The sequence below is a fragment of the Musa acuminata genome, chromosome BXJ1-9 (genome assembly GCF_036884655.1).
Source record: "Musa acuminata AAA Group cultivar baxijiao chromosome BXJ1-9, Cavendish_Baxijiao_AAA, whole genome shotgun sequence".
Taxonomy (NCBI): Eukaryota; Viridiplantae; Streptophyta; class Magnoliopsida; order Zingiberales; family Musaceae; genus Musa; species Musa acuminata.
Window position 1 is genome coordinate 14,460,643 of NC_088335.1, and position 142,528 is coordinate 14,603,170.

The window sequence follows — 142,528 nt, forward strand, 5'->3', positions numbered from 1 at the left end:
TAATCAACACCTTGCCTTTGACGATACCCCTTAGCCACTAGCCTTGCTTTATAAGTCTCTACCTTTCCATCTACTCTGATCTTTTTCTTAAAGATCCACTTGCAACCGATGGGTACAATACCTTTGGGCGCATCAACTAGGTTCCAAACCTTATTGGAGTACTTAGAATCCATCTCAAAATTTATGGCTTCTTGCCACTTCCCGGAGTCTATACTCATAATAGCCTCCTCATAGGTCTGAGGATCAATATCCTCAACATCCTCTCCCCTAATATGTCCCACATATCCTTCAGGAGGATGAGATACTCTATCAGACCTGCGTAAAGTTTAAACTTGTGTATTAGGTACCTGAACAGACTCGGGCTGTAGAGTGGTGCCTAAGCTTGGTTCTCCAACCTCGCTCAACTCTATCATTCTCCCACTGTCTCCGTCAAGAATGTGTTCCTTCTCAAGGAACACTGTTCTCTTAGCTACAAAGACCTTTTGGTCCTCGAGATGATAGAAATAATACCCACAAGTTTCCTTGGGGTATCCCACAAATTTGCATCGCTCTGTCCTTGATTCTAACTTATCGGGGTTGTGTCTTCTAACATGGGCAGGGCAGCCCCAAATCTTAACAACCTTAAGATCAGGCTTCTTCCCTTTCCATATCTCATATGGTGTAGACACTACCGACTTAGTTGGAACTCTGTTCAGAAGGTAAGCTGCGGTTTCTAGGGCATATCCCCAGAATGAGATGGGTAGGTCAGCGAAACTCATCATGGACCGTACCATATCTAATAATGTACGATTTCTCCTTTTAGAGACACCATTGGGCTGAGGTGTATAAGGAGGTGTCCATTGGGATAATATCCCATGGTCCTTGAGGAACTGAGTAAACTCTGTACTTAAGTATTCACCTCCTTGATCTGATCGAAGAGTTTTGATACTCTTTCCAGTCTGGTTCTCCACCTCATTCTTATACTCTCTGAATTTCTCAAAGGCCTTGGACTTGTACTTCATTAAGTACACATATCCATACCTTGAGAAATCATCAGTAAATGTAATGAAGTAGGAGTAACCTCCAATGGCATGAGTTGACATGGGTCCACATACATCACTATGTATGACTTCCAATAACTCAGTGGCTCTCTCTCCAGTTCCACTAAATGGAGAGTTGGTCAGTTTTCCACGAATACAAGGCTCACAAGTTGCATATGACACATAGTCGAATGGATCTAGATATCCATCATTTAGCAACTTTTGAATCCTTCTTTCATGGATGTGACCTAGCCTACAATGCCACTGGTATGCACTGTTCAACTCATCTCGTTTCCTTCTTGACACATTTACATTAATGATATGTGGAGTGGTGTCTAACATAAATAAACCATTATGCAATGTTCCTTTCGTGATGATCTTATCATCTAATAATATCGAACAACCATTGTTCTCAAAAACAAATTTATATCTACTAACTGTTAAACATGAAATGGAGATTATGTTTTTGATAATAGAAGGAACAAAATAACATGCATCTAATGTAATAAAAGCTCCACTAGGCAGATGTAGGGCGACCTCGCCAACAGCTAATACAGCAACTTTTGCTCCATTACCCATCTTGAGGTCCATCTCGCCTCTCTCTAGTCTCCTAGGCCTTGCCAGAACCTGCAACGAATTGCATATATGATAAGCACTACCGGTATCCAATACCCATGTGTTATCATAAGAGTCTGACAAATGGAGACTGATCATGAATGTACCTGAAGCTTCATCAAGCTTTTGTTTCGCCCTTTCTGCAAGGTACTCTTTGTAGTTTCTCTTCCAATGACCATCTTTACCACAGTGGAAGCACTGGCCTTTGTCCTTTGCTGGATCTTTCTTAGCAACCTTTGCTTTACCTTGTTTGCCCTTGCCCTTTCCCTTCTTAAGGGACCTTTCTGCTTTCCTTTTCTTTCTGGTCTCACCAGTGTAGAGAACTGGCTTCTCTTTCTTAATAGTACTCTCTGCCTCCCTCAACATATTGAGGAGCTCTGGGAGAGTCACCTCAAGCTTGTTCATATTAAAATTCATTATGAACTGTGAAAAGGAATCTGGTAGGGACTGAAGCACAATGTCCACACACAAGTTATCCTCTAGGACCATTCTTAGACCTGTGAGTTTCTCTATCCACTCAATCATCTTTAGGACATGGTTCTGAACCGGTGTCCCCTCAGTCATCCTAGCGCGGAAAAGGCTCTTGGATATCTCATATCGTTGAGTCCTTCCCTATTCCTCAAACAATTTACGAATATGTAGGAGAATGGATCTGGCATCCATCTTTTCATATTGTCTCTGTAACTCAGGAGTCATAGAGCCCAACATATAGCACTGAGCAAGAGTGGAGTCATCAATGTACTTCACGTAGCAAGCGATCTCATCCTCGCTTGCCCCTTCTTCGGGCGTAGGCATCACTGTATCAAGGACGTACATGATTTTCTCCACTGTGAGAACAATTCTCAAGTTATGGAGCCAATCCGTATAATTTGGACCAGTGAGGCGGTTGACATCAAGTATGCCACGTAAGGGATTTGAAAGCGACATTTTCTGAAAATAAAGATGTAGCAGAAATGAATAACATGCAGATTTTGCAAGAAATAAACTATCAAGATATGGACTTCTATCTTAATATGCTCCCACTATTTTACTAACGAGTCACGCGACACCCTCAGCACGTGAAACGGAAGTCTCCGGCAGACTTCTAGTGGGGATCAGGATCCAATCAGCGTCTTAGTGTAACCTCGAGGGACTCGACCAATCACACTAAGCCTAAAAGGTAGGCAACTCTTGCCGATCACAACTCCTTGTGATTCCCGTCCTGTTCGGCCTCCGAATCACCATGGCCTCGAGGGACTCGACCAACCATGATGCTCGGTTAAGTCAACACCTTCGTTACAAGATGAGTCTGATTTGATGATATACCCTCGAGGGACTCGACCAAGCATACCATGCCCTCAGGTCACCGGTGACATCTCTATGTCGTAAGCAAGATAGCGAATTGCGATATAGGTGAGTCTCGAGGGACTCGACCAACTCAACCTACACCGGGAATCGGTTCCTACTCATAACGATGGAAGACCACGTGGGTCAATATAATTGCCTCACGTTTACCGACTTAATATTATCGAGAGATGTTTCTATAATTTGGTCTCCTAATATGACATGTCACACATATACATATTTAATATATATCTACATCGTATGCAAATATATATACATATCTAGTATATGTATAAGCAATCACATCAGATGATCATTGACCACAACCTAATATAATTAGGCCCGAGCCAGTAGGCCTAATCACTCACATCAAGATTTATGTGTGCAACGGTACATCTCCATGCCCTGTGATCGTCCATTTCGTCCTCGTCGGTTCCGTCGACATCTTGATGCATCTCCATGCATCACGATCGTCCGTCTTGTGGGTCCCGCTATCGCATCCACGCTCCCGTTGCGCCTCCTCATGTGATTACAACTTAATCATAGGCATGCAGGCCCGACAATAAACGAGAAATATAATGGAGGCTCGCAGACCTCAATAATAATAATCACAAGTACACACATCACACGGTCAATGATCATCCGTCCACACATCATACATCACATGTATAAATAATCATCATCATGTAGGACTACTAGATAATAATAAAAATAATAATCAACTAAACCTTTTAATTAATTCATATTTTTTGAAATCAAGGACATGTAGGGAATTTCTGAATTTATAGGGGTATTTTCATAATTTGGACAAAAGATAGAAACTGGAATTTCTTAAATTCCGAGGGGTAAAACTATCTTTTTCCCAGAAAACCCTAATGCCCTACTATCCTTTGCTGCTGTCGCCGCCGCCTCCACCCTGCTGGCGGCGGGCTGTGCGGCGGGGCGAGGGCACTGCCCTCGCCTGCAGGCGGCACGCCCACTGGCGGCGCTGCCGCTGCAGGTGGGCTCCCCCGCGGGCGCCGCTGCCTCCGCAGGCAGTGCTGTCCCGCCGGGCGGCCGCCCCTGTGGGGGGGGGGGGTTTCGCCCGCGGGAGCAACGGCGACAGGCGTCGCTGCCCTGCGGCGGCAGACGCCGCTGCCCTGCGGCGGCAAGCGCCGCTTCCTTGCGGCGGTAGGTGCCGCTGCCCTGCGGCGCCTCTGCCCGTGGGCTGCCAGCCCCGCCGGCAGTAAGGCTGCTGCAAGCAGGCCGCCGGCCGGCTACTGCAGACGCAGCCCCTATGCTGCCCGCCTTCAGCTGTGCTTCACGCACGCAGATCGAGGGCAGCAACTATTGCTGCCCTTTCTCGCTTTTGCTTCAACGATTTTGATGTCAAAATTCTTCCTAAACACAACACACGCAGTTCAAAACCAATCATTCGCACGAACAACCTGGCTCTGATACCACTGTTGGGAAATCATGGGGGGCGACATCATATACGCAGCAGAAGAACAAGAAAACAAAAATCCCCGATTCCCAAAAAGATGTTCGTCGTCGTGCGAAGATTGGTGCGCAAAAATCCGTAAAACACAAAACTGCGTATAGAGATTGTGTTACCTAGGGAGATCGTATATCCCTGTTTCCTTACAGATCCTTAGGAGAGGTTGAAGGAGGTCAAGCGTCCTCCTCTCTAGCGGTGATCCACACAGCAGGGTTGCGACGACGCTCCTCAAAACTCCAGGCCTACTCTGAGGTGGAGAGGGAGAGGAGAATAGGAAGGGCAAGCAAAGACTCTAGCCTATGAGGCTGTGAATCCCTCCTATTTATAGAGATCCCGTGTCAAACCCTAATAGGTCCTTCCCTAGTGGGTATTGGATCTGCATCCAATAAGACAAGGGCTCCGTCGGATATCTCATATCCGAACCTCTACTCATCGCAATGCCTACCATATGTGTGTGACCCTCTAGGCCCAATACCGAGCTGGCCGTAAGTCATACCTGTCAGAACTCCTTCTAACTCAGTGAATTATTATCTCTGTAATAATTCACTCGACTCATCGACTACGGACGTACTAGGCCACTACGCCGTAGTCCCCAGACGATACAGGGGAATCCAATCCATTGGACCTGTCTGTCCTTAGTTACCATGTACCTATAGTCCCTCATCCATCTAATATCCCAGAGATCGTATATCGAGCATGGTGCTGTCAGACCTATACGGTTTCTACTCAAGTCTCGCTCTAATCGGATTCTCCCGGAGAACTCTTTCTCTCTCAAACCGAATGACCCTGGCCAGGGATTTGTCTGAGCAAGAACACATGGGATATTCCTCTCATGACGCCGAGAGTGGATGATCCTCTGTCGACACTCAATAGCCCTCGTAAGGTCGACTACCACTCCCAATGACCAACTGTACTAGATCTGGGACAGCCAAACCTATAAGTCTGGTATCAAAGAGTGGAGCACTCATACAGGACATCCTTGGTGTCTCAAGTATAAGGACCAGATACACCACTAGGACTACGGAATCGCTGTCTGACAATAAGGCATCATCAACCATCCAGCATTCCGTAAGCGGATCAATCAGTGAACTCATTCTCCAATGAGCACCTGTACTGTATCCCTAGTGTCCCTACACGAGCAACTATGAGACCAGCTGCATCCATCATATGGATGGGTATACAGCACACCAGTCTATCCGGTTATCACAATGTCCCTCTCGAGTAACCTATGACCGGGATCATTTAGGATATGTGTTTAAAGGTGAATCGATCTCATTATCGTGATCTCATCACGATCCGATTCCCATTGCACAAATCCAAGGACATCACAATATCTATATGCATTTATGCAATAGTTATAAAGTGATATACACCAAAATATAATAAGCAAAAAGATTTTATATCAAGTCACACGTGCCATCACTCACGTGATTGGCTTGCTGGGCACCTATGACTAGCAATTTACATTACTGCAAACCTTCTTACTTGCTTTATTTCATCATTACCTTTACTGCACAACTTTGCGAATACGTTTTCAAGTTAAGCACTTCCGACTCCGATTTTTATCGCACGAAAGATTTGTTGAAATCAACGTTTTAATCCGCTGCACTAATTCACCCCCCCCCCCCCCCCCCTCTTAGTGCCGCTCCGATCCTAACAATCAATTGTCATTTGTTATCTAATCCATATGTTGAGATAAGTGTGCAGGATTAACTACGATGAAAGTAAGACATGCAGCAGGAGTTGCGTCGGAGTCAGGACTATGATCACGTTGGGAGTTCGAGAGCTCGACGGAAGTTCGGACGGTCGTCGGAGGTTCTACGGGAACAAATCCGAGAAGTCCAAGAGCTTGCCAAAAGAAACTCGTCGGAACTCGCCAAGTGGATCGTAGCAAGTCCAGGAGTTTGCCGGAAGTCCACAAGAGCATCACCGAGGGTTCATCGGATGATCGACGGAAGTTCACCGGAAGCTCGCTGGAAGAAGCAATTGACGCACCGGAGCAAGCTGTCCTTAGAATTGTCGTAGTTAGCATGATGATTAAGTTAGAAATGGGAGGTGATCCCATTAACTTAATCTAGGGGCAATTGGGCCCTTGAAAGAACGAGATTGGGCCGAATGGATCAACCCATTCGGACCCAGATCTCTCGCCTAGAGGTGGCACCGCTTGGGTCGGCGGTGCCACCGCCCAGGGCTCGGTCTCCGAGCTCTGGCTGGGCGGTGGCACCGCTTGAGCTCGGTCTCCGAGCTCTGCCAGGCGGTGCAACCGCCCCTGACAAGCGGTGGCACCGCCCAAGAGCTTAGTCTCCGAGCTCTGCCAGGCGGTGCAACCGCCCCTGACAAGCGGTGGCACTGCCAAGGAGCTCAGTCTCCGAGCTCTAACAGCGGTGCAACCGCCAGACCCCGGAATTCCGGGAATTGACAGTTTTGAGCTCCAAATTCAAACTGGTTTGGGGCCTATAAATACCCCACTCTTTCAGCAATGAAAGAGCAATGAAAACCACCAAAATCCTGATCTTACTCTAAGATTTTTGAGCTCAAAAGTGTTGTAATAAGCTAAAGGTTCTTCTCCCTCTTTTCTTCCAACTTCAGATCTTTCAAGAGAGGAGAGAAAAGTTTGGAAGGGTTGTCTCCTAAGCCTATCAAAAGGAGTGAATCTGTAAAAAGGTGGTTGGCCTTCGCCTATTGAAGGAAGGCCTCTAGTAGACGTCAGCAACCTCATCGGTGGAGGAAGCCAGAAGTGGATGTAGGTCAAGATTGACCGAACCACTCTAAATCACGCTGCTCTCTAGTTTTCATTTACTTTGAGCTTATTATCCTTACTGCAAACCTCCTTCAAAGCTTACTGCCTTCTGCGCTTTTACGTCTGTGTTTCCAAGCTCAATACTTTCCGACTCGTGTTTAGACGTAAAATGATTTTCTCGTACGAACATCATATTTCAGTTTGCGCTTACATTATGATTTCTATCACAACAGCAAACTGCCTTAACAGATTCGTTTTAGCTGCCTCTTGCCTAATCACAAGTTAAAGTGATTTACGAATCGAAGTTTCTGCTGAAATCGGCTTTGTCGTACGAACTCAGTTTTAAAACGTAGAAATTTTTCCGCTGCACTAATTCACCCCCCCCCCCCCCTCTTAGTGCTCTTGATCCTAACATTCTTTGATGATCAAACTATTGAGGATTTGAAGGAGGCGCTAGCCAAGACTTCTATAGAAGGATTAACATATTATGACTTAGTTACTACTCCAATACATCAAGGTGATGGGGGAGATGTGTAGGAAGATGGTGTAGAGGCTGATGTTAAAATATTGTAGGATATATTGAGCAAGAAGAAGATGGAGAGAAACTTCCCACAAAACCTCAATTGAGAAGATCTTCTAGACAACGTTAACCTTCCAAAGGATACTTTACATATGATTATATAATACTTATTAATGCAGGTGAACCAAAGAGTTATTAGAAAGCAGTTGAAAATAAGCAAAAAAAGAAGTTGTTAGTTGCTATATAAGAAAAAATGGATGCTCTATAAAGAACCACATGTATGGTTTGGTACATCTTTTAGGAAATCTGAGGTGATATTACATGCGCAGTATGAGAATAGAAATAAAAACCATAGATTTCTCATAGAAAAAAAGTTTTTTATCATCGTGCAAAGATTGATGTGTAAAAATCTACAAAACCAAAAACAGAGCCATCTGGGAATGGTGGGAAACACTCTACACATCAGAGCGTCAGAGGTCCCGTATAGCGCCATCTGGGTGCGAAAAGCAGCTACATGGTCCACCGGGTCGGTGGAGCCATCGTAAGCGTCCAGAGAGGGGAGCTGGAAGTCCGAGGGGACTGTTAGATCCCGTATCTCGGGCGTGAAGGGAGACCCTTGGTGTACGTCCTCCCTCAGCGCTCCCATGGACCTATGGGCCTCTTTCTGCAGCTCGTCGAGTCGGTGGCTGACAAGCCGCAACTGGGCCCATAGAGATTCCGAAGAGAGTGCCTCGGGTTCCGAGCAGTCGCTCGGGTTTGCCATCACTTGATCCTCGAGTGGTAATGACGGGACCCGAGGCGAATCGGGAGACTCCGAGGGCGACGTGCGAGCCTGAACGGGTGGCTCTTCTTGTCGTAGCGGTTGAGCAATGTACGGGATGATGGATTGCACCACGTCCGTTAGAGCTTGGACTTGATGAACGAGGGCTTAAAAGGCCTCGGGCGACACGGGCGTCGAGTCGGCTGGGGCGCCGCCAGGTGGCGGCAAGCCCGGGTTGTTGAATATTCGCCAATATCGTTCTGAGGTCGTGGCGGGGTGTTCGCCACGATGGTCACCGTGCGGGGGATGTTCCCCCGAGGCTACAATCGGGTGCGATCCCCCAACCGTGGGTTCGTCATAGCCGAGCTGGTGATCCCTCGACATGTTGGGGCAGGCCCTCCTTCTAGCGCCAAAATGTTGGGGGAAACAACTTTAAGCCGTGGCCTCGGGGGCCGACGCGGCTTGGTTCGAGCCCGGTCGATGAGGGGATCGTTCCGGGGCGGGCTTCGACGAACGTCAACGATGGTGGTCGCGTACGGGGTCGTCGGGTCCTCCTGGAGGCGGCTCCACGCCGGGAGCCCAGCGGGAGGTCGGGCGTCTTCGTACCTGCACGAAGGTTGGGTCGGAAGCTCGGCCCGACCCCTCCGACGACCAAGTTAGAGGAAGCAGAGAGGGTTTTAGATGGAGAAGTAGAAGTAGCCGTCCCCCCATTCCATTCAGAAGGTAAGGGTATTTATAGGGAAGCTTACTGTTCCCTGATGTGCCCGCTTGCAGGGGGCAGGCTGGTAGCGTCTGACATTGATGTTGGCGTGGCGTGTAGAACCAAGCTTGAGCAGGGCATCAGTGTGCCTCGGTCGGTGCCCCAGTCTACGTTGACCTGGGGGTGTGAGGCTTTATCTAGGATGACTGACGTCATCCGAGTCTTGTCACCATTTTTACCCTTATCACCCAGCTTGGTAGGCTTTCTCGACAAACATTGTCGTCACCTTTCGGGACAGACACCATCGATGAATGCATCAATCCCCAGACTGAGTTCTACATTTAGATTAATTAACATGAAATAGGCATCGAATTGCCATTATGATGAACCCTGTGAAACGAGACTTATGCATTGCCATTATCTTTATTGTCAGTGTATTATGAGGTTCTTTCAGCCGCTGAAATAAGGCAACTTATCCAACCATCTGCATTAGATAGATAATCAATGAGCAACTCTATTTTTAAGCATCTGCATAAAGGACTTTTTTTGAGCTAGCAAGTAATCTCAGTCATCCAAATTATTATCTGATTCAAAATGACTCGTGTCTCCGTGAGATGTTGTTGTTCATTACCGATCATGTGTGTACAAACACACAGACACAATGATTAAAGCTGAAAAATCCTGTATCTTCAGCATCGACTATCTAATCCAACATCTTAATAGTGTCCTTATTCGATGGCCGGCAACATCAAAATTTGACACGAGTAAATTGATCTAGTAGGACGCTGGATCAGCTCAACCCCCATGTAGCCAGCCATCAGGATGCTTATGGAGCACCAAGCATTTCTATGCAGGTAATGGCAGAACGAAGATTAGTTAGCTCATAATAATAAGTCAATGGATCCTCCAAATTGCTTGACTAATCTATAGGATTTACAAGTCTTTTGTACCCCTCTCTTCCATCCACTCTCCATATCTAATCTCTGCTGACATAAAAGAGAGATGGTGAGGTGGGTGTTAAGGACAACAAAATCCTGAAATTGGGGAAGATGATGCAATTCCAATTTGCATGGTGCGTAGGAGACAATGAATCGATGGCCATGGAGTTCGCCCCGGCAACCTCATATTATTCTAGTACTGCATCACCAGAGAAAGGCAGATTTGTGCACGCTGAATTAAAGATTAAACCGAAAGAGAAGGAAGGAAGGAAGATATATGGGTCCCTAACTTGATCCAAAGTGCTGAACAATTCATTCAGCTAGCATTTAGCAAAGTTGATAGGAAAAAAGTAGAGAGACTAGTGCTCAGAGAAAAAGGCCAAAAGCTGCGACTCTGGAGCTGATAGATGACTCCCAACTAGTGTGATGCTGCTTCAAACCGTTCTTGCTTAATAGTTTTTGGATCAAAATGCTATAAGGAAATTAAGGATCAGATCCATATAAATACCAAGTATATTTAATTGCAGTGGAAGGAAGCTCGAGCTTCATAATCATGCATTACAATAATCGAAATATACAAAGAATGTGATCCAACACGTTTATATCCTAAAAGTACCTACCACAAGACTCGGATCATCTTGGTTGTGAGCATCGTTCTAAATCTTGCCTAGTATTTAACGAGTATCATCGCATAAAAAATGTTTTGAGCCAATAGGCTTTGTTTACAATTCTTGAAACTGATCAAATTTGGAAGAAAAAGAAAAAGTCCTCCGAGCTTTCGATAAAAAGGATAGTGGAATAATTGTTTAGATAAAAGGATCGATCATACAAAAGAATAAGAGTTCCATCATGTGGTTCCTATTTTGTCAAGATGCAGCTCTTTGACGAGTGTGTGGCATGTGAAGAACAGCTACCTAACGCTAAGCCTTCTTCCTCCCTACATGTGCTCTGACGAGCCTCTTCCTCCTAAATTAATTGACTTTACCCTTTAACCACTTTGTTCTTCGAGGCCAAACCATTTCTCTCCTTTATCCTTCTTTCCTTTTTGACTCTACCATTGACATTCCATCCAAGCAACCTCGCCACATTGCCAAACAGTATAAAGAAAACCTAAAGCAGTCTAAATTTTATTGCCAAGTCTGAGGAGGGATTTTGCAAGAACGAAAAAAAAAGTTTTTTGCTTTTTTAATCTATCAAAAACAAGTACTTGTAATATACATACAGTGACTGGTAATTCTCGATGGGAAACAAGTTAAAGAAAAAGGAAAATTATCCTCTTTTCTTGGCCTCGTAATGGGTTTGAATGAAAACTTATTTCAAGAAATTGAGCTCTTTATTGTTAGAAACAAGAGTGAAAAATGACTGACTGGTAATTTCTCTTACGACTTGCTACCGTAAAAAGAAGTGGATTGCAGGGAATTCCGGAGGAGGAGGAGGAGGTTCTAAAGTGACTGACTGTGTCAGAAAGCTAAAGAAAAATCTAGGAGAATACTAAAGAAACATGCATTACAACTTGGCAAAGGTACAATCTCTGATTAATGAATGAACACAAACAATGTTTCACCACCGCATGAGTTCCTCATCTCCCATCATATGATCGATCTACTTTGGTCTTCAGTCATTCTCCTCCCCCATCATGCTTGCATCTTGATTACACAGACAGACAGACAACACGCCCCCATGTGTGCCACCTAATCTGTGTCCCAAACATCGTCTTTCTTCATCATGCGAAAGCATTCCTCCAACTCTCACCTTCAGTAAATGGTTCGGTCACACGGTTAAAGACTCGCTTGATTTGCATACATTTAAATTCTGGGTTGACATGAAATCAATCTACTTATCGCTTTGCAGATTGTGTACGATAGCAGCGCAATTCGATCTTCACGTTGGACAATGTGTAGCCAGCCCCATTTTAACTCGTCCTTCTCTATGCTGTACACTGTGGGATAATGTAGCGAGTGATCTGTCAGTGTCCAACCCCCATTCGATCTGTCAGTCTTTATTTAAAACCCACAATGAATATAGATCACAATTATGATCATCTTTTGACCAACAAGTCCAGCATTTATACAACTAATATGAGCATAAGCTCAGATCTAATGAAGCCAAAGTCTGAAATTAAAATATTTGGACAAAATTTTGGGTAAAAGGAGATGAAGCCCTATGCTCTCTCACGGCGTCATGTGGATTTGACAATGGGCAAAGATTAAAAGTAGAGGAGGGTTACCGTGTTTCGTTTAGGATAAATATGAAGGTTACCCTCAAGTGTAAGAGATAAATATGAGTTAATGTTACCGTGTTTCGTTTAGGATAAATATGAGGGTTACCCTCAAGTGTAAGAGATAAATATGAGGAAATGTTACCGTGTTTCGTTTTAAGCTAATAAAGTAAATCTAAGGTTGCAATGAGTTAGATAAGACAAGAAATCTAGTTGAAACAAACACATCAAGTGGATAGATGACAGCAACCTCAACGATGCATGTTATCCTAAAACCTGACTTCCTCTTGGCTTCCCTTCACCATTATAACTATCTTATTGCCCTGCACATCTTCCTCAGCGTAGCTCCAAAAACCCACCCCCTCGTCCCATAAACAAAGCCATGCCCCATCTGCATCCATCCCACGAGCACCAACAACAGCAGTGATATAAAATTTGAAAAGCTAACTTGTTCTTTGGATCCAGATCTCATGCTTTCCGACTATAAACAAAACATGGTTCTACGATCTCAACACTCTCTCCCTCCCCTCTCCAATCCCAACATGGGGTTGCCTTCACACACACGTACCATCTACACTAGTCTCACCACCTTCACCTCTCTAATTCTCTTCCTCACCACGAGCTCTTCCTTCTTCCTCTGCTGCCTATCCATTGATGAGCAGGGCCTGGCTCTCCTGTCATGGAAGCAAACTCTGAACAGCTCCACAGATGCACTCAAGTCTTGGAGGTCCTCGGACCCCAATCCATGCAGATGGTTTGGAGTCACCTGCAACTCCAAACTGCAAGTCACCGGCCTGAGCATCAACTCGTCCAATCTGCAAGGCCCATTGCCTTCCAATCTTCAACCTCTCAAGTCACTCGAGACGCTTATTCTCTCTGCTACCAACATCACCGGCCCAATTCCCAGAGAATTCGGCGACTACCACGACCTCGCCTTCGTCGACCTCAGCAGAAACCAAATCTCCGGCGAGATCCCAGCCGAAGTCTGCAAGCTAAGCAAACTCGAGTCGCTTGCGCTGAATTCCAACTCGCTCCAAGGTGCCATTCCTGCCAACATCGGAAACCTCTCCAGCCTCACGTACTTGACTCTTTATGACAACTCACTGAGCGGCGAGATCCCGGCCAGCATCGGACGATTGCAGAAGCTCGAGGTTTTCCGGGCCGGCGGGAATCAAAATCTCAAAGGCTCGTTACCTGCCGAGATTGGAAACTGCAGCAGCTTGGTCATGTTAGGCCTCGCAGAAACCGGCATATCAGGGAAGCTTCCGTCTACAATTGGATTGCTCAAAAGGCTTCAAACCATAGCAATCTATACCGCTCTGCTGTCTGGTACGATCCCGGATGAGGTTGGCAATTGCACCGAGCTGACCAACCTGTATCTGTATCAGAATTCTCTGTCAGGCCCAATTCCTCCCCAGATTGGCAAGCTCCAAAACCTTCAGAGTCTGCTATCATGGCAGAACAACTTGGTGGGCTCGATCCCGCCAGAGCTCGGCCGATGCAAACAGCTAGTCCTCGTCGACTTGTCGATGAATCTTCTCACCGGGAGTATTCCGCGGAGCATCGGGAACCTAGCAAATCTCCAACAGCTTCAACTGAGTACTAATCAGCTGACGGGCGTGATACCGCAGGAGATCTCGAACTGCGCGGCGCTGACTGATCTCGAGATCGACAACAACGAGCTCTCCGGCGTGATCCAAATCGATTTCACGAAGCTGGAGAATCTCACTCTGTTCTATGCTTGGCAGAACGGGCTGACCGGGAGCATTCCTGCCAGTTTAGCCCAGTGCCGGAATCTGCAGTCGGTCGATCTCTCTTACAACAATCTGACCGGGTCGATTCCTAAGGAGCTATTCGGGTTGCAGAATCTCACCAAATTGCTTCTCCTGTCGAACGAACTGTCGGGATTCGTGCTGCCTGATATCGGCAACTGCACGAATCTTTTCCGGCTCCGGCTGAACGGTAACCGGCTCGCAGGTGCCATTCCGGCGGAGATTGGCAGTCTGAGGAACCTGAATTTTCTTGACATGAGCAACAACCTGTTTGCAGGCCCGATTCCGGCTGCAATATCCGGTTGTGACTCCCTTGAATTCGTCGACCTCCACTCCAATGCTCTGACTGGACGGTTGCCGGAGTCGTTACCGAAGAGCCTACAGTTTATCGACGTCTCTGACAACAGGCTCACTGGACCGTTAAGCCCCGGTATCGGATCACTTCCGGAGCTGACGAAGCTCGTCATGGGGAGGAATCAGCTCTCTGGTCAGATTCCAGCGCAGCTTGCATCATGCAGCAAGCTACAGCTGCTAGACCTCGGCGATAACTCCTTCTCCGGCGGGATACCGGGCGAACTAGGCCAACTTCCCGCCCTCGAGATCTCACTTAATCTCAGCTGCAATCATCTTTCCGGCGAGATCCCAACCCAGTTCTCTGCACTTGAGAAGCTCGGATGCCTTGACATTTCCCACAATGAGCTTTCCGGCAACCTCGACGTGCTCGCCGCTCTCCAGAACCTCGTCACGTTGAACGTGTCCTTCAACGCCTTCTCTGGCGAAGTGCCCGACACTCCTTTCTTCAGGAAGCTCCCGCTCTCCGTTCTTGAAGGCAACCATGGGCTGTTCATCACCAAGGGCCCCGCGACGCAAGAACCACAGAGCAGAGCAACCATTTCGGCCCTGAAGCTCGCCATGTCGGTTCTGATCAGCGTCAGCGCCGTGCTGTTGCTGGCGGCCGCCTACTTGCTTCTACGCGCTCGTGCTGTCCCGAGCGGAGAGGCCGACGACACTTGGGAGATCACGCTCTACCAAAAGCTCGACTTCTCAGTGGACGATGTAGTCCGGAGCCTGACGTCGGCGAACGTTATCGGGACCGGAAGCTCCGGGGTGGTCTACAAGGTCGGAACTTCGAACGGTGGTACCCTGGCCGTCAAGAAGATGTGGTCGTCGTCTGAGTCGGGGGCGTTCCGCAACGAGATCACGGCCCTGAGCACGATAAGGCACCGGAACATCGTGCGCTTGCTGGGATGGGGGGCCAACCGGAGCACCAAACTGTTGTTTTACAATTACCTGCCGAACGGGAGCTTGAGCGGATTCCTTCACCGAAGAGGGAAGGCGCCGGTGGAGTGGGAGTCGAGGTACGAGATCGTGATCGGGCTGGCTCACGCCATCGCCTATCTGCACCATGACTGTGTGCCCGCCATCTTGCACGGAGATGTGAAGGCCATGAACGTGTTGCTGGGGCCGAGATTTGAACCATATTTGGCGGACTTTGGCCTGGCCAGAGTAGTAAGCGGAGAAGATACTGCTCACAAGTTGGGGTCTAAGACTTCGCCTCGTATCGCTGGTTCCTACGGATACATAGCTCCAGGTAAATGACTGTTATCAATTTAGCTTTTGTCGCTTCTTCAAAGATTCATCAGTTGGAACTTCGATAGACTAATTTTAGATTGACGAAGGTGTTTGTTTTGGTTCAGAGTATGCTTCGATGCAACGGATAACAGAGAAGAGTGATGCCTACAGCTATGGCGTAGTCTTGCTTGAAGTTCTAACAGGAAGGCATCCACTGGACCCGTCGCTGCCCGGCGGAATGCATTTGGTCGAGTGGGTTCGAGACCACTTGCAGAGAAAGCGTGATGCCGTCGACCTGCTCGACGCGAGGCTGCGCGGCCTACCCGAGCATCAAACACAAGAAATGCTGCAGGCGCTCGCGATCTCCGTCCTCTGCGTCAGTGCCCGAGCCGACGACCGGCCGATGATGAAGGATGTGGTGGCGATGTTGAAGGAGATCAGGCGGCCGGTGAACGACGAGCCCAAGGACTCAGCAGGCTGCGCGGCCGCTGCTACTCCGGCCCGGAAGGTGAAGTTGCGAGGTTCTTCAAACTGCTGATTTGCAATGTCAGATTACTCTGTACCGCTAACAATTTTGGAATGACTTGATTCTTCTACAGCTAGCTTCCATAATAACTACATGTAAATCAATCATAAAAAAAATGTGTAATGTTTTGTGGGATTCCTTTCCTGCTGCAATGACTGTTAGTGTGCCAAATCCACTGTTCAGGGATGTATTGAGAAATGAGGTACGAGTTGTCTGTGTTGTAGTTGGTGCAATTATTATGTGACTTCAACAGTAGATCTGAGAAAAGAATGAACATCTTTCCAGCAATGTAATCACGTGAGCGATGCAACCAATGCACTTTCCCACATGGTAGAGATAAAAGGTGAGGAATCACTGTTATATACGTGAACAAAGTCTTCTTTGTGTCATGGCTTTTAATGGATCATTAAGCTTTCTACATCATCAGCTCAAATCAACCTTTTAGATAGAAGCAACGAAGCTGGCAGTTCCTTACACGTCTTGGAAACCCCTTTTTAGACTCTTACAAATTATATTTCAGTTTTTCATTCAAGTCATTATTTATTTTTTTCAAAAGCATATAATTCTAGTAATTTTAAAATAATTTTTTTTATTAAACCACATAAAATATCAATTAGTAGATATTTTTACTAAACCAAGGAATAATTTGACATATTGAATCTTTCAAATTTATAATTAAATATATTTTATTATTTATTCTCTTATGTTTCTTTTATTTTACTAATGATTAAGAAGAAAATTAATCTAAATGAATCATGGTATTTCAATATTTACGAGATTTAATTTGAATGACTCTTTTGTATTTAAGACTTGTATATTCCATTCTTTTTTTTTTTTTATGATCAAGGGAAAAGAAGTAGTGATTCATGCCTAGTTTATTTGTTGAACAAGGAGAGTTATAATACTTTTATAACTTTTTTATAACTCATGCCTAGTAAATATCTGGGTTTGCAATGATAATATCAACAAAATCGAATTTGATTCAAGATTATCATTGAAAAAATATTATTTTGAATTCAAGTTCAACATATTTTTTAGATAATATATAGATAGAGAGAGTCTTATCAAGACTCATCATCAATTGATTTCTTGGTGCCTATAACTTGAACTTATCTTTGATGATACAATATTAAGAAATATTGAGATTCTTCGAGTATCATGATATCAAAGTAATTATTATTTTTACACAATTAGATTATTGATATGCTCTTTTCATTTTATTAATAACAAATTGGGAGAAGTAGTAACTCATGCCCTTTTATAACTTTTATAACTTTTTTTAACTTTGGATAAATAGGGAGAATCATGATATCTTATGATTTTTTTATTATTATACTACTCATGTTTGATTTATAAAAATGGTTAACTTATAGTTATATTTTGATTGATATTACATATTGATAATGATTAAAATTTAAAATTTGATTGAATATTTATTTTTAAACTTCGAATCATATAAGATTATATTTCTTTAAACTTGAATTCAATATAAGCATTTAAAATTATATATAATTATTTGAATTTAAGTTTATTTTAATTTTTTAAAATAATAAATAGACATGAGAGTTTTTGTTAAAACCCTATTATCACTTAGTTATCATTATCAAAAGAGAGAGATTATTGAATCTCAAAGTTTAATGATAAAACCAACTGATGAGTTTATTGGACTAATATGTATTTGAGATAAGTGATATAAAAAATATTTCGATTATGAACTCGGACCACCAAAGAGTCAATTGTTGAGTAAAAGAGTCAGACATTATACCAACAAACTAATGTATCAAAAATTAGACGTCAAGTCGAAGGACTTGTCAACGTGTCAAAAATTAAACTTCATGCTAAAGGTTTAAACATTGTGCTACTGCTAGAAGGATAGGATATTATGCCAAAATATTGGATGTTGTGAGAAAATCAACATATTGGTGGAATGGGCAATATATTAAAGGAAAGAATGATGTAACAAAGTTTTGAACGAAAGATCGGATGATATGCCAAAAGATATAGAGCATGTCAAAAGTTTCATAAATATGTTAGATGTGTGGTTGATTTGTCAAGGTCTTAGTCGAGATTATTTTTGATCAATTTAAATCGGAGAAGATTGTTGCAGGAAACAACTGTAAGCCGTGGACTCGGGGTCGACGCGGCTTGGTTCGGGTTCGAATGCGCGAGGATCCGGCGCGGTGCTCCTCGGGGCAGCCGGGGTGGCTGGTCGCGGTAGTCCGGATGGAATGTAGTGTCGGGGAGGTGCGACCTCGCCTTCGTTCCTGCACGCAGGTCGGGTCGGAAGCTCGGCCCGACCCCTCCGACGATCAAGTCAGATGATGTGGAAGGGAGTTTTCCTCGTGAAGTAGTCCCCCCCCTCCTGGCGCTAGAAGGAGGGCATTTATAGGGCAGTTTAGTATTACCTGATGTGCCTGCCTGTGGGAGGCAGGATCGTACCTCTGATGACGTCTGACATTGTTATTGACGTTGCGTGGAGAACCGAAATGTCACAGGGTATGGGCGAGGGTCGGTCGTCGTCCTCCTCTGCCTCGGTCAAGCACGCGGGGTCAGGCAACGATGAAGTCGTTGTCTGAGAGCGGATGACGTCAGCGCATGTCGAGTCAGCATTATTGCCCTCCTCCTCAGACAGAGTGGCGCCCAGGTGAGGCCGACGTCGTGACGCATCATGTCGCCATTATTACCCCTATCATATCCCCCCCCCCCCCCCCCCGGAAGAAGCTATGCGTCGGTTTTTGTCATTGGGGGGGGGGGGAGTCCGATGCATGGCTTTGACCCTTGGTGTTTGCAATAGTCTCAGGCGACATGAGGTGGAGCTGGTCTCGAGCGAGCAGGCGGGAGTATAGAGCCGAGGAGCACAACGCAAGCGGGCTGGCCGCGCTGGTAGCCTCGGGCATTATGCGGCCGAGGAGCACGACGCAGGCGGGCTGGCCGCGCTAGTGGTCTCGGGCATTATGCTGCCGAGGAGCACGATGCAAGAGGGCTGGCTACGCTGGTGGTCTCGGGCATTATGCGGCCGAGGAGCACAACGCAGGCGGGCTAGCCGCGTTGGTGGTCTCGGGAATGTGGGACCAAGGAGCACGACGCAGGCGGACAGACCGTGCGGGCGTGGTCGCGCTGGTGGTCTCAGGCATTATGCGGCCAAGGAGATGACCTCGGGCATTACGCGGCCGAGGAGATGGCCTCGGGCATTACGCGGCGGAGGAGGTGGCCTCGGGCATTTCGCGGCCGAGGAGATGGCCTCGGGCATTACGCGGCCGAGGAGGTGGCCTCGGGCGGCCTGCAGTCGGGGAGCACGGCGCGGGCGGGCCAACCGCGCAGGTAGGGGGCTCGGGCATCATGCGGCTGAGTAGCGCGGCACGACTTGACGACCCGAGAGGCTACTTGTCAGTGTTTCTTTCCCTCCTTAGCTACTTATCAGTAGCAAGGGCCGGAAAGCTGTCGTATTTGACCTCCTTTCAGAAGGGATTGGTTGCTTTCGCCGCACTGTCATGGATAAACTTCTAAACAGGATGTTTGATGTAATGCTTATGTATGTCTGTGTCTTTTGGTATGTTCATGCTTTGTACAGCATGTTGAGGGACGACCGAAGGCTTAATAGTCTCATTTTAGTTGGGTTGGTGGTCGCTTTAGGCTTATAAATAAAGGTTGTGTCATGTGGACATGTGTGAGAGATTTTTGATCTATAATGGACCATTTTACCCTTTGTTGTGCAACTGTTCAAAGCTTGTAAAGTCTGTTTGTAATTTGCATTGTCTATAAAGTGTTTTTCGGAGATGTTTACTTGTGGATCCCGAGTGAGGCCTTTTCTTTGTCCTGTTCTCTCTTTTGTGGGACCTAAGGGACCAAGGGAGGCTTCGGGGAGCCTGACCTTTGCGGACGGACACGCAAGGGTGCCGCATGACTTAGGCAAAACCAGCTAAGTCCGTGACAGCATGCTTTCGGGCATGGAGATCGAGGCGCCAGCCTGCTGCCGCTTCAGTTGGGTTGTTACGTCATGTTTTCATTAAGGCGAGGCGCCTTTTGGTCATTTCCGATGCGATGTGACGGTTACGCATATGCGTAGGTGGGCTACCGCCCACTCTCGGGAGGTGAAGGGGCGCTGGTCTCGGTGGTGTATCTCCTTTTAAATAGCGGACGCCCGACTTTACTTCCATCTTTTGCTGCTGAGTCTCCCTCTCCTGGCCTTGCCGTCCCCTTTCCAACCTTCTGCTTCCTGCGTCGTCTTCCCCTTCTCCGTAGCACCTCCCTGTTAAGGACAGTTGAGATGTCATCCTCTCCTCCTTCCCCTTCTTTACCTTCCCGTGTGGCTGGGGGGGGGGGGGGGGGGGGGGGGGGGGGACGTCCTTCGACGCCCCCTGTAGAATCCTCTGATGGGGAAGCGGCGGGTGACCTGGAGGCCTTGATGTGGCCGCATGATATCGACTCCACCGTGAGTGAGTCTCTGCTGGGGGGACTCCGGGAGCTCTATTGCATCCCGGAGGATCACATCCATAGTGCCCCAGAGCCGGGGCAGCGGGCGTATGACCCTGTCCCGAAGGGTTTTGCGCTGACTTTGGATGCCCTAGAGGTAGGTCTGCGCTTTCCCCTTCACCCCCTCATTGTGTCTTGTCTGTCTTTCTGGCGGATTTCGCCATCCCAAGTGGCGTCGAACTCTTGGTGTTACCTAGTGGTATTCTTGGGGGAATGCCATTACGCCGATATCACCCCCACCCTCAACCTCTTTCTTTCCTGCTATCGTCTTTCCAAGGGTTCGGGGGGTTACTTCCTGTCCGCTCGGACGGGCTTCCGAGTCGGAGGGGCCCCTTCCAGTAATAAAGGGTGGAAGGGGAGGTTTTTTTATATTAGTTGCGCGAAGGACTGGGGTTTTGGAGTTCGGTGGTCCGCGAGGGCGATCGATAATACCACCTCATGTTTGGGCGAAGCAGAGCGTCAAGATCTGGGGAGGCTCAAAGAGATTCTCCCTAGGTCACAGGCTATCCAGAATATGACCGAGCGATGGCTGGCCGAGGCGGGTCTCAACCCGATGCCTTTGGGTACGTTAGAGATGCTTGGTTCGGGTGTTAGCGTGGTTGGTTTCGGGTACTAACATTTTTCGTCTCTTGCAGAAATGGTGAACCTTCGGTCGCTTCTGGGGGGTCAAGCGTCGCAAGCCTCTCCCCCAGCTCCGTCGGTCGACCCACAACCCGGCTCGGAGAGCACCCCGTTGGAGGTCGAGGCTAGGCGCCCTCCGAAGAAGGCGAAGACAGCCCCGTTGTAGGGGCCTGAGGCGGGCTCCCGTCGAGGCGTGGTTGGGCCTAGTCGGCAGGCGGCTGGGAAGGGTCCGCCCCCAATCTCCGTACACGACCTGTGTCGACTGCCAGCCGGGGACGGGGAGTCGTTCCTGACGTGGCTAGCGAGCGAGATCCCGCTCAGGGAGTCCAATGAGCCCCTGGTCGCCCGCTGGGAGGGCTTGTCCCGGGGGGATAGAGTGTGGGCCGGAGGGGATCCCTCCGCAGCGTTCCTCCGAGGCGTGCTTCATCCCGATATGGCTCGGGATTTGTACGTCCTGCCCTCGAAGGTGCTGCTCAATAAGTCCGCCCAATCACTGACCTGGGAAAGCACGTCTCCTCTTTTCCCGTTTGGTTTTGTCTGTCCGACGTCGACCTTCTTGACATGTTTCTCCTTTTGTAGGGCCTCCATTATGCGACGGCCTTGATGGACAGGGGGCGTGACGCCGACCGTGTCATTGGGGGCCTCGTCAGTCGCAATGGCGATCTTCACCGCCAGGTCGAGGAGGTCCGAGCCGGGGCCGGCCCAGAGGCTGTGGCGGTCGCCGAGAAGCGCGCGACGGATTCTGAGGCGGAGGCGGCTCGCCTTCGGTCCGAGCTTGAAGCCTCCAAGAAGGCAAACGAGGAGCTCCAGAAGACAATAAGGGTGGAGCGGACCGAACTCCGCCTGTTGAAGACAGAGGCGAGTGCCCTCAGCAAGAAGCTGGAGGAGGCCAAGGCCGAGACGAGGGCAGCCTCGGAGGCACTGGCGGAGGAGGCCCGGCTTCGACCTGCCAAAGATAAGGGGCTCCTCGAGGCGTACAAGATGTATGAGGGGTTTGAACACGGGCTTACGTGGATGGGGCGGGTGTCCTTTGAGTATGGATACCGAATCGCCACTTCCCGTTTCCGCTGTCGTCATCCTGGTCTTGAGGTGGAGGAGGACCCCTTCACTCCCCACCCCGAGGATCAGGAGGTAGATATGCCCGAGGAGGTCCCCTTCGATGACCGCCTGGACGCTCCATTGTAATAAGGAAGGGTCCTGTTGTTTTTTGTTTTCTAAGATGCTAGTCAATTCTGTAAGTCGGAGTCCTGTAAGTCGAGTCTTGTAAGTTTTCCTTGAATAAAAGAAAACTTTTACTTTTCTCGTGCGTCGTCTTCTTCTTCCTAAAAAGCTTCTTACTCCTCGGGTGGGAAACTTCTTTTTCCTTAGACAAAAAGGTTTCTTTGTTTTAAACAAAAAACTTCTTAAGATTCCGGACATTCCAGGTTCTCGGTAAGGGAGAACCGTTCGTTGTCGCAAGCCGGTAAGTACCCGGTCGGACTACCTCGACGACTCGGTAAGGCCCTTCCCACTTGGGGGCCAACTTCCCCCTCGCTCGGGTCGGATCGCTGACCTCGATCTTTCGCAGGACCAGGTTGCCTAACTTAACCGGTCGGGGTCGTACCTTCCTGTTGTAGACCCTTGCGACGGCTCTCTAGTAAGAGAGGGCCTTCAGGTGTGCGTCGGTGCGTCGTTCCTCAAGCATGTCGAGGCCGGAACGAAGTCCCTCGTTCGAGACTTCCTCGTCATAGCTTATCGTCCGAAGGGTGGCAATGGCTACCTCGGGCGGCAAAATGGCTTCAGTTCTGAACGCGAGGCTGTAAGGGGACTCTCCTATTGCGATCTTGGGGATGGTGCGTAGTGCCCACAAGACGCTCGGGAGTTCATTCGTCCAGGCCGATCGGGCTGCGGATACTCTTCTTTTGAGCCCGTCTAGGATGGATCGATTGGTTACCTCTGCTAGTCCGTTCGTTTGAGGATAGGCCACCGAGCTGAACCTCAACTGGATTCCGTGGTTCGCGCAGAACTCTTGGAACCTTCTACCGGCGAATTGGGGCCCGTTGTCTGTGATGATGGTTTTGGGCAAGCCAAACCAGGTCACTAGGTTCTTCCATACGAACTTTTCTATTTGTCGTTCGGTGATCGTCGCCAGTGGTTCGGCCTCCACCCACTTTGTGAAGTAATCCACGCCCACGACGATATACTTTCGTTGTCCCGGGGTTGGGGGAAAAGGGCTGAGCAGGTCCAGACCCCATTGTGCGAATGGCCATGCGCAGTCGATGGGGGCGAGCGGGACCGTGGTGCTAGTCATAGGTTCCCAGCAAGCCAATCATGTGAGTGATGGCACGTGTGACTTAATATAAAATCTTTGTTCTTATTATATTTTGGCATATATCACTTTATAACTATTGCTAAATGCATACATATATTGTGATGTCCTTGGATTTGTGCAATGGGAATCGGATCGTGATGAGATCACGATAGTGAGATCGATTCATCTTTAAACTAATATCCTAAATAATCCTGGTCATAGGTTACTCGAGAGGGATATCGTGATAACCGGACAGACAAGTGTGTTGTATACCCGTCCATATGATGGATGCAGCTGGTCTCATAGCTGCTTGTGTAGGGACACTAGGGATACAGTACAGGTGCTCATTGGAGAATGAGTTCACTGATTGATCTGCTTACGGAATGCTGGATGGTTGATGATGCCTTATTGTCAGACAGCGATTCCGTAGTCCTAGTGGTGTATCTGGTCCTTAGACTTGAGACACCAAGGATGTCCTATTGGGAAATCATGGGGGGCGACATCATATGCGCAGCGGAAGAACAAGAAAACAAAAATCCCCGATTCCCAAAAAGATGTTCGTCGTCGTGTGAAGATTGGTGCGCAAAAATTTGCAAAACACAAAAACTGCGTATAGAGATTGTGTTACCTAGGGAGATCGTATATCCCTGTTTCCTTGCAGATCCTTAGGAGAGGGTGAAGGAGGTCAAGCGTCCTCCTCTCTAGCGGTGATCCACACAGCAGGGTTGCGACGACGCTCCTCAAAACTCCAGGCCTACTCTGAGGTGGAGAGGGAGAGGAGAATAGGAAGGGCAAGCAAAGACTCTAGCCTATGAGGCTGTGAATCCCTCCTATTTATAGAGATCCCGTGTCAAACCCTAATGGGTCCTTCCCTAGTGGGTATTGGATCTGCATCCAATAAGACAAGGGCTCCGTCGTATATCTCATATCCAAACCTCTACTCATCGCAATGCCTACCATATGTGTGTGACCCTCTAGGCCCAATATCGAGCTGGCCGTGAGTCATACCTGTTAGAACTCCTTCTAACTCAGTGAATTATTATCTCTGTAATAATTCACTCGACTCATCGACTACGGACGTACTAGGCCACTACGCCGTAGTCCCCAGACGATACAGGGGAATCCAATCCATTGGACCTGTCAGTCCTCAGTTACCATGTACCTATAGTCCCTTATCCATCTAATATCCCAGAGACCGTATATCGAGCATGGTGCTGTCAGACTCATACGGTTTCTACTCAAGTCTCGCTCTAATCGGATTCTCCCGGAGAACTGTTTCTCTCTCAACCCGAATGACCCTGGCCAGGGATTTGTCTGAGCAAGAACACATGTGATATTCCTCTCTTGACGCCGAAAGTGGATGATCCTCTATCGACACTCAATAGCCCTCGTAAGGTCGACTACCACTCCCAATGACCAGCTGTACTAGATCTGGGACAGCCAAACCTATAAGTCTGGTATCAAAGAGTGGAGCACTCATACAGGACATCCTTGGTGTCTCAAGTCTAAGGACCAGATACACCACTAGGACTATGGAATCACTGTCTGACAATAAGGCATCATCAACCATCCAGCATTCCGTAAGCGGATCAATCAGTGAACTCATTCTCCAATGAGCACCTATACTATATCCCTAGTGTCCCTACACGAGCAGCTATGAGACTAGCTACATACATCATATGGATGGGTATACAGCACACCAGTCTATCCGGTTATCACGATGTCCCTCTCGAGTAACCTATGACCGGGATTATTTAGGATATGTGTTTAAAGGTGAATCGATCTCATTATCGTGATCTCATCACGATCCGATTCCCATTGCACAAATCCAAGGACATCACAATATATATATATGCATTTATGCAATAGTTATAAAGTGATATACGCTAAAATATAATAAGCAAAAAGATTCTGTATCAAGTCACACGTGCCATCACTCACGTGATTGGCTTGCTGGGCACCTATGACTAGCAATCTCCCACTTGACCTAAAGCCAATCACCTATGTGTCTGATCCCCATCAGACTCCTGTGACGCTCAAAGACAATCTGAGACAACGGCTTTGACAGTGGATCTGCAATGTTATCTTCGGATGGAACTCTTTCCACTGCTACATCTCCTCGGGTTACGATCTCTCTGATAAGCTGGAACCTCCTCAGAACACTTCTGATGAGACTCGGGTTCCCTTATTTGAGTAATCGCCCCATAGTTGTCGCAATATAAGGAAGTCGACTTCTCGCTATTCGGAACGACTCCCAAATCTGTGATGAACATCTTCACCCAGACTCCCTCCTCTGCTGCATCTGATGCAGCAATGTACTCCGCCTCTGTGGTCGAGTCAGCAGTGGTATCTTGCTTGGAACTCTTCCAGCACACTGCTCCTCCATTCAAGGTGTACACATACTCTGAATTCGACTTGCTATCATCGACATCAGACTAAAAACTTAAGTCAGTGTAGCCTTCAACCTTAAGGCTATTACCTCCATATACTAGTAAAAGATCCTTAGTCATTCTCAAGTACTTAAGGATACACTTTACTGCTTTCCAGTGCTCCAAGCCTGGATCCGCCTGATACCTGCTCGTGACACTCAGAGCATACGCTATATCAGGCCTAGTACATAGCATGGCATACATGATAGACCCTATTGCTGAGGCATAAGGTATCATATTCATGTTCGCCCTTTCTTCTGGAGTCTTTGGGGACTTACTCGTAGAAAGCGATATCCCATGTCTCATCGGTATGAGACCTCTCTTGGAATTTTCCATACCAAACCTTTTGATAATGGTTTCTATATACCTGGACTGGGACAAGCCAAGCATCCTCTTGGATCTATCTCTATAGATTCTAATCCCCTAAATATAGGATGCTTCCCCTAAGTCCTTCATGGAGAAGTGTCTATGGATAGCATTCCTACATCATTCCCAATGATGAGGATGTCATCCACATATAACACCAAAAAGGTAATAGCGCTCCCACTTACCTTTCTGTATACACAAGGCTCATCTTCGTTCTTAACGAAGTCATAAGATCTGATTGCCTCATCAAATCTTATGTTCCAACTTCGGGAAGCTTGCTTTAGTCCATAAATGGATCTAAGTAACCTACACACCTTATCTGGGCAGTTCTTGGACACGAATCCCTCAGGTTGCATCATATACACCTCCTCCTCGAGGTTCCCGTTGAGGAATGCGGTTTTCACATCCATCTGCCAGATCTTATAATCATAGTGTGCTGCAATAGCCAATAGAATTCTGATGGATTTTAGCATTGCTACGGGTGAGAAAGTTTCGTCGTAGTCAACACCTTGCCTTTGACGATACCCCTTAGCCACTAGCCTTGCTTTATAGGTCTCTACCTTTCCATCTACTCCGATCTTTTTCTTAAAGATCCACTTGCAACCGATGGGTACAATACCTTCGGGCGCATCAACTAGGTTCCAAACCTTATTGGAGTACATAGAATCCATCTCAGAATTCATGGCTTCTTTCCACTTCCCGGAGTCTATACTCATAATAGCCTCCTCGTAGGTCTGAGGATCAATATCCTCTACATCCTCTGCTCTAATATATCCCACATATCTCTCAGGAGGATGGGATACTCTATCAGACCTGCGTAAAGTTGATACTTGTGTATTAGGTACCTGAACAGACTCGGGCTGTAGAGTGGTGCTCGAGCTTGGTTCTCCAACCTCGCTCAATTCTATCATTCTCCCACTGTCTCCGTCAAGAATGTGTTCCTTCTCAAGGAACACTGCTCTCTTAGCTACAAAGACCTTTTGGTCCTCGAGATGATAGAAATAATACCCACAAGTTTCCTTGGGGTATCCCACAAATTTGCATCGCTCTGTCCTTGATTCTAACTTATCGGGGTTGTGTCTTCTAACATGGGCAGGGCAGCCCCAAATCTTAACAACCTTAAGATCAGGCTTCTTCCCTTTCCATATCTCATATGGTGTAGACACTACCGACTTAGTTGGAACTCTGTTTAGAAGGTAAGCTGCGGTTTCTAGGGCATATCCCCAGAATGAGATGGGTAGGTCAGCGAAACTCATCATGGACCGTACCATATCTAATAATGTACGATTTCTCCTTTCAGAGACACCATTGAGCTGAGGTGTATAAGAAGGTGTCCATTGGGATAATATCCCATGGTCCTTGAGGAACTGAGTAAACTCTGTACTCAAGTATTCACCTCCTCGATCTGATCGAAAAGTTTTGATACTCTTTCCAGTTTGGTTCTCCACCTTATTCCTATACTCTCTGAATTTCTCAAAGGCCTCGGACTTGTACTTCATTAAGTACACATATCCATACCTTGAGAAATCATCAGTAAATGTAATGAAATAGGAGTAACCTGTTGAATCTCGTATTTTGATGATGAAACTACTTGATATATGTTTATGATTTAATCTGCGTTTTGAGTGACGCAGGATGCTTTGATCAGGATGAAACAATTAAAGCAGGAAAATCATGTTGTGCCGGAGGAACATGTCAGAAGATTGGACGTCGGGCCGGTGGATCGGTCGACGTATCGACAGAAGGCTTCGGGCCGTGGACTCGGGCATCGGGCCAAGTAGAGCGGGTATTGTGCCAAGGATATCGGAGTTGCGGAGTCAACTGGCCGATTGGGCAATAGGCCGCAGGAGAGGACGATGCGCCGAAGAATCAGACGAAGCGTCGAGGGACCAATGACATGCCGGACAACTTGGTTAATTGCTTAGGATTAATTGTCTCGATCGAAGTTTTGTTTTAAGTGTGCAGGATTAACTACGATGAAAGATAGACAAGCAGCAGGAGTTGCGCCGGAGTCAAGTTCATGATCACGTTGGGAGTTCGAGAGTTCGACGGAAGTACGGACGGTCGTCGGAGGTTCTGCGAGAACAGATCCGAGAAGTCCAGAAGCTTGCCAAGCGAAGCTCGTCGGAACTCGCCAAGTGGATCGTCGCAAAGTCCAGGAGTTTGCCGGAAGTCCGCAGAAGCATCACCGAGGGTTCATCGGATGATCGACGGAAGTTCGCCGGAAACTCGCCGGAAGAAGCGATTGACGTACCGAAGCAAAGCTGCAGAAATTGTCTTAGATTTAATCGTAGTTAGCACGGTGATTAAGTTAGAAATGGGAGGTGATCCCATTAGCTTAATCCTGGGGCAATTGGGCCCCTGAAGAACTCAAGTTGGGTCGAATGGTTCAACCCATTCGAACCCAAGAAGCTGTGGGAGGTGCAACCGCCCAGGCAGGGAGGTGCCACCGCCCAGGCTAAGTCTCCCAGCGAGACTGGGCGGTGCAACCGCTCTAGCCAGGCGGTGCAACCGCCCAGGCTAAGTCTCCCAGCAAGACTGGGAGGTGCAACCGCTCCAGCCAGGCGGTGCAACCGCCCAGGGCTCAGTCTCCAAGCGAGACTGGGCGGTGCAACCTCCTCTGTCAAGCGGTAGCACCGCCTGAGCTCAAGTTTCGAGCTCTGCCTGGTGATGCAATCACCGAGCTCAGTCTTCGAGCTCTGGAAGAGAAGTACGACCTCTCTGGCCAGGAGATGCACAGCCTAAGCTCAGTCTTCGAGCTCTGGCAGAGAGGTGCAACCACCTCTGGCAGAGAGGTGCAACCACCTCTGGCAGAAAGGGGCGATCACCTCTGGCAGAGAAGAGAAACTTCTCTGGTCAGGAGATGCACCGCCTGAGCTCGGTCTTCGAGCTCTGGCAGGAAGGTGCAACCACCCCTGACAGAGAAGGTGCAACCGTCTGAGCTCAGTCTTCGAGCTCTGCCAGGCGGTGCCACCTCTCCAGTCGAGAGGTGCAACCGCCTGAGCTCAGACTTCGAGCTCTGCCAGGCGGTGCCACCTCTCCAGTCAAGAGGTGCAACCGCCTGATCCCGGAATTTCGGGATTTGATCGTTTTGAGCTCGAAATTTGAATTGGGTTGGGGCCTATAAATACCCCACCCATTCAGCACTGAAAAGAAACAGACCTACACCGAAATCTTGATCTTTTCTGTGATTCTAAGAGCTCAAAAGTGTTGTAAAGCCTTTAAGTCTCCTCCTTCTGTTCTTCAAGTTTTCAGTTGTAAAGTGAGGAGAGAAAGGTCTGTAAAGGTTGTCTCCTGAGCCTGTCAAAAGGAGAGAAACTGTAAAAGGGAAGTTTGGCCTTCGCCTATTGAAGGAAGGCCCCTAGTTGACGTCGGCAACCTCGTCGGTGGAGGAAGCCAAAAGTGGAGTAGGTCAAGGCTGACCGAACCACTCTAAATCTCTGGTTTGCGTTTATTTTTGAGCACTTTATCATTACTGCAAACCTCCTCCATTACTACTGCTCTCTGCGCTCTCACGAACAAGTTCTAAGTGCTGTTCTTCCGAATCTGCATTCAGACGTAAATTCGTATTTTCGTACATTACAGTTTACGTTTACGTTTGATTCTGCAGAACTATCTTCCGTGCTTTTACGAAAGAGTTTCTTTGCAGTTTACACTTACATTTTGATCCTATTGATAACTGCAAACTGTCCTCTACAATTTTACGAACGAGTTTCAACATTTAGACGTAAAACTGCATTTAGACGTAAATCGGCTTTCCTCTCACAATCATCAGTTCTCAGTTCACGTTTACGTCTTGATTTCAACTGCATACTGTCTTCTGCGAGTATACAAACGAGTTTCAAAGTTTAGACGTAAATCTGCGTTTAGACGTAAATCTGCGTTTAGACGTAAAACTGCGTTTAGACGTAAATCTGAGTTTAGACGTAAACTGCGCTTAGACGCAAAACTGCGCTTAGACGCAAACTGTGTTTAGACGCAAACTGCGCTTAGACGCAAACTGCGCTTAGACGCAAACTGTGTTTAGACGCAAACTGCGCTTAGACGCAATCTGCGCTTAGACGCAAACTGCACTTAGATACAAACTAAGAATTAGCTTTTGCATCATAATAGCTTTTATTGAACGAACGCAGCTTTTGGTTTTTAATCGCTGTAAGATTTCCGCTGCACTAATTCACCCCCCCCCCCCTCTTAGTGCTCTCGATCCTAACATAACCTCCTATGGCATGAGTTGACATGGGTCCACATACATCACTATGTATGAGTTCCAACAACTCAATGGCTCTCTCTCCAGTTCCACTAAATAGAGAGTTGGTCAATTTTCCACGAATGCAAGGTTCATAAGTTGCATATGACACGTAGTCGAATGGATCTAGATATCCATCATTTAGCAACTTTTGAATCCTTCTTTCATGGATGTGACCAAGCCTATAATGCCATAGGTATGCACTATTCACCTCATCTCGTTTCCTCTTAGACACTTACATTCATGATATGTGGAGTAGTGTCTTGCATAAACAAACCTTTATGCAATATTCCTCTCGTCAATCTCCCCTTAGCTTTGCTAGAATTTACAATAAATTGTAGATGTGATAAGCAATATTGGTATCCAATACCAATGCACTATCACAAAAATCTAACAATTGGAGATTGATCATGAATATACTTGAAGCTTCACCAAGCTTCTTGTTTCGCCCTTTCTGCAAGGTACTCTTTGCAGTTCCTCTTCCAGTTCCCATCTTTACCACAATGGAAGCACTGGCCTTTGTCCTTTGCTGGGTCTTTCTTAGCAACCTTTGCTTTACCTGGTCTGCCCTTGCCCTTTCCCTTCTTAAGGGACCTTTCTGCTTTCCTTTTCTTTCTGGTCTCACCAGTATAGAGAACTGGCTTCTCTTTCTTAATATTACTCTCTGCCTCCCTCAACATATTGAGGAGCTCTGGGAGAGTCACCTCAAGCTTGTTCATATTAAAATCCATTATGAACTATGAAAAGGAATCTGATAGGGACTGAAGTACAATGTCCACACACAAGTTATCCTCTATGACCATTCCTAGACCTGTGAGTTTCTCTATCCACTCAACCATCTTTAGGACATGGTTCTGAACCAGTGTCCCCTCAGTCATCCTAACGCGGAAGAGGCTCTTGGATATCTCATATCGCTGAGTCATTTCCTATTCCTCAAACAATTTGCGGACATGTAGAAGAATGGATCTGGCATCCATCTTTTCATGTTGTCTCTGTAACTCAGGAGTCATAGAGCCCAACATATAGCACTGAGCAAGAGTGAAGTCATTAATGTACTTCACGTAGCGAGTGATCTCATCCTCGCTTGCCCCTTCTTCGGGCGTAGGCATCACTGTATCAAGGACATACACGATTTTCTCCACTATGAGAATAATTCTCAAGTTACGGAGCCAATCCATATAATTTGGACCAGTGAGGCGGTTGACATCAAGTATGCCACGTAAGGGATTTAAAAGCGACATTTTCTGAAAATAAAGATGCAGCAGAAATGAATAACATGCAGATTTTGCAAGAAATAAACTATCAAGATATGGACTTCTATCTTAATATGCTCCCACTATTTTACTAACGAGTCACGCGACACCCTCAGCACGTGAAACGGAAGTCTCCGGCAGACTTCTAGTGGGGATCAGGATCCAATCAGCGTCTTAGTGTAACCTCGAGGGACTCGACCAATCACACTAAGCCTAAAAGGTAGGCAACTCTTGCCGATCACAACTCCTTGTGATTCCCGTCCTGTTCGGCCTCCGAATCACCATGGCCTCGAGGGACTCGACCAACCATGATGCTCGGTTAAGTCAACACCTTCGTTACAAGAGGAGTCTGATTTGATGATATACCCTCGAGGGACTCGACCAAGCATACCATGCCCTCAGGTCACCGGTGACATCTCTATGTCGTAAGCAAGATAGCGAATCGCGATATAGGTGAGTCTCGAGGGACTCGACCAACTCAACCTACACCGGGAATCGGCTCCTACTCATAACGATGGAAGGCCACGTGGGTCAATCTAATTGCCTCACGTTTACCGACTTAATATTATCGAGAGATGTTTCTATAATTTGGTCTCCTAATATGACATATCACACATATACATATTTAATATATATCTACATCGCATGCAAATATATATATACATATCTAGTATGTGTATAAGCAATCACATCAGATGATCATGGACCACAACCTAAAATAAGCAATCATAGCCAGGTTGCTCGTGCGAATGATTGGTTTTGAATTGCGTGTGTTGTGTTTAGGAAGAATTTTGACGTCAAAATTGTTGACGCAAAAACAAGGAAGGGCAGCAACAAGTTAGGTTGTGGTCCATAATCATCTGATGTGATTGCTTATACACATACTAGATATGTATATATATATTTGCATGTGATGTAGATATATATTAAATATGTATATGTGTGACATGTCATATTAGGAGACCAAATCATAGAAACATCTCTCGATGATATTAAGTCGGTAAATGTGAGGCAATTAGATTGACCCACGTGGCCTTCCATTGTTATAAGTAGGAACTAATTCCCGGTGTAGGTTGAGTTGGTCGAGTCCCTCGAGACTCACCTATATCACGATTCGCTATCTTGCTTACAACATAGAGATGTCACCGGTGACCTGAGGGCATGGTATACTTGGTCGAGTCCCTTGAGGGTATATCATCAAATCAGACTCATCTTGTAACGAAGGTGTTGACTTAACCGAGCATCATGGTTGGTCGAGTCCCTCGAGGCCATGGTGATTCGGAGGCCGAATAGGACGGGAATCACAAGGAGTTGTGATCGACAAGAGTTGCGTACCTTTTAGGCTTAGTGTGATTGGTCGAGTCCCTCGAGGTTACACTAAGACATTGATTGGATCCTGATCCCCACTAGAAGTCTACCGGAGACTTCCGTTTCACGTGCTGAGGGTGTCGCGTGACTCGTTAGTAAAATAGTGGGAGCATATTATGATAGAAGTCCATATCTTGATAGTTTATTTCTTGCAAAATCTGCATGTTATTCATTTCTGCTGCATCTTTATTTTCAGAAAATGTCGCTTTCAAATCCCTTACGTGGCATACTTGATGTCAACCGCTTCACTGGTCCAAATTATACGGATTGACTCTGTAACTTGAGAATTGTTCTCACAGCGGAGAAAATCATGTACGTCCTTGATACAGTGATGCCTGCGCCCGAAGAAGGGGCAAACGAGGATGAGATCGCTCGCTACGTGAAGTACATTGATGACTCCACTCTTGCTCAGTGCTATATGTTGGGCTCTATGACTCCTGAGTTACAGAGACAACATGAAAAGATGGATGCCAGATCCATTCTCCTACATGTCCGCAAATTGTTTGAGGAACAGGGAAGGACTCAGCGATATGAGATATCTAAGAGCCTCTTCCGCGCTAGGATGACTGAGGGGACACCGGTTCAGAACCATGTCCTAAAGATGATTGAGTGGATAGAGAAACTCACAGGTCTAGGAATGGTCCTAGAGGATAACTTGTGTGTGGACATTATGTTTCAATCCCTACCAGATTCCTTTTCATAGTTCATAATGAATTTTAATATGAACAAGCTTGAAGTGACTCTCCCAGAGCTTCTCAATATGTTGAGGGAGGCAGAGAGTACTATCAAGAAAGAGAAGCCAGTTCTCTACACTGGTGAGACCAAAAGGAAAAGGAAAGCAGAAAGGTCCCTTATGAAGGGAAAGGGCAAGGTCAAACCAGGTAAAGCAAAGGTTGCTAAGAAAGACCCAACAAAGGACAAAGGCCAGTGCTTCCACTATGGTAAAGATGGGCACTGGAAGAGAAACTACAAAGAGTACCTTGCAGAAAGGGCGAAACAAAAGCTTGATGAAGCTTCAGGTACATTCATGATCAGTCTCCATTTGTCAGACTCTTATAATAACATATGGGTATTGGATACCGGTAGTGCTTATCATATATGCAATTCGTTGTAGGTTCTGGCAAGGCCTAGGAGACTAGAGAGAGGCGAGATGGACCTCAAGATGGGTAATGGAGCAAAAGTTGCTGTAGTAGCTGTTGGCGAGGTCACCCTACATCTGCCTAGTGGAGCTTTTATTGCATTAGATGCATGTTGTTTTGTTCCTTCTATTATCAAAACATTATCTCCATTTCATGTTTAATAGTTAGTGGATATAAATTTGTTTTTGAGAACAATGGTTGTTCGATATTATTAGATGATAAGATCATCATGAAAGGAACATTGCATAATGGTTTATTTATATTAGACACCACTCCACATATCATGAATATAAATGTGTCCAAAAGGAAACGAGATGAGTTGAACAGTGCATACCTGTGGCATTGTAGGCTAGGTCACATCCATGAAAGAAGGATTCAAAAGTTGCTAAATGATGGATATCTAGATCCATTCGACTATGTGTCATATGCAACTTGTGAGCCTTGCATTCGTGGAAAACTGACCAACTCTCCATTTTGTGGAACTGGAGAGAGAGCCGCTGAGTTGTTGGAACTCATACATAGTGATGTATGTGGACCCATGTCAACTCATGCCATTGGAGGTTACTCCTACTTCATTACATTTACTAATGATTTCTCAAGGTATGGATATGTGTACTTAATGAAGTACAAGTCCAAGGCCTTTGAAAAATTCAGAGAGTATAAGAATGAGGTGGAGAACCAGACTGCAAAGAGTATCAAAACTCTTCGATCAGATCGAGATGGTGAATACTTAAGTACAGAGTTCACTCAGTTCCTCAAGGACCATGGGATATTATCCCAATGGACACCTTCTTATACACCTCAGCTCAATGGTGTCTCTGAAAGGAGAAATCGTACATTATTAGATATGGTACGGTTCATGATGAGTTTCGCTGACCTACCCATCTCATTCTGGGGATATGCCATAGAAACCGTAGCTTACCTTCTGAACAGAGTTCCAACTAAGTTGGTAGTGTCTACACCATATGAGATATGGAAAGGGAAGAAGTCTGATCTTAAGGTTGTTAAGATTTGGGGCTACCCTGCACATGTTAAAAGACACAACCTCGATAAGTTAGAATCAAGGACAGAGCGATGCAAATTTGTGGGATACCCCAAGGAAACTTGTGGGTATTATTTCTATCATCTCGAGGACCAAAAGGTCTTTGTAGCTAAGAAAGCAGTGTTCCTTGAGAAGGAACACATTCTTGGCAGAGATAGTGGGAGAATGATAGAATTGAGCGAGATTGGAGAACCAAGCTCAAGCACCACTCTACAGCCCGAGTCTGTTCAGGTACCTAATACACAAGTTTCAACTTTACGTAGATCTGATAGAGTATCCCACCCTCCTAAGAGATATGTGGGACATATTAGAGGAGATGATGCAGAGGATATTGATCCTTAGACCTACGAGGAGGCTATTATGAGTATAGACTCCGGGAAGTGGCAAGAAGCCATGAATTCTGAGATGGATTATATGTACTCCAATAAGGTTTGGAACCTAGTTGATGCACCCGAAGGTATTGTACCCATCGGTTGCAAGTGGATCTTTAAGAAAAAGATCGGAGTAGATGGAAAGGTAGAGACCTATAAAGCAAGGCTAGTGGCTAAGGGGTATCGTCAAAGGCAAGGTGTTGACTATGACGAAACCTTCTCACCCGTAGCAATGCTAAAATCCATCAGAATTCTATTGGCTATTGCAGCACACTATGATTATAAGATCTGGCAAATGGATGTGAAAACCGCATTCCTCAATGGGAACCTCGAGGAGGAGGTGTATATGATACAACCTGAGGGATATGTGTCCAAGAACTGTCCAGATAAGGTGTGTAGGTTGCTTAGATCCATTTATGGATTAAAGCAAGCTTCCCGAAGTTGGAACATAAGATTTGATGAGGCAATTAGATCTTATGACTTCGTTAAGAACGAAGATGAGCCTTGTGTATACAGAAAGGTAAGTGAGAGCGCTATCACCTTTTTGGTGTTGTATGTGGATGACATCCTGATCATTGGGAATGACGTAGGAATGCTATCCACAGTAAAGGCTTGGTTATCTAGACACTTCTCCATGAAGGACTTAGGGGAAGCATCCTATATTTTAGGGATTAGAATCTATAGAGATAGATCCAAGAGAATGCTTGGCTTGTCCTAGTCCAGGTACATAGAAACCATTGTCAAAAGGTTTGGCATGGAAAATTCCAAGAGAGGTCTCATACCAATGAGACATGGGATATCGCTTTCTACGAGTATGTCCCCAAAGACTCCAGAAGAAAGGGCGAACATGGATATGATACCTTATGCCTCAGCAATAGGGTCTATCATATATGTCATGCTATGTACTAGGCCTGATATAGCGCATGCTCTGAGTGTCACGAGCAGGTATCAAGCGGATCTAGGCTTGGAGCATTGGAAAGCAGTAAAGTGTATCCTTAAGTACTTGAGAAGGACTAAGGATCTTTTACTAGTATATGGAGGTAATAGCCTTAAGGTTGAAGGCTACACTGACTCAAGTTTTCAGTCTGATGTCGATGATAGCAAGTCGAATTCAGGGTATGTGTACACCTTGAATGGAGGAGCAGTGTGCTGGAAGAGTTCCAAACAAGATACCACTACTGACTCGACCATAGAGGTGGAGTACATTGCTGCATCAGATGCAGCAAAGGAGGGAGTTTGGGTAAAGAAGTTCATCACAGATTTGGGAGTCATGCCGGGTAGCAAAGAGCCGATCTCCCTATATTGCGACAACAATGGGGCGATTGCTCAAGCAAAGGAACCTAGGTCTCATCAGAAATCTAAGCATTTTCTGAGGAGGTTCCACCTTATCAGAGAGATCGTGACCCGAGGAGATGTAGTAGTGGAAAGAGTTCCATCCGAAGGTAACATTGCAGATCCACTAACAAAGCCGTTGTCTCAGATTTGTTTTGAGCGTCACAGAGGTCTGATGGGAATCAGACACATAGGTGATTGGCTTTAGGTCAAGTGGGAGATTGCTAGTCATAGGTGCCCAGCAAGCCAATCACGTGAGTGATGGAACGTGTGACTTAATATAGAATCTTTTTGCTTATTATATTTTGGCATATATCACTTTATAACTATTGCATAAATGAATATATATATTGTGATGTCCTTAGATTTGTGCAATGGGAATCGGATCGTGATGAGATCACGATAGTGAGATCGATTCACCTTTAAACACATATCATAAATAATCCCGGTCATAGGTTACTCGAGAGGGATATCGTGATAACCGGACAGACTGGTGTATTATATACCCGTCCATATGATGGATGCAGCTGGTCTCATAGCTGCTTGTGTAGGGACACTAGGGATACAGTACAGGTGCTCATTGGAGAATGAGTTCACTGATTGATCCGCTTACGGAATGCTGGATGGTTGATGATGCCTTATTGTCAAACAGTGATTCCGTAGTCCTAGTGGTGTATCTGGTCCTTAGACTTAAGACACCAAGGATGTCCTGTATGAGTGCTCCACTCTTTGATACCAGACTTATAGGTTTGGCTGTCTCAGATCTAGTACAGTTGGTCATTGGGAGTGGTAGTCGACCTTACGAGGGCTATTGAGTGTCGATAGAGGATCATCCACTCTCGGCGTCATGAGAGGAATATCCCATGTGTTCTTGCTCAGACAAATCCCTGGCCAGGGTCATTCGGGTTGAGAGAGAAATAGTTCTCCGGGAGAATCCGATTAGAGCGAGACTCGAGAAGAAACCGTGTGGGTCTAACAACACCATGCTCGATATACGGTCTCTGGTATATTAGATGGATGAGGGACTATAGGTACACGGTAACTGAGGACAGACAGGTCCAATGGATTGGATTCCCCTGTATCGTCTAGGGACTACGGCGTAGTGGCCTAGTACGTCCGTAGTCGATGAGTCGAGTGAATTATTACAGAGATAATAATTCACTTAGTTAGAAGGAGTTCTGACAGGTATGACTCACGGCCAGCTCGATATTGGGCCCAGAGGGTCACACACATATGGTAGGCATTGCGATGAATAGAGGTTCAGATATGAGATATCCGACAGAGCCCTTGTCTTATTGGATGCAGATCCAATACCCACTAGGGGAGGACCCATTAGGGTTTGACAGGGGACTTTATAAATAGGAGGGATTCAGAGCCCCATGGGCTAGAGAGCTTTTGTTTGCCTTTTCCTATTCTCCTCTCCATCTCCACCTCAGAGTAGGTCTGGAATTTTGAGGAGCGTCGTCGCAACCCTACTGTGTGGATCACCGCTAGAAAGGAGGACGCTTGACCTCCTTCACCCTCTCCTAAGGATCTGCAAGGAAACAGGGATATACGATCTCCCTAGGTAACACAATCTACTCTATACGCAGTTTCATGTTTCGTGGATTTTTGCGTACCAATCTTCGCATGACGACGAACATCTCTTTGGGAATCGGGGATTTTGTTTTTCTTGTTCTTCCGCTACGCATATGATGTTGCCCCCAAGGATTTCCCAACACGTGGGCTGTCGGGGTGTGCAGGCGTGTTCTTGGCACGAACTACATCGTTGCACGTGGGCCTTCGCATCCCGGCACATGGTCGACCAGTAGTAGCCTTGGCGAAGTATTTTTGTGTGCCAGGGTCCGCCCTCCGATGTGTTCCCCGTAGACTCCCTCGTGGACCTCAACCAGAACCGTCTGAGCTTCGTTGGGCTCTAGGCACCGTAGGAGGGGTTATGTGAAGGAGCGCTTGTAGAGTTGTCCGCTCACCTCGGTATACCACGCATGCGTGCGACGCAGGCGTCGAGCTGCTACTTTGTCGGGGGGAAGAGTCCCGTCCCGTTTGAAGCGCAGCAACTCTTGTACCCAGGTGGTAGGCATGCCGCTCGAGGTTGCCGTTGTGACTTCGATGGCACAGGCAGGAAGCTCCTCGACTTTGGGCCCGGCTTCTGGGGTCGGCTTTGACGCCAGCTTAGCTAGCGCGTCGGCTCGCTCGTTCTCTCCCCTCGGGATACTAGACAATGTAAAGTGAGGGAACTTGGTGGTCAGGTCATTTACCTGTGCCAAGTACTTGGCCATGATCGGGTCCCGAGCTTCGTATCCCTCGCTGAGTTGTTCGGCTACCAGCTGCGAGTCAGTGAGGACGCGGATGGCGACCACCTGCATCTCGAGGGCCAACCGGAGTCCTGCTAGGAGCGCCTCGTATTCCGCCTCGTTGTTAGTGGCCCGGAACCTGAAGTGAAGGGAGCGCTCGAACGACCGCCCATCGGGAGCTTGCAACACCAGCCCCGCGCCGGCACCTTTTGAGTTGGCCGATCCGTCGACGTGCAGGACTCAAGCCTCGGGGGGTTGTTCGAGATCCTCGTCCCCGATCTGTGTTAATTCCGCGATGAAGTCGGCCACGGACTGGGCTTTGATAGCGGTCCTGGGCACGTATCGTATGTCATGCTCGCCAAGCTCGACCGCCCATTTGAGGAGACGTCCTGCAACATCTAATTTAGATAGGATCTGCCGAAGCTGCTAGTTAGTAATGACCTCCACTGGGTGAGCCTGGAAGTAGGGGCGTAGCTTCCGGGCTGACAGCATGAGCGCCAGCGCCAGCTTCTCTATTGGGGGATATCGTTCCTCTAGCCCGGCCAGGATGTGGCTGGCATAGTAGACTAGGAGCTGTTCGCCGGAGTCTTCCTTGACCAGGACGGAACTGACTGCGTGCTGGGAGGCAGCCAGGTAGAGGCCCAGCTTCTCCCCAGGAGAGACTAAGGCAAGTCGGGGGAGGTTGGCCAAGTGTTGCTTTATTTGCTTGAGGGCTTCCTCGCACTCCGCCGTCCATTGAAAGTTCTTCGGGTTCTTTAACGCTCTGAAGAAGGGGAGGCAGCGATCACCTGATCGGGCAAGGAAACGGGACATGGCGATGAGCCTCCCGTTAAGGTGTTGTAGGTCTTTGATCGTCCGAGGTGACTGCATATTGATGATCGCTTGGACTTTCTCTGGGTTAGCGTCAATTCCTCTTTCGTGTATGATAAACCCGAGGAACTTTCCCGAAGTAACGCCAAAGGCGCACTTCGCGGGGTTGAGTCTCATGCCGTATTTGCGTAGCGTGGCAAATGCCTCGGCCAGATCGGCCAGGTGGGCTCCTGCCTCTTGGCTTTTGACAATCATGTCGTCGACGTAAACTTCCATGTTCCGCCCGATCTGGTGGGCGAACATCTTGTTTACTGTTCTCTGGTACGTAGCCCCGGCGTTCTTCAAACCGAAGGGCATTACCTTGTAGAAGTAGACCCCTTGATCGGTGAGGAAGGTCGTATGCTCTCGGTCTTCGGGTGCCATTCTGATATGGTTATACCCTGAGAAGGCGTCCATAAACGAGAGGCGGGTGTGTCTGGCCGTAGCGTCGACCAACTGGTCGACTTTTGGAAGCGGGTAGCAATCCTTCGGGCATGCATTGTTGAGACTGGTGTAATCAACGCACATCCTCCAGTTTCCATTAGCTTTCTTGACGAGGACTACATTGGATAGCCATTGTGGGTATCTGGCTTCTTCTATGAAGTCCGCCTCTAGTAGCCGACCCACTTCTTCTCGTATGGCCAACTGCCGATCAGGGGCGTGCCGCCTGGGTTTTTGCTTTATAGGGCGGGCGTCGGGTGAAATACTGAGGTGGTGCTATACGACTTCTGGGTCGACGCTCGTCATGTCAGATGGCGACCAGGCGAAGACGTCAACATTCTGCTGTAGGAGGTCGACGAGCTGTCTTCATTCTTGCTCGGGTAGCTCCGACCCGATCTTAACCGTCTGCTCCGGCCGATCCTCTAGCAGTGGCACGTCGATGGTGGACCCCCTCAGCTCAGGATAGGGGGCTGGCTTCTTTGTCTTCGGGGGTTCGCCAACGGTGGTTCGATCCTGGCCTTCTTGTGCAACGAAACGGCAGCCAGGTAGCAGCGCTTGGATTTTTGGGGGCTTCCTGCGACCTCTCCGGTCCCGGCATGGGTCGGGAACTTCACAGTTTGGTAGTAGGTCGAGACGACAGCTCTTATTTTGTTGAGGGTCGGTCGGCCGAGAATGGCGTTATATGCAGCGGGAAGGTCGATTACCAGGAAGGTGGTCATCACCGTCTTTGACCTCGGCGGGGCTCCCAGGGTCAAAGGTAAAGTGATCGCCCCCAGCGGCGAGATCGAGTCACTGGTAAATCCGGTGAGTGCCGAGAGCATCGGCTTCATGTTATCTCCGTACAAGCCGAGCTTTTGGAAGGCGTCGAAGTAGAGTATGTCGGACGAGCTCCCGGTATTGACCATGATCCTTCTTACTTGAGCATTGGCTATTCTGGCCGATATCACGAGCGCATCGTCGTGCTCGGTTTGTTCGGATGCCTCGGCCGGGAAAGTGATGTTAGGCTCGAGCCCATGCCTGGGAGCTTCAGCCGAAGTGGCCCTGGCGTACGCCTTTCTTTGGGTCATAGAATCCCCGCCAGACGCGGGGCCACCCGCTATTGTGTCGATGTGTCATTCGATGGGACCCTCCGGGCGTGGTGAAAGTTCCTTGTCCGGTCGAAGGTACTGACCGAGGTGTCCCCTACGAATGAGCTCCTCGATCTGCCTCTTTAGCTCCCGACATTGTTCGGTGTCGTGCCCATGTTGCCGGTGGAAGCGGCAGTACTTCGATTGGTCCGCCAGCGCCCGTGGATTCCTCATCGGGTAAGGTTCTTTGAGCAGTCCCTTCTCCCTTATGTGGAGGAATATTTCCGTTCGGGACGAGTTCAAGGCTGGGAGAGGGGGCCTTGATACTGGCGGGTCGGATCTGTCCAACCTGCGCCGAGACGCAGCGGGTTGCTGCTGCCGGGGCGGCTCCGGCTTGATCCTCTTGTGCTCCTCGAATCTCTCGGCCATCCATGTCTCCGCGGCGACGAACTGGCTCGCCCGTTGGAGCATCTCGGGTACCGACGTGGGAGGTCGCTCCACCAGAGACCAGAAGAACCTGGAGGGCCGCAGGCCTATCATGAACGCCTGCATCAATAGAGAAGGGTGAGCGTCTGAGAGTCCTCGGATCTGCGTCATAAAACGATTTACAAAGTGGGAGAGGGGCTCGTCCTCCCTTTGGTGGAGCCCGAGGAGCAACGCCACGGATGGCTTCAGATGGGCGTAGGCCAGGAAGTTGAGTTTGAAATCTCGGGCGAGTTGGTCGAAGGAAGAGATGGTCCCAGTCTTCAGGCCGCTGTACCATGCGCGAGCCGGTCCCCTTAAGGTCGTTGGGAACGCCCTGCACATCAAGGCGTCAGAAGTCCCATATAGTGCCATTTGGGCGCGAAACGCGGCCACGTGATCCGCAGGGTCGGTGGCGCCGTCATAGGCGTCTAGGGACGGGAGCCGGAAGTGTGGTGGAATCGCTTGATCTTGTATTTCGGGCGCGAACGGTGACCCTTGGTATCCGTCCACCCCGAGCTCCCCCTTCGACCTGCGAACCTCCTGTTGTACTTCGTCGAGGCGTTGATTGAAGAGGCACAACTAGGCTCGCAGGGCGCTCGTCGAGTCCGTGGGTGGTACCTCAGGCCCTGGGTGACTCGACGTGCCTTCCGCCTCTCGGTCCCCGAGCTGGGCCGTTCGGTTTCGAGGGGGGCTCATGCTGTTGCGAAGGCTGGGTTGCATGTGGGGGCGTCGGCTGGGAGACGAGCGGGATGATAGTCTGCATCGCGCCTGCCAGCGCTCGGACTTGGTGAGCGAGATCGTGGAAGGCTTCGGGCGAAACAGGTGGCGGGCCAACGGGGACGTCGGGTGGCGACAAACCCGGGTCGTTGAACAGCCGCCAGTAGCGCTCCGATGTCGTGGCAGGGTGCTCGTCACGGGGTTCATCCCGCAGGGGATGTTCTTCTGGGGTGTTGATCGGACGCGACCCCATGGCTGCGGGTTCGCCGGAGTGGATCTGCTGACCGCTCGACATTCGGGGCCCTCCTTCTAGCGTCAAAAATGTTGCGGGAAACAATTGTAAGCCGTGGCCTCGGGGCCGACGCGGCTTGGTTCGGGTCCGAATACGTGGGGATCCGGCGCGGCGCTCCTCGGGACAGCCGGGGTGGCTGGTCGCGGTAGTCCAGATGGAATGTGGCGTCGGGGAGGTGCGACCTCGCCTTCGTTCCTGCACGCAGGTCAGGTCGGAAGCTCGGCCCGACCCCTCCGACGATCAAGTCAGATGATGTGGAAGGGAGTTTTCCTCGTGAAGCAGTCCCCCCCCTCCTGGCGCTAGAAGGAGGGTATTTATAGGACAGTTTATTATATTACCTGATGTGCCTGCCTGTGGGAGGCGGGATTGTACCTCTGATGGCGTCTGACATTGCTATTGACGTTGCGTGGAGAACCGAAATGTCGCAGGGTATGGGCGAGGGTCGATCATGGTCCTCCTCTGCCTCGGTCAAGCGCGCGGGGTCAGACAACGATGAAGTCGTTGTCTGAGAGCGGATGACATCAGCGCATGTCGAGTCAGCATTATTGCCCTCCTCCTCGGACAGAGTGACGCCCAGGTGAGGTGAGGTCGACGTCGTGACGCGTCATGTCGTCATTATTACCCCTATCAAAGATAGATAGTAAAAATGAATGGCTCTCTTTACTTAAGTAATCGTTCACTGTGACTTAGTTTCTCAAAATATATTAATTTATTGATAAGTTTTAAAATTAATTAAAAATACTATTGTATTAATTCACCTTTCTCCATCTGTCAGTAGTTCCATTATGACGTTAACAAAGATCACATCGATACCGGATGGCACAAATAATATTTTAAAAATAACACTCGAGTAATATGTGATTGAGAAAGGAACTATTTAAGTGACTGACCGTAAGATGTTCAAATTTAGCACATGATTAAATGCATAATAATAACTAACTAACTCGAATCATCATATCATATGAATTTTTTTAAAATTTAAGCATCGGGTTGGTCAAATACGTGGCTGAGCAGTCTTACAAGATGATTTAGTTAGTGCTCTAAGATTCTAATTAGCCCGTGACATTATTGGGAAAGAGATATGGTAGGATCTAAATCATGTTGTAGATCGGATAATCAAATTTTATTATAAAAAATTAAAAAAAAAAAAACTTAATTTCTCTAGTCCCATAATGGGGAAAATTTTTCCCTCTAACCATCTCTATATATTAGGGTATTTTAGATTATATCAGAAAATTTGACTTTTTTTTCTCTCATTATATTTAATGTTGACATATTAGTAATCGCTAGTGTTTGGATTGTTCAACATCCCTGTATTCCGATTACAACTTCCATCAGAGGGAGAAATAGTCTTAGGACAGCGTACGAGGTGTTTTTTTCTTTTGAATTTTTAATTCTATTAATTGTTTTAATCCAAGTTAGATGTTTTTCGTTAGTGTTCTAACAACCAAAGGTTGGTATTACTCAAGAATAATTTACTTTGAAGATTATCGATCGATTTTTCCGACGACAACACCAAACCACAAACTTAATGAGCTCCAAAGGAAATACACCGATGGAGTCTTGTTTCTTTGGAGAAAGGAAATATAGTATCATTATTGTTATTATTATTATTTTAACTCGATCATTCGATGTTTCAATTCTTGACAGAACCCAACTCTTCCTTCCTTCCTTCTCAACAGGTTGTATTTTTTATAATTTATTTTAACTTGATCCTGTGTTATTATATTTTCATATCCAAAAGCAAGTAACAAGTTTTATGCAATAGTAAGTAAGTAACAAAGTGCTTTTGCGGCTCAATGAAAATATCCTCTCTAAATATTCAGAGGAAGAATAACAATACCAAGATATCATTAATCCAAACATCCAAAGTTTCTGGAACCTAATGATCCATCGTTTACAAGATGGAACAACCACCAGGGTCGGAGGCATAGATTTCATGATCATACATCACCACCTTTTGACATGGAGGGTAGCACCACCTCGCAGATTCTTTCGCTGCCTCCACCTTATGACGTAGAGGGTAACCGGGGCAGCACCACGCCACTGATTCCTTCTTCTTCGCTTCCTCCACCTTGACTATGCATGCATGGCCTACTTTCTTCCTCAGGGTGGTTGTTAAGTTTGCAGGATCCACGCAATCTCCCACCACCACCAGTTGATCCTTCTCCTCCCCTTCCACCGCAACTGAATCAGCGCCTTCCGAAACAGCATCACCCCAAGTTTGGATGAGTTCTTCACGATCATGAATGAGCTCAAGCTTGATCACCCAAGACAAGTCTGATCGATTCCAGAAGCGTACCTGCTGCAGCAACAACCTGCATGGCTTTGACGCGGCACCTGTCGCACTTCATCTGCACTTTGATCACTATCTTCTTCTGCAAAGGCCGATGAAGATGATGCAAAAAGGTAATATCAACAACAAAAGAGAAATCACCCTTGCTGGGTACCTTTCAAGGTACAAAACCTCTTATCACTCCATTTCCCTTTGCTGATGATGCAAAAAAAAAAAAAACCAAGTGAGAGGTATGCATAGCTTCATGCTCCTCTTTCCTGATGGATGGAGAAGAACCTGATTTGTCTATGTGTTTGAGCCAAACAAGAAGACTGTGGTGCTTATCGAGTAGTGGAAGGGGATGAGACACCTACCTATATATAAACACACAATGTCCTTGCTGTTTTTTTTACGTAGAGAAGAAGACCAAGAACATAGTGCAGAACGAAGTCAATGCAAATTTTACCTGCAAGTTAACAACAACCCATAGGTGAAAGCTTGAATCGAAGTTTATAAGCATATAGAATAATGATGTGTTTTATCTTCTGAGGAATGATCTCCACCACTTGCAAATCTCATAACTGGAAGCACTTGTTTGTGTTGGACTGTCTGTCAAAGTTCCGCTTTTCTCATGGAAAGCATTGGGAATAAAAAGGTCAAGCACCAGCCTATTAATTTAACCGAGACAAGTCAAGGTGACTTCTCGCCATCTTCCGAGTGCTCTATGGTTCTCTTTGCTCTACCAGGTTGTACTCGTTAGGGAAGAAAGCCTAGAGCAGATCCAAAGCATTGAGTCTAGATTTCATCAGGTGCACCTACTGCATGCAACGACGGAGGCCAAAGACTCCTGGTGAAGTCTGGGTATGTCTGAACCCTTCTGAACTCTGAATTATCCTCTTGGGATCTGCTTTGGTTGCTTCACTATATAAGAGGACTAAGTCTTGTATAAATTTAGTAGTTTAATGCGTTCCGTGATGGTTTTGTTTGTGTTTTCCTTAATTCTTTTCTCATCCAAGTCAAGTCTTTAGCATCTCCTCGAACACATTGATCTGTAGAGAAAGTTTGATGGTTCTAAACAATTGAAAGCTTCCCTTCGTGTTCACGCTGTATCCACATATGTTCATATATATATATATATATATATATATATTTCTAAAAGAAGCATGTGGAAGAATGGGAAGACCTCAGTCATTGGAGGAACATGCATTGACTCCTGTAGCATTACTCTCGTCAACGGAAAAAAATTAGTAATATTTACAAATATTTCCTTTCTCGGAATTTTATTTGAAAATATCTCTATCAGGTGGCGCCCCTCCATTCATTTTCTATGCTTATGTTGGGGACTCCCTCCTTTCTAATAAAATTAAAGACTATTTTTTGTATAGGTTCCCTTCATGAGTATAACTTAGATCACTTCCCAATATAACATGGCCAACCTTTATTTATTATTAAACCTATCCAAACTTCTATAAAATCAGATATGGATTAAAGAAAATTAGTATTATCTTTTTAGATTTTTATGATAACTAATTAATAAAATTTAAGATTTTTTTAAAACCATAATAGAGTATAACTTAGTTCAACTCTGAGTATTACCATCTCAATTTCCACTAAATCAACTCAAAATTTTACATAATAGTTAGAGCATGATTTTAATATGATTAGTATCATTTTTTATTTCTTTGAGGATTTTATGATAATTAAGCATTAAAATAAATAATTTTTAATAATATTTAAATAAATTTTTTTTTTGTTCAAGCGAAAAACGACGGCCCAGAATGCTTATAGTTCATGACATGGCCTTCTTGAGTTTAAGACCCATCAGGTATGAATAGAGCGAGCTCATCGGGCTAAACGCTCAAGTCTCAAGGGTTCGACGCACGTCTTTAAATTACTACGTGGCATGCAGACAGCATGCAAGGTCATCATCGCAAACTCAACGTCTTCCACGTACTCCTCGTTTCCTTTTAACGGAACGAGTGTTCTCCGGCACTGCCGCTGGACGCACTTCCATTACCGCCGGTTGCAACATCTGATGGCTCTCTCCTCCAACGCGTCCTCCGTACCCGCTACTGTCTCCGACGGCGACGAGTTCACGCTCCCGCCCTTGGCTCTCCGGGGGCTCCCACACCTCTCCGACTACCTCCCGAACCCCCCCGCCCTCACCAACCCCATCGACCGTAACCCCTTCTACCGTCCCTCCGACGGCTTCTACATCGCGCCCTCCGACTTCATCCTCCGCCACATCCTCTTCGACCTCTCCTCCCCCTCCGCCCTCGGAGATCTCCTCGTTGCCTACCACCGCGCCGGGCCCCGCCGAACCATCCGCTTCGACCCGGCGGACGTGCGGGCGGCCATCGTCACCTGCGGCGGGCTCTGCCCGGGGATGAACACGGTGATCAGGGAGCTGGTGGTGGGGCTGTGGGAGCTCTACGGCGTCCGGCACATCTTCGGTGTGCCGTCGGGCTACCGGGGGTTCTACTCGGCCGAGCCGCTGCCGCTGGACCCCATGATCGTGCACGGCTGGCACAAGATGGGCGGCACGGCTCTCGCCACGTCCAGGGGCGGATTCGACCTCGAGAAGATCGTCGATGCCATCGAAGCGCGCCGTTTCAACCAGGTGATGTTTGCGATGCACAAGTTCTTGTACCGTTCGTGAAGATGACATCGAATCTTTTAGGTCTACTGCATTGGAGGCGATGGAACCATGAAAGGCGTGGTTAAGATTTACAAAGAGATTCAGCGTCGGAAGCTCAATGTTTCGGTAACCGGAATTCCGAAAACAGTAGACAACGACATCGGCATCATAGACAAGTCATTTGGATTCCAGACGGCCGTGGAGATAGCGCAGCAAGCGATCAGCGCAGCCCATGTGGAGGCCGAGAGCGCCGTGAACGGCATCGGGCTTGTGAAGCTGATGGGCAGGAGCACCGGGCACATTGCACTGCATGCCACGTTGAGCAGCCGCGACGTGGACTGCTGCTTGATCCCTGAGAACGACTTCTTCTTGGAAGGGAAAGGTGGACTCTTCGAGTTCCTCGACCAGAGGTTGAAGCAGAATGGGCATGCCGTCGTTGTGATAGCCGAGGGAGCAGGACAGGGTTTGATGCCACGAACGGATGCCGAGGAGGAGAAGGATGAGTCAGGCAATCCGGTGTTTCTGGATGTAGGAACATGGCTGAAATCTGAGCTGAACAAGTTGTGGGAGGTAGAACATGCGGGACAACTGTTCACAGTGAAGTATATCGATCCCATGTATATGATACGGGCAGTGCCGGCTAATGCAACAGACAACCTATACTGCACCATATTGGCTCATTCTGCAATCCATGGAGTGATGGCAGGGTACACTGGATTTGTGGCTGGCCCAATAAATGGTAACTATGGCTACATCCCGGCGGAGGAGGCGGCAGTCGCAAGGAATGTGGTGGACACAAGAGATCACAAATGGGCGTGGGTACGAACAGTGACAAATCAACCTGATTTTGTGAAGAGCTAAATCCTATGATCTTCGAGTCTGTCTAAAAGGATAAAGATTGCTGCTGTATGTTGTTGTATCTTCTTCTTCTGTTATCTTTTTTGTCACTCTCTTCTTTCTTGAACGGCCACAAAGATTGTGATGCTTCTTCTCTTCTGCAATCTAACCTGTTAGAAACAATAGAAGAAGACTCTATAAGCAATCTTAAAAAGCCTGACAAAGCAATTAGGAAATCCCAAAATATCAACAATGAATGTACAGACTAATACAATATATCACCAAATCAAACACTCTTACTCCATTCCAGGTTTAAACAAAAATAAAACAATCATGTGTCTCCAAATAAGGCTCCTATCCATTAACCTGAAAAAAGGAAGGTGTGTGTACAAATGCAATACTGGAACTGTGTGTGGTATCCACAAATGGGAACGGTTAGTCATAAAAATTAGATACCACATGTCCATACTTTTGATGTTGAATAAGCTAATTGTGTTTGAAGGATCCTCAGGATAAAATTCCTTCGCCAACTCCAGATGTCCAAAGCAGACAATTCAGATATCACATCTAAACTTTCTGAAAGCACAAGCAAAGAGCTCGGGGCTAACCGATCGATCGAGGACATGCGTGTCTACTCTCCATTCTCCATGGCAGTTTTCAGCTAATAATAATCTAGTTAAATGAGGAGACTTGCTCTGGAAAGTACTCCACCAACTCATCCTTTATAACCCAGGCAAGATCTTTACACTTCTCAGATGTGAAGTTTGCTGATGCCAATTTCTTGTGATGTAAAAAAAGAAAGAGAAAAATGCGAGGAAAGCAGCAAAGCTAACAATCTTGAAAGATCTTGTGAACCTGCATGAGGTACACATAGAACTATAGATTTCTGCATCAATGATTAGTGTATTATTGCAGTTAGCATTAGGTGGCATTAGGCCTCAGATTCAAATTCACATGTACGAATTGTGTAAGTGCCATATACACGACATTTAATGTAATGAAAATCTCTTTCAATTTAAAAAAAAAAAAACTTACATCATTTAATTTAGTTCAAATGCAACCAGTTCATAACTAAATAAACAATCTAATATCAAACAAATCACAACCACATTCCAATAGAGGGCCTTCTTTCAAAACTTCCATTTCATTAATCTATATTTTTAGAAAACTACCAGTCATGATATTCACAATCCTAAGGAGCTGCCATACGGGTGCTAGCCTACCAATAAACCCCAAAAAAGTGGCCACCATATGAGAAAAAAAGGTCAACCAAGTGGAAAGAAACCAGTAGGCTATTAAATGATTATCACATTGCATAGAAAGCATCTTTGCATTTTTCAGGTTTTCCACAAGGAACATAGAGTTGAACAAAATAACTGCAGTATAAGAATTTAGACACTAAATGTCTGCATTTTGAGAAAGAATGATCAAAGGGAGGTAAAATATTAAACATGTCTTAGCATCCAGGCTGCAATTGAACAAGGATAAGACAAATATCTAAAATCAAAGACTACTAATGAAAAAAGCTGCAAAACGAATACTTGTTTCAAGGTTAGAATTCCTGGTTCCACCACAGCATGTGTAATTGGAGCACTGCCCACAAAATATGTTTGATTAAGTTCTCTAATTACAGATTTGGACTTTAATAAGACTTAATGTAAGCACTATCATTAAGTTGGATTTAAATATTTTAGGTCAATAGTTCATGCTCAATAAATAAATGGATTAGTTATCTAATCAGGTAAGATTATGATATAATAATAGTACAACCTCATCAAGTCCTTATAAAATTATAAATTAATTCAAATCTTCTTCCACTTGTGCACAAAGCTCAAGAAAGAATTCAGATTATGTATCTAATTGACATGGGTGATTATCACAAAAGAGTCTATAACCATTTTATGGGCATGATATAAATAAAAACTATTAAGCTCTTGAAAAATTGCAAAGAGTACCAGTGATAATTTATTTATAGATTGGAGATTAACATGGAGAAAGATAAGTAGGAAAAAAAAAAGCAAAGAGAATTAGAGAGTAGAAAATAAGAAATAGAGAAGAGGTAGAGAGGAAGTTGTGTAGTCTCTCTTGGTAAAATACCAGTGAGAATGTGGTTATCAAGCATACACATTACAAGTTCACATTCACCATCACTAGCAAGAGCTTCACGGTTCTCTTGGAGTACTTCAATTTCAATATAAACTAATTATATGACTTCGACAAAAACAGCAAACTTCTTAAATAAAATTTTACGTCAAAACAATTTGATAGTCACCTTTTCCCCTATTACGACAATAAACATTAATGTACAAACATACATACATACTAAGTATTAATGTGAATACATATATACATACATAAACTTCTTAAATAAATAATGTTGAAACAATTTAATAGTCACCTTTTCCCCTGTCAGGACAATAAACATTAATGTGAATAAATACATACCCCAATCAGGACAATAAGCATTAATGTACAAACATACATATATACATACATACTAAGCATTAATGTGAATACATACATACCCCTATTAGGACAATAAGCATTAATGTAAATACATATATATATAGTGTCCAAGTCCCACACATTTTAAACTATAACTAATATGTTAATAGAAGCACAAATAATATATATATATATATATATATATATATATATATATATATATATATATATGTTACCCTCACTTAGTGATATAATTTGTGATGTCTATGCTTCATAAATATGATAGATGATATGCTCATGTTTTTGACTTTTAAGATTGAAGTACATGCTTTCCAAAAATATCATTCTCAGCATTTTACGAAATGTTGGGTGAGCATATATAAGCATTAATATTTACGTTAAGCATGACACAACAAGCCAAAGTCTGCTAACGGACTTGACTATGAGGTTAAGTTATGATAATAAGCATGATACTTTCCAAAAATATCATTCTCAGTGTTCTACAAAATATTGATTAAGCATGCACAAGCATTAATGTTTACATTAAGCATAGCGTAACAAACCAAAGTGTGCTAATGGACTTGACTATGAGGTTAAGTTATGATAATATGCATGCATATAGTGACTAGAAATAGCAGGTGAATTTTAATCGGCCTTAAATGAATCTCAAGGCTTGAATGGGTTTGATCATGATTAACATAAAAAGGTTTAAGTCTTAAACCTCATGTATATAGAAGATAATAATCTATTTAGGCACGGATGGATTAATAAAACATTAAATGGAGATAGAAATAAAAAAGAAATGTTATACTAAAAATGTTTAGAAACATAAGTGAGATTGAATGATGTGTTTAGATCAAAAATATCAACTTTTTCAAATCAAATTAAACTCAATGAAAGTTGCTGCAACATTAGAATTATATTAGTAAAAGAAGAAAAGAGAAGAAAAGAAAAGAAAAACTTTAAATGAGGCCTAATAGGATTGAATCTTAGACCTCAAGGTAACCTCTTAAGTATCTCTATCTTATTTTGACATCATCCTCTTTACCAACTTGATAACCCACAACCATTTCTCTTCTTCTTTAATCATTTTCTTAGCTTTTCTCATGGAGGCTAGGAAACCCCAGCTCTAAGGAAGTTTGAGGTAAGAAAATCCCAATTCTTCCCTTGCTATACCTAGAGTTTCAGATTTTACAAATTTTAGGCTGATCTTTTCAACTGCTTTTGAGTAACCTAGACTTCAAATTTATCTTTGATTTTTGGATATATTTTGTATGAATCTCTTATGATTCTAAGGCCTCTGGTATGACTTTAATTTGAGATTAGTGCATAGAGTTACTACTGTCCCAATCTGAGGTACTCATAATCCCTTGTTTTCTTAGAAGGGATTCTATTCGAGTTGAATTAACCCCCTTAGGAATATGATTAGGCTCTAGCCTTTTGATATGTTTTAAAAGGTTCCCTTAGAGTTCTGTAAGATTTGGAATTGAGTGAATACCACCTTTGTACACCAAGATATGAGGTTTATAAGTTCAGACAGTCCTAACCTAGTTTTAGCATAACAGAATAGGTGTTGGTAGTTAAATTAGGAGGGTAGTTTAACCGCTAAATGATTTTGTTTTAAGCTGAAATTTGGTATGTATTTAGTTTTATATGTTTTTTATAAAATTTTATGATAATTCAAGATCATTTGGTCCACTAAAATAGTGAAGTAAAATTTGTTTGCAGAATTGTGCGATGACTTTATTGATATTAAGTAGTTCATTTGGTTATAGAGTGAATTGTTGAAAAATTGGTGATGGAATTTAGATGAATTTTCAGGTTGAGTATAGTATATTTTATAAGAGATTGTATCAAACTTTTTTTATGAATTATTATTATAAATTATTATAAATCAATAATTCAAGATGAAGGATTCTTAATTAAGGCATCTCATGATTATATGCTCCCAATTTGATAGGTATATTGCTCCCTAGAACACTCGATCATTAAGGAATGCGATCTTTCAGTGACATCTTCATTTTTTAGTTCAATAAGGCAAATATAAGTTTAATTCATTGCAAAATAATGGTTGTATAAATTATCATATGCATAATGTATTTTGAAAAGTATGTTTCAAAAAATATGATTGTCATAAGCTAAGTGTGAATATAAGTATTTTGTAAGCATAAAAAATATATGATTACGATAAAAATGTCTTGTATGCATGTATATATGATGACATATGATATGAGAGTGCTCATGTTTTCTATGATGTGTTGTGTGGGAGTGCACGTATATGTTATGATATACAATGCATGTATATGCTATGATATACGATGTGAGAGTGTACGTATGTATCATAACGTGCAATGTGGGAGTGCACATATATATTATGACGTGCAGTGTAAGAGTGTACATATATATTATAATGTGTAGCATGAAAGTGCACGTATATATTATGATGTGTGGTATAAGAGTACACATATATATCATGACATGCAGTATGAAAGTGCACATATATATTATAATGACGTACGGTATGGGAGTGCATGTATATGTTATGATATGGGGGTGTAGAAGTTGATGAATTTTTTATGTTTCCTATATGTGCATATAAGCACTTGAATTATTTCAATGTAGAATCTTACCTCCTTATTGTGTATATACTATGTTGTAGGATTATGCTTGCTAGAGAAGTCATAGGATGAGATATCTACCGTTAAACTTCATATGCCAATGATTTTGAAATGTTGTATACATGACATGATGCATGTTTACCTAAATAAAACTACAAAGGTTGATAGTTACTAAGTGATTAGTCACTATAGATCTTATTTTGCAAGTAAGTATATTAATACCCCACTCAATTGATTAGGTAGGGAAGTAAGCACGTGTAAGTCCATGCTAATGTAGATATGGATGATGACCTGTGGACATTTTGTGTATAAATTTTGAACATGTTATTTTTGTACTATTCTTTTAGTCAAAGGTTATAATTATGTACAAGTGTCAAAAATACTGTATACAGGAAAATCCCTATAATAAAATTGTCTATTTTTCGCTGCACCCCTATTGATAGCAGCAAAGAAAATTGAAATATGATATCCTACTTTACTCATACATGTATGGTATAAGTGAAACTAGAAGTAGAGTTTTACAATATATATATATATATATATATATATATATATATATATATATAATCAAATGGAAAAACAGTACAGTAAAAACATTATGTTATATCACCTTCCTTTTTTTTGTTTTTTTAGTTTTGCTTTCCTGATTTTTATATTGGTTAAACATTTAATCCATAAAGCTATTTATGTCCTGGTGAGTTTATATGTGTTATGGTTGCTTCCGATAGCCAAAAAGGCAATGTCACTCATTTTTCCTATGCAAATTAATAAACTAAACAATGAGCCGATGACACTTGTGGATGAAGGTAAATTATTTATCTTAACCTATTTGTCTTTGAGGCTTCAACAATTTAGAAAATTAACATGTCAAATAATGGTTGAATAAGCTAAGGTGGACAGCATCACCATCAGCCCTTCGTTCGTCCATAAACATCACAAAAAAAATTAATTAAGGAGTAATTTTTTCCTCATACAGGATTATTTTCAATCAAGAAATCAAATCCACAAAGTGCAGACTAATTTCTGTGGACCGAAAAAAAAAAAAGAAAAAAAGAAAAACCAACTCTACCTTGCATTCGCCTTTCCCAGGACCTCATCAGGGTACCTCCGACGATACCTGCTACCTCCATAGAAACCTGCAATCTATATTTCACAGTCATGCAACAAAATCTATCTATTCGCATCCGGATTATGCTAAAAGGGCAACAGAAAAATGCAATGATGCTATGACAAACAGAAACAATGACCGTAGTCTCATGATCATTATAGATCGAAACCTTCGAACAGAAACAGACCGAATCAACCCAGACAACGGCAACGAAGGGGTCAGAGCTTACGATAATTCTTGGACGGCGTAGACGACGGGATCCGTCTTGGGGATGACAACTGGAAGCCGCTCGAATAGCACGGCGACGGCAATCTTTTCCGAGACGCTGCTGCTGGCGTCTCCGCCGAAGCTTCCGTCAGCAAGGGAGGAGAACCGCCGGGGTCGGAGGAGGGAGCTTGCGGAGGATCGGAGCATCTCTCCCCCGTCGCGTTCTTGGTTCGACTTAGCGGTCGGGGGTTCCGAAACCCCCTTTAAAACTAGAGAAGAGGAGACCGAGGCATCAGTACCGAGCCCAAATTAACCGACAGGACAAGAACAGACTCGGACTTAGTTATCGATATTGGACCAGCTCGTTTGACATTGGGTCTATTCATTCGCTTGCTGACTCTCTTAGCGGAAACCATTAGAAGAAATAATCTCTCTATCTTAAAAACTTTTTAGGCACCAAAGAGTACAAAAGGTTCATTCCTTTTTGGCCCCTCGTCTTCTCCAATCTCGAGCCTCCTCCCCCGCTGAGATCTCCGTTAACGTACGCCGCTCCCCCCACCTCGGCGTACGATAGACCAAACCCTAGTCTTTCCGTCGCCTTCTTCCGCCAACGTTGATGGCGTCTCCCGCCGGGAGTCCCAACACGTCGGGAAATTACGAGGCGCAGGCGGTCTTCAAGCCCCCCAACGCCGGCCCTAGCCCCGGCTCCAACCCCCGGCCGCCTTTCCATCTTCCTTCCGCCTACCCCGCGCCTCCGTCATCGTACCCCACACCGCCTCTCCCTGGGGCATTCTCCTACCCACCGGCCACCCCGCCGTTCCACCACCACCCCTTCCTCCACTATCCGCAGGAGCCCCTCCACCGTCCCCCCGCCATTTATTCCCCCACCGCCGCCTCTCCCCAGCTCACCAATCCTAATCCCACACCTAACCCTAGTCCTAGCCCCAACTCCAATCCCGGCGCTCGCCTCATGGCCCTCCTGAATCCTCCTGCCCACCTGGAATCCCCCGTTTCGTTGCCGCTCCCTTCCTCCACGCCATCGGACTTCCTGTCCCCTTCCGCAACCGCGACCGCCATTCTCCATCCCGTTCCGTCGGCTCCGCCAGCGGCTCTGGTTCAGCCAACACCGGTGAGGATGCCAAGCAATAAGTTGCCAAGAGGACGGCTTCTTGGTTCCGGAGAAAGGGTGGTCTACGATGTGGATTTGAGACTACCGGGAGAGTTGCAGCCGCCACAGCTCGAGGTAACGCCGATCACCAAATATATCTCGGACCCTGGGCTTGTTTTGGGCCGCCAGATCGCAGTCAACCGGAACTATATATGCTATGGCCTTAAGCTTGGTGCTATCCGGGTGCTCAATATCAACACAGCTCTGAGATCATTGCTCAAGGGGCATTCTCAGGTTCGATATTTAGAAATGGCAGTTAGATTTTTAAGCTTTTCTGTGTTTCATTGACGAATTTCTTTGACCTAAGTGTATGTTCTGTCTTGTTTATTTCTCTATTAAGACAATATGACGGTTGTAGGATTTATGTTTATGTGACTGGAGTGACTTCTTTGGATATTTTGTTCTTTTTCGATGTAGCTTTCACATTGTTGCCTATAGGGCGAATTGTTATTTAGTATTTGTTTAGCCCAGGACTCTCAGCTGTAAATAACTTTGGGATGTTATGTAGCATTTGATGCCGATGATGTTACTCTTAACTACTGGTTGCTTCTTAACAAGCTGATTGAGCTGGGTTTTTGGAGGTACAAAAAGTTGCTGATACCTAAGGAGCTTAATTTGTTAACCATTGCAGATTTCTAACATAAACTAGTTTTGGCTGCCAAGTGGCAAGTCATTTATGCATTGGATCCAAAGTAAATCTTACATTTTGTTTTTCGATCTTAAATAATTTTTACTACCCCCCAGTTAATGAAAGTATGGTGTATAGGCTTTGACCTTCATCTTCGTGGAAGATGGTTACCAAGATGGATGTTGCTGTTGGTTTTATTGTGCTTGATGTTAGTTTATTGATGCTATCTTAGTTACTTGAGGAAAGTACATACTTTTTCTGATTCAATTAACAAATGGAAAAACCACAACTGGATCCCTCAAAGTTCTTCAGATGTTGAGCATGTTATATAAACAAGCAGTTCATTTTGTCAACTTTTGTTCATGACATCAGTAGGTTTGCTCTTCATATGATAATGTTATAGATCACTCTGGAGTTATACTCTGGTTTGATATAATTAAACTTTGTTTTTTTTTGGGGTTTATTGAACTGTAGGTGCTAGTATGCCTCATTATTACTTATGGAACTTAACAAATGGTGTTCTGGTTTTCAATTATTTGTTTGTTGTAGTTAGATATCTGCAGATTCTATTTTGTTAGTGGGAAATTGGAAGAAAGATTATGTTACAATTAACGAAATGAAAACATTTAAATGATTAAGTGCATTGTAGGTTTTGTTTTCTTGGAGATTCGTTTGTTTGGAGTTTTGTTTTTAAGAAAAATGTTAATTGGTAAATTCATGTAGATTGAATGTACCTGATTTTGCCAATAATGATTTTGCCATTCATGACTATAATAATCATACTTTGCTTATGTTCTAATTGTTGTATATTATTCTTTTTTTTTTGCATAATATTTTGAGTTTTGACATGTGCCCATTAATGTAACAACACAATATGGTTTGCAAATATGAATCTTTTTTAATCTACTGATGTTTAAGTACAGATTCTTTGTTATCATTTATTATTCATAGTCAATTTTGACACTTCTCTATTAGGGAGAAACTACTATAGGTTCTCTCTTTATACTTAGTTGTAATTTTACAATAAGCCAAGATGTTCCTTTCTTCCTGAGTTCCTGTGACACTTTTGAAGCACAATCTGAAGCTCTCTTTGTCACAGTCTGTTCTTTTATGTATTTGTTGACATTTTTGTATTAATTAAAGTTGCATTTCTCTAGAGGGTCACTGACATGGCTTTCTTTGCTGAAGATGTGCACTTCTTAGCCAGGTACTTTTGCTACTATTTGATTTTATTGTACGCCTTTTGTTGTTCTTCCTGTTGCTTTGACATCCTACTCGTTTGTTCATTGCAGTGCAAGTATTGATGGGAGAATATTCGTGTGGAAGATCAATGAAGCGCCTGATGAGGAAAACAAGCCGCAGATAACAGGAAAAATCATAATGGCTATTCAGATTGTAGGACAGGGAGAATCACATCATCCACGAATATGTTGGCATTCCCACAAACAAGTAAAGTGACCTTTTATGTATGCATGAACTCCTTTGGCCTAACTGTATTTACAAAGTACATTTCTGGTACCTTTTGATTTATTGATATAAGGATCCATGGTTTGGTACTTCTGATAGTCCTATTATGTTACTTGTTGGTGTTTTCTATGAAGCTCATAGTTCAATTTTCCATTTTACTTTTTGCAGGAAATATTGTTTGTTGGAGTTGGAAATTGGGTCTTGAAAATTGACATAAATAAAGTTGGAAGAGGAAAAGAATTTTTAGCAGAGGAACCTCTCAAATGCCATGTTGAGAAGTTGATTGATGGAGTGCAAATTACTGGTAAACATGATGGAGAAGTGACAGATCTGTCCATATCCCAGTGGATGATCACTCGTTTAGTATCAGCATCAAAAGATGGAACAGTTTGTACTCATGCCTATTTAACTGCTTGATTATTAAAAATTATTCCATTTTTTATGTGGTGAACATGTATTCATTAAGTAAATATTTCATATGGTTGTCTAACCTGCAATGGCTTGTTTTGACACCAAAAAGCAATGCATTATTCTAACTTGTGAGGTATGCATATGCATGTTATAAGAAAAATCAGAAATCTTGTGGTGTCTTTCTTGCAGGAGAGAATCGGCCAGCTAGTGTTGGCAAGGGCCTCTTTCTCATGTCTGTATTCGATGTGCCAACTCTTTCAAATTCTTTTTTATCATTGACAGCATATGTTTAGTAAACACATCAGTGTTCTTGCATCAGTGGTTGCTCTTGCTCTACTAAGATGCTGATGTCCAGCTGTTTTTAGTTCTTTGATATTGATAATCCAGTGTACATGTTATGAAACATTTTCCTCGGGAAATCATTTGATATTTTCTCCATTTTAATGCTATATACTTGGTGAATTGAATAGAATTTCACTGCCTGTATAGAGCAAAGTATTTCTATGAAACCCGAGTATCCTCAAACTTCACCCAGATGGATGCTGTCTTTTTCTGACAGGAAGATGTAAAAAGGAAAACATATTGCCTTTCATTCTGATGTATAAAAAACACAAGAAATTCTACTCTTATTTATTAACATTTTCCTTTAATTGCCTTGTTGTCAAATGTTATTATTTTATGATGACAGACACATATTACTGGACTTAAAGCCAACTTAAAACTTTTGTTTCTTTTTGAATTCTTCTGTGTAGAGAAGTATGAGGTGTTTATTTGTTTATGAAGCATTAATATTTATGTTAATATATCATTTAATACTTATGGTGTTCTAGAATCTTGTTTTTATTTATGGTATATTTGTTTGATGATTTGGTTATCTGATTCTGCTACAGGTTATGATCTGGGATGATCGTAAAGTAGTGCCCCTTGCCATGTTCAAGCCACATGATGGTCATCCTGTTAACTCAGTGGCATTCATGACATCACCTCATTGCCCTGATCACATCAATCTCATTACAGCAGTATGCATGCTTTAACCTTCTTTTAAGTTGCATTTTGCCACAGATTTTCTTTTGCATGAATATTTTTTTATTTCTCAGATGTTATCCTTTATGCCAAATTCATATGATGTGCTTCTGAATGTATTGATGATGATCCTAATTTTAGTTTATTGGCTTTTAATGCATTTCAATGTCATGAGTAATGTCTTATTCTTTATTCCACCCTCCTTTCATTAATAACATCCTTTCTTCTTTGATGCCTTCCTTTATTATGACATTTTGAACTGTATAATGTTATGTTGCAGGGGCCTTTGAGCCGAGAAGTGAAAATTTGGGCTTCTGCTGGTGAAGAAGGTTGGCTATTGCCGACCGATTCTGAATCATGGCGGTGCACTCAGACCTTGGACTTGAGAAGTTCCTTAGAATCTCGTACTGAAGAGGCATTTTTCAATCAAATAGTAGTTTTGCCTCAACCAAGCCTTATTGTTATTGCCAATGCAAAGAAGAATGCTATTTATGCAGTGCATGTTGACTATGGTCCATATCCTTCTTCTACACGCATGGATTATATAGCAGACTTTACCGTTGCAATGCCAATTTTGAGTCTTACTGGAACACATGATTGCCTTCCTGATGGAGAACAGGTGGTCCAAGTCTACTGTGTCCAGACACAGGCTATACAGCAGTATGCTCTGGATTTAATTCAATGTCTACCACCACCAACTGCTAGTGCTGGGTTGGAAAGGGATCATTTATCTCATGTTGTTGAGACACGTGGTATCGAAGGACTCGCTGTTCCAGAACCATCCTGTGGACTTTCTGTCAATGATTTTTCTACAGAAAATACTTCACCAAAAACCCATCTTACCAATAGCAGCATTGACAGGGCACCTGCAGCTTCACAAGCTGTAACAAAAGTTTCTACTGTAGGCACCAGTACCCTTGAGTTGTCTGAATCAAGTTTTGAAGTTCAGCCCAGTGCTCCTCCAGCTCCGAGTGTAGATGTTGATGCATTGCATGTTACACCAGTTCCTCCAGCTCTGAGTGCAGATTTTGCAGGAACTTTACCTGACCTGAAGAGCTCTGAAAAATCTGAGGACGCACCATCAATTGGTGGTTGTGAAATGGATCAGTCAATTTCAGAGTATTCAGTTGACAGGAGAGTGGATTCTTTCATTGAAAGTGCACTTGATGTTCCTATGACAGAAGGAAGCACACTGAAGGATGAATCTAAAGCTGGACAGAATGATCTCTCCATGTTATCTAATCCTCGTTTGATGTTTAAGCTTGGTGGCAACTCAACTCACCTGGTAACCCCCGCAGAAATTTTGTCAGGTGCTATGTCTTCTTCAGAAAGCAGCCATGCCAATAAAAGATCCATCAAGGAAGTGAAGGCTCAAGATATGACCACTTGTGATGACATAGAATGTGCTGAACTGGAAGTAAAAGTAGTGGGTGAGGATAAACCAGGTCTGCAGGAATTTGATTCGCAGAAAGTGCCTGAAGATTTTGCTGCTGAGGATAAGGAAATCTCCCCCCAGACTTCAATAGCTGACTTAAGGATGGAAAATGAGTGCTCTACTGTAAAAGGAACTCTGGAAGAAACTCGCCCAGGTGAGGACAATGCAATTTCCCAGTCAAAGAAACATCTACCAAGCACTTTTGAGGCAAAAATTCGAGATGGCATGAAAAATACAACAGAAGAGGTGACAGGATCTGCTGTAATGGCAGCATCTCAATCTCCTTTAGCTGCCAGTGGGAAGAAACAAATAGAAAAGACTTCCCAAAGATTCAGCCCTTCATCACCTTCATCAAGCCCTTTTAATTCTACCGAATCTTTTAACGAACCAGGGAGCAGTACAGGTGCTCCTCCAGCTGATGCTGCTTTTTCTGAAATTCCTGCTCTGCAGGAAACTGTGAACCAGGTGAAAGTTTTATTTCATTTTTTAAGATGTTTCTTCTCATTTAAATGTGTCTGATACTGTTTGTTTGGAGATTTTTCTCGATAGGGATTGATGTGCTGGTCTGCGTTTGTATTTCCTGTTCTGGCATTAATTGGCTGATATTTATGTGTTATATCAAAATTGTTTAGATGAGTCCAGAAACGAAGCAGATTGGCAATGGCCAATTTGAGCATATTTGCTTCTTCGGCTTGATGGATCAAGGTCAAGGAATGGCCGCATTGTACAAAATTGGCTTACTTCAGATTGGTCAATTCCTAGTAGTATCTTTATCTGATTCTGGCTGTTGAGGATGTGCTTGAGTATGTGGTCTTCATGGCCTCAACAATGCCTCCACTGAACTGTGCCCGACCAAATTCTCACCAACTGATTGACTGGAACTGTATGCTGTCGAGAAGTAGATTGGACAAGTATACTATATTTGATTTATATTTTAAATTTTTTAATTACTGTTCAGTCAAAATGCATGTCCAGCAATTTGGGCTTGCTGATCCAACCCGGTCCTCTCCATTTTCCATTCTGAAATTCCGAAGCATTGAATCAGTCCCTGAAATTGACCTGATCGTTTGAATATTTTATTATCCTTGCCGATATGTATTATCAGCTGAGTACTGAGTGTATAGTAGCCAGTGCCACCATGATACTTGGGGCATCAATCTTGAGATCTTCCCCTCCCTCCCTCTACATTGAGAACTTAGGTTCTTGTGTGCTAAAACTGTCATTTGTATGTAGAGCACAACCAGTAAATTATTCTTTGCTTTCATTTTAAGGGTTATTGACGGTTCCATATTAGTTTTTAACATCTGCTATCTCATAAGCTATTGGTCTATGCACTCCATTTGTTGGATAATGTGTTTTGTGTTTTGTGTTTGTGACACACAAGTCGATCGCCATTTAGCAGTTTACTGTTTTAATTCATTGAGGAGTGCTTCCACAGAACACATGTTTAAGAATTTAATACTTTGTTTATGATGCTATAAGAAGTTGCAATCTTCATACTTCAGTAAAAATATGCGTAAGGGTTTTATTTGTTGGAATTTGTTGTTTTTCTTAGTTTAATGTTACTGAAAAATATGTAGGAGTTATATGTGATACTGCCAATAGAGTTCATATTTTTACTGGAAGGTTGTGATAATGAAGAATTAAGTACAGAGGCATGAATTCCTGAAGAGGACATAGTACATGGATATACTTGTTAACAGTACTTCAATATATCTTCTTCTCTATTAAGTTTGGTTGATTGTTGAAGGTGACTGAGAGTTGGTATCATAATATAATTTAGCGGCATGGTGCCATGCACTTGACTTTGTAGTTCTAAGCGGCCAATTCTAGAAGCAACTCTTTTTGTAGGCTTGTAGCCTATGTATCCATGTTCTAGGTCTAGGCTTACTCTAAAAAACTGAACTGATACCCTATGCATATTCCTACTGTCGAACTTATTAATACTATTAAAGTTTCTCTTCCAACTGATATCTAACAATCAGATTTTTGCTTGCTAAAACCTAAGAAAGAATGCCATTTTCTATTATTGGACAAACTTAGAGAGACTGTTTTTGCTGTTTGCATTTTTCACTTCCACACCTTTTGCATTTATCGTGTAGTCGTCAACTTAATTGATGGGTTCTTTGCAGATTATAAGTATGCAAAAGGAAATGCAAAAGCAGATGAGTCTAATGGTGTCTGCATCAGTAGCAAAGGAAGGCAAGAGGGTGGAGACCACATTAAGTCGGAGCATGGAGAAGATCATCAAGGCCAATTTAGAGGCTGTGTGGGCCCGTATCCAAGAAGAAAATGCCAAATATGAGAAGTTTGAGAAGGACCGTGTCCAGCAGATGACAAATCTAATAACCAACCATGTGAACAAGGACTTGCCAACCATTTTAGAGAAGGCAGCGAAGAAAGAACTTTCTGTAATAGGGTCAACTGTTGCGCGTGCAATTACACCTATTATTTCTTCAGCTATTGCCGAGTCATTTCAGGTTTTTGTTTGACTTTGTGGTTATCATTTTGGCTAAAATCTGTTACCTTTATCTAACATGTCATGTTCTCATCTCAGAAGGGTGTTGGTGATAAGTCAGTGAACCAGTTGGAGAAGTCCATCAGTTCTAAACTTGAAGCTACAGTTGCAAGACAAATCCAAACGCAGTTCCAAACTTCTGGGAAGCAAGTTCTTGAGGTATGAAAGATTGCCAATAAAGCTTTTCCTATGGTTGACCTCTTAATGCTGCATCAAATTAGTAATCTTTCTGATGAAAAACATTGTTTCATTCTTTTCATATAGATAGGCTCTTATCTAACCTACCCGCAAGCTGTAGGTACTCTCAGTGTTGCTGTTTAAGAAATATGTGGTCCTCATATGTTGATGTTAAGACAACACAAATAATAGGTTACTGATAGGATACATGTTGTTTGTTATTTAATTTGGTACTGATCTTTTTTGTTCTTTCTGAATACTTGGTGCCAACCTTATCTGTCTGCAGAATCCTGTTTGTTCTTACGACTTGTGTCTCTTACCTGAATGCAGGATGCCTTGAGGTCTTGTTTGGAATCATCAGTGGTTCCGGCATTTGAGCACTCTTGTAAAACAATGTCTGAGCAAGTGGGAAATGTATTCAAGAAGGGAATGAGTGAACACACTGCTGCTGCTCTGCAGCAGCTTGAGGTGGCAAATAGTTCATTAGCACTTACTTTGAGGGTAAGTGCTTTACAATCTTTGGCTTCATTGTTATGATCTGATGCATCCTTTGCTATGGTGTGATATTCATTATCTGCAATGTAAATCATTTTCTTTGCAGTAAATTGTTTATTCCTATATGCAGGACGCAATCAATTCTGCTTCATCAATTACCCAAAATCTCACCACTGAATTAATTGATGGTCAGCGCAAGCTTTTGGGGCTTTTTGCTGCAGGAAACACAAAGGCATTAGATCCTCTTGCTGTGCAGCAAGCAAATGGCCCTTCGGTTGGCCTTCCTGAGATGGTAAAACATCAATTCCAGGTTCCATTTAGTAATTCTTACATTGAGACTTATATTTGTGTTGTAAATCATCCTCCTCTGTAGTTGTACTTAGATCGCTGTGTTTCTTGGAAGTCTGCTTGACTCAAAGATACTTGAAATTGACCCACATCAGGCCTTATCTGTCCAGCAGGTGGGGGTACCACTAGATCCAACAAAGGAGCTGTCGAGATTGATATCCGAGCGGAAGTACGAGGAGGCATTCACGATGGCACTTCAAAGAAGTGATGTGTCGATCGTATCTTGGCTATGCACACAGGTACTGGCCTTATACAAAACTCAATTATGGAGATGGTTCAATTTGGACCTTGTTTTTTTTTTCTTCTGCCTCAGCATTTCTTATCGATCGAAATTTCTCATTTCTCTAATGTTGTTATTTTCTGTCTCAACTATCCCCGCTTCTTATCCTCTTTTCTTTGCTCATGCTCGCGTTATCTTGTAGGTTGATTTGCGGGTGATTTGTTCCACGGGGCAGCCGCTCCCTTTGAGTCAAGGAGTCCTTTTAGCACTTGTGCAGCAACTAGCATGTGATATCGGTCATGAGACATCGAGAAAAGTCAGCTGGATGACAGACGTTGCCGTTGCAATCAACCCGGCTGACCCGATGATCGCGCAGCATGTAAGGCCAATATTTGAGCAAGTCTACAACATGTTGGGCCACCAAATGGCATTTCCAACATCCAGTGCCTCTGAAGCAGCCAGCGTCCGTCTGTTGATGCATGTTATAAATTCTGTACTCACGACCTGTAAGTGATCTCTTTCTTTGACCCACCATCATCTGTTCATCTGTTAGGGTCATGTACAGAAGATAAAAGAAGAGAGAGATGCTTGACGATATTGGCCCATGGAAGGGCCATGTACTGTGTAGATTATAAATGGTCCAGCCATTCATTGTGTTTCTTCTGCTTCATTTTTAGGTTCCTAATGCACAATTATAATCCCAGAAGATGTGTGACTTCGAGTCGGTTCTTTTGGTGGTTTTGTTATGATGACGAAATCAGCCGTCATCAGTACCGTTTATCCTAGTTTTTATTGAAGAGCAACAAGGTGTCGACTCCTCGATGCAACAGCGGTTACCAACACTGGTCCGTCTCCCACCTCCCTGAGAGGCCGCACGCCCCCTGGCGCCACCTCCCGATCGATAAGTCGTACCGCGCCCTCGCCGCCGGGTCCGACAGCGCCTCGTACGCGCGGCGGATCTCCACGAAGTCGTCCCCTCCCCGGCCCGCAGTCACGTCCGGGTGGAATCGCTTCGCCATGGACCGGTACGCCGCCTTGATCTCCCCCGCCGTCGCCGTCTCTCGGACCCTCAGCACCTGGTACAGGCTCCTCGCCCTCCTCTCCGCCGTCTCCGGCGTCCCTTCCGCCGCCGCCAAAGCCACTACCGACCTAGGCCGGACGGAGATGCAGACAGGAGGGGGGAGTACAGCGAAGTTTAGGCCTCCAGACATTGCCATATTTGCGGCTCTTCTTCCTTGGCGACGAGGCGATGGGGGTAGAGTCGGCGTGGGGCTTCAATAGGAACAAATGGGCCTCGCTCCTCTCTCTCTCTCTCTTGGGGTCTAATTATAAGAGTGAGTTTACAGGTGGAAGAAAAAGGCATAAAGCGATTCAAATAATCATGCACAGGAATTACTCGTAATTATATCAGATTGATGTAAGATGTGCCATTTGGAGTCGGCAAGACGGCCTCCTCCTCGACAGAATTATTCCATTCTATATTTCGTGACGTGACTCCATAATAAAGAAATGGAGTAGATTTTTCCTGATGCGAATTAAGTTCACCATCTGAAGGCGGTGCGAAGGATTAGACAAATCCATATGAGCCGGTCAAATGACGACGATCGGGTCCGAGTCAGGTCAATTTGGTAACGACTTAAGGTCTGGTCAGGGTCAGGTTAATTTGGCCTCGCTGCCCGTGCGTCGCTCTCCTCGGGGTTTAGGGGAGGGTTTCGCAGCCCTCGACCAAATAAGTCGAGCCAAGAACGAGACGGCGGCGATGCAGCGTTCCGCCGCTCCGCTCCTCAGCCGCTTCCTCCTCCGATCCCGGCGGTTCTCCTCGTCGACTGACGGCAGTATCGGTGCCAGCGTCAGCGGCAGCGTCTCGCTAAAGAATGCCGCCGCTGCCGTGCTCTTCGATCATCTTCCAGTTGCTATTCCCGATACCGATCCCGTCGTCTACCGTTTCCAAGAATTCTCGGAATCCCTGAACCCCTCGTTGCCTTCGGCTGATTCGACTCTGTCCGTCACTGTCAGAAATATTTGATCTCTTGTGAGAATGCCCTTTTTAGCGTAGATGAAACGTGTTGGATGATTGGGGAATATATTTGCAGGTCTCGATGGAGGCATCAGTATTGTCGGAGGCACCGTGATGAAATCTCGGGAAAGGCGGATTCAAGGTAGATTCCTTTTTTTTTGTGTTGCAGAATTTAGTCAACACTTCGTCCTTTTGATTTCTTGGTCGACAAGTTATAGTAATTGCCAATCTCCTCATACTTCTCTTGTTATGGATGAACAAACAAAGAGCTGACACTGATTGTTCTTGGCTTATGAAACTGTTGTTCGACATGTTAATATCTTTAATTGTCGCACATTAAATACTTAAGAGACTCTAGCAAACTTGTTGTACCGGTTTCCTAGGAGAAAAATGAGGGGGTAGAATACACCTGGAGTATTATCTGATATTTGTCTTTTTGACTAGTATTATCTTTTGATTTTTTTCTGTTTTTTGTGCTGATTGTTGATCATGATCCATTTTTAACATCTGGCATCACATAGCCTTGTGTGATGTATGGCTATGTTTTCTTTTTTTTTTTTCTTTTTTCATGCTTAATTGCCCAAAGAAAAATCTTTCTGTGTGTAAATTTGCAATAAAGAGACCCCAATGGGTTTTGTTGAATAATGTTGATCTTCAACATGTGAGCTCATAGAAAGCTTATATTACCACTGCTTAAAGAGTGTTTCTCTCCTAGAAAAGAGGTGGATAAGTACCTTTATATCATGATTTCAAAGTAGTCTGTCTTATATGGAAATACAGTTTCTAATAATCCTTTTTTTTTCTCTCTGTTGTCTGTTTTTGTATCTTTGGCAGGAATTACCTGTTTGGAGATATATATTTGAAAACATGGTCGAATAATGAATTTCGATTAATGTCCATGAGAAAATTGAACTCCACTTCCATCTCCCACTTCATTTCAACTTGTGCGTGCCGGTTTATGTCAACAACAAAAGGAAGGAGTATGCGGAGCAAGGTGGAGAAGAGAATGCGGAGAGAAACAGGGAAAACTCTAAGGGAGATCAGACGTGCAAAAAAAATTAGAAAGAAATTAATGACAGAAGAGGAGCGGATAATATACAACTTACGTAGAGTAAGCATTATGGAAACTTTTTTTTTTTTTTTGCTTTCCTTCTCCACTAACTAGTGGTCTTTATTTTGGTTTATTTTTTCTAAAATATTATTGTGTTGTATATGGCTATGTCAATCTCCTACTTGGTAAGTATTGATTATACTTTTGATGGGTTTTATTCTAAATTGGAATGTACTTTTATTGTACTAAGCGATTTAAAAACATGTTGTTTACATTTGAATGCTCCACTTATTTTGTTGAAAGACCCATGTAGATATTATAACTGCCTCTTCTGTGGGTGGTGCTTTCGTTTACATGATCAGTGTATTATGCTTAACGTTATGTTTGTGGCCAGTTGACTGACAATATCTGTAAGTTTTTGTCTAGGCCAAGAAAAAGGTGGCTTTGCTTCTACAGAAACTCAAGAAATATGAATTGCCAGAGCTACCAACCCCTCGCCATGATCCTGAGGTTCTTACACCAGAACAGCTCCAGGCTTATAAGAAGATTGGCTTTAGAAATAGGAACTATGTACCTGTTGGAGTTCGTGGAGTATTTGGAGGTGTGGTTCAAAACATGCATCTCCACTGGAAGTTCCATGAGACCGTACAAGTTTGCTGTGACAACTTTCCCAAGGAAAAAATTAAAGAAATGGCAACCATGCTTGCAAGATTAAGTGGTGGCATCGTGGTTAATATACACAATGTCAAAACTATTATCATGTTTCGTGGAAGGAATTACCGACAACCAAAGAATCTGATACCAGTCAACACCCTGACCAAAAGGAAGGTTCGTTTTATTTCCAACACATTAGTTATATATGCTGCAATTGCTCCTATTTTGATAATACATCATTTTTCTCCTTTTTAGAGATCACTGGTCGATGGAAATGTGTGGATTTGAAGCAGTTATATTTTAATTCAAAAATTGATATGGATTATCTGATATGTTGCAGTAACCAATTAAGAACTCATCTCTCATGCTTGAAGTGGAAAGGGCATAATGGAGATAACATGCAAGAACAGATTTAACAAAAAACCACTGTCTTGGTTGTGTTTGCATCTGTAGATACTTCCGATTTTTTTTTGCCACCCACCATTCTCTTTATTGCATGATGTTCCACTGCCTCTCGTAACTCTCTTTGCTTATATTAGTTTGTATTTATCAGAATCCTTCCTAAGTATTGCAGTTGTGTTGGTCGCTGGATGTAGTTGATCCATCTTTTATGCTTATGGACTACTACTCAATTGTATCTCTGCTTTTGTTCCTCTGCATGTATTTTGATTACTCACTAGATCAGTCACGATAACAAAGTCTCTTATTGAGTGTCTTAAAGGCTTAACATCGATTAGGATAAAGTGTGGATTGGCAATGCAGCTTGATTTTCTTCAAGTGATTTAATATGTACAATTTACAATGAACTTTACTGTAGTATCTACCTTTGACATCAATATTTGCCTATTCTTGTCCTGGTTATTTTATGTCAGGCCTTATTCAAAGCAAGATTTGAGCAAGCTCTCGAATCTCAAAAGTTGAACATAAAGAAAATTGAGCAGCAGCTTCGCCGAAAGGGTGTCAATCCGGAGGATCCAATCTCTATGGCTAGCATTCAGAGAGTTGCTGCTACCTTTTTCAGGGCTATCGATGAGAAACAAGGAACTCCATATGTATTTCGTGGGAACAGGCCATCCCCATCTGAGATTGATGATCCTCAAGATGAGCCTGCCGATGTACCTTCTGAAGACAGTGACCAGGAGGAGCTTGACCGCTTTATTCAAGAAATAGAGGATGCAGCAGACAAGGAGTGGGCAGAGGAGGAAGCAGCAGAGAAAGAGGAATCATCCAGAATAAGGTACTGGAGTCAAGATGGCATGGGTATGCCAAGCAGGGCATCGGACTGGAGTAGCAGAAGTTCAGAAGAGAATAGGGGCCACGGAAGAGGTTCAAGTGGTGCTTCTGGTGGACTAAGGACTACAGAGACACGAAAGTGGAATAGTGATCCTGAGATATCTGGGGATTCAGAAGGCGACGAGTGGGAATATGATGATGAAGTGGATGATGCTGTAGCTGATATTCAAAGTGATGAGAATAGTGAAGATGAGACTCTTGAAAGACTACCAAACCGAAGACAGAGGAACAACAGAGTTGGGCAGGAGGAAGCTTTCAGAACAAGAGGCAATGAACGAAACAAATGGATAGAAAATGAAGATACCAGGCCATCAAATGATATGCATGAAGATTCGGAGGATGGGATTTGGGAATCAGAAGATGAGGATACACATGATTTGTTGGAAACAAAAGGCACTGCTTACGATTATCTCAGCAGCAGCAGCAACGATGACTCCGACAGTAATAGTGGAAATGGCAGGAGGATGGGCGAACTTAAGAAGAAAGAGATTGATGAAAGTTGGGACAGTGATTAATGAATATTGTTTGAACTGAACAGAATTAGACTAAAAGGAAAACAGAAACCAAAAACATGGCAGATAGACTAGAAGCTGAGCTCGGTCCTGATTTTTTTATCGGATAAATTGGGGAGGTCTTTTACAGGATTTTGAGGTAACGCAAATCCTAATTGAACTTAATGCCTCTTGGTCAGTTACATTATAATACATTAGCGGATGGGGTTGGAACTTTGCCTGGCATGTGGATCCACAGAACTCGCAATATTTGTTATTTCTGCTTTTGATGAGGTTATGTATGGAGTGAACTGAAATGTATCGCAATTTAAAGACTGGATCAACACTTGATTTAGTTTGGATCATTTTAAACTCAAGCTGTAGTATAAAAAAAATGGTATCTTATCCTGTATTATTTCCTTTTTTTTCAATGGATGATGGATAAAATCTGGCTAGGGAGCAGGATGACATTTTTTTTTTCCTTTATATTATCAGCAGGAGTTGGTTGTCTTGTGATGCATATTGTGAAAAACGAAGGGAAACATTAAGCTATATATGTCATGGTCGGAAAACATGTTCATGATGATATCCAATAAGTCTCCCATTTGTTCATGATATCCAATAAGGATCCCATTTGATATTGACAATGACTTGTGATGCATATTGGCATTCAAATGAGTCCCTTTTGAATTATTATTTTTCGGAGCCTGGCCCATGTGGTTTTCGATTGGCTTATGGTGTGCGATGCAAGTGATATCTGTTATTTTGATGCCACTGTGACAAACTAATTATGGTAGGCCATCTTATTATCTTATTCGGTTGGTTCATTTTATATATCTATTCTGTGGACCTTTTTATGCATTTTGAAATTAGAATTGAGGTTTGCAAAACTTTGAAATCTTAATCAAGATTGCGATTGATTACGATAAACAAATATAATTTTTAAATTCAATATATATATATATATATATATATATATATATATATATATTGTTACTGTTATAAAAAATTAAGAATATTTTAGATATGTATATATGTATATGTATATATTAATGGAGAGACATGTTAGGCATTGATATATGTATGCTGTATCAAAAACTTGTAATGGTAAATATGGTTTAGAAGAATAGAAATATAGATAGCTTGCTTACGTGTACATTTAAATTTTAAGGGATAAATACCAAAAAAAATATACTAATTTGGAGGAGGTTATGTATGCAATGTTTTCAGAATGGCCTCTCAGATTTGGTCGCTCCAAAGTTGTATTGTCTTCCTTCAACTTCGGCATATACTCGTCCACGAGCAGTCTTACGTTTGATCGTGGCCAGCTCTGTATCCCCGCCTCGTTCGGCGGAGGAACGCCCTTTTCTTCCTCTCTGCCACGCTCTCCCTTTCTCTCTCTCTCTCTCTCTCTCTCCCCTTTGCTTCCCTTCTCCCGTTGGTCGCCGTGGAGGAGGAGGAGGGAAGGGATGGACTCGAGTCGAGACGTTTGGTTGCTCGCTGCCGTTCTCATGTATTTGGCGGGATTAGCGGCCGGTTCTACCTTCATCTCAGGTGGGGGGTCCCAATCAAGTTGGGAAAATGTTTAGTTCGATTTGAGTTCTCCCCCTTTTCCTCCTGAGCTTATGGTTCTCGACATGGATTTGGATAGATACCGTGTTCGAGTTGCATGGATCTGCCGGGCGGAGTTTGCTGCAAGCGAAAACGAGTAGGATTTCTTCCGCTATTCATTTGGATTGTGAAAAATGATTTGGATTTCCTAAAGCAAGCTTATTCTTTTTCACGACAATGCATTAACATCCAACACCACCACTGAACAATATTTATCATCGACCAACGTGTTTGACTGCAAGTGATTGCGAAATGTCATGTTTTTGCTTTTGACTCGAAACTCTGTTAGGTTGTCCTATCGACTTGGAGGGAATGAACTACACAATCATCACCGGCAAGTGCAAGGGTCCTCAGTACCCTGCCAACCTCTGCTGTGCAGCTTTCAAGGAATTGGCATGCCCTTTCGCTGATCAGTTGAATGACGAGACCAATGACTGTGCTTCCACCATGTTCAGCTACATCAACCTCTATGGAAAGTACCCACCTGGGCTCTTTGCCAGCGAATGCCGTGAAGGCAAGGAAGGGTTGGCTTGTCCTGCGACTCCCCCGGAGTCGGAGGATGGCAATGCAAGTGCAGATTTCACGAGTCAAACCCTCGCCTCCCTCACACTCCTTATCTGTGCAATGGTTCTGATGTTTCTGCTGCATACTTGAGAAACCGGGAAGAAGTTATGTTTCTTGACGTTGCAGCGTTGCACTCGTTGTTGTTTCGGTGCTATCATCTCCCTTTTTTTAGACAAGACAGCTCATCTCATATCAATTCACTGACTGGCCATGGTTGGTTTTTTAAAAGTACAAATTACTCGATGGAAATTACTAAATTTTTTTTTATTAAATGTGTAGGATATCAAAACCTAAAAATATATTGAAAAGTCAAAAATGATATTTTATATTTTTAATTCTTCAAATATCTGAAATCATATCCAATTTGAAACCAAAATAGTTGGATTCAGAAAAGTTCTTATTCCCAAACCACAACCACTTATTTTTTTTTTTTTTTAATTTACCTAAAATATCCCTTTAATTCATCATTTATTAAAATTCATCTTTTGGAGGGCATTTGGATATTAATTTTTATTTTATTTTATTGGTTGATTCAATTTCAAATTATTAGAATGAGACAGCATATTACGAAAGCAATCCTTACAAACCTACCTAATCATGTTAAGAAAATGAATGCTTCCTACAGTACCTAATTGAAATTATTATGCTCCATACACACCTCAAAAGATTACGAGAAAGGAATCACAGATATGATGGGCACAAGAAATAGCAGATGTTCTTCCCGTGCTGCCTCGAGAGAAGCAATTGACTCGATAATGGGATCAGCATCCATCTCTGATTGATTGTTCTCACTGCTTTCGACGTTCTCCCGCTCCGATCGATCGGAAGCTAACACAGTAAGATTTCTAGCAACATGATACTGTAGAACAGTAAAAGGAGTGCTGCTTGCTTTTTTGCGACTCATCAGCACATTGTAACTAAACCAATTTCAGCATTTCTCTTGAACAAGTAAACAGTTGCTTCTTCAACATACTATTATTATAGGATAAACTAATACAGTGGGTTTAGTGGACAATTTACATCAGCCCATTGTGATCTCTGTGACACATTCAACTCTATACTCTTCTTTCTTTTTTTTCTCTTTTTCTTCCTATGGTTGAGGAACTTCTTTTGTACACATTCTTTACAAGTTTATATAGGACTTCTTTTTATTAATTTAAGAAATTATGTTTGTTTTATTGGATTATTGATCTATTAGTTTTGTTGAGATTGAATCATCAATTTTAAATAAAATTTTTATTCACCTTTTTAATATGAAATTAAATCGGAACATCCTCACTCACTTAAGGATGACATGGTGTATATATGGCCTAGCTCAACTGTAACTCCCAAGTGTCCTCTGGCAACAAATCCATGAATAGTTCTTTTATACTTGATCCTATATTAGGTCATACCAACTCATTAATTTTGTCACCAACACAAGATGCCTAAAGTCAAATTAATAATAATATTCTCAAATATTTCTTCAATCCAAAGTAAAAAACTAAACTGGAGTATTACAAATTCAATGCACCTTCATCATGAAAACACACAGTGTCGATATATATATATATATATATATATATATATATATATATATATATATATATATATATATATATATATATATATATATATATATATATATATATCTGAAAACACAATAGCTTTATGACAACTTTTAACTATCATTAGTGCCAATTTTTTTTCATTTCAGTCATGTTTCTGCAAAGTGTCGGCAAGACACAACTTGTTGCTTCGATATAGGTCGAATGCTATTGTTTTAGCCTCTGGTCCAAGCTAGCCAACATGTCTTTCCATGATCAAATCGGAGGCAGGCAGCTATAGGGTGAAGTCAGGAAATGATCAATTTGGGCCTTGTAATCCACCTCACTACAACAATTCATGAACTTGGTTGTTTGTATATCTGCATTAAGAAAGATGGTTGTTTGTATAACGAATGGAAAGAAACATGGTGATGCTATATCTACTTTGTAATGCAAAGTTTTCACAGGCCATGAACTGGCAGAGTGGATGTGAGGAAAGTCTGCATTGCAGACACAGGATAGGATAATGATATGAGTTCCAATGTATGTAATGTGCAGACCTTGCATCTACAAACAGCAGAGAACCAATCAAGTTATTATTAGCTTTTGTTTTTGTTGTGGTGCTTGCATCGGCATACAAGTGCACGCAGTGTCCCTCTCGGGAGGAACTCAGTCACTGGTCACATGGATGCTTGAGGTGAGGTAGATAGATACGTCGGATGCTGCCAATATGGTACCAAAAGCTGCTCGCTCGAAGAGGAACTACAAAAAGCAGCGTTCGATGATTTAAATGCCCCTTGCAGACCTTTTGAACTCTTCTGCAGAATATCCTGGTCCTGAAACAGTTCACCACTTTCTTGTCCCCTTGAAAATATTTCTTCGGCGATTGAACTTGACATCACAGGTTATGATGCTGTTTACCAGGACCAGAACCGTAATGGTCGAGTCTTTTGTCATGTTCCATAGCGAGCGTTGTGTCATTTCGGCTGTTTTGAGTTTTCCAAGACCTTTTAGTTGTGATGGACATGGCTCCAATCGCTCAAGGTCCTTCAGCAATTAGTGTCAGACGTAGAAACCCAGTGCAGGAAGAAGATTCCGAAACATCTGGTACTTTTGGCGTTTGGTTCAAGTGTGGGCAGTACTAACAAAGATACCAATTAGAGGACAGCTTCTCCCTGATAGTTATGTCGTGAGAGAAAGAACAGGAGGTCATCATGCTCACCACTGAGAGCTCCTTCCTTCTGTCAGCCAAACTTGATCATATCTTACATGAATACAAGACATAATAAATTGATTCAATCCTTCAACTTAGTTAAGGAATATAGGGACTAAACAACGATGTAGGTTTGAGTCCATAAGATTTGGTTGGTAGCAAAGCTGGGTCTGTGCAAAATGGGTTTATACTAGTGATACCTCACAAACAACATAAGCCATTGGACTATGATATGGTACTGGAAACTTTTATTAGGGAAACAGTTGGATAAATAACTCTTCCTCTACAGATAACTCATAGCTGTCAAGGCTTTAAGCCCCTGCTTTGGCCAGCGGCCTGTTCTAAACTGGAAAGATGCATGTAACAGAGCATATATTTGGGCTGATCACATGTGAAAGCATGATTAGACCTTTCATGGCTCGAAAGGGGCTTGCTTGTTGGCCGGCCGTTAATAAAGATGAAAGGTGTTTCGTTATAAAGTTGATGGGGAGCATAATTTGCTGGATTTGGTGGGACATGGTCTTAGTTGACTCGAAGAAGAAGAAGAAGAAGGAGCAGTCATCCCATCTTGTCTAACACCAGGTAAATTTGAGCTTCTTACTTCTCTGCAAGTATGTGCAGTCTAGTCTGTACACAACTTTCCAGGCTTCATATATCCAAAGAATAATTTGAGAGAAAGATGGTGGAAATTTAGAGTAGCTGTGTGTCACTCAATTCCAGGTTTCAAATATGTGATCAAAACTTCAATTTGTGTATCACTAGTGCAACTAATTGCCAATAAGATTGGTCTATGGTATGCTAAAGGTAGAATCTGCTACTAACTTGTTTCATTGGCTCCTGATTTGCTGAAAACAAGTGGGGAAGGCTTAGCTTAGAGAGAAGACCATATCCTACTGGAACATGAAAGAGGGGATGTGAAAGAAACTTGGGATGAATTCATAGAGATTTAAATGGGTATCTTGGGATCCTCCATCTGAGAAACTAAAATTGAGATTTTTTTTTTCTTCTTCTGAAAAAAGAGTGACCATTGTCAATAGAAACAATAATATTACTTGTCATAGTCCAGACAGGATGGCATCATCTCAATAATATTCGAATTCATTAGCTCCTCCTCCTCATCCATAGAAACTGAATGATCAGTTGATCATTACATTGAGCAGGAGATATTCATTCATGTTGGAGGATGAAATTTGTGGATAAAAAGAAGATAAAAAGATTATTGTCCTACTGAAATGATTTTATTGTCAATATTCAAATTTCATCAATGAAGAATAGAAAAGATTATTGCACAGCAAACAGCTACAAGGTGCAACTCTCCAAAGCATGTCTTTTGATTCTAATATATCCTTGCAGTCCCATTTAATATATAGATCTTTTTAGCCGCCGACAAACTTTTATAGTTATTATTTTAGTTGAGCCAGTGGTCTGAGACCTAATGCTTTCATGGCCTGAGCAGAAGTGGGCTGGGTTATATATCATCAACTCTCTTTCTTCTATAGCAGAGACCTAATACTATTTATTCGAATTAAAATGTCAGGGAATCCACCAGCATGGCTTACTTGGCTTCATCATGGCATTGAAGAGCCAAATGGCCTTTGCATCACTCGGTCAACGCGTGAGTCAGCATCCAAAATAGTTGGCCTTGGCCTGCCTTCAGACTGCCATGTCTGCAAAATGGTCAGAGTTCCAGAGAGAGAGAGAGAGAGAGAGAGAGAGAGAGAGAGATTCTGTGTGAATTTGAATGCCAGGCCCCCCTCCCTACCTTGATGTTGCAGTTGGACTAGTCTTTGCTCCAAACACCAGAGCAAAAGCTCACTGCCATATGAGTACAGCGCTCAGCATCCTCCCAGCAATATTATTGCTTGTCTTCTTCTGACCCTCTGAATCCCCCATAACCTACAGGATCTGAGCTTTGGTTCCCCTCCCGATGCCCTTTCAACCATTTCTTTAGTTATTGTGAGAACCTTGTTCTTTGAGGAGAGTAAAATAGATAATCCCCAACGCATAAACCAAAGGTAAAGACTGTGTGTGTGTCATCACAATTCATTCAAAGCCCCCAGTCCGTAGTCCCTGCATCCTCCCCTCAAACTTATGTGATGCAAACACTACAGCAATGACTGACTCCTGTTTCTCTGTTACTTTTGCTTTCCCCCTTGAATGGCATTGGATTTTACGAAAATGTATGCTTCTTTTTGAGCCTTGGCATCGCGATCCTCCGATGAGTCGCTCGTGATCTCGTTCACCTTGGAAGATGTGCGGTCTTTGTGTCTTCGAAGCTGCACCTTTTTATGCCCTTCATTTATGTTGAGGACCTTGATTCGCCTTTCCTTTCAGTTGCAAATCCTTATTACTTCTCAGCGGCCATTGGACTGGGAACTGTACACGTATCCTTTATGTTTGGCCTCCACCATCATCACGCGTCTCCGTTGAGACATCTATGCATGTGTTATAATGAAAGGAGGTGCGGACAGATGTAATCTAGTCACAGGTTTATGTCTCCTCCCTAGATATTGTTCTTCTAGGGTACTTGATCTCGTCTTCTCATCAGCAGTATCAAAGTTCTGTGTACCTGACTGAGATCGACATCCCTCTGTAAGTCGTTCCTTCTTAGTTTCTTTCCCTTTTTTGGTTCTTCATCAAATTCTCTAGACCATGAGAACCCATGTAAGATAATGTTCGAAATGGAGAAGAAGGACTAGATGCAGCATTTGTTGATTCCTATTCTTTTTTTGTGTTTTCAATCTGAATTCTCCTTTTGCCGGATTTAAGACTCGATATCTAGTTCTGTGGCCACTGATGGATGAACAGATTCCATCTGAAGCTCCTCGAGGCCTTCCGATCCCTGATGTTTTCCCAGATCCCACGGAACCAAATACGAAGATGTTAACCATCAAAATAGCAGGGCCTTCATCTGAGAATGGCGAGACATCTATCCCCATCTCTCCTTCCATATCAATCTCTCCACACCTGAATTCACCTTCTCCACCATCCTCTGCATTTGTTTCAGCATTACAGTCACCTTATATATCTCCAAGAGCCTTAGAACTACCGTGTGAGAACAACAACACTACACCATCAGCTACAATCCCATCGCCGGTTTCGTACTCCTGTTCACATTCTGACGACATCCCAAGCACTTCCTACACTCCTCCATCAGAAAGATACGGCTCTCTAGCTGACCAGATCGACCAAAAGCCCAAGTTCTCCGATGCAGCAGCACCTCGTATCTCATTCTCCTTTCCGGTCCCTCGGATCTCATTCACAAAATGCTCGGACTCTCCTTCGGCCAATGCCAAGCTCCGAAGCTGTGATGTGTACATCGGATTCCATGGCCAAAACAACAATCTCATTCGCTTCTGTAAATGGCTCAAGTCTGAGCTTGAGCTCCAAGGAATAGCCTCATTTGTTGCTGATCGAGAAAAGTATTCGGATACTCAGAGACATGAGATCGCCGATCGAGTCATATGCTCTGCGACCTTTGGTGTCATTGCAGTGACACCATCTAGTTTTCTTAATCCTCTGAGTGTCGAGGAGGTCAGGTTCTTTGCGCAGAAGAGAAATCTCATTCCGCTTCTGTTCGATACCGAGCTCTCAGAGATCGCAAGTCTTCTTGATGGGAGGTTGGAGGGTAAGGAATGTAGGGAAGCATTTGAAGGATTGACCAAGTGCAATGAGTTCAAGCTCGAAACAAACCATAGCAACTGGAGGAGCTGCATATCGAAGGCGGTCGCGATCCTAAAATCGAAACTTGCAAGGAAGAGTAGCACAGACAAGGAAAACGATGGCTTTGAAGAATTACCCTTTCCTCGAAACAGACATTTTGTCGGTAGAGAGAAGGAGATGACGGAGATCGAGGCTACTTTCTTCGGATGTTGTGAAGTTCATGAGATGGAGCATCCAAAGCAGCCGCTGGTGAATGGTGGCTCGAGTGATGGATTCGCCGATGAGGAGAGTGATACAGTTAGAACAAGCGGGAAGTACATTAGTCTGGAAATGAGCAAGTGCAAAGAGCCTACTTTGGAAGCTTGGATAGAACCAGTGATTGAGCTTACAAGCAAAGGAAGAAGCCTTCAGAAGCAACGGTCGAAGCACAAGAAATCACGTAGCGGAGGCAACAAAGGTTATGGCAATGCCAACGTGTTCTGTGTCAATGGGGCTTCAGGCATCGGGAAGACAGAGCTCGCCTTGGAGTTTGCCTACAGGTACGCTCAGAGATACAAGATGGTGCTGTGGATTGGTGGTGAAGCAAGGTACTTCAGGCAGAACATTCTGAATCTGTCAATGAACTTGGGATTGGATGTCAGTTCAGAGGGAGAGAAGGAAAGAGGGAGGATAAGGAGCTTCGATGAACAGGAGTTTGATGCATTCCAAAGGGTGAAGAGGGAGCTCTTCCGAGATATCCCTTACTTGCTGGTGATCGACAATCTTGAGACAGAGAAGGAATGGTGGGAAGGAAAAGATCTGCATGATCTGATTCCAAGGAACACCGGAGCCACCCATGTGATCATCACGACGAGGCTTCCCAAGGTAATGAGCTTCGAGCCAATGCAACTTCCACTGCTTTCCTTGGCAGATTCTCTCCTCCTCCTTAGAGGCAGAAGGAAGGACTACTCGGCCGAGGAGATTGAAGTACTAAAAAACTTCGACGAGAGGTTGGCAAGGTTGAGCTTTGGGTTGTCGGTAATCGGCTCCCTTCTTTCTGAGCTGGCAATTTCACCATCCGAATTGCTTGAAGCAATCGACAGGATCTCCCTCAGCGATAGTACTGTTCCCTTGGTTGGTAGCGAGGATGGTTTCTGCAGGAACAATGCATTCCTAATCAAAGTATTGGTGTTCTGCTTTGCGGTACTGGATCGAGCTAAAGGAAGAAGCCTTGCGTCAAGGATGGTGCTCGCTGGTGCATGGTTCGCTACTGCCCCCGTTTCTTCAGCATTACTAGCGGCTGCTTCTAATAATTTACCCACAAGAGGAAGCTTTCATCAATGGGGGAAAGGTCTCACTGCTGCTTTCCTCCTCTGTGGCTCCAAATGTTATTTACCACCCCAAGCTCAAAAAATCGAAGTGGAATCTGCTCTCCTGCTGGTTAAACTTGGCCTGGCAAAAGGAACTGCCAGACAGCCTGGATGCTGGATCCAATTCCACCCGATCACCCAAACGTTTGCCAGGAGGAGAGGCGGGCTGCCGCCAGCCATGGCCACGGTGCATGGCATGATGAAGGTCGGTAACGCCACGGCGAACTTTGACCACCTATGGGCTTCAGCGTTTCTTATCTTCGGATTTAAATCAGAACCCCCTCTGGTTCAGCTCAAGGCAGTTGACATGGTCTTCTTCATAAAAAAGACGGCACTTCCTCTAGCAATCCGGTCCTTCATGACCTTCTCAAGGTGCAGTTCAGCTCTGGAGCTCCTGAAGGTGTGCACCAACGTGCTCGAGGAGGTGGAGAAATCATTTGTATCTCAGATACAGGATTGGAACCAAGGATCTTTGTGCTGGAAAAAGAGGCTGCACTCCGATCAGAAGGTGGATGAATATGTTTGGCAGGATGTGACGCTCCTCAAAGCGACATTGCTGGAGACTCGGGCGAAGTTGCTGCTGAGGGGAGGGCATTTTGACAATGGCGAAGAGCTATGTAGAACTTGTATCAGTATCAGGACGGTGATGCTAGGCCATAACCACGTTCAGACTTTGGCTGCTCAGGAAACATTAGCCAAGTTGGTCAGATACAGAAGCAAGATATGAAGGATGTAACATACGTATCTTCTCATTGCTTTGGCTTGCTTCTTCCTCTGCATCTCGATTATGATGTGTGAGATCTTCCAACCTCCATTCTCAGTTTTGTTCATGTGCTATTTCTAGCATCTCATATTGAGTGAAAATAATAGTTTTGATCTATGACTAACAACAACAAAAAACTTGATCAGTTTCTGCATTGAGCAGCCATGTCTTTCGTATTTGATTGTATGTAAATGTAGTTGATATACGCTGCAAATCTCAAGCGGTAGAACTTAAGGCTTAATTCCTGGTTTTGATGTGTGCTAAAAGGGGAAGAAGAGATTCTTGGCCCGATGAACAGATTGGAGAACAGATATATATGCCTTGGCTAACCTGGAAATTCCATTTTGTCTCGACAGTCTGTGAATCTTTTGAAATATTCTCCCCTGCATGAACAGCAGAAAGGCTTTGCTGGAGGATCATTTTAGAGTTTCTTGGTTCAGCTGCTGCATCATCAGTGTGCTTTCTCGAACAACAATGACGAACAGCAGAAAGGCTGATCACCCAAATGCATTTTGATAACATCAACCTTAATGCTGGTATAGATGTCCAAATGAAATCACATTTAAAAGCCCAACAATTAGGGGAGTAAGGAGTTTCAATTAGACAACATGGAAAATTGTAAGGAGTTCCAATGAGGGAGTCAGTCATTAAAAGCCTATCAATAAGTTGAAACTTTCAGGGAATATTTGCATCGGTCTAAGATGAAAAACACAGCTTTTTCTCTTTTTGAAAACCTTAAGTAATAATTTTTTGATATTTTCTAGATAAATTTAATATTTTAAGGGTCAAAATCAGCAAACAAAAAAATTATTTTTAAAACTTAAAAATAAAAAAAATATTTATCAAATAGATATTTCATATTTATTTTTAAATATTATTTTTAATATATATATATATATATATAATTATATTATTTTTTACTTTATAGTTAATATTTTTTTATATTTATTATTTATATTTTTATTATATTTACTATATTATAATTACTATATTTTTATATTATTATTTTTAAATAATATAAATTTATATATGTTAATAAATTATTAATATAATTTATTTTGAACTGATCTAAGTTTTAGATTCATTAAATAAGTTCAAGTTGAGGTTATGTGTGAGAATTATTGAAAATGAGGGTGAGAACTTCTCAAAATTATGAATTTTTTTAACGAAAATTTACCTATATATATATATATATATATTATTTCAAAAATCGGGGTATTTTTGTATTAGATATTTATTGAATTCCTGTAGCAGCTTCCTTCGCATGGAAGCAGCCCGCTTATTTCTTCTTGGTTCGTTCAAGATGGCCTCCTCCTCGGGGTTGTGTACGGTCTGCTACAATAAGGAAGAAGAATTCGCTCCTCTGTGAGGAGACAAACGATCCAATCAATAATATCAAATCTTCCCACAAAAGAGAGACCTTCGAGGGATTAACTGGGTGTCATGTCAGGTGTTGGGGGCGACGCGGAGCCGGCGAAGCTCCTCCTGCCCTACCTTCAAAGGGCCGACGAGCTGCAGAAGCACGAACCCCTCGTCGCCTACTACTGTATTACCATTCGATCTCCGATTCTTTTTGGAATAGTTCGCGTCCCTAGTAACCCTAAGATTTGTTCCCCTTTCAATCGTTGTTTCGATTGGTTGGTTGGCAGGTCGGTTCTACGCGATGGAGCGAGGGCTGAAGATTCCGCAGAAGGATCGAACCAAGACCACCAACGCCCTCCTCATCTCCCTCATGAACCAACTCGAGAAGGTTGGTTTAATCTTTCTCCTTCGTCATTCTATTTAATTTAATGATTCTTTTTCATCTCTTTATGCTGTGAATTCGATCTTGCGAAGAATCTCATAGTATAGAGTTGACTCCTTTCTTGTTGTCTGTTGATTGATTCGAGTTGAATTTCGTGTATGTTAAGGTGCATGGCTATTTATTTGTTCCCTTTGATGGTGATGATGTTGCTGTTCGAGCTTTAATTAGAACGATCAGAAGTTGTCTTCTTGCTCGTTTTTATATTTCTGGACTAAGATTTTTGGTCGCTGAAGAACATTAGGGCAACTTTATGCCCGAGGTAGGGCTGAAGAGCCATACATGAATTGGCAGCTTTATATTTTTGGTTTCTGTCAGGCATGCACCTTCTATTTGGGAAGATGGAAAACATTATGAAACTAAATTCAAACTGTTTAAATACAATGAATTTGGGAGCGTTGTATGACCTTCAAATACCCTCTAGTATGTATGACAAGAGTTAGTGTTTTATAAGGCATTTACAAAGCCATCCATGATTTATGAGTTAGTGTACAGTTGTCTTATGGAGCACCAGATCCATAAACTTAGTGCCACGGAAATGGGAACCATACGATGGGTCCTTTGTGCTACGAAAAGAAACAAGATAATAGAAGAGGACCATGAAGATTGTTGTTGAGATAAAACAAGACTATCAGTTTTATTAATGAGGTGATATGACTTCCGTATGTTGTAGTAATCACGAAGGACGGAAAAAAGATCAAAGAAGAATTGCCTAAGAATACAAGCAATCTGACACTTGTATTAGTTGGTGATACAATTATAGGAGATTTGAATGGTTATATGGGGAAAACATATGTTGAATATAAATGAGTGCATGGGGGCTATGGTTATGGGGATAGAAATGAAAATGATGGTATGATTTTAGATTTTTCAACTTCGTATGATCTTATAATTGTAAATATTCACTTTAAGAAGAGAGATGAAGATTTGGTTACTTATAAGAGTGGTCACAGACTCACAATTATAGCCAAATAGATTTTTTTCTCACTAGAAAGGTAAATAAAGTTATTTTTAAGAAATGTAAAGTTATACTCGACGAAAGTTTGATGAATCAACATAGGTTGCTGATATTAGATATTTATCGTAGAAAATGGAAGAAGAAATTGATAATTAAAAAATTTACTAAGACTAGATGACGGAATTTTAAAAATGATAATGTAAAGAGGTCTTTAAGAATAGGATGGAAAGGGAGGTGACTTGGAACTTAGACAAGGATAATATTAATATTATTTATACTACGATGGCTAATAAGATTATGAGCTTAACAAAGAAGATTCTTGATGAAACGAAAGGTAGAGGAGTAACTTAAGAGAGAGTTGGTGGTGGTGCGAGGAAGTTTAAAAAATAATTTTTACTAGAAGATCATGTTTTAAATATTGACAAAATTGTAAAAATGAGGATAGATTTAAAAGATACAAAAGAATCTAAAAAACGGCTAAAAAAACAGTTAGTATGACAAGATATAAAACTTATGATAATTTTTATAATAAATCAGGTACTAAAGATGGTGAAAAAGATTTATATTGAATTGCTAAAGCTAGGGAAACGAAGTGTAAGGATTTAGGTAATATTAGATGCATTAAAGATGAAGATCAAACTACATGTTAATGATGATGGAATCAAGAAAAGGTGAAGAAATTATTTTTATAAACTATTTAATGAATATTCCACATAGGAATTAGCTTTAACGATAAATAATAGTGGTAGATTTAATAATCATAGATTTGTTTATAAAATTAGAGCTAGTAAAGCAAAAGACATATTAAAGAAAATAAAAATAACTAATAGTGTGGGACCGGTTGGTATCCATATTGAGGTCTCAGTGATTTAAAAAGCGCTAGGCACCAAAAGGCGTCAAGGTCCAAAAACGCCCGAGGCGCTAGGCGCTCGCCCGAGCGAAGCGACGTGCTAAAATATAAAAATATATAATATAATTAATAAATATAATTATTTAAAATTTTAAATAAAAATATGCTATTAAATTAAGAAAATCTAAGATACAAAATCAAAATAATATATTATTAATCTAATAAATATAAATATTATTATTAGTATACTGTTAACAGTATACTGTATACTGTTAAAAGTATACAGAAGGAAAAGAAGGAAGATGAGTGTAAGGGGGTGCTGACTGAGAAAAGAGGAAGCGACAGCGGTAGCAGGAGCGGGAGCGGGAGTGTAAGGAGGCAGCAGCAGCGGGAGTGGGAGTGGCAACAGCGGGAGCGGCGACAGCGGCAGCGAGCAACGGGAGCGGGAGCAACGAGCAACGAGAGCGGCGACAACGGCAACGGTAGAGAGCAGCGAGCAGCGGGAGTGGGAGCGGCAGCGGTAACGAGCAGGGTTAGGGTTGGGCAGCGACAGCTGATATTGGTGCTTTAGTTGGTTCGATTGAACCAACTAAAGCACCGGAGATCGAACCAGACCTAAAACGTTGGTTCGGTCGCCTGGTTTAACCTAGGCGCTCGCCCGAAGCGCCCAGCGTCTGGGCTCGGGGGAGCGCCCAGGCGGCGCCTCTTTGAAGCGCGCCGCCTAGAAGTGAAGCGAGGCGCTCGGGCCTCACCTCGCCTCGCCCGAGCACTTAGGCGAGCGCCCGAGCGCTTTTTTAAATCACTGTGAGGTCTAAAAAAAATTTAGAAGACAAGTGAGTAACTTGGTTAACTAGCTTATTTAATAAAAGTATGAGATTTATAAACATGCCTAGTGAATAAAGAAAGAGATTTTTAGTGTCAATTTACAAGAATAAGGATGACATACAAAATTGTTCAAATTATTAAGGAATTAAAATCATGAGCCATACTATGAAACTTTGTAAAAGAGTTATCGAAAGTAAGATAAGGTTTAAGACAAATATCTCTAACAATTAATTTAGTTTTATGTTTGGACGATCAACTATAGAAGCTATTTATTTATTAAGATAATTATTGAAAAGTTTTAGGAGAAAAGAAGATATGCATATGGTTTTTATTGACCTAGAGTAAGCCTATAATAGAGTTCCTAGAGGCTTAGTATGGTGGGTTTTAGAAAAGAACGGTATATCTACTAACTATATGGATGTTATCAAGGATATGTATGATATTGTAGCTACTAGTATTAGAATTATAGGGAATGTGTCTAGTAAGTTTTCTATTATCATAGGATTATATCAAGAATCTACATTAAGTCACTATCTTTTCGCATTGATAATGTGTGAACTGATTAGTCATTTACATGATAGACCTTATTAGTGTATGTTATTCGCTGATGATATTATATTAAGTTGATAAGAGCCTAAGTGAAATTAATTATAAATTTGAGCTATGAAGACAATCCTCGGAATTTAAAGGTTTTAGATTAAGTATGATGAAAACTGAATATATGAGATGAAATTATAGTAATACTAAGAATAAACTAGCAAATATAGTTAAGTTGGATAAATAAGAATTTTCTTTAAGTAAAAACTTTAGGTATCTTGGATCAATTATTTAACAAAATGGAGAGATCGATGAAAATATTATTCATAAAGTGAAAACATGATGGTTAAAATAGCAAGGGGCATCAGGAATCTTATGTGATCATTGGATATCTTTCAAATTGAAAGAAAAATTTTATAAGACAGTTGTGAAATCAACAATGCTTTAATGATCTAAGTGTTTAATAGTTAAGAAACAACATATGCAAAAAAAATAAAAAATTCATATTGTTGAGATAAGAATGTTGAGATATATGTGTAGAGTTACTAGGAAAGATAGGAAAAGAAATACTTTTATTCGTAAACAACTAGGTACCCCTTTGATAGGGGATAAGATGAGAGAAAATCGTTTAAGATGGTATAAACATGTGTTTAGGAGACCTTCATATGCGATAGTCAAAAGAGGTGAAATGTTTAATGTTAGTGATACGAGGAGAGATGGAGGAAGATTAAAAAGACCTTAATAGAAACCAAGGTTCGCAATACCATACCGTATCGATATTTTGATCTGAGGTCGGTACCGGTATGGTACGGTGTACCGGTACGGGGCGGTCCGCGTACCGCTGGCCTGTCGGACCGGTACGTACCGCCCGGTATTCGGTATGGCAGACACTGATAGAAACTATAAATAAAGATTTAAGTATTCTAAACTTTACTAAACATATAACTTTTAACAGATTTCAGTGGCGGTAAAAGATTCATGTAGTTGATTCCAAATAATTGGGACTTATGGTTTTGTTGTTATTATTGTATTAGTTGGTAGTACATCCTCAACAGGGCTGAATGTCAGAGTAAAGATTTGTATCCTTGACATAAATAGGTTGTAGCAAATCTTTGATGGCAGCAGTAGCATTCATTGTTATGCTATCAGATTTATATTTTTAATTGTTTTTCATTGCTTTACTTGCAAATTCCTTTCTGCTAAAAAAGGGTTCTGTGTTGACCAGTCAGCAAAATTTTCAATTAAACACTGTTAACATCATCCAATTAAACATTGTTAACTGTAATTTGTGGAATATGGATATTGTAATTTTTGTATTGATTTAGTCTGTCTCTATCATTAAGCTTTGTTGTGTGGTCCATGTTAAATTCAACTTTCACCTTTTTCTGAGAGAAAACTAGGCAAAAGTGACCATCTTTCACCAATTATGTGTTACTGGTTGTTTCCTGTTAATCTAGTGCTTCTCTAGCTGGCAATGAAGAATTTAGTTTTACATTGATGGTTTGCATACTTGAAGACAATAACATTTGCTAATAGTCACCATTTAAGATTCATCTGAAAATTTTAGTACTAATTTAAATGGAGATTTCTTTTTATTGATGCAAGATCCTGTAACTTCTCACAGGATAAAAAATCATTAAAGTTAGGGCCGGATGACAACCTTTACGTGGAGGGATTTGTATCTAATCTTTTTGCAAAGGCAGATAAACAAGATCGTGCTGGGCGTGCTGACTTGTATGTAAAACAACTTGTTGTGCTTCGTTGTCAATTATTTAACATAACTAGCTAGTGTTTTACAGTGTCATGAGTGTAGGCAATATAAATGAGATATAAATGTTACAGGAATACTGCAAAGACCTTTTATGCAGCGAGCATCTTTTTTGAGATTTTGAGTCAATTTGGTGAGCATCAGCCCGATGTAAGTTTTTCATCTAATGGTAATTTAAAGTTATCTTGATCTGTGATTCAATTTGAGAAAGTTGACTTATGCTGGTCATGTTGCATTTTCCAGATTGAGCAAAAACAGAAGTATGCAGTTTGGAAAGCTGCAGATATAAGGAAAGCCTTGAAAGAAGGCCGGAAGCCTGAACCAGGCCCTCCTGGTGGTGATACAGATTTATCAATTTCCTCGAGCCCATCAAGCAACACATATGTATGCATTTTAAGTTGCATATGATATACCTCATTGGCTGAGCAAATAATACAGCATGCTTCCTTTATGTGAACCACAACCATATGTTTGGCAAGATAGCTTATTTTTTCTTTTGCTCTCTTTGGTGTTCTGAAGTTTTTTTAAGTGTTCATATCAGAAATTGATAGATTTTAATTCTCACAAAGAAGAAAATGTTCTTAAACATTAAAAAAATCATTATTCGTATTATTTAGATCACATTATTAGCATCCACATACACCACTAAGCTTGCCGAACTCAAATAGTTGGGGTTTACGGGTTTGTTGTTGTATACACTACTGACAAAATTTTATAATTTAGTACTGCATTCTGATTTTTGCCGGCTTCATGAGCTTGTATCAGGAATTGACAGGATTTTGCTGCTTTCAAGGAATTTATTTTTAAGTGGCAAAGATAATGTTATCTTTTTTCAGAATACATTGTTAGTAACTACATAAACCAGTAAGCTTGACAAAAAATAGCATTTAAACTTTCATTTGTACTTGAGTCTTGGATTTATTTATGTCAAAGGATAAATTAAACCACTGGTCCATTAACTTTGGAGCAAATTTGGATTTAGTTCCTGACATTTTTTTTTGCCAAATTTTGCAAAGTAGGTCAGCTGGAGTGAGGCTCATCATATGTATTGCCCCTTCCACAGTGCTATACTTGAACAGTGATTGCCTCAGTATGTTCTGTATAATAACTCTTTTCTCCAGAATAGGAGAAAACAAGCATTTTGAACATAGCATATAAAACAGCCAAAAGTTAGAGGTCCTCTAAGGTATGTTCTGTTAAGATATCCGCGTTAGTTAGTGCATTGTTGCACAAGTAATAGATCTCATATTCGGAGTTCATGTGTGAGCATCATGTACACTTGTAATGAAAATTTCTTTCATTATTTTTTAAAAAACAGCCAAAAGTTAGAGGTCCTTTTAACATGCATATGTAACTCCCCAAAGTGATGAAGCTAATGAGGATTTTGTAAGATTCTGCAGTAGTTAGACTGCAGATTTTCGAATTTTCTTGTTTTGTATCATGATTTATCTCTGTCAAAACCTTGAATTTTTTTTTATTACTATTCTTGTTATAAAAGAGAAAATGTTTAAATGGTCTACAAAGTCTCTTCTCATCTTTTTATCCTGTGCTAGGACCTGCAACCGAGTGACAGTTTTCCATCCAGCCAGAGAGGTGGTGATGCATCACCTCATCATGTAGATAAGGTCAATGTGAGCTGCTTTTCTTTCTGCCCAAAGGGTATTGTTGAAACCTTTTCTAACAGATATATTTTTTTTCTTCTGCCTCTACAGATCATAGGAAGAAGTGAGAGCTTTGCAGGTAGCTACCAAAGTGCCAACTTATCATCTCAGGATGCTGATGAGGTTACCATGCAGGGTTTCGGTCAACCGCCTGCGACATCATCCTCCTATGCTAGTCCTGATGTTCACCACCTTCAACAGACCAGCGGGCCTGAATATTCTGCTTACTCTCAACAATACGATCATCATTCTTACAGAGATGAGCTCCAACATATGCCTCAAAATAATCATTCAGAAAACCCTACTCCTCCATTTCCCTATCCTAATTTTCAGTCTTATCCAAGCTTCCATGATAGCACCTTCCCGTCAGCCCCCACTCATCAGCCTTCTTACTACCATGCCCATGATTCTGCATCCTCTCACCAACCTGCTCCTGTTTCACATTATGCACCACCAGCACAGTACAGTTCTGGCAGTGTCCACGAGAGTCATGTGGTACAAGCTCCTCTATCGGCCGAGAGATACAAGTATGACAGCAGTTATCAGCCACCTGCGGAGAAAATTGCAGAGGCTCATAAGGCAGCAAGGTTTGCTGTTGGTGCACTTGCATTTGATGATGTCCCTGTTGCGGTGGATTTCCTTCGGCGTTCTCTTGAACTTTTGACCAATCCTTCAGCTGAAACCCATTAGTTTGTATTGTATTAGGGTCATTTACTCTCTCTCTCGAACTTTTGACCAATCCTTCAGTTGAAACCCATTAGTTTGGATTGTATTAGGGTCATTTACTCTCAAACCCCAATTCTTCTTATGTTCATGATGTCCCTGTTCATGGCATGTTTGGTCGTCAACCCGACTTCTCATCTTATCTTTGTTTGATACATATGCATCACAGTTTTTGTTAATACTATGAATGATGCAGAAAAATAGATGGATACCCAAGGCTTATTCTCTACTTGTATGGTCAATCAAAGCTTGTATCTTATCCATCTTCTTCTATCTTTTGGACCATTTAATACACAAGTGATGATTGGAAAAATTGTACACATGACAAAACATAAAAAAAAAACCCAATTCATGTATATATGTATTTTTAGCATAATGTTCGAGCTCGTGTACATAGAATACTGTACAAAATAAAAGAAAAAGCTGAAGGTATATAATGCTTTCACAATCACACATTAGTACTGAACATAGAGAAAGGATTCTACTTCAATCTGCACACATTTGTACTGAACATAGACAAAGGATTCACTTCAATCTGTATGGTCGCTTTGAGTGTGATTGAAAATTACAAGGAAGAGATCACACCAGTCGTTTTGTTGAATGCTACATCAGAGCATACAATCATCATTGAGTTGGCAGTAAGGATATCTGCATGTTGCAGGGTGAAACCGTGGACAATCGGCAGAGGAAACCCTTTCCGGAGATGCGTGTTCACATATGGCACGAAGACTGTGTTCAGGAAAACTCGCATTACTCCCTGCATCGACATTAAAATCTACTAAGTGTCTTTCCTTAATACCAATCGCTATGACAAACAATTAGCATAAAGTTGAACGTGAAAAACAGACGAAGTGGAAGCAATGCAAATTTCCACATTACGTTAAAAACTAACAAAAGAAACAATAAACATCAGATAACTCTCCCCCAAATTTCAAACCTTCATATCTTAACCAGGAATGCTCCACCGGTTTGTGTAAACTGTGAAATTAACTCCAAGTAATAAGAACCAGAGTATGCACGATGAACCTTCCGGTGAAATAATTAGATGAGCACTCAGCAGATCCAATTTTTTTGGATTTTGATGCCCCATGAAATGTTTTAAGACCATAGGAGGACTCCTCAAGTTCCATTTACGTAGAACATTGTGGTTTTGGCGAATTCGTCATGAGCAAATGAATATTTAGTGGTGCTCGAAAGATTAATTCAGTTTTATCTCATACTGTCAATATGATGCATAGTACTGATGCAATACATGTGGTATCATTCATCTCTTGAAAAGTAAAAATCTTGAGGACCATGCTTAGCATGGTTTTAACCAAAATGAGACTCTCTTTGTCTCAAGATCGCAAATGACAATAGGCAGTCAGAAATTCATATGAAAACAGATTTCTAACAAAAATCCAGAAAGAAACTTCTGAGCTACAGAAGAAGAGTAATAAGTAGATCAACCATACCTGGATAAGATACATATGAAAGTTGCCTACATCACTCCACTTCAGAGTAAGGGTGAAGTCATCTAATTCAACTTGACCAGCTAGATTATTCCCTGATATCTCGACAACTCCTGAAACGCTAACTAGCTGCAACAAGACAAGCGACAAGTCCTCAGATCATGGTACATGGAAGCAATCAATTTTGCAATGCTATGAAAGAACATCAATATTAAAAACCTGCAATCATCAATAAAAAGATTTAACTTAATTGCACTCGTAGGATCCAAGGAAGAACCCTGGCTACCAGCGCAAACATTCATATTAAATATTAAAACCTGAGGCATCGCAAAAGCATCAGCAGTAGTGCATATGTGTATGTGTTTCGTGTAGACGCAAAAAACATTCCTAACAACACCTGCAGCTCTCGACAAGCTGGATTATATGCAGTAATGTTTTAGTTGTAGTTAAAACTTAAAAGTGTTATCCTAATACACATTGTGATCAGCAAAAAGCAATATAAACTTATAGAAAGCTATTCAAATTGACAATGGACTGTCATAGTCAGGATCAAGCTTCATAGAAACAGATTTGTTATCCATACTATTACTTTCTTCAGAGGGGATGACAAGTTGACATAAATGCTCAAAACTCTCCATTTTGTCCACGAACCATCTAAAATGAAAAGGTTCATAACAGAATCAACAACTAAACACAAACCTTGTGATGCATATAAGTAGTGGTGTAGTTTTTGAACCAAAGAAATAATATGGTTCACAAGAATATCCCAAGATGCATTTAACTACTTGAGTTCATCGAATCTTTGCCTAGCTGAGCTGTTGCAATAATAATTCTGTGCTTCTTCAGAAATGCAATCCCCTCTGGCACTATAAAAATGATACCATTTTATAAATTATTTTTATAAGTTTTCAAATATCAACAAAGGCAATCCAAGTCAAAATTTTCTTTCTTTATACTTGCATTAGCTCTAAACTTGGTGATAGTATCAAGGTTGCTCAAGTTCAAAATCCTTTCACCATTTGAGGTTAGATCCCCCACTACTCATATAACTGGACTGGTACATGTGAAACTCCTTAAAGATGAACCGAAAAATGTCTATATAGAATACAATATAAAGCCACCATCCCAAGACAATCATAAAGGAGTAGAAAAATGTATGAAAAACTATGACCCTTCAACAACAATCTGTTTTAGATAGCACTACATATGAAAATATAAAAAGAGAGTTCAATAGATAATGGGCATAGCAAAATTTCAAATATAACATGATCAAGTCATGTTGTTTAGATTAGGTCATGAAACTGTATTATCAATTACCTTGTTCAACTTGACCTTGCTCTTACCCATTTCAACAAAAATAGGATAACAATTTGTGAACAAATTATATGCCTCTCTGTATGAAGTAAAGAAGAATATATATAGACGTACTGAAGTCACCTATTGTCTAAAAGCACTAAGACCAGTGTATAGCTCTAGCATATATACATACAGAAGCATTAATGTATACCATGCATTAGATTATAATTAGCAGAACCGACATCATCTATAAAATTTGCTTAACGATCAATTACCACTGATATGCAAGCAACAGGAATTGTCTTACTGCCATCCAAGACATCAATGGTCATGTCTAAAGAAATAGTTGCCCCTATTTTTTGTGGTGTAATCCATATGCCCGGTGGAGAAGTTAATGACATATTCAACAGCATGTCATCATTAGGGTACTTTTTGTACAATTGGGGAATAAGATACTTCCACCTAGCAGTGTTCAGAAAAGACTGATCAGGTATTTTTTCCACAACCCAATGCATCACTCCTGCCTAAACCAAATAAGAGAAAAGTATTAGCACAACAGTGGAAGCAATCAACATGGAAGAATACAAACATCAGCTTTTTCAGAAAGAAAAGCTATTTTATTTTTGCTAAAATTATTTTATTTACAGCACTAAAGCCACATGGATGATTATAACAAAACCAAGTTTTGATTTGTATAATGTGCCATTTAGTTAAAAAAGGAAGGTCCAATCCATGAAACTCCCATAAACGCAGAACGGTCAATGGATGCAATCTTATCCTTACAAGTGGAAAGATTGTTTCTATGCCTGTAACCCTGAACAATCAGGTTTATCCATGCCACTGTATCGTAGTTTAATTAAAAATTAAGTTCCCAGCACAATTATAATTGTTCAAACCAAGGATTAAAATATCGTATCGTACCGGAGTTTCGACGCTCACTCCGTACGGTACGATACTGTATACCGAGTGATATACCGTTCGGTATACTGCTCAGTATATATATATATATATATATATATATATATAATTCGACGACGTCGCCTCTCTCTTCTCCCAAGTGGGGCGACGTCACCGAGGCGATGTCGCCTTATTTTTATATATGTATAAATTAATAAATATATATATATATATATAATATTATATATATACATATATATATATATACACATATATATATATATACACATACATACATATATATATAAATATTTATATTTATATATAAATATTCTTATTAAAGGCAACGTCGCGTCACCTCGGCGACGTCACCGAAAAGGCCGACGCGATGTCATATATATATATAAATATATATTAATAAATATATATTTATATATAATATTATATATACATACATATATATATACACATACATACATATATATATAAATATTCTTATTAAAGGCAACGTCGCGTCGCCTCGGCGACGTCGCTAAAAAAGGCGATGCGATGCCGCTTTATATATATATATATATATATTCCGTTCCGTCCGATAACGGGCGGTCCTTGTACCGATCAGCTGACGGACCGGTACATACCACCCGTACCAGGCGGTATTATTCGAAATTGCATACCTTGGTTCAAACTTATTATTAGAACAATCCAACCGTCCACAAGTTAATACATGAGAGCAAAAACTCCGCAAATGTCCGGAATGAAGAAAATTGTTAGCCATTAGATTGTGTAGAAGTCAAACAAGGAACCCTTTGGAACCTGGTTTTGTTGATAAAAATATAAGGACTTTCTGTTTGGGAATAACAGTCAATTCTGAACCACTACCAAAAAAGATACAGTGTGAAAGCTAGTAAATGCTGCTACAATCTCATAGATTCACCAGCATAGAACAAAGGCTGTAGAAAATTAACCATTTCTTCCAAATAATTTATAGATATTTTTTCTCTTTAAGCCAGGACATGAAGCACTTTTCTCTAGCATTGTCAACTACCAAAAAAACCAACAAATTGCAAGTGTAGAGTACAAAATGAGTACACATTGTTATTATACCTAATATGTGCCTTTTTATCATGGACAAGAAAACCATAGATACATGGCACACAACCACATGCTTCTTTGTGACAATTCTAATATTTGTGTGTTTGATATGGTCTGAAACCAAAAAAGAAGTATTATGGAACTTCACATAACAATCAAATGTCTTTCTTATTAAATAAGCATGGCCCAAAAATTTCCTCAAGTGTCTCTACCTACAGGCAAGGTTAATCAGTGATGTAAGAGAAGGTTACCTGGAAATAGACATCAGATGCTGAGTTAAATACAGATTCATCCAATGACATCCAAAGCATCTTTTGTGTCCCATCACAAGAATGTGAAAGTTGTGATGTCTTCTGAAAGTAACCACGGGCAGAAGTTTTGTCCAGTGAAATGAATAAGCCATTAATATCAAACTCAACAGAAAAATTTGTGAAAGTCGGGTCATTCACAAATGTGACATTTAGAGCAGAAACTTTGTCCACATCAATTTTGTTTGGAACAGTTTTCAGCAATGAATCAAGCTTTAGTGCCCCTTCATTTATCTTCTTCACAATTGCATCCTCTACAGCAGATCTGATCTGATCTGCAAAAGCATTTAGAAACCTGGAAAGTATGAATGGAGCAGGAAGATATTTAGTCAAAAAGGCTGCCTGACATGGAAGAAAAGAGCATATAAAATTACAAAGCAGACACAATAGGTGTCAACTGATCTGATGAAAGAGCATGATACAAGATTGACTCAAAGTTCAATTTTAGATGAGTTTATATCAACTTTACTTCTGAATAGAGTCAAACGTTATCTATTCATTAAGCTGTAAACACTTCAGGACATTTTTTTCATACTCTGTTCAGTGGCCACACAAAGAAGCATTTTGCGCCCAACATCTACTTGTTGTTGATGAGAGTTAACTTCGGTAAAGAATTAGTTAAAACAACTATTATGTAATCAAACTCATGCTTTGAATGATCAAAGTTTCTCTTTCAGTATAATTTTGCATGCCACAAATTTGACTATTTTTGCAAAGTTCTGTTGGGATGGACCCCTTTGAAATTAAATTTATGAGCTAAATCTCCTTATGTAGATCTCGAAGAGATTGATAAAATTATGAGTTTTACTCTTTTCACATCTCACAGTACAAAGCATGATTGATGTCTGATTAGAAACCTAGATGTGACTGCTAGGAACAAGTGTAACTTCAGGTGATCTCTTTACTTCCTCTGGCTATTTCTCTCCCTCTCTCCTTTTTCCTTCTAATCCTCGCTCTCCATGATATCACTCATACTAGTACCAAAAATATAAAAAACCCTTTGTTTGCTGAATTCATCAATTGACCATCCTGTTATGTACATCAATTTCCATACAATATCTAGCACCGCACCTCCAAATGTTTTCCAATTTCTATCAAAAACTCAAGTGAAAAATAATGTTCAAAACCTTAAATCCAATCAGACACATGATTTCGTAACCTCATAGTCCTTAAATTGGTCCCATTGAAACTGGGCTAAACACCTGAATTCCATCCAAGCATGATTTTGAATAGCAAACTACACTGAAAGTTAAAAATTAAAATGTGCCTGCTAACTCGTTTAGAGTACCAAAGCCTTTGTAGCACTCAAAGTTTAGAAGAAGTGTCATCATTTTCATGATTCCACATTGGATCCCTTTGAAGAAATGCCCTACATTCCACAATGACTTCTCTTATTTTGGCATGACCAAGGAGTATTCATTCGAACAGATAACAAGTTTTTGCCCAAGAAACCTGAGGCCTATTGTGTAATCATAGTATTAACTCTAATTTGTATAATTTTTAGCCTGTTATTCACTACTTTATGCTACATTTTGATTGAGTGATTTAAAATTCATGAGTATGTTGGAATTTGTTTCGTAAGATAAAATGTCATTGATTCTCAGTATCAACACAACTGATTTTTTTCTTTATCAGAAGCTCATTATCTTGAAATCACTCTAAGTAGAATAAAGTCCTTCATTCTCTCAGACTCTCTACAAATGAATAGACACTTACATCTCATAAGTAGGAATATGAAGAAAGTAGTATGTACAAGACACTTGATTTACAAATGTGATAGTTCATACTTCAGATCCATGATTATAAATTCAAGAACAGTGGAAGAACATGCAATTCCTGCTGAAGCCATGGCTACCTTCAATTAGTCAAGTTTGACTTCAACCAATTAATTATCTTGTTATATCTCCCTCCATGTGAGACTAGATGATTAAGATGAAAATGATATCACCAACAAACACTATAGCAAACATCTTAGAGTTACTTTGGAAATTATATCTGTGTAAAGGTACAACAAAGGACGTAAGAACATATCCAATCATTTGAAACTATCAGTTTATAAACTCTAATGAAGTTTGTCAAAATACACCAACATTGCATTTTATTTAATTGTCCATGTTTAGAACAATAATTACAAGATGTCCACCCTTTATTATTGTAGAATCAGGTCAATGTTCTATAAAATTAGCCAGCTTCATCAAATGGTCTTGGATTTATTACCTAGGTTCAATGTAAACTTGTAGTAACCAGGTTTATACTGTGTTCGGAAAGAAAAATATATCAGTCACAAAACACCATTTATTTGGAAAAAAAAATATCGGTATTAAAAAAAGATTACCAAACAAGAAAAATATATTGACTGATCAAACACAAAACAGATCATGCAACATAATTGGTTTCAATCCATGTATGTCCATCGATGTATCTCACATACCCTTGGTAGAACCAAGAAGCTCCTCCATTCAAGGTTATGACAAAATTTTTCATGTAACAACCACATTGTGTAACAGACAGTTCCAGTGTCCCATTTTTATTCTCCATGGTCATGGTTAATCCAACTTCCATGCCTTCAACCTTGCTTCAAAAAGCAGAAAAAAGAGTGGTGAATCTAGAATGTGCCAGCTTGCAAATCATAAAAGAAAAGTCCTAGTTGTCAGAACACAGGAAGACAATCAACAAAACCAGACATCAGCTCGGATATAAAAAAAGAAGTAATATACTTCTGAAAGAACAAAAAAATGACATACTAAAACTTTAGAAATACTGATGACAGTAGAAAAAACACTGAATGTTACTAGTTAATGAGATATTACTGCCAGCAAATTTGAAGACGAGATTATGCTGACCAACTGAAAGCTTTCAAAGAATCAATCAGAAGTTTACTGCAGCACACTTGACAAAAAAAATGAGGAATCGATTTTGTCGTAGTTAGATATGTACATCCACATCAATTTGACTTCTCTTGACTATCTTCTACAAACTACACAGTAGTACATTTTACGCAATGTCAAGTAGGCAACCAAACAATCAATTCATGTTAAAGTATACAAAAGAATAAACAGCTACAATGCATCAAAGTCCAATTCTTAGACACCATAACGACACCAAAGAGCAATCAGTGGGGTAATACCTGAATGAACGCGCCCCCTTTATCGGAGATTTCGAAAGGGACAAACCAAGTTGTGTAGGAATAAAACCAATCCATGCTCAAGTTAGCCGTGGTGCCGGAGGCGACGATGACGATCCCGGACTCCCCAGGCTGGACCGTCGACGAGGAGACATGGATGGCCTCCAGGGTAATGTTGGAGGCGACCATACGGACCACGCCCACGATCGGGATCCCCACGGACTTCTCGATGTCGCGGATGCGGAGCGAGGTGAGAGTCTCAACCGCCCGCTCGACGAGCAGGTCCTTGGCAAACGCGAGGCCTTTCTCGGAGACGACAGCGGAGATGTAGGCGTCATCGGATTGGAGTCGTAAAGTGCTCGAAGAACCTAATGAGACCGAGAGGAAGAGGAGGGAGAGGAGCAGGCGGAAGAGAAGGGGCGACGCCATCCGGGACGAAGACCACCAAATGAGGGGGAGGAAAAGAGGCCCATTTTTATTTCTTTTTCGGAGGGTTTTAAAAAGATAAGTATAAGAAATATGGTGGGACAATCCATCCAGGATCCAGGAATTCTCTCTCATCGAACCGTCAGTCTGGGATATGGACCCGCGACAGTCAAACGAGTAGAATGCCTGAATGGCGTCTGAGCTATTACAGGAAACCGATCGATGCGAGGAATTGCTTGCTAGATTGAGTTTGCCGGTGTCTGGTTGCTCCTCGTCTCCTTTCTCTATTATTGGGAGCAAGAAAACATCTCCCTACCCGCGTGCATTCATACCCGTTCTCATACCCTGTCATATTGCACTATCAGAGGCCCACAAGAGTGACGGATTTAATACCGGTTGCGATGCATTTATTAGGTGTTCGGTACTTTTGGCCCCTTCCATGTATCGTGATCAGCTGTTGGGTAAAATGGGAACGCTACGGTAAGAATATATTTTGGAAGGATTAATACGTCCTTTTATCATAAAACCTCCCAACAAAATCCGTCCGTCGAGTCAAACATATGTTTCGTTTGATTCACCGCCTTGAGATGCGTGCAACCACATTATAACCTGGGTTTGATGCGGATCCAAGATTCACATCCGATCCGATAAGCGTATCGTTCTAAGTATGTTTGATATAATTAAAGCAGGTAACTGAATTAACAGGTAATTATTGGGATTGTATCCGTGATAAGCCACAGCTAGCTCTCCAAGCCGCATAGTTCGTTCTGAGATATGGAACACAAAACCAGCGTCCTTGCACACGTAGTTGAGATATGGAACACAAGTTTAACGATGGTGTTAAAGAAAAAGGATTTGAGAGAAGAATAAGAAAAGGGAGAAAGGGTTTTGCCAAGAAGATGACGAGAGTTTTGTTCCTGACAGTAACGAGAGAGGCACAAGTCCTCTCCTCCTCCCTTTCTCTATTATCTTGTCAGGCTCTACTTCAAAATCTTTATGCTTCCCATGCACGGCGACTAATATATTTTTATTTCTAATAGGTTGTACATTAATATGACATAGTAATGACTAATGTCCGATCCTTAGGGAAGGGTAAATACTTTTACCTCTAATTTTTCTTCTCATGCATGGGTTTCGAATCTCGAAAATTAAACTAAAGATTTAAAAATCTAATCCCGACAACATTGATCGAATCCAAACTCGATTATCATGGGGCCCAAGAAACCCCAGGCCGAGAATGTTCCCCGTCCTCCCCTCTCACTTGCAGGCCGGCCTCCGTGTGATCAACATTGTCCTCATGTTCTTGGTTGAAGAATCTACCTCTCTCTCTCTCTCTCTCTCTCTCTCTCTTTCTCGGTTTCTCAATGCCTTCAAATGTGTCGGTTAAGCCTTGAGTTTTGATGACTTATTTTCTATGCCTATATTATCAAGGTTCATGTTACATAACTACATTAATTGGGTCTATATCAGTAATTAATTACCTTGTTTTAGTTATGAGAGAGATGAAATGTATCGTACTCTAATAAAGATACATAATGAGTCTTGTTTATTCATAGTATTAATGATTTATCTCGAGAACAAAAATTAATTTGACCTATCCCAAAACTCGAATATTTGTATAATATAAGAATCACTCCAAGTTAATTGTTAAAAGTTGATAATGAATATTCTTCATATTGAACCATACTCTAACGAGTTGATGGGCATATAAAGAGGAATAACCTTTCTATATGAACAAATACTAGAAGACCATAATACGTAACGGAATTAAATAGAAACACAATCAAACAGAACACCAAGATATACGTGTAAAACCCCTTCAATGTGAAGGGTAAAAACCACGGGACAAACTAGAGATAATCCACTATGAGAATAATGAATATACAAATCTCAATCTCTTGCCCTAAACCCTAGCAATAATCACAAGAGAATAACTGAGATACAAGGATTACGTCACTGCCCACAATATCTAAAACCTCCCCAAGTAATCACAGCAAGAGTCTACTGTAGATTTGATCTAACCTGAGATGAAAACACTACTAGATGATTGAGAACAGTCTTTCTGCGTTGTCCTTGTCTTCTTCCCTTTCTTTCTCTTCCTTTTCTGCCTTGTTCTCCTTCTTCTCTTTAGAATCCCATGGCCCTCAAGATCTGCCTCGTTACTGCCTTTTTATAGTCTTTTTCTGCTTCTAAAATGTAGCCACCACACCCCCCTAATCTTAATTATAGTTAGGTTAAGAGGGGGTGTGGGCTGTGGGCTGCCCTAGCCCACATGGGCTGAATATGGGCTATCAGCCCAACAACCTCCTCCTTCAGCCCATAAGGGAGGCTGTCCCATGACTCCTCAATGTGAAGCCATGCCGACCAGCTGTCGGCATATCTCCTGTCTTTCTTTTGGTAAGGTCTTCGTCAACATGTCTGCTCCGTTGTCATCTGTATGAATTTTCTGAAGCTGCAACTGCTTCTCTTCAAATACATTTCGAATCCAGTGATATCTGACATCTATATGCTTTGATTTGGAATGAAACATTTGGTTCTTACACAAATGGATGATACTCTAGTTGTCACAATGCACCACATAATTTTCCTGTTTCAGCCCCAATTCTTGTAAGAATTCTTTCATCCATAACATTTCTTTGCATACCTCTGTAGCAGCAATATATTCTGCTTCTAATTTGGAATGAAACATTGGGTTCTTACACAAATGGATGACACTCTAGCTGTCACAATGCACCACATAATTTTCCTGTTTCAGCCCCAATTCTTATAAGAATTCTTTCATCCATAACATTTCTTTGCATACCTCTGTAGCAGCAATATATTCTGCTTCTATGGTAGAGAGAGCAATACACCTTTGCAACCTAGATTGCCATGACACATCTCCCCCTGCAAAAGTAAGTACATAACCTAAAGTAGACTTTCTCGTATCTATATCTCTTGTCATATCTGCATCTGAGTAACCTATCAACACATGTGGTCCACCTCCAAAGCTTAAACAAACCTTAGAGCTCCCTCTGAGATATCTAAAAATCCACTTCATTGCTGCCCAGTGCTCTTTGCCTGGATTTGCAAGAAATCTGCTAGTAACACCCACTGCATATGCGATGTTCGGCCTCGTACATACCATTGCATACATTAAACTTCCAACTACTGAAGCATAAGGAACCTTTTGCATTTTCTCCTTCTCCTCATCACTTGACGGACTCTGTTCTGAGCACAACTTGAAGTGACTTGCAAGAGGAGAACCAACTAGTTTTGCGTTGCTCATACTGAATCTTTCCAATACCTTCTCGATGTATTTCTCCCGTGACAACCAAATCTTTCCAATACATAGTATTTGCTTTGCTGGCCCCATGTCCTTCATTGCAAAAGACTCACTCAGTTCCTTCTTCAACCTATCAATTTTAGACATATCTTTCTCAAGAATAAGCATGTCATCAACATAAAGTAAGAGAATAATAAAATCCTCACCAAACCATTTGATGTACACACAATGATCTGAAGCCGTTCTTTTGTATCCATTTTCTATCATAAATGAATCAAACTTTCTGTACCACTGTCTTGGAGCTTGCTTTAGCCCATATAAGCTCTTCTTCAACTTGCAGACAAAATTATCTTTACCTTTGACTTTGAAGCCTTCTGGTTGCTCCATATAAATTTTCTCCTCCAAATCACCATGAAGGAAAGCTGTCTTCACATCTAACTGCTCAACCTCCAAGTCCTGGCTAGCAGCAATACCAAGAGCAACACGAATAGAAGACATTTTAACAATAGGAGAGAAAATCTCTTCAAAGTCAATACCTTTCTTTTGACCAAAGCCTTTCACAACCAATCTAGCTTTGTACTTTGGTTGAGAACAATATTCTTGAGTCTTCAACCTAAAAACCCACTTGTTCTTCAAGGCCTTCATTTCATTTGGTAGCAACACCAAATTATAAGTGTAGTTCTTCTAAAGAGCATCCATCTCTTCCTACATAGCAACTAACCACTTCTCTTTCTGCTCACTTTCAACTGTTTCCTGGTAACTCTCTGGTTCACCTGCATCAGTAAGCATCACATACTCATCTGTAGAGTATCTTCTGGAAGGTTGACGTTGTCTAGAAGATCTTCTCAACTAAGGTTATGTTGGAACTTGCTCTCCTACTTCTTCTTGCTCAACATGTCCTGCAGGTAGATCAACATCAGGCTCTACACTATCTTTCTGCACATCTCCCCCATCACCATGATGTACTGGAGGAATAACTGGGTCACAATCTGCTAATCCTTCTGCAGAAGTCTTGGCCTATGTCTTCTTCTTCAAATCTTCAAAGGTTTGATCCTCAAAGAAGACAATATCTCTGCTTCTGAATACCTTCTGCTTTTCTGGATCCCAAAGCCTGTAACCAAAATGATCATGTGAGTAACCAAGAAAAATACATTCTTTAGACTTACCATCCAGCTTGGACCTCTCATTGTCTGGAATATGTGCAAATGCGCAACAACCAAATACTCTCAAATGCCTATAGGAAACATCTTTCTCTGACCATACATGCTCTGCAACATCACCATCTTGGGCTGTACATGGTGATAAGTTGATCACATCAACTGCAGTCCTTAAAGCCTCATCCCAAAACCTTTTGGGTAGCTTGGCCTGTGAAAGCATACATCTAATTTTTTTCATGATGGTGCGATTCATCCTCTCTGCAATTGCATTATGCTGAGGTGTACTAGGAACTGTCATCTCATGTTGGATCCCATGTGACCTGCAATAGTCATTAAACAATCCTGTATACTCACCACCATTATCTGATCTTATGCATTTCAATTTCCTTTCTGTCTCTCTTTCAACCCTAGCATGAAACTCTTTGAAGACATTAATAACCTGATCTTTGGTCTTCAAAGCATAGGCCCAAACTTTCCTGAAAAAATCATCTATAAAAGTGACAAAATAAAGTGCACCACTTATACCAAGAACATCAACAGATCCACCAAGAGTTTTTGTCCTCAAAGGACCACATACATCTTTATAAACACGGTCTAAGGCATGCATTTTTCTAAATAAAGCAATACTAGCAAATGAAACTCTATGTTGTTTACCAGCCAAACAATCAATACAAGGGTTCAGATGTATACCTCTGAGATCTAGCAATACCTCTCTCTTGGAAAGAACTTGCAGCCCCTTCTCGCTCATGTGTCCCAATCGCCTATGCCACAACTCTATATTGAAGTCTTTCTCTGTAGCATTTAACTGCTCACCATAAGCTTTAGCCTACAACCTGTACAAAGTATAACATTTCTTTCCACTAGCTATAACAAGAGAACCCTTACTGAGCTTCCATTGCCCTCTGTGAAATCTGCTTTTATAGCCTTCATCATCTAGTCTTCCAACTAAAATTAAATTCAGCCTCAAGTCAATCACATGCCTCACATCCTTAAGCACCAACTTGCAGCCAAGGTTGGTCTTTAAATGGATATCACCGATGCCAATGATGTCTGCTGTGCCATAGTTGCCCATCTTGACAACACCAAAGTTTTCAGACCTGTATGTAGCAAAAAACTCCCTCCGTGGTGTAGCATGATAAGAAGCACATGTGTCAATCACCCACTCAAGATCCTGACACACATAAGAAAAAATATCATCAGAAAGAGACAAAATCAAATAATCACCACCTTGCACTATAGCTGTAGTATTATCCTTTGACTCTGTAGACTCCACTTCTTTTCCTTTTTTCTTGTTCTTCTTAGGTTGCTTACATTGGTTCTTGTAATGTCCTTTCTCACCACAGTTATAGCAAACAATATCTTTTCTTGATCTTGACTTGCTCCTACCCATACGTGAACTACTTCTAGACTTTGACCTTCCTCTGTTCTCTGAGATAAGTGCCTGTGAATCATTCTGAGATGTTGCTGAACTCTTTCTTCTCAACTCCTCATTCAACAAACTGCTTGTTACTTGACTCATAGTGATAATACCATCTAGCGCAGAATTACTAAGGGAAACCACCAGTGTCTCCCAACTTTCTGGTAATGAACTGAGAAGTAACAATGCCTGCAACTCATTATCAAGAGATATTTTCATAGAGGATAACTGGTTAGTAATACTCTGCATTTCATTCAAATTCTCAGCAATAGAAGCACCCTATCTATATTTTAGGTTCACAAGTTTTCTGATTAAAAAAGCTTTGTTGCCAACTGTTTTTCTTTCATAGAGACTTTCCAATTTTTTCCAAAGAGAATATGCAGAAATTTCAGTAGAAACATGGTGAAAGACACTATCATCAAGCCACTATCTAATAAACCAAATTGTTTTTCGATCTAACCTCTTCCACTCATCATCTGTCATAGTTGTAGGCTTTGCACTATCCCCCTGCAAAGGTCCACACAAATCTTTGCAATGTAAGAGATCTTCTATTCTTGGTTTCCATATCATCCAATTATTTCCATTCAAACTAATCATGCGAGAATTATTACTGGCTTCCATATTCAAATATAAAAAATTAAATCACCAAAACCTCGCTCTGATACCAGTTGATGGGGATATAAAGAGGAATAACCTTTGTATATGAATAAATACTAGAATACCATAATACGCAGCAGAATTAAATAGAAACATAATCAAATAGAATACCAAGATTTATGTGGAAAACCCCTTCAATGTGAAGGGTAAAAACCATGGGGCAAACTAAAGATAATCCACTATGAGAATAATGAATATACAAATCTCAATCTCTTGCCCTAAACCCTAGCAACAACCACAAGAGAATAACTAGGATACAAGGATCACGTCACTGCCCACAATATCTAAAACCTCCCCAAGTAATCACAGCAAGAGTCTACTATGAGAATAATGAATAATGAATATACAAATCTCAATCTCTTGCCCTAAACCCTAGCAACAACCACAAAAGAATAACTGGGATACAAGGATCACGTCACTGCCCACAATATCTAAAACCTCCCCAAGTAATCACAGCAAGAGTCTACTGTAAATTTGATCTAACTTGAGATGAGAACACTGCTAGATGATTGAGAACAGTCTTTCTACGTTGTCCTTGAATTCTTCCCTTTCTTTTTCTTCCTTTTTTGCCTTGTTCTCCTTCTTCTCTTTGGAATCCCGTGGCCCTCAAGATATGCCTCGTTGCTGCCTTTTTATAACATTTTTCTGCTTCTAAAATGCAATCACCACACCCCCTAATCTTAATTAGGGTTAGGTTAAGAGGGGATGTAGGCTGCCCTAGCCCACATGGGCTGAATATGGGATATCAGCCCAACAACTCTAACGGTGAATATCCACAAGCGTCTCTTAACAAACCTTCTGATACCAAAGTTAAAAAATTCTAATATATATATATATATATATATATATATATATATATATATATATATATATATATATATATATATATATATATATAAAGTAAGAGGAAGAAGAAACTTTTACTTATCAAACGCTGCACAATAAAAACATTCCTTCGACTGTAACTTTATGAACTTTGAGTGGCATACATATACCTATTTGATGAACAGGTGAACAGTGCTTGATAAATATAAAAAAAGAGGAGAGAGAGAGAGAGAGAGAGAGACAAATCGAAATCTTGAATATAACCAGAGATATGTGTGTGCTGTTCCAATTGGCGACTTGTTGTCAAGCTTTACTACACTTCTTCGCCTGCAATTCTTCTTCCTTTCCAGCTCACAAGTTGCATTGTTTATCTCTGTGCACAAACATGGCAGCCATGGGGATACCCTTATGATGTCAATAGATCAATGGTTCCCTTTAGAAAAACCACTAGCCAGCTGCCTGACCCTTCTTATGTTCTTTCAATCGAGGAAAACAATGGGGTGTCTGCTGAAGAGGACAACAATGGGGTGTGTCTGCCTGACCCTTCTTAGGAGTGCTTAGATTTTTAATAGAAAAAAAAGGGAAATCGGTCTGTATTCAAGGAACATTCGCCACTTCACATGGATCAATTATGCCCTCAATCCACACACAGAAAAAGCATTGCTAAAAAATCTTTACAGTCTTTCTTGGTTCGCATGCTTCGACACCCTTTTGGTTATCACCTTCGTGGCTACTCCTCCGACGCAAGTGGCATGCATCATGATGACAAAGAATGGATTCAACATTTTCCATAGGCTTTGATCATGCACAATCATAGTAGAGAAGCCACAATCATAGATGTAAAGCTATTATTCTAAATTATAAGGCTGATACTAATATAACTTGGCGGTGACCCAAAGACATTGGCCATATCATACTTCGGATGTAAGCTTCCAACAATGTCTTGGAGACGAATAAAACTTGTGGCTTTATATTTATGTGCAGGCAAAGCTCAAAACATATCATCTCAGAAAATTAAGTAAAGCATCACAATATCCTCCATACCACTCACTAAATGAAATAACCAAAAAAAAAACTCAGCACGATGCATTTCTCAAACTCCATCTAAACATAATATCTGCTCCACTAAAAGAATGATCACAAACGAACCAAAAGAAAGCCAAGGCTGTGAATGTGCTGAGCGTCGTACATCGAAGTACTTCCTTCCTCGAGAGCAAATCGCCTCACATGATAAGCATCAGAGTAGCAGAAAGAATCAAGAGCATGCAATCCAAGAGACGAAACGCGGTGGTGTCTGAAGTAGCATCACCGGTCGATGACTCTGCAGATTTGGGCGCAGAAGCAATTCCGCTTTGGGCTGGAGCCAGGTCTGACGGTGTTTTGGTCTCAGGAGCTGGTGCTAGAGCTGGTTCGGTGCTGAAGATTGCCGATGGAAGTAAAACACGATCGATCTCATAAACTGCCACGGGAGCTGTGGAGTAGACGCTGCTGGTTATCTTCGGGTTTGCCCAATTCGAAACAATGTGAATAAGCCCAGATGCATCGGTGACATTCAGAGTATACTGCCCACCGGCGAACGTGCTGACAGGGTTCGAATTGCTCAGGTTTTTGAAATCAGATAGCGAGTAGTACTTGGGGAAAGCATGGTAGAGGAAGAGGGTCTTGAGTTGGTCTCGAGTAAGATTGCCAAGGTCAGACTTTTTAAGCGATGCAAAAGCCGAATCTTTCGGTACAAAGACAGTGATGCCTTGTTTGGTGTTGTTAACTTGGTTCTGAAACGTGTCGATGACTTGGGTTTGCAGGAGATAGTCGAGGAATGTGTTGAAAGGGCCAGCAACCGAGAGTAGATCAGTGAGGTTCACAAAATGTGGGGCAGGTGATGGAGATGGAGGTAGGAATGGAGCTGGTGGAGTTTGTGCGCTCGTAGGAGAAGGCATCGACAGAGCTAGTAGAATACTGGCACAAAAGATCGCAACAGGACCCATTTATCTAAATTTTCTTCACTTCCTGTAATAATATCGATGTGCAAGAAGTGTGATCAGAATAAGCAAACATATGTAGACAAATTCCACTTTTAATTATATGATACTGGATCACAGCATAATCTCTATCTATCTATCTTGTGAGAACAAAGCTTTTCTATATATTAATCTAATCAGCATGGTGGTACCGTTATTCCATGCAGTAGATGATAGATATTATACTAAATAACCAACCGAAAAAGCAGGTTGTACTGCTAAAGCTGTCTTTTCAGTAGAAAACATTCTAAACTCAAAGAACACATAAAACATGAAATCCATTGAAAATTAGATCGATAAAAGCAGCCATCGATTGGTGAAACCAACGACAATGTAATGGCTTTGTATATCATTCACATTCCAAAGGGGGAAGCAAAGCAAAATGATACATGGAGTCACACAGGAACAGCAAGCCCACAAAGTGAATTAATCCGATCCATAAAAGCTAGAGAACTATGTACGGTGATGAAGTAACAAGAACAGACTGACTGCGTCAACCAAAAATATCTTCTGCATCCCATAAACCAAGCACACGAAAGCAACATAAACATCCTTCTTTTGGCCATTATAAACAAATAAATAATGCTAGGGTGAATTATAGACTAGAAGATACAAAGATAATTGAAACCATCACATTATTCCAAATCCCATAGTCGGAAAACCAGGAAAACGAGAGGCAACACTAGACCCAATCCAACCAGGAGCACAAAAGAAGATCTAAAAGCATTCCAACCCCAGATTTATTTCCATTCACAAAGAAATCACAAAGCTTCAACTACAAATTATGACTGTGGAACATGATGCAGTAAGACCCAAAAACAAAAAAAGTCTAGGTACGTGAAAACAAGGGAGGGAATCCCCACACAAGATCCAGGACAATGGAAAATAGGAAGAATCTTACAAGGAGACTATGAAGAACTGAAAATAGGAAGATCAACACCACCAGAAAGCCCCCCTAGACATATTCCTGCCTATATTTACAACAGGCACTACTACTCTTTAAACCAACATGAGAATAAGAAAAGTAAATGCAGCGAGGAGGAGAGTTTGAAGAACTGACCGAACCAGAGGAACGCCGATGTGCCCAGGAGATGCACTATCTCGTGAGGGCAGTCCGATATAAAGTCAGGCACGTGAAACTGTTGTGGCAGGTGGTGAGGTGGGGGCTAAAGAGACGGCAACATGCAGACCAAACGAAGAGAGACTTGCTCCACCCAAGCAACCTGACCTCCCTCCGACCAAATGCCCTCTCTTCCATTCAAGAAGAAACCTTGTCCACCTTGCACTCTACCCAAAGTCCTGACTCCAAATGTCCCACGAGAGACAGAGAGAGAGAGAGAGAGAGAGAGAAAGAGAGAAGGGGAACTCACTGCAATGTGTTATCTCATGAGAATAACAAGGTACAGTGCTTTATTTTATTTTATTTTATTTTTAGGAGATTCTATTAACTTGACACTGAGTTACAAACACTATAATACAAAACATATGTGGCAGAAAGAAAGAAAAAAAATATGGAGATATAAGATCTTCCAAAATTGGTCAGGAATGACTTACAAAATAATGTCAAACAACAAGAGATGTCATGAAAATAATTCTATAGGGTGTAGAGAATAGGAGTAATTCCTTTGAACGTGTTGACAAGCTCCAAAGAAATAAAAACAGCAGTTATTTGGAGTTGCCGAGTGGCCGCATGCCCTTTCAACACAGCACTTGGGCCACTGAAACGATTGGAGGCTTTGCAGTAGCTGCCTCGGTAAACCAAAAGGCCAGTCATTGGATGGTACAATATACATTGTTATTCGGGTTGCTGAGTGCTCTCTCAGTGGCCACACTCCCCGGGACATGATATTCTAATTTTAATCCGAGTAAAGAATTAGTACCGTTTGGTTTCAGGGAAATAAAGATAGATAGATAGATATAACGTATACATCTATCTATATAAACTATTAGTACGATTTGTTATAAGCCTCGGTGGGGATGGCTCGAGCTCACTTAACTATCTATCTATATATCTCGGTGAGGGATCTGTCACCTGTCCTGATGCATTATTTGCCGGCCACAGGTCTCCTTGCTGTCACGAGGAGGGAGGACATCACGTTAACATGCATGATTATCATCATACATTCTTCTTTTTTATCGTAAAAAAAAATATAACTATTAAGTTTTAGAGATATATAAACTTAACGATTTAGTAAATTTTTCATCGCTTTAAAATATACAAGTTAATAAATTCTTTCTTCTCTTTTGAGAAGTGCAAGCTAATAAATTTTACATTATTTTACAATATATAAGCTAGCAAATTTCACATCATTTGAAAATGTGCAAGCGAGAAAGTTTTTCATATATGAAAGTTAATTAGCAAAATTTTATATCTTTTGAGATGTGCAAGTTTTGTTTTTCTTGAGATGTGCAAGATAGCACTTCTTGAATCGTGCAAGCTAGTAAATTTTATCTTCCCCTTTGTCATTGTCAAAAAGAAAGAAGAATATAATTTTGTAATTCTTTTTCCTTTACATCAATTTTTATATCATGACAAAGATAAACAATAAAGATAAATTTGTATCAATATTTCAATCTTCAAAAATGAAATATTAATTCTTGAATACCAAAAGACGTGTCATTTTTGACAAATCTCTTCTTTTGCAAATAGGAAAAAAAAAAACATAAGAGATCAAATGAAAGAGCTTGATTCAAATATGGAGAATTCAAGATCATGATATAGATAAAGATATTTCTATAACAAAAAGAGTCATTAGAGAATACAGATCTCGATTCATATATAATATATCTCAATTCATTATGAACAAAAAAATTATAATTCTGAAAAATCATAACTCATTTAAAAGATTTTCTTCTTTAGTAAACGATAAGAAGAAACATACCAATGATACCAATCATAATTCATTTAGATAGTAGATAGCAAAAAAGAAATATAGAGGATAAAAGATCTCGATTCATATAGAATAAATCTCAAGTTATAAATATTGAGAAATCAAGATAAAAATCATGATTAGATGAAACTCATCCAAATTCAAATTGTCAAATCATCAAAAATCACTTTTAAGATATTCAAAATGACATAAATAAATTTATCAATTTCTTATTGAAAAATTGATAAGATTTTCAAAATTCATTCCCTTTTTAATTGTTTAATTCATGTGATTGATTTCATACAAACAAGTCCTTATTTTTTTAATCCCAAATAAAACATGTATCATTATTAAAAACCGAAAGAGCAAGATTTATCACAAAAACCATCCAGATCAAAAAGTACAATACATAATTTCAAAACAAATGATTTTAAATCATTACTTCAAATCCTCATGTATAATATAAAATCATCATGATACCAAACTTTTTAACATTTTCATTACATCATTATATCATTAAAACATCAAGCTTGATTTTATTGAACATAAGACATTTTCAATCAACATCATTTTGTTTATTATAGTAATGCATTTTTCTTTCTAACTTTTCATGCTTAGTTCTAGGAGCTAACATACAATTTTCATGCTTAAATTTTTATTTATATATATATTTAAAATCATTAGAAAAAAAAGCATGATAATATTTTTTATAATAATTTTTTAACCAACTAATTTAAAAATAACTTATGAAAAGCATCAAGTAATTTCAAAATAAGGTAAAGGAGTTTTGGTTAAGTTACTTACCTCATTGTCGAAAGCTAACAAAGTGTGGTTCACATCCTCATATTTTGATGCACTTGTTTCATCCTCTATTATCGCCTTGATTGTCATCTTCTTTCGTTGTGAACATTCGCTTTTGAAGTACCCTGGTCGATTGCATTTATAGCAAGTTGTTTTATCCTTTTAAAGTTCATTTTTATTCTTTAATTGTTGTTTTATGAACTTTTTAAATTTTATAGTGAGAAGTTCAAAATCATCATCATCATCACTTAAGTGGTATTCTATTGTTCGAAGTATCAAGTCCTTCTTATTCTTTGGAAGGTAATTCTCATATTCATTTTGTGTCAAATAACTCATTTCATAGGTCATTAAAGACCCAATAAGTTCTTCAAGTGGAAACTTGTTTAAGTCTTTTACCTTTTGTATTATAGTTACTTTTGAATCTTAATTTTTAGAAAGAAATCGTAAAACTTTATTAACAAGTTCAAGATTCGAAGAACATTTGCCAAGAGCTTTTAAACTATTAACGATATCCGTAAAACGAGTGTACATGTCAACAATACTTTCGCTTGGCTTCATACAAAATAATTCAAAATCATGTATCAAAAGATTAATTTTTGAATCTTTAATTTTACTAGTGCCTTTGAGTGTGATTTCAAGAGTGTGCCAAATGTCATGCGCAGTTTCACAAATAAAAACATGATTAAATTTATTTTTGTCTAAGGCGTAAAATAAAGTATTCATAGCTTTCACATTTAAAGAAAAAATTCTCATTCAAATTATTTCATTCGCTCATTAGATTAGAAGACTTTTGAAAATTATTTTCAATGATATTCCGTAAATCGAGGTTCAATGAAAGCAAGAAAACTCTCATCCGAGTTTTCCAATAAGTGTAGTCTGTCTTATTGAACATAGGAGGACGAATGATAGAGTAATCATCTTGAAAGCCGAAAAGAGTCATTTCTCTTGAGTGTTAAACCAAATGAGAAAAACATTACTCTGATACCAACTATTAGGATCAAGTCAGCATTGTGGGGTGAATTAGTGATTTCGTTAAAAGTATCGAATTTGAAACTTCGTACGATGAAAAGCCATATCAGAAATATATTAACTTGAAAGTGTATGAAAGCATAGTGAATAAGTAAAGAAAGCAGTTTGCAATGAAGATAAAGAGCTTAAAGTAAATGCAAACCAAGTTTTATAATGGTTCGGTCATCGTGACCAACATCCACTCCCGATTCCTCTTCCATCTAAGCTACCGGCATCCACTAACGGTCTTCCTTCAATGGGCGAAGACTAACTACCCTTACGACTCTATTTTCCTTTTGACAGGCTTAGGAGAGAACCTTTACACCCCCATTTACTCATCTCTTAAACAAAAATTAACACTTAGACTAGAGGAGGAGAACTCTCACAAGATTGCAACAGAATTTTTCTTTATTTTTGTTTTTAGTTCTTGTGTTGTCTAACTAGGGATGAGAGGAGTATTTATAGGCCCCAAATGGATTCAAACTTGGAGTCTAAAAATGTCTCATCCCCGATTTTCGGGATATTGGCGGTACCACCGCCTATGCTGGGTGGTACCACTGCCTAACACAGTTTGAGAGACTGTATTTAGGCAATACTACCGTCCAAACTGGCGGTACCACCACCTAACACTGGGAGGTACCATCGCTCAATTTAGCAGTACTACCGCCTGACACAGTTTTGGAGACTGTGTCTTAGAGACTGAGCCACTAGCGGTGCCACCACTTGGACCTAACTTTTGGGTCATTGAATGAGCCTTTATCTTGGCCTAAAATAGCCCTACTTTGGGCCCATTTGGTCCCTAATTGAGTTAGTTTAATTACATTCTAAACCAATCCAATTACGACATAAACTAACTCGATCTAGAAAAATTATTACAAAGCATGAATCATCTATTGTCCGACATATCATTAGTTCTTCCAGCGCTTCGTCCGATCCTTCGGCGCATCGTCCTCTCCTTCAGCGTATTGCCCAATCGACATATTGACACCCGCAACTTTCGATCTCCTTAGTGCAATGTTCGATCCTTCGACTCGATGCTCGAATTCATAGCACGAAGCTTTCTACCGATATGTCGACCGATCCTTTGGCCCGACGTCCAATCTTTTAACATGTTCAACTCCAGCCCAACATCCGATTCCTCTTATTTCAATAAATTTGTCTCTCCTTGATCGAAAATAATCCTACGTCACTCAAAACGTAGATTAGATCATAACATTATAAATTGATTTCATCATCAATATCCGAGATTCAACACTCCGATCTTCATAACTTGTCTATCCACAATAATTATGGCGGAAACGAAGATATCATCATTAGTGACGGTTACAGAATACCCATTATTCATATTGGTACCATAATGCTTAATTCACTTACCATAACCTTTACACTTTGACGATGTTTTGTGTGCACCTCATATTAAATGCGACCTTATTTCCGTTTCTTAATTTTGCAAACAAAATAATATCTCAATTAAATTCTTTCCTGATTTTTTTTTTGTCAAGGATTTGAGCATGGGGGCATCATTAATTCAAGGCCAGAATAAAGATAATATTTATGAGCAGCCATCAGCTTCACAAATAACCCAGCCCACTGCTCATTCTTCAATTGTCGCTCCAATTGATGTATGGCATCGACGTCTTGGTCACCCATCGTTCTATATCTAGCAAAAAGTACTTTTTTATTACTCTCTTCCTACATTTAATACTAGTAGCACTATAACTCATTGTGATGCTTACCATAGTAATAAAAGTCGTAGACTACCTTTTGAAATATCCTCCATATCTTGTTATAAATCGTTTAAAATTATTTATACCGATGTTTGGGGCTCGCCCCAACCCCTTCTTTTGATAAGTTCAAATTTAATATCATTTTTATTGATTATTTCACTAAGTATACATGGTTTTATCCTCTTTACCAAAAATATAAAGTTTCAACAATATTTACCAACTTTAGAAAGTTGGCCGAGAATTTCTTTCGGTCTTCAATTAGAATAGTCTACTCTGATGGTGGAAGCGAACATCAAGCCCTCACATCTTGCCTCTTAGCTTGTGGTATACAACACCTCAAATCACTCCCTCATACTCCTTAATTAGTTGGTTTTGTCGAACGCAAGCATCGGCATATAGTTGAAACTAGTCTCACACTTCTATATTAGGCATCTATGCCACCAACTTTTTGGTCAACAGCCTTTTAAATTGTAGTCTATCTCATTAATCAGGTTGTCAGACATCAACTACATGTCTCTCACGTACATACGACTGATCAACTAGCATACTTACTCACAAAGCCTCTTGCTCATAAACTATTTTTGTTATATCGATCTAAGATTGATATCCTTGGTAGGAGCTCAATCTTGCGGGCACATGATAACGGATAAGATTTTCTCAATTGCATGAGAAAATCTCGTTTGACAGTTGAAAAATCCTCCCTTTCCACATATATAAATAAGACATTATATTCATTCATTTCAAGTGCACTTAATTATCATCACAATTCAACTTATCAATAATATCTCGAGGTACGTTAGTGTTGGTATTCAATATTGTGACTGGACTTTTTTTTTTTTTTTTGCATCGATTCAAGGTGGATTCTTTGTATGCCTTTATTCCTTGTTCCCAAAAGCCCTTCTCTAATTGCGATAGCTTTGTTATTATTGCAAGATAGATCTATCAATAGTACTTCTGCATCCTACAAAAAAACAACAACAAACCCCTCATCACCTATACCACCATCCTGCTCACGATGGCTAGAGCCATCAATATCGAGCTTGCGTCAACTACATACTTCTCTCAAATCCATTATAATCTATAATATGATTAATTTCTTTCAACAAAATCTCATGTAAGGATTCAACCTCATAATAAGACAACAAAGTTATTAATCGGTTAACGAACGAATGACGAGGGGATTGGCCTTTTTAATCAATTGCTTCGAACGTCTTTTGTACTCTTAGTAATATATTTTCTTTTTTAACCAAAAAAAAAACCTAAATAATATATCTGGGTCATTCATTACTTTGAGCTGTCATACATACATACTATGGCCAGATTATAACTCTTGCAATGTATTATTAGACAAAAACAAAATACACTGGATAATTTATAATAATGAAACAGCTGAACACTTTGATGATGATAATTCTTTCTCCAATTAGCTGAATAGTATTATGTTCTTTCCCAGTTCGACATGAAAGGACTTTTTGCTGCACTTCTGATCAATGCCATTTATGATCATGGCGACATGCATGTGAAACGATTAAAGCTTCTGAGGACTCGGTACGGTAGATAATTCTTACGTGATGCAATATCAAAGATGTCAAGTCAATTTACAATCCCGATGTAGTATCCGTGTCTAAACCAGTGATAAGTAGCACACAAACTGCACATCATAACACCTTAATGATCATCCAAATGCATAGGGATTAAACTTTGATTTGGTGAGTCTTTGTGGTCTTACAGGTTGAAACGTTGATCCTGGCCATGTTTCATCTTTCAAACTTGGAGGTCACAATAATTAGGTAAAACTTCGAGGTCATGCCTACTACATTGCTCTGTGGTCTTTGCCTTGCTGGTTACATCTGCTGCTTCTTTATGTTCTCTGTTCTTCCTCTGCATCTCTTGTATTGTGTCAAGATTATGTTCTTGTTTTACTGCTGATTTTAATCGATATTTCAGTTGCTTACGTTACAGATGGCTTCAACCTAACATTTGAATTATACGCAGGTAAACAAGTTCTGTCGGCCTGACAATGAACTTTGCTCAAGTACCATCTAGCATTAACCTGCTGCAAAGTTTACCTTTTCCCTGCTTTTGGGATTCTGGTTGGAGATTTCCATCTAATTTAGCATTTAATATCAAACAACATTCTGCGAGATTACTTGCTGGAAGATCACGTTGTCATCGTTGCCCATGTTCAGTGTAATCTTGAAAGAGATGCACTCCTGCTGAACACGCTTTCATGAGTTCTCATCTTCTTTATGGACAAGAGGAGTCGAGAAACAATTTCATCGTTTGGTTTCAGTATACGCAGCTAGTGACATGTTACACCAATGTGTTCTTTAGGATGATAACAGAAACAACCATGATTAGTAGACTAAGCAAGGAATACATTAGGGCAACCCTTTCCTTCCCTTCGAAGAGACCCTCCGGTACGAGCTTATCAATGATGGGCAGAAGAATCTTCTCCAACCTCTGACAAAGTTAAAAAAAAAACAAAAACAAAAACAAAAACAAAAAGCAGATGATGTTAATCAATATTAATGTTCTTTGGTGACTTTTATGATGCTGAAAGAATGTGCTATAGAACTCACCTCTGCAACTTGCATTTGGATCAATGTGTCAATGATGTTTTTCGCATTCCTGCAACACAAATTTAGAACTCATAATCAAGTCTTCTGATTTGTTTGTCAAAGCAAAAGAAGCTATGCAAATGATAATTCATCCATCATTAATATCTGTCACCTCCAAAACACAATGCCCTCATATACATGCATTGTAGAGATGCTGCAACCAAAGGCCATGGGTAAATTATCCTTCGCAAAATCTGCAAGACATAGGTTTCACTTGAATGTCAAATATATATATATATATATATATATATATATATATATATATATATATATATATATATATATATATATATCAGGAAACTGAAGGTTTTAGTAAACATACTTGCGATCCATCTAATGCCAATATCAACGCCATAGTCCGCCGTTGGTTTGATCACCAACATCACGCTGTTGTACACCATGAAAGAGTGCAACATTTGGAATGCTTTCTACAACAAACCAACTCATTCTTCACCAAAGAGTTATCGGCGCAGGCATGTAAAATGGAGTTAGGTAAAGTTTCACCTTACTTAGCTCCAAAGGGTCAGCTGGAAGAGACGTAAAACAATGTCGGCATTCATCACCGATCAGCTCTACGAATTCCTTGATGCTTCTGTTGGAGATAGCTGAATGCAGTCTTATGGCCCTTTCAAGGTGGCGAAGATTGATCCCTCCAATGTCCGATGAGGACTTGGCTGCAGTTACAGGTAGTACTAGAGACCTGCCAGGCTTCCTGCTGCACCCGTTCCTCTTCGGTAAACAAGGTAAGAGGCCTTTGGGATGCACGGCGGAAACACATAATCTGGAAGCGGTTAAAGTTGGATGGACATGCATCATCTCGAGACAAGGGATGAAGAGGGAAGCACTGATGGAGGGCTGGAAGCTTGGGTATTAAAACACGTCGAGACGATGGAATTGCCGGTGAGATTCCGAGGACAAGGAAGGGATAATATGATGCGAAGCAATGCATCATGCAGTGATGACAAAGCTAGGGATCTGCTGCAAAACTTTGCTCGCATCATTATCTTCTTAATAACCTTTATTTAGTTAGGATTAGGTTATTATATATGTGGTGAATATTAACTAAGGTCACATTCTCTTGATATCCTAAATTTAGTTAGGATTAGGTTATTATATATGTGGTGAATATCAACCAAGATCACATTACTTAGCACTTGGGGTTGGTTACCTTTTCTCTCTTACCTTCATTTCAGAATATTTCTTTCTCTCTTTCCTTCCTTCCTTCCTTTCAATCTTTCATCGCCTTTTTTTTTTTTTGGATTCAAGACCGCATGGGCTAAGACAAGCAGCTGGCAGATGCAAGGAATCAAACTTGAGAGACTTCACAAGACGAAGCAAACAAAATCCCTGTCGGCACACGCAATCACAACACGGTGCACTCGAAGTAGCAAGGAGAACCCATCACCATCTGTGATGATGCAACCAGAAATTTTCTATTCAGGTCCACCCAGTGTAGTGTAATGATGCTGCTGGCCATAAGCCACTCCGATCTTGCTCTATCATCATCGAGAATAATAACAAGCCACGATCTCGACGCACCGCCGAGCCAAAAACACACACAAAAGACGCGTCGGGCATGCATCGAAATTTCCGATCTGCGACTGACGTGGCCGAATTGACCGGTCGGTGGAGAACCTCAAATGTGGCGTGTCCTCGTACGTCGAGCGGGAGGTGCCCAAGTGGTGGGCCCGCCTCCACCGCCCAAGGGAGCTGTCGCCAAGTCAGCTCTGCGTGGGTGGGTGACGGCAGCGGGACCCGGCCATACCCGGAACCATTTGATATGGCACCGAATCAGACTTTCGAGGCGTCTTCTTTCTGCAAGTTTGGTGAGTCCAATTGAGAAGGGTGGGCTCAGCGAGAGGAGGACATAAAGCGTTTTCCACTGTCGATTGAATCGAAATCATTTCCGTCGGAATCAGTATTAATTGAAATAAATCTTTTGAAATCATGAAAGTTTTTCGCTGCACTAATTCACCCCCGCTCTTTGTGCCGTTCTTGATCCTAACAATTGGTATCAGAACAAGGTTCACTCTTATTTGATTTTAAATCCAAGAGAGATGACATTTGCCAGCAACCTAGAGGGTCATTCAATTACACGTCCACCCATATTCAATAGGGCGGAGTACACGTATTGAAAAACTAGAATGAGGATCTTCATAATTTCAATAGATTTTGAATTATGAAATATTATAGAAAATTACTTTCAAAAGTCTTCTCTTCCAATGAACAATTGGAATGAATGAATTGGAGAAGAAGACTTTCGCTTTAAACGCAAAGGCTATGAATGTCTTATTTTATATATTAGATAAAAATGAGTTTAATCGAGTATCAATTTGTGAAATTACTTTTGACATTTGGCACACACTCGAAGTGACTCATGAAGGCACTAGTAGAGTAAGGAGTCAAAAATTAATCTTTTAGTGCATTCTTATGAGTTGTTTCGAATGAAACCGAGTGAGACTATTGAAGACATGTACACTCAATTTACATATATCGTCAATGGTCTAAAAGGACTTGGTAAAGGTTTCTCGGATGTTGAACTAGTTAATAAGATTTTAAGACCCCTTCCAAAAAGTTGAGATCTTAAAGTAATGGTCATTCAAGAGGCTAAAGATTTAAATAATTTTTCTCTTGAAGAACTAATGACCTATGAAATGATATGTAAAGCTCATGAAGAGCTTAAAGACACCCTTCCAAAGAACAGAAAAGACATAGTACTGAGAACACAAGAAGACCACTTGAAAGAAAACTCAAGTGATGAGGACTTGGATGGTGACTTGACACACTTAACAAAGAAGTTCAAAAGATTCATAAAAAAAAAAATTTAAAAATAATACTAAAAATAAATTTGAACCTAAGAAAGAACAAGTGATTTGTTATGAATGCAAGTAGGGACACTGTAAGAGTGAATGTCCCCAAGCAAAGAGGAGGCAACCAAAGAAAAAGACTCTCAAAGCTATATGGGATGACTCAAGTGCATCCGAAGAAGAGGAGCCTACCATCACCGAGCAAGTTGCTTAATATGCACTAATGACCATTGGAGATGAGGTAACAAGTTCATTTGATGCAAATTTATCCTTTGATGAATTAATAAATGCTTTTCATGATTTATTTGATGAATACAAATTAATTAGTAGAAAATATTAATTATTAAAAAGGGAGCATGCTTCTCTTGTTAATGATTTCAATAGTTTAAAAGTTGAGCACAATGATAGTTTAGCTCAATGTACAAAATGTGATGAACTAGAAACACTCAGAAAGGACAACTTGCTACTCAAGGAAACCTTAAAAAAATTTAAGGTTGGTAGCAATTCCTTGAACATGATCCTTGCCAACAAGGGTCACGTTCATAGAAAAGGCGGAATCGGATTCGTGAGTAGCTCTCACCAAAATCCAACCACCTTTGTTAAAGGCCCTACTTTACATGTCTCACCCCGAAAGAAATGTAACTTTTGTTGCAAATTTGGGTATGTAGCTTATCATTGTCCATTCAAGAAATGTAGTCTACATAAATTAATTTGGGTTTCTAAAAGAACCTCAAATGACTCAATGTAACATGATAAACTATGTAGATCGATTTTTGAAGCACCCAAGGTCAAATGGGTACCTAAAAATCATCTCTTTCTGTAGAAAAATGTACCATATAAGTTAGGAGCAAGAGATGATACTTTGATTTTGGATGCTCAAGGCTTATGACCAAAGATCCAAAATAACCCATAAAGCTCTCTAGCCAAAATAATAAAAAGGGAATCATAAGAATTAAAACTGTTAGTTACAAAATGAAACTTATAAGATCATGATGCAATAATTATTTGAAATCTTATGTGATAAACACTTATCTTGATCCCTCAAACCTGAAAATTCTTATGCACAGGTTCCCTTTCTAACTTCTTCCGGAGTTCTAAATTTCTAGGATACATTCCCTCCTAAATTTTTTTTCGAATCGAATTCTATCTAACAAGATCATGAATTTGTTAATTTTAGTTTTCAGACTCTCTTGATCACTCACTTGAATCATGATCTTATAGTGTGCGCAATGAGCCATATGCATTTTTCCATACGAGTTTTTATTTTGTTTGCATTACAAATGATGAATCATGAACTTATGGTAGGCATTTTACAATACAAGTTCAATATAACGTTTGAGTATGGTATGTATTTTATATGATGAATCATGAACGTAGAGTCTTCAATATGAATTTTCTTTTCTTATGATGCGATTTTTATATGATAAAGTTGATGTCACCCCCCCTTCCCCCACACAACTATGTGAGCAGTGCTCACTGCCTATAGGCGGTGGCACTGCCCACCTGGCGGTAGCACCGCCCAACTAGCGATGGCACCACCAGTGGTCACGGGTGGCAGGCGGTAGCACCGCCCAGCTAGCGATGCCACCGCCCGCAACCTACCCCTTATAAACCCCAAGTTAGGGCCGACGGTAGAACCGACCCCAACTCATTTTGCACTCCTCCAAGCAGCTCTAAACCTATTGCTCTCCCTCTAGCAACCCAAAAATCCCCACTTCCAACTAGATCAAGGATCAATCTCCGACATTCTTTGAAAGATCACTAGAAAGGAAAACTACTATGGTAATCTCTACACCAAATTGATTCTCCTTTGTATTACTTGTTCTTGCTCCTTATTTGCCTTCATTATTATAGTTTTAATGGGTTTTAGAAGATCCTCTAGGGACAAAAGGAAGAGGAGATTAGATGAAAATTATGACTCCATACTTTTCGATTCTAATCAACATGCCCTAAAATTTTCATCCAGAGTCTAGACATGTTCATAAGGGAAAATATGTTAATTTAGATGAATTAAGTGATTTGGAACCTATTCAATGGCTTACAAATCTAGACATTCTCCCAATCCTTCAAATGAGTGAACCTATCTACCCTAGATTTGTTAGGCTATTTTATAATAATTTACATGTAGATAAAGATGAAAGGGTATCTACCTATTTATTAGGACATTATATACCCATTAAGGATAGAACCATTTGCAACATCATAAGAATTCCGGTAAAAGAAAGAGGGTGTTATTTTAGAGGATAATGAGATGATGAAACAGTTGGGACTACTTACGTTGATGCCTTAGGAACAATTTTTGGTAATCCTAACTTAACGATTCTTCTAAAAAGCTGTGAATATTTACTACATTTAAGCACCAAAATACTTCATCACATCTTGATAAGTATAATTCTCCTTAAGTAATATCATCATAATGAAGTAAGTTAAATGGAACTAGGTATCATGTATTGGATTATGAAGGGACATAACAATTATTTTGGTTACCTAATCCAACAAAACATGATTGAACTATCAAAAAAGGATATGATGCTTCCATATGGTGGCTTATTCACAAGACTACTCCATGCCTATGATATTGGCATTCCACTCGACGAAGAAATTATAAAACTAGACATATTTAGTATCATAAATAGAAATCTACTTCGACGGATGAGATGTACATTTAGAAATGGTATATGGACTAGACTATCTAGAAGGACTGATCCCCTCTAACCAGAACCAGAACCTGAAACACTAATTTTTAGGAGTAATCAATCTCTTCCAACTGGTCCCTTTAAGGAATCACCTCCAGTAGAGCAAGCATCTCCCTCATCTATTGACAACATAGTGACTCGGATATAATGTTTTAAACAACGACAAGATCGACTTGAACAACACCAAGATCAAATCTTAACTGAGTTGTAGCAAATTCATGAACAGTTTAATATTTTGTTTAGATATTTGAACTTTCCACCACCTGAATAAGCTGTGTATGTATTTAAGGAGAAGTGGACATAATTCCTCTTTGTTATGTTGTAATCATATATTGTTTACTTTAATATTATAAATTTAAAATGCTACTTATGCTGTGCTTTGATGACTAAAATGCTACTTACTTTGATAGTAAAATTCTACGCTAATGGTTAAATTCTGAGCTTACTTTAATGAATATATCAATCTAAGAATTAGACTTGATATATCTTTTGAATGGATAAATTCCTTGAGACATTTAACTTATGATCATTTGTAGAGTTAGGAATGTTAATTTGTCCAAATGTATGAATGTAATGTATATTTTTTTCGGACTATCTTTCACTTAATGTATTCCTTAAATGGAGCTTTCATGAGTTTATGCCATATCAAGTTCACTTCATACCCTTGCTCCATCACTTAATGATTTTTGATACATGGAATTAATTGACAAATGCATCTCTCACGGGTTTATCTCTTGTGAATTTTTAATGAGAAATGGATTTGATGTGATCATTCATGAAATTTCTTGGAATTTCTTTTATCCTTCATATGATGATTCTTTCACATGAATTCCTTCTTAATGAAGGAAAAATTTTATGAATTTTTTAGTATGAGATGAAACTTTTTTAACTTGATTCAAATCATTTCATAAAGTTGGTTCTCAATGGATTTTCCTCCTTACTCTCCTTCTTCATGCGAAGTTTTGATGAAAAATAAAAAGGGAAAAGTTGATGGATGCTATCTCTTTAATATTTAAAACTTTGAATGTGAGAATTTTTGAATGATACCATGTAATGAATGCTTAAAATATAATTGGTATACAAATTGAAATGTGGCATGAATTTTTACCACACTTGCATTATTGAATCGTTCTCCTTTTTGTTGATAATAAAGGAGGAGAAATAATACCAAAATATGGTAAATTTATGACAAATGTATGCAATGTATTTCATCATATATACTTGAAATGTTTGCTCGATAAATTTTCTTCATTATGATAAGATATCTAGAGCTTAACTTGCTATTTTACAATTGATATCTTGCCATAGAATGATGAATTGCTATCTTTATTATCTTTCTTATTTAAAATATCAAACTTGAAAATGGATGTCATGCCTTGACATCATTTTCAAAATGTTAGATCATGATAAGTAATCATGATGTGCATGTTGATAAGTTTAAATGAATCTAACTTATCAGTTTGATACTTGAATTCAAAGGCTTTGAATTCTCTTTTTATAAGTATGACATATAGATAAGGGGAGTTAAGGTTAACTTCATCATCAATTGATTGTCATCATAAAAAAGGAGGAGATTGTTGAATCTCGGATTTTGATGATGAAGTCCATTGTAATTTGTTTGATCTAATCTATATGTTGAGAAAAGTGTGCAGGATTAACTACGATAGCAATAAGACATAAAGCATGTGTTGTGCCGGAGTCAAGATCGAGATCACGTTGAGAGTTCGAGAGTTCGTCGGAAGTCCAGACGTTCGTCGGAAGTTCTACCGGAACCAATCGAAAAGTCCAGGAGCTTGCCAAAGAAGCTCGTCGAAACTTGCTAAGAAGATCATCGTAAAGTCCAAGAGCTTGCCGGGAGTCCACCGGAGCATTGTCAAGAGTTCGTCGGATGTTCGCCAGAAGTACACCGAAAGCTCGCCGGAAGAGCAATTAACGCACTAGAACAAGAAGAGATATGATCATGTATTAATTATTATAGTTAGAGCATAAATTAAATTAAGATTGGGAGGTAATCCCACTAACTTAATTAGGGACCAATTGGGCCCTTAATAGGGCTGATTTGGGCCGGATTGAGCAGCCCAATCAGCCCCTGAAAACATGGCCGGCGGTGGCACCGCCCAGAAGATCTAGTCTCCCAAGTGGTCTAGGCGATGGTACCACCCAGATTGGGTGATGGTACCACCGGCAGTTATTACTGCCAGTGGTGGTAACTCCCTTGTTAAGCGGTGGTACCGCTAGAGCTCGGTCTCCGAGCTCTGTCAAGCGGTGGTACCACCCAAACTGAGCGGTAGTATTGCCTAGTGTCAGGTGTGTGGTACCACTCAGTAGTGGTGGTGGTACCGCCAAGACCCCGAAAATCAGGGATTAGACATTTTTTGGCTCCATTTTTGAAGCCACTGGGGCTTATAAAAATCCCACCCTTTTTTGCATGAAAGGGCACGAAACCCATTGGCATAATCTTGAGTTCTTGAGTCTTAAAGTGTTGTAAAAGTTAGAGTTCTCCTCCCTCATCTCTTAGCCTTATAACCATCCAAGAAAGAGGAGTGAGACTTGTAAGGGTTCATCTTCTAAACCCAGAAAAAGGAGAAAGTGCTATAAAGAAGTGTTCGGTCTTCACCTATTGAAAGAAGGCCTTTAGTGGATGCAGGTGACCTCGTCAGAGGAGGAATCCAAAAGTGGATGTAGGTCACATTGACCGAACCACTCTAAAACTCGGTTTGCATTTACTTTGAGCAATTTACTTTTATAGCAAACTGCCTCTCCTCACTGTGCTTTTACTATACCTACATACTCTTTCAAGTAAACACCTTCCGAGATCGGCTTTAATTTTATGAAAGCTTTGAAGTTCAAATTCTCTCTGAAATGGATTAAATCAAAACCATTTTCGTCGGAATCAGTTTTAATCAAAACAAGTCTTTTGAAATTGCGAAAGTTTTCCGCTGCACTAATTCACCCCCCCCTCTTAGTGCGGCTCTTGTTCCTAACAGATAGATCCAAGAGGATGCTTAGCTTGTCCCAGTCCAGGTACATAGATAGCATTATCAAAAGGTTTGACATAGAAAATTCCAAGAGATGTCTCATACCGATGAGACATGGGATATCGCTTTATAGGAGTATGTCCCCAAAGACTCCCGAAGAAAGGGCGAACATGGATAAGATACCTTGTGCATCAGCAATAGGGTCTATCATGTATGCCATGCTATATACCAGGCTTGATATATTGCATGCTTTGAGTGTCACGAGTAGGTATTAGACGGATCCAGGCTTGGAGCACTAGAAAACAGTAAAGTATATCCTTAAGTACTTGAGAAAGACTAAAGATCTTGTACTAGTATATGGAAGTAGTAGCCTCAAGATTAAAGGCTATACAAACTCAAGTTTTCAGTCTGATATCGATGATAACAAGTCGAATTCGGGGTATGTGTATACCTTGAATGGAGGAGCAGTGTGCTGGAAGAGTTCTAAGCAAGATAACACTATTGACTCGACTATGGAGGCAGAGTACATTGCTGCAACAAAGGCAGCAAAGAGAGAGTTTGGATAAGAAGTTCATCATAGATTTGGGAGTCATGCAGAGTAGTGAGGAGCCGATTTCCTTATATTGCGATAATAACGGGGCGATTGCTCAAGTGAAGGAACCTAGATCTCATCAGAAGTGTTTTGAGGAGGTTCCTCCTAATCAGAGAGATCGTTACCCAAGGAGATATAGCAATGGAAAGAGTTCCATCCGAAGATAACATTGTAGATTCACTAACAAAACCATTGTCTTAAATTGTCTTTGAGCATCACAAGGGTCTAATGAGGATCAGACACATAGGTGATTGACTTTAGGTCAAATGGGAGATTACTAGTCATATGTGCCCTGCAAGCCAATCACGTGAGTGATGACATGTGTGACTTGACATATAGTCTTTTTGCTTATTATATTTTAATATTTTATCACTTTATATCGATTGTTACATATATATATATATATATATATATATATATATATATATATATTGTGATATCATTGGATTTGTGTAATGGGAATCGAATCATGATGAGATCGTGATAATGAGACCGATTCACCTTTAAACACAGATCCTAAATAATCCCGGTTATAGGTTACTCGAGAGGGACATCGAGATAATCGGACAGATTGGTGTACTATATATCTGTCCATATGATGGATGCAGTTGGTCTCATAGCTGCTCGTGTGGGGACACTAGGGATACAATACAGGTGCTCATTGGAGAATGAGTTAACTGATTGATTAGCCTATGGAATGCTGGATGGTTCATGATACCTTATTATTAGATAGAGATTCCGTGGTCCGAGTGGTGTATCTGGTTCTTAGACTTGAGATATCAAGGATGTCCTATATGAGTGCTCTACTCTTTGATAGTAGGCTTATAAGTTTGGATGTCCCAGATCTAGCACAACCAGTCTTCGGGAGTGATAGTCAACCTTACGAGGGCTATTGAGTGTCGATAGAGGATCATCCACTCTCGGTGTCATGAGAGGAATGTCCCATGTATTCTTGCTCAAACAAATCCCTAGCTAGGGTCATTCAGATTGAGAGAGAAAGAGTTCTCCGAGAGAATTTGATTATAGTGAGACTCGAGTAGAAACCGTATGGGTCTGATAGCACCATGCCCAATATACGGTCTTTGGGATATTAGATAGATGAGGGACTATAGGGACATGATAACTGAGGATAGATAGGTCCAATGGATTAGATTCCCCTATATCGTATCGGGACTACGGCGTAGTGACCTAATATGTATGCAGTCCATGAGTCGAGTGAATTATTATGGAGATAATAATTCACTGAGCCATAAAGAGTTCTGATAGGTATGACTCATGGCTAGCTCGATATTGGGCCTAGAGGGTCACACACATATGGTAGGCGTTACAATGAGTAGAGGTTCGGATATAAGATATCCACTAGAGCCCCTATCTTATTGGAAATCCAATAAGCCCATGAATTATTGGATCCCATGGACGAGATTAAATAAAAGCCCAAAGATATTATTGGATAGAGATCCACTAATTTAAGAGACTTGAGTAGTTGGATGAAAATCTAATACCCAATAGGGGAGGATCCATTAGGATTAAGTTGACAGGGGACCTCTATAAATAGGAGGGATTCAATGGATTATAGACTAGAGCCTTTGCTTGCCTCTTCTATTCTCCTCCCCCTCCCCATCTCAGAGCAGGCCTGAAGTTTTGAGGAGCGTCGTCGCAGCCCTATTGTGTAGATCACCGCTAGAGAAGAGGGTGCTTGACCTCCTTCACCCTCTCCTAGAGATCTGTAATGATTCAGGGATATACGATCTCTCTAGGTAACACAATCTTTACTATACGCAGTTTTTTATTTTACAGATTTTGCGCACCAATCTTCGCATGACGATAAACAAATCTTTGGGAAATTGGGGATTTTATTTTTTGTTCTTCCACTGCGCATGTGATGTCACCCCCAAGATTTCCCAACAATAAGTACTACCGGTATCCAATACCCATGCATTATCACAAGAATCTAACAAATGGAGACTGATCATGAATGTACCTGAAGCTTCTTCAAGCTTCTATTTTGCCTTTTTTTATAAGGTACTCCTTATAGTTCCTCATCTAATTCCTGTCTTTATCGTAGTGGAAGCACTGGCCTTTCTCCTTCGTTGGGTCATTCTTGGCAACATTTGTCTTACCCCATTTGCCCTTACTCTTGCCCTTCTTAAGGGACTTTCTAGCCTTCCTTTTCCTTTTGGTCTCACCATTGTAGAGAACTAGTTTCTCTTTCTTAATGGTGCTCTTTGCTTCCCTTAACATATTGAGGAGCTCAGAGAGAGTCATCTCAAGTTTGTTCATATTAAAATTCATAATGAACTAGGAAAAGGAATCTGGTAGGGACTAAAGTATAAGATCAATGCACAGGTTATCATCTAGGACTATTCCTAGACTTGCGAGTTTCTCAATTCACTCTATCATCTTTATGATATGGTTTTGAATCGATGGCCCTTTAGTTATCCTAGTGTGGAAGAGACTCTTAGATATCTCATATTGCTAAGTCATTCTCTACTCCTCAAATAATTTATAGAGATGCATGAGTATGAATCTGGTATCCATGTTTTCATGTTGTCTCTATAATCCAGGAGTCATAGAGGCCGACAAGTAACACTAAGCGAGAGTGGAATCATCTATATTCTTCTCATATCGAGCAAACTCTTCCTTAGGTGCTCCTGCATCAAGTTGTGGTATGACTGTATCCAGGACATAGTTTGGATACGGAGCCAATCCACATAGTTTGGACTAGGACATATATTTTTTCACTATGAGAACTATTCTCAGGTTATAGAGTCAATCCACATAGTTTGGACTAGTAAGACGGTTGGCATCAAGTATGTCACATAGAGAGTCTGAAGATGACATGTTTCTAACAAACAAGAGATATAGCATAAATAAATTGTAAAAGAACCCATACTATAGATTCCTAAAGTTAAATACAATCTTTATGAAAAAATGTCACTATACTTACATATGCTCTTTTAAGAAATATAATCATCTTAAATTAGTTTGGATTATTAAAGGAATCATAAGTGATTTAAAGCTAAAAGGCAAGAAGGATATATATAACCATGAAAGATCCTAAGTTAACTGGGTATTTAAAGTAAATCTCTTTTTCTTATAGGTATATCTCCAAATAAGATAAATAAGTAAAAAATATTATCTTGATAGTGGGTACTCAAGGCACATGATCAGATATTTTATAAACTTTTCAAAGCTCATTAGTCGAGATGGAAGATATGTTACCTCCGAAGATAACAAAAAAATAAAAAATAAAAATATTAGTAATAAATTAAATCTCTTGATTGAAAATATGATTTTGATAAATGGTTTGAAATACAACTTAATAAATATTAGTCAATATTATGATAAAAGATATAAAGTTCAATTTGAATCTTATACTTACATCATAAATATACCAAATAAGAATAAATCCTTAATAACATTAAGAAATGATAGTGTTTATACTATTGATCTTAATGATTTTCATGAGATAACTTATTTTTTGGCTTTGAATAATGATGCATGACTTTAGTATGGGAGACTACGATATGCTATTATGAAATTGATTTCTCAAATTGAAACTAAAGAACTAGTAAGAGGAATGCCTAAAATCAAATTTGTTAAAGATAAATTTTGTGTTACATACCAATTAGAAAAATATATAAGGAGTAATTTCAAATTCAAAAACTAAGTACCTCTATGCCATTACAACTAATTCATATAGATTTATTTAAACCCAATATCACAAATCTATAAGATAGTAAATATACTTTTGTAGTTGTTATTGATTATAATAAATATACTTAGACATACTCCATAACACATAAAAAATAATTATTTTAAATATTTTATCAAGCTTTATAAACAAGTTCAAAATGAAGGAGAATTTATAATTTCTTCTATACGTAGAAGTGATTTGAAAATCATAATTTTTAAGAATTTTATGATTCAAATGAGTTTAATTATAATTTCTCTAACTCCAAGAAATTTGTAAGAAAATGGAGTTGTTAAAGATGTTAGGATCAAGAGCACTAAGAGGGGGGGGTGAATTAGTGCAGCGAAAATTTTTCAGCGATTAAAACGAAAGCTGCGTTCGTTCGATAAAAACGATTTCGATGTGAAAGCCGATTCTAAGATTACTTTAACTTGAGATTAAGCGAGATGACGTTAAAGTATATCTATGAAGGCAGTTTGCAATTTATGATGGAAAGCAGAATACAAGCGCAAACTGAAATGCGACGTTCGTACGATAAAAGTCGATTTACGTCTAAACGCAGATTTAGAAAGTTCTGAACTTAGAAACTTATTCATAAGATCGCAGAAGGCAGTAAACAGTTATGATTGAAATCAAAACGTAAACGTAAACTGAAATATGATGATCGTACAAAAAAAAGCCGATTTACGTCTAAACGCAGATTCGGAAAGTTCTGAACTTAGAAACTCGTTCGTAAAATCGCAGAAGGCAGTAAGCTATTGAGAAGTTTGCAGTGAAGGTAAAATGCTCAAAGGAAATGCAAACCGAGATTTAGAGTGGTTCGGTCAATCTTGACCTACTCCACTTTTGGCTTCCTCCACCGACGAGGTCACCGACGTCAACTAGAGGCCTTCCTTTAATAGGCGAAGGCCAACCACCCTTTTACAGATTCACTCCTTTTGACGGGCTTAGGAGACAACCCTTACAGAAGTTTTCTCTCCTCTCTTTACAACTCAAACTTTGAAGAACAGAAGGAGGAGAACTTTTGGTCTTTACAACAGTTTTGAGCTCTAAAAATCACTGAAAAATATCAAGATTTCGGGTAAGTTCTTACTGTCTCAGTGCTGAATGGGTGGGGTATTTATAGGCCCCAACCCAGTTCAAATTTGGAGCTCAAAACTGTCAATTCCCGAAATTCCGGGATCAGGCGGTTGCACCTCCTGACTGGGGCGGTTGCACTGCCTGGCAGAGCTCGAAGATTGAGCCTCTGGGCGGTGCCACCTTTGTCAGGGGCGGTTGCACCTCTTTGCCAGAGCTCGAAGACCGAGCTCAGGCGGTTGCACCTCTTGACTAGGGCGGTTGCAACGCCTGGCAGAGCTCGAAACTTGAGCTCAGGCGGTGCCACCTCTTGTCAGGAGAGGTTGCACCGCCCAGTCTCGCTCGGAGACTGAGCCCAGGCGGTGCTACCTCCTGGCTGGGGCGGTTGCACCGCCTAGTCTCGCTCGGAGACTGCCTCCTGGGCGGTGCTACCTCCTACCCTAGCGGTGCTACCTCCTAGCACTATTTCAGGTCCGAATGGGTTGATTCATTCGGCCCAATTTGGGTCTTTCAGGGGCCCGATTGCCCCAAGATTAAGTTAATGAGATCACCTCCCATTTCTAACTTAATCATTGTGCTAACTATGATTATTTCCTAAGACATTTATTGCAACTTGCTCCGGTACGTCAATCGCTTCTTCCGGCGAGCTTCCGACGAACTTCCGTCGATCATCCGATGAACCCTAGGTGATGCTCCTGCGGACTTCCGGCAAACTCCTGGACTTGCGACGATCCACTTGGCGAGTTCCGACGAGCTTCTTTGGCAAGCTCCTGGACTTCTCGGATTTGTTCCCGCAGAACCTCCGACGACCGTCCGAACTTCCGTAGAACTCTCGAACTCCCAACGTGATCATTGTCTTGACTCCGACGCAACTCCTGCTGCATGTCTTACTTTCATCGTAGTTAATCCTACACATGTAAACAAAACTTTGATCGAGACAATTAATCCTAAGCAATTAACCAAGTTGTCCAGCATGTCATTGGTCCCTCGATGCTTCGTCCGATTCTTCGGCACATCGTCCTTTCCTGTGGCCTATTACCCAATCGGCCAGTTGGCTCCGCAACTTCGATATCCTTGGCACAATACCTGCTCTTCTTGGCCCGATGCCCGAGTCCACGACCCGAAGCCTTCTGTCGATACGTCGACCGATCCACCGGCCCGACGTCCAATCTTCTGACATGTTTCTCCGGCACAACATGATTTTCTTGCTTTAATTGTCTCATCCTGATTGAGGCATCCTGCGTCACTCAAAACGCAGATTAAATCATAAACATATATCAAGTAGTTTCATCATCAAAATACGAGATTCAACAATCTCCCCCTTTTTGATGATGACAACCACTTGATGACAGAGTTAAACTTAACTCCCGGAGTTTAAACAAACTCTCATATCAATATGCCATATTGATAGAATCTTGAATTCAAACTGAATTCAAGTCATTGCAATATTCATCATGAATACTTGCAACATGAACTTATGCATAAACTTATGCATAACATGTCATGTCATCAACATACTTCTCCCCTTTTGTCATCAACAAAAAGGAGAAGTACCATAATCAAGTATTTGTGATATAAGTTTAACTCATTGCATGAAAAACATAATATCTATTGTTATCATCATGCAAGTTTGCTATCATCAAATAGTAAGATATCAACATGTAAAATTGCGATTCAAGTTCTTGATATCTTAACATGATATGACATTCATAGCACCTATTCATATGAATGCTGCTTTTGATATCTCATCATAATATGACATTCATAACATCTATTCATATTCTTCAAATATGGCACTCATAGTATCAATTTATATATTTCTCCCCCTTTGTCATCAACAACAAGGAGAACGATATAAGCAAAATTTAAATATAAGTGCGATGCCATAAGTTGGTTCATGTCATTTTCCAACAGTGAGTGATAGGATACCAATTATGCAAACATCTCGAGGAAAACATGACATGGAGATAGCTTTTATTGCTTCTTCCTTTTTATTTGTTATCTTTTTACATGAAGGAGGAAAGCCATATGTGAAGTTCAAATCGATAAGATATTAAAGCACACTTCATTTTTGCAAGGATTAAGATATGTAAGTGAGTCAAATCCTTGTATGTAAAAATATCTTCCTTTTATAAGAGGGAATCATCAAATATGTTTCTCGAAAAATATTTTTCACATGATAAGTGCATTTGCTAGATGATTCCATATGTCAAAAATCAATGATGTGAATTAAACTTGATATGACATATGCTTGTTAAGTTCGGAAGAGGATAATGTATTAAGAAAATCCAAAAATGAAATTTGACACTTTCATACATTCGGACAGGGTTTTACTAGAGATATTCAATTACAATCATGAAGGTAAAACATACTTATTATCATGAAAATTTTTGTATTCAAGCACATAATTTCCAACATGTAATCATGGCAAGTAATTGTGTAAAATCATTATGACAATCAAGTGATTTGATCATTCAATCAAAAAAGTCCGAAAAATAATTTTAACACGTTTAATCATTCGGACATATTTTTGCCATAGTTTTTCAAATATAATCATGAAGATAAGGCATGCTCATCATCATGGTAGTATGATAGCAAGTTTATCATATACAAGCTAGCAAAAAATTTCTACATTTTAAGGTCCGCAAGCTAGCAATTTTGAGATGTTCAAGAAAGTAACTCTTGCTTCTTGAAATATAAGTTTTGCTAGATGTGCAAGTTAACTTTTTGCTTCTTGAGATTGGCAAGATAGCATTCCTTGGTGATGTTCAATATAGCTAAGTTCTACATCATGCAAGCTAGTGAATTTTATAACATTTTAGAACATGCATAATCACCAAAGCATCATAAATTTTAATGATGTGCAAAATTACAAATTTTGCATGATTGCATTTGTGTGTCTTGAGATTTGCAAGATAGCACTTCTTGGTGATGTTCAAGATAGCAATTTCTTCTCTTTTGACAAGTGCAATTTTTGCTTTCTTCTTGAATTGTGCAAGCTAGCTATCTCCCCTTTTGTCATTGTCAAAAAGAAGGGAAAAACCCTTTACATCAATTTTTAAATCATGACAAAGGTTAGTATCAATCTCATTTGTGCATCATTATATTTTCAAATTAAAACATGCACATTTTCAAAACATATAAACTCATTATTATATGCATGATTCCAAATCATCATTCATATTATTTCAATCATTGTTTCACTCATCACTATAGCTTATCATGCATAATATGTAAAACCATCTAACATGATATAAACATTTATTTATTTAATTTTTTAAGCATTCATGATACATCATACATTATCATAATAAAAAGCATATGCATCATTCCAAATCATAAATATTTCAAATCATCATGGTATTAATTTGTCACATTGCATTCTACCATGCATGATCGAAACTTCTCATTTGCATACATCAAAATAAATTCATGAATATCTCATGCATTCATATCATCACTTGAGGAATATTGAAAAGAAATAATTGGGTGATGAGATAAATATTTCATGAATACAAAGAATTGCATAAAAATCATATCATGAATACAAGGAATACAAGTCACAATCATTCAAGAGAAAAATCATCATTCATTTTCAATTCATTCAATTTGATAAATCAAGATCATGATTTTGATAAAACTCATTTCAAATTTAAATCATCAAAATAATTTTTATGGCTCACAAAATAAACAGATTCATGATTTCATTGATAATATATTTTTCTCCTTTTTAAGTGTTTCATTTTAAGTGGTCGATTTCATGTTAGCATGCCTTTTCATTTATGAAAACATGCATCAATTTTTTTTTTAAAGCCACTGTTATTATCATGAAAATCGATAATCCATAAATATCAAGAATCATCATACATAATTTCAAAAATATATACTCATTAATCATAACTTCAAATTAAACATGATTTCATATATTCAAAATCGAGAAATAACAATGGAAATCAACATGATACACATTATTACTTCTCAACCACATATAGCATGATTTCATAAGGTATTTTTAATCAAAATCATTTTGTTTATCATAAACATGTAATTTTCATGATTATTTTCAAAATTACTAGAATGATAAGCATGATTCCTAATTGTTTGTATTTTCATTATAAAATTATTAAACATGCAATTTTCAAGAAAATTAAATAAAAAAAAATGCTTTATGAAAAGCATCATGTAATTTCAAAGTAAATTAAAGGCATTTTGATTACCTCAGCGTCGAAAGGCGTAAAGGCGTAGTTTGCCACCTCGCCTTTGTTAATTTTCTCCTCGTCTTCGGAGGAGCTCGATTCATCCCAATTTTTGTTCTTCTTCTTGCGTTCAAAGCAAGTAGTTCCGTTCTTTTTGCTTTTTAATTTTTGTTTCATTTGTAGTTTAAGTTCACCATCACTTGAGCTTATGCTCAAGTGGTCTTCAAATGTTCTATGTCCCAAATCCTTCCTGTTCTTTGGAAGGTGGTTCTCAAGTTCTTCACGTGCATTGCACGTCATTTCATATGTGATCAATGAATCAATTAGTTCTTCAAGTGGAAAAATATTTAAATCTTTTGTTTCTTGTAAAGCCGTTACTTTTGAATCCCACTTCTTAAAAAGAGAATGCAAAATCTTGTTCACAAGTTCAGAATTCAAAAAACATTTGCCTTGAGCTCTTAAACCATTGACGACATTCGTAAAACGGGTATACATGTCACCAATGGTTTCGCTTGGCTTCATTTGAAAAAGCTCGAAATCATGCAGTAAAATATTAACTTTCGAGTCTTTGACTCTACTAGTTCCCTCGTGCGTGATTTCAAGAGTGCGCCAAATATCGAAAGCCGTTTCGCACAAAGAAACCCGATTGAACTCATTTTTGTCCAAATCGCAAAATAAGGCATTCATAGCCTTTGCGTTTAAAGAAAAATGCTTCTTCTCTAAATCCGACCATTCGATCATTGGAAGAGAAGACTTTGAAAAACCGTTTTCGACAAGATTCCAAAGTTCAACATCCATAGAAATAAGAAAGATCCTCATTCGGGTCTTCTAATAGGTGTAGTCCAATCCGTTAAACAACGGTGGACGAAAAATCGAAAAGCCCTCTTGAAAGCCATGAAGAGCCATTTCTCTCGGGTGTAAGTCTGAAATGAGAAATACCAGGCTCTGATACCAATTGTTAGGATCAAGAGCACTAAGAGGGGGGGTGAATTAGTGCAGCGGAAATTTTTCAGCGATTAAAACGAAAGCTGCGTTCGTTCGATAAAAACGATTTCGATGTGAAAGCCGATTCTAAGATTACTTTAACTTGAGATTAAGCGAGATGACGTTAAAGTAGATCTATGAAGGCAGTTTGCAGTTTATGATGGAAAGCAGAATACAAGCGCAAACTGAAATGCGACGTTCGTACGATAAAAGCCGATTTACGTCTAAACGCAGATTTAGAAAGTTATGAACTTAGAAACTTATTCGTAAGATCGCAGAAGGCAGTAAACAGTTATGATTGAAATCAAAACGTAAACGTAAACTGAAATATGATGATCGTACAAAAAAAGCCGATTTATGTCTAAACGCAGATTCGAAAAGTTCTGAACTTAGAAACTCGTTCGTAAAATCGCAGAAGGCAGTAAGCTATTGAGAAGTTTGTAGTGAAGGTAAAATGCTCAAAGGAAATGCAAACCGAGATTTAGAGTGGTTCGATCAATCTTGACCTACTCCACTTTTGGCTTCCTCCACCGACGAGGTCACCGACGTCAACTAGAGGCCTTCCTTCAATAGGCGAAGGCCAACCACCCTTTTACAGATTCACTCCTTTTGACGGGCTTAGGAGACAACCCTTACAGAAGTTTTCTGTCCTCTCTTTACAACTCAAACTTTGAAGAACAGAAGGAGGAGAACTTTTGGTCTTTACAACAGTTTTGAGCTCTAAAAATCACTGAAAAATATCAAGATTTCGGGTAAGTTCTTATTGTCTTAGTGCTGAATGGGTGGGGTATTTATAGGCCCCAACCCAGTTCAAATTTGGAGCTCAAAACTGTCAATTCCCGAAATTCTGGGATCAGGCGGTTGCACCTCCTGACTAGGGCAGTTGCACCGCCTGGCAGAGCTCGAAGACTGAGCCTCTGGGCGGTGCCACCTCTGTCAGGGGCGGTTGCACCTCTCTACCAGAGCTCGAAGACCGAGCTCAGACGGTTGCACCTCTTGACTGGGGCGGTTGCACCGCCTGGCAGAGCTCGAAACTTGAGCTCAAGCGGTGCCACCTCTTGTCAGGAGAGGTTGCACCGCCCAGTCTCGCTTGGAGACTGAGCCCAGGCGGTGCTACCTCCTGGCTGGGGCGGTTGCACCGCCCAGTCTCGCTCGGACACTGCCTCCTGGGCGGTGCTACCTCCTACCCTAGCGGTGCTACCTTCTAGCACTATTTCAGGTCCGAATGGGTTGATTCATTCGGCCCAATTTGGGTCTTTCAGGGGCCCGATTGCCCCAAGATTAAGTTAATGGGATCACCTCCCATTTCTAACTTGATCATTGTGCTAACTACAATTATTTCCTAAGACATTTACTGCAACTTGCTCCGGTACGTCAATCGCTTCTTTCGGCGAGCTTTCGGCGAACTTCCGTCGATCATCCGATGAACCCTCGGTGATGCTCCTGCGGACTTCCGGCAAACTCCTGGACTTGCGACGATCCACTTGGCGAGTTCCAACGAGCTTCTTTGGCAAGCTCTTGGACTTCTCGGATTTGTTCCCGTAGAACCTCCGACGACCATCCGAACTTCCGTAGAACTCTCGAACTCCCAACGTGATCATTGTCTTGACTCCGGCGCAACTCCTGCTGCATGTCTTACTTTCATCGTAGTTAATCCTGCACATGTAAACAAAACTTCGATCGAGACAATTAATCATAAGCAATTAACCAAGTTGTCCGGCATGTCATTGGTCCCTCGACGCTTCGTCCGATTCTTCGGCGCATCGTCCTTTCCTGCGGCCTATTGCCCAATCGGCCAGTTGGCTCCGCAACTCCGATATCTTGGCACAATACCCGCTCTTCTTGGCCCGATGCCCGAGTCCACGGCCCGAAGCCTTCTGTCGATACGTCGACCGATCCACCGGCCCGACGTCCAATCTTCTGACATGTTCCTCCGGCACAACATGATTTTCCTACTTTAATTGTCTCATCCTGATTGAGGCATCTCTGTGTCACTCAAAACGCAGATTAAATCATAAACATTTATCAAGTAGTTTCATCATCAAAATACGAGATTCAACAAAAGAAAATATATGAGCTTACAATGACATTATTTAATGAACATAACATACCTAAATAATTTTGGATCAAAGTCATTAATGCGACATGACCAAGGTTCTTATAAGATCTGATCTATCTAAAACTCTTCATAAATTGTAGAACCACAAAAGACCCAATATTTTATATTTCAAAACTTTTGATTATAAATATTTTATTTTAAATGACAAGGATGTCTTTAAATTTAATATAAAATATGATGAAAGGTATTTTTCTTGGATATTCTTCTACCTCTAAAACTTATCAAATTTTAAATAAAAGATCTTTAGTTATTGAGAATATATTCATGTTGTCTTCAATGAATCTCTTCAAACTAAGAAAATTAATTTTGATAATAATTTTAAATTTGATAAATTAAATTTAAATAAACTCTCTACTCTTCAAAGCAATTTAAATACATATACTTCTAAAGAAATCTTACCTAAGAAATGAAAGTATATAGATGTACATTCTAAAGATCTTATTATTGGGGATATAATAAAACATGTTCAACCTCATTCTTTTTAAAAAAAATGTTTATACAAATACTATTTTTTATCTCAAATTAAGCTTAAGTGCATTGACAATGCTTTTAGATATGACTCATGAATCTCAATAATCTATGAAAAGCTAAATCAATTTAAATGAAATAAAGTTTAAATACTTATTCTTAGATCTAGTGATCATCTTATAATTAACACGAAATGGGTCTTTAGGAATACATAAGATAAACAGATGTCGTGATTCAAAACAAGATTATGATAAGCCAAATGTTTCAACCAAGAAGAAGATATAGACTATGAATAAACATTTATTCCTATAACTAGACTTGAAGGCATAAGGATACTTTTTACCTATGTATGTTTTAAAAATTTTAAATTATTTCAAATTAGATATTAAAAGTATTTTTCCTAGTGATTTTATCTCCGAAAAAATTTATGTTGAACAACCATCTAAATTTAAAAATGATATTTTTCAAATCATATATAAATTATTTAAGATTCTCTATAGGTTAAAATAAGCCCCTATGGCTTGATATAAAAAGCTTAGCTTTTTTCTTATACAAAATAACTTTTCAAAGAACAACATCGATACCACATTGTTTATTGAATATTTTAATAATAATTTTTTATTATTTAAATTTATGTTAATGATATTATTTTTTGTTCTACTATTGAATTTTTATGTGAATCAATTGCTAAGAGTATGAGTTGAGAATTTGAAATAAGCTTCATAGGTGAATTGACATTTTCCTTAGGATTACAAATTAAACAAATAAATAATGAGATTTCAATTAGTCAAACTTAGTATATTCTTAATTTATTAAAATAATTTTATATGAAAAATGATAAAGCTATCAACATACTAATGAATATCTCTGCTAAATTAGATATGGATAATGAACGAAAATGCTTTGATTAAAAGACTTATAGATGTATGATAGGTAGTTTACGATACCTTACTGCAACTAATGATAGGACTTTGTACAAGATTTCAAATGATAGGACTTTGTACAAGATTTTAATTTAATCTTAAACAATCTTATTATAAAGTAGTAAAAAAAAATTAAATACTTAAAAGGAATGTTGGGATTATGATATCGTAAATCTAAAATTTTTGATTTGATTGCTTATATTGATGCTAACTTTGTGGGATATGGAAAAGATGGAAAAAGTATCTTTGAAATTTATTAGTTCTTAGGTCATGTACTTATTTCTTGGTCATATGAGAAGTAAATCTCTATTGCACTATCTACAACTAAAGTTGAATATGCTATGGCAAGTGCATTTTGTGCAAAGATAATTTGGATGAAAAATACTTTAAAAGATTATAAATTTTGCTTTTAAAATGTCTATATAAAGTGTGACAATATTAGTGCAATTTGCTAATCAAAATATTCTATTCAACATTTTTGAACCAAGCATATTGATTTTAGATATCATTTCATTAGGAATTATATAAGTAATCATGATATTTTTTGGATTTCATAGACATAAAATATCAACTTATAGATATTTTTACTAAACCTCTAAGTAGGATTTAAATTAACTTTATTAGAAAAGAAGTAGGAATGTTGAATCTTTCAAATGTATAATTAAATACCTTTTACTACTACTTCTTCTATGATTCTTTCTTTTTACTGATATATGAGAGAGATTTATCCAAATGAATTATGATTTATACTAGATTTTTCTCTTGACTTCTTAGTGTCTATGAATTGAACTTATCTTTAATGACATAATATTGAGATCTTTCATTACCATGATATCAAAGTAATTTTTATTTTCACAAAATTGGATCATTGATCTACTCCTCTATTTTTGCTGATGACAAAAGGAGAGAAATAGTAACTTATGTTTTTTTATCGTTGACAAAGAGGGAGAAATAATGGCTATTGTTTAACTTTTATTTATCTTTGTCGATGACAAAGGGGGAAATGTGGTGACTCATACATGAACAAGTAGAATCATGTTGTCTATTTTTTTTCTTTTTTGGTTATACAACTCATATTTAATTTATGCAAATTGTTAATTTACATTTATCTCTTGATTGACATTATATCGTGATAATGGTTGAAATTTAAAATTTAAAATGATTACAATTATAACTAGAAATTTAAACCTTCATTGAATAATTAGGTTTAAAATGATAATATCAAAAAGATTGAATTTGTTTCAATTTAAATTTAGGATAAGTATTGAAAATATATATGCTTTTTATTTTTGAGTTCAAATTCTTCGTAATTTTTATAATATAATGGGAGACTTGTTAAGACCCATTATCAATTGGTTATCATCATAAAAAAGGAAGAGATTTTTGAATCATGAATTTTAATGATGAAATTAATTAATAAATTTATTGGACTAATATAATTTTAAGATAAATGATACAGGAAAATACTTCAATCATGGAATTGGACTATCGAGGGGCTAACTTTCAAGTAAGAGAGCTAGATGTTGTACGAGAAAATTATCGTATCAAAAATTGAATGCCGAGCTAGAAGATTGGTTGACGTGTTGGAGATTAGATTAAATGCTATAGGTTTAGGTATCATGCTAGAAGGATCAAATACTACATCAGAAGATTGGATGTCATGAAAAAATCAACATGCTGGTGGAATGTGAAATATGTCAAAAGAAAGGGTGATGTACTAAAAGTTCAGACAAAGTGTTGAAAGGTCGGATGACATGTCGGAAGAGTGGATAATATGCAAAAGCTTTAAGGATATACTAGATGAATGATTAATTTATCAATGTTTTAATCGAGGTAATTTCAACCCAATTTAAGTTAGTATTGAGCTAAAACAAAACCAACTTATTAATAAAACTATTGGGCTTAAAGTGGAGCTAAATTATGTATGTTAGCGAGCCTAAACAACTTGGGTGGTGGTACTAGCAGACCCAAGTGATAGTATCGCTTAAACTAGCCAACAAGCACTATTTGTTCTTTGTTAACATTTTAAAACAATGGTACTACTTAGGGCAATGATAATATCACTTAAAATTCAAAAATTATGATGACGGTACCATCAAAGTCCAGAATCATAACTCGTGTCAAAAGTGTCGATAATACCATCCATATCTTAAAATTTCAAAGATTTAAAAATTTGACTCAATTCATGAAGTCTTTTGGAGCTTATAAATATCAGGCTTTGTTAATGGAACTTCTATTCCAAATTAGTGAAGTGTAAATCTTTTATGAAAAGATTTGAGCTTTCATTTTGAGCATAGTTTAAGTTTCCTTCTATAAAGCTCGATTGAAATTCTAATTTATAAAAGATAAAAGAACTTTAAAAAGGAGAAAATATTAATAAGAATTATTAATTTTCGCTTGTCGAAAAGAAAATCGATAGTAAAAACCAATAACTTCGAGAAAAGAAAAATCAAGAGTGAACAT

The 142,528-nt window shown here is 40.7% G+C and overlaps 12 protein-coding genes and 1 long non-coding RNA gene across 19 annotated transcripts; 7 read left to right on the plus strand and 6 right to left on the minus strand.

Moving 5' to 3' along the window:
- The first annotated feature begins 12,661 nt into the window (after window positions 1-12,661).
- On the plus strand, window positions 12,662-16,315 carry LOC103998439 (leucine-rich repeat receptor-like serine/threonine-protein kinase RGI4). Its single transcript, XM_065083336.1, has 2 exons — window positions 12,662-15,673; window positions 15,762-16,315. The coding sequence occupies exons 1-2, from the start codon at window positions 12,781-12,783 to the stop codon at window positions 16,190-16,192; spliced, it is 3,324 nt and encodes a 1,107-aa protein (XP_064939408.1). The 5' UTR covers window positions 12,662-12,780; the 3' UTR covers window positions 16,193-16,315.
- A 25,491-nt stretch (window positions 16,316-41,806) lies between these two features.
- Window positions 41,807-42,598, minus strand: LOC135594084 (uncharacterized). Its single transcript, XM_065084505.1, has one exon. The coding sequence runs from the start codon at window positions 42,596-42,598 to the stop codon at window positions 41,807-41,809; it is 792 nt and encodes a 263-aa protein (XP_064940577.1).
- Window positions 42,599-45,056: 2,458 nt separating this feature from the next.
- LOC135594295 (uncharacterized) lies at window positions 45,057-46,374 on the minus strand. Its single transcript, XR_010480053.1, has 2 exons — window positions 45,538-46,374; window positions 45,057-45,434 (listed from the first exon to the last, which is right to left on the minus strand). It is a non-coding gene; the product is annotated as an uncharacterized LOC135594295 (long non-coding RNA).
- Window positions 46,375-47,451: 1,077 nt separating this feature from the next.
- LOC135593362 (ATP-dependent 6-phosphofructokinase 2-like) lies at window positions 47,452-49,093 on the plus strand. The gene is made up of 2 exons (XM_065083338.1): window positions 47,452-48,130; window positions 48,191-49,093. The coding sequence occupies exons 1-2, from the start codon at window positions 47,546-47,548 to the stop codon at window positions 49,007-49,009; spliced, it is 1,404 nt and encodes a 467-aa protein (XP_064939410.1). The 5' UTR covers window positions 47,452-47,545; the 3' UTR covers window positions 49,010-49,093.
- Window positions 49,094-55,824: 6,731 nt separating this feature from the next.
- On the plus strand, window positions 55,825-65,923 carry LOC103998441 (enhancer of mRNA-decapping protein 4). 3 transcript variants are annotated; one of them, XM_009419916.3, is made up of 12 exons: window positions 55,825-56,765; window positions 58,317-58,366; window positions 58,452-58,608; window positions 58,795-59,013; window positions 59,928-60,056; window positions 60,341-61,960; window positions 63,628-63,975; window positions 64,053-64,172; window positions 64,521-64,691; window positions 64,816-64,977; window positions 65,129-65,272; window positions 65,456-65,923. In XM_009419916.3, exons 1-12 carry the CDS (start codon window positions 55,980-55,982, stop codon window positions 65,765-65,767), a joined length of 4,218 nt encoding a protein of 1,405 aa, XP_009418191.2. In that variant the 5' UTR covers window positions 55,825-55,979; the 3' UTR covers window positions 65,768-65,923. The 3 variants fall into 3 exon arrangements, with proteins under 3 accessions (XP_009418191.2, XP_009418192.2, XP_009418193.2); XM_009419917.3 differs by having other exon boundaries at window positions 65,144-65,272; XM_009419918.3 differs by having other exon boundaries at window positions 65,147-65,272.
- A 155-nt stretch (window positions 65,924-66,078) lies between these two features.
- On the plus strand, window positions 66,079-71,214 carry LOC135593361 (CRM-domain containing factor CFM9, mitochondrial-like). Its single transcript, XM_065083337.1, has 5 exons — window positions 66,079-67,254; window positions 67,347-67,412; window positions 68,105-68,381; window positions 68,748-69,149; window positions 69,848-71,214. Exons 1-5 carry the CDS (start codon window positions 66,848-66,850, stop codon window positions 70,781-70,783), a joined length of 2,088 nt encoding a protein of 695 aa, XP_064939409.1. The 5' UTR covers window positions 66,079-66,847; the 3' UTR covers window positions 70,784-71,214.
- On the minus strand, window positions 66,087-66,470 carry LOC103998456 (chaperone protein dnaJ 11, chloroplastic-like). The gene has a single exon (XM_009419938.3). It carries the CDS (start codon window positions 66,468-66,470, stop codon window positions 66,087-66,089), a length of 384 nt encoding a protein of 127 aa, XP_009418213.2.
- A 957-nt stretch (window positions 71,215-72,171) lies between the features above and the next one.
- LOC135594296 (GPI-anchored protein LLG1-like) lies at window positions 72,172-73,130 on the plus strand. Its single transcript, XM_065084694.1, has 3 exons — window positions 72,172-72,313; window positions 72,411-72,467; window positions 72,660-73,130. The coding sequence occupies exons 1-3, from the start codon at window positions 72,229-72,231 to the stop codon at window positions 73,022-73,024; spliced, it is 507 nt and encodes a 168-aa protein (XP_064940766.1). The 5' UTR covers window positions 72,172-72,228; the 3' UTR covers window positions 73,025-73,130.
- Window positions 73,131-77,555: 4,425 nt separating this feature from the next.
- On the plus strand, window positions 77,556-81,608 carry LOC135593364 (uncharacterized). Its single transcript, XM_065083339.1, has one exon. The coding sequence runs from the start codon at window positions 78,470-78,472 to the stop codon at window positions 81,410-81,412; it is 2,943 nt and encodes a 980-aa protein (XP_064939411.1). The 5' UTR covers window positions 77,556-78,469; the 3' UTR covers window positions 81,413-81,608.
- Window positions 81,609-82,708: 1,100 nt separating this feature from the next.
- Window positions 82,709-90,800, plus strand: LOC135593365 (protein HOMOLOG OF MAMMALIAN LYST-INTERACTING PROTEIN 5-like). Of its 3 annotated transcripts, none has more exons than XM_065083340.1 (7): window positions 82,709-82,994; window positions 83,098-83,198; window positions 88,044-88,153; window positions 88,262-88,337; window positions 88,431-88,571; window positions 89,741-89,818; window positions 89,900-90,800. In XM_065083340.1, the coding sequence occupies exons 1-7, from the start codon at window positions 82,892-82,894 to the stop codon at window positions 90,536-90,538; spliced, it is 1,248 nt and encodes a 415-aa protein (XP_064939412.1). In that variant the 5' UTR covers window positions 82,709-82,891; the 3' UTR covers window positions 90,539-90,800. The 3 variants fall into 3 exon arrangements, with proteins under 3 accessions (XP_064939412.1, XP_064939413.1, XP_064939414.1); XM_065083341.1 differs by having other exon boundaries at window positions 89,741-89,812; XM_065083342.1 differs by lacking the exons at window positions 88,044-88,153; window positions 88,262-88,337.
- Window positions 90,801-90,903: 103 nt separating this feature from the next.
- On the minus strand, window positions 90,904-99,205 carry LOC103998444 (putative BPI/LBP family protein At1g04970). Its single transcript, XM_009419922.2, has 6 exons — window positions 98,743-99,205; window positions 98,047-98,186; window positions 95,559-95,910; window positions 93,594-93,842; window positions 92,026-92,151; window positions 90,904-91,328 (listed from the first exon to the last, which is right to left on the minus strand). Exons 1-6 carry the CDS (start codon window positions 99,166-99,168, stop codon window positions 91,137-91,139), a joined length of 1,485 nt encoding a protein of 494 aa, XP_009418197.2. The 5' UTR covers window positions 99,169-99,205; the 3' UTR covers window positions 90,904-91,136.
- An 8,224-nt stretch (window positions 99,206-107,429) lies between these two features.
- LOC135584366 (fasciclin-like arabinogalactan protein 7) lies at window positions 107,430-109,831 on the minus strand. 2 transcript variants are annotated; one of them, XM_065083343.1, is made up of 2 exons: window positions 109,565-109,831; window positions 107,430-108,493 (listed from the first exon to the last, which is right to left on the minus strand). In XM_065083343.1, exon 2 carries the CDS (start codon window positions 108,469-108,471, stop codon window positions 107,710-107,712), a length of 762 nt encoding a protein of 253 aa, XP_064939415.1. In that variant the 5' UTR covers window positions 108,472-108,493; window positions 109,565-109,831; the 3' UTR covers window positions 107,430-107,709. The 2 variants fall into 2 exon arrangements, with proteins under 2 accessions (XP_064939415.1, XP_064939416.1); XM_065083344.1 differs by lacking the exon at window positions 109,565-109,831 and adding an exon at window positions 109,406-109,558.
- A 6,597-nt stretch (window positions 109,832-116,428) lies between these two features.
- On the minus strand, window positions 116,429-118,498 carry LOC135594297 (uncharacterized). Of its 2 annotated transcripts, none has more exons than XM_065084696.1 (5): window positions 118,036-118,498; window positions 117,854-117,959; window positions 117,644-117,685; window positions 117,493-117,541; window positions 116,429-117,373 (listed from the first exon to the last, which is right to left on the minus strand). In XM_065084696.1, the coding sequence occupies exons 2-5, from the start codon at window positions 117,862-117,864 to the stop codon at window positions 117,224-117,226; spliced, it is 252 nt and encodes an 83-aa protein (XP_064940768.1). In that variant the 5' UTR covers window positions 117,865-117,959; window positions 118,036-118,498; the 3' UTR covers window positions 116,429-117,223. The 2 variants fall into 2 exon arrangements, with proteins under 2 accessions (XP_064940768.1, XP_064940767.1); XM_065084695.1 differs by having other exon boundaries at window positions 116,468-117,373; window positions 117,644-117,725; window positions 118,036-118,497.
- Between the last annotated feature and the right edge of the window lie 24,030 nt (window positions 118,499-142,528).

What these genes read in the sequence shown, in the direction of transcription:
- LOC135593365 (XM_065083340.1), top strand. Translation starts at nt 82,892, where the DNA reads ATGTCAGGTGTTGGGGGCGACGCGGAGCCGGCGAAGCTCCTCCTGCCC. An exon ending in TCATGAACCAACTCGAGAAG is followed by an intron (nt 83,199 to 88,043) that starts GTTGGTTTAATC and finishes AACTTCTCACAG; the next exon opens with GATAAAAAATCATTAAAGTT. An exon ending in TTGGTGAGCATCAGCCCGAT is followed by an intron (nt 88,338 to 88,430) that starts GTAAGTTTTTCA and finishes TGCATTTTCCAG; the next exon opens with ATTGAGCAAAAACAGAAGTA.
- LOC103998439 (XM_065083336.1), top strand. Translation starts at nt 12,781, where the DNA reads ATGCTTTCCGACTATAAACAAAACATGGTTCTACGATCTCAACACTCT. An exon ending in CTACGGATACATAGCTCCAG is followed by an intron (nt 15,674 to 15,761) that starts GTAAATGACTGT and finishes AGATTGACGAAG; the next exon opens with GTGTTTGTTTTGGTTCAGAG.
- LOC103998441 (XM_009419916.3), top strand. Translation starts at nt 55,980, where the DNA reads ATGGCGTCTCCCGCCGGGAGTCCCAACACGTCGGGAAATTACGAGGCG. An exon ending in GATGTGCACTTCTTAGCCAG is followed by an intron (nt 58,367 to 58,451) that starts GTACTTTTGCTA and finishes TGTTCATTGCAG; the next exon opens with TGCAAGTATTGATGGGAGAA. An exon ending in TGCAGGAAACTGTGAACCAG is followed by an intron (nt 61,961 to 63,627) that starts GTGAAAGTTTTA and finishes GGTTCTTTGCAG; the next exon opens with ATTATAAGTATGCAAAAGGA.
- LOC103998444 (XM_009419922.2), bottom strand. Translation starts at nt 99,168, where the DNA reads ATGGCGTCGCCCCTTCTCTTCCGCCTGCTCCTCTCCCTCCTCTTCCTC. An exon ending in AAGGGGGCGCGTTCATTCAG is followed by an intron (nt 98,187 to 98,742) that starts GTATTACCCCAC and finishes TTTTGAAGCAAG; the next exon opens with GTTGAAGGCATGGAAGTTGG. An exon ending in TTCATATGTATCTTATCCAG is followed by an intron (nt 91,329 to 92,025) that starts GTATGGTTGATC and finishes ATGTCGATGCAG; the next exon opens with GGAGTAATGCGAGTTTTCCT.
- LOC135593362 (XM_065083338.1), top strand. Translation starts at nt 47,546, where the DNA reads ATGGCTCTCTCCTCCAACGCGTCCTCCGTACCCGCTACTGTCTCCGAC. An exon ending in AAGCGCGCCGTTTCAACCAG is followed by an intron (nt 48,131 to 48,190) that starts GTGATGTTTGCG and finishes CGAATCTTTTAG; the next exon opens with GTCTACTGCATTGGAGGCGA.
- LOC135594296 (XM_065084694.1), top strand. Translation starts at nt 72,229, where the DNA reads ATGGACTCGAGTCGAGACGTTTGGTTGCTCGCTGCCGTTCTCATGTAT. An exon ending in CGGTTCTACCTTCATCTCAG is followed by an intron (nt 72,314 to 72,410) that starts GTGGGGGGTCCC and finishes GGATTTGGATAG; the next exon opens with ATACCGTGTTCGAGTTGCAT. An exon ending in TTTGCTGCAAGCGAAAACGA is followed by an intron (nt 72,468 to 72,659) that starts GTAGGATTTCTT and finishes AAACTCTGTTAG; the next exon opens with GTTGTCCTATCGACTTGGAG.
- LOC135594084 (XM_065084505.1), bottom strand. Translation starts at nt 42,598, where the DNA reads ATGGCACTATATGGGACTTCTGACGCCTTGATGTGCAGGGCGTTCCCA.
- LOC103998456 (XM_009419938.3), bottom strand. Translation starts at nt 66,470, where the DNA reads ATGGCAATGTCTGGAGGCCTAAACTTCGCTGTACTCCCCCCTCCTGTC.
- LOC135594297 (XM_065084695.1), bottom strand. Translation starts at nt 118,347, where the DNA reads ATGATGCATGTCCATCCAACTTTAACCGCTTCCAGATTATGTGTTTCC. An exon ending in ACCCTTTGGAGCTAAGTAAG is followed by an intron (nt 117,960 to 118,035) that starts GTGAAACTTTAC and finishes GGTTTGTTGTAG; the next exon opens with AAAGCATTCCAAATGTTGCA. An exon ending in TCCAAATGCAAGTTGCAGAG is followed by an intron (nt 117,374 to 117,492) that starts GTGAGTTCTATA and finishes TAACTTTGTCAG; the next exon opens with AGGTTGGAGAAGATTCTTCT.
- LOC135593361 (XM_065083337.1), top strand. Translation starts at nt 66,848, where the DNA reads ATGACGACGATCGGGTCCGAGTCAGGTCAATTTGGTAACGACTTAAGG. An exon ending in TAATATACAACTTACGTAGA is followed by an intron (nt 68,382 to 68,747) that starts GTAAGCATTATG and finishes GTTTTTGTCTAG; the next exon opens with GCCAAGAAAAAGGTGGCTTT. An exon ending in ACACCCTGACCAAAAGGAAG is followed by an intron (nt 69,150 to 69,847) that starts GTTCGTTTTATT and finishes ATTTTATGTCAG; the next exon opens with GCCTTATTCAAAGCAAGATT.
- LOC135584366 (XM_065083343.1), bottom strand. Translation starts at nt 108,471, where the DNA reads ATGGGTCCTGTTGCGATCTTTTGTGCCAGTATTCTACTAGCTCTGTCG.
- LOC135593364 (XM_065083339.1), top strand. Translation starts at nt 78,470, where the DNA reads ATGGATGAACAGATTCCATCTGAAGCTCCTCGAGGCCTTCCGATCCCT.